This window comes from Bos grunniens, chromosome 20 (genome assembly GCF_055505025.1).
Source record: "Bos grunniens cultivar Pamir isolate PY7600 chromosome 20, Bosgru_T2T1.0, whole genome shotgun sequence".
NCBI lineage: Eukaryota > Metazoa > Chordata > Mammalia > Artiodactyla > Bovidae > Bos > Bos grunniens.
The window spans coordinates 40,611,776-40,755,954 of NC_141184.1; the positions used below are offsets into that span (position 1 = coordinate 40,611,776).

General features: G+C 39.9%; 1 protein-coding gene across 7 annotated transcripts; it reads left to right on the forward strand.

Moving 5' to 3' along the window:
* Positions 1 to 3,724: 3,724 nt before the first annotated feature.
* NNT (nicotinamide nucleotide transhydrogenase) lies at positions 3,725 to 96,255 on the forward strand. Of its 7 annotated transcripts, none has more exons than XM_086361637.1 (22): positions 3,725 to 4,102; positions 8,871 to 9,074; positions 15,074 to 15,303; positions 18,465 to 18,682; positions 22,947 to 23,034; positions 27,497 to 27,585; positions 30,717 to 30,904; positions 48,939 to 49,072; positions 49,344 to 49,535; positions 50,534 to 50,687; positions 53,659 to 53,820; positions 54,895 to 55,005; positions 56,047 to 56,192; positions 57,421 to 57,616; positions 61,065 to 61,298; positions 62,402 to 62,562; positions 64,128 to 64,307; positions 71,227 to 71,386; positions 73,795 to 73,876; positions 91,330 to 91,448; positions 92,916 to 93,031; positions 95,025 to 96,255. In XM_086361637.1, the coding sequence occupies exons 2-22, from the start codon at positions 8,924 to 8,926 to the stop codon at positions 95,172 to 95,174; spliced, it is 3,261 nt and encodes a 1,086-aa protein (XP_086217763.1). In that variant the 5' UTR covers positions 3,725 to 4,102; positions 8,871 to 8,923; the 3' UTR covers positions 95,175 to 96,255. The 7 variants fall into 7 exon arrangements, with proteins under 7 accessions (XP_086217763.1, XP_086217761.1, XP_086217765.1 ...); XM_086361635.1 differs by lacking the exon at positions 3,725 to 4,102 and adding an exon at positions 4,280 to 4,672; XM_086361639.1 differs by lacking the exon at positions 3,725 to 4,102 and adding an exon at positions 4,280 to 4,481.
* The last annotated feature ends 47,924 nt before the right edge of the window (positions 96,256 to 144,179 follow it).

The following is a 144,179-nucleotide window of genomic DNA, read 5'->3' on the forward strand; positions in this document are numbered from 1 at the left end:
ACAAAACAACTTTTACCTGGATTTCCCCCAAACAGTTTGTACTTTCACCTTAAACTCAAGAAATGGTGAATCTACCCATGTTAAAAACAATAAGACTTTACTTTGTAGTAGCCTTAAACATACAGACTGCTCCTGTAGTGGGTTGAACAGTGTCTCCCCAAAATTTGTGATCACGCTTATTTGAAAATACCGTCTTTGCAGATTTAATTTTAGTTAAGGATCTTGAGATGAATTCATCCTGGATTTAGGGAGGACCTTAAATCCACTGGCTGATGTCTTCATAAGGGAAAGGAGAGGGAGATTTGGGCACAGAGAGACACACAGAAAGGGTAGAAATGTGAAGAGGAAGCAGAGATTGGAGTGTCTCTGCAAGCCAAAGAACACCAGCGACTGCTGACAACCAGAAGTGACTGCCGATAACGAGAAGCTTTCTCTACATGCTAAGAGAGAGGTATGGGACTTTTTCTCCCTCAGAGCTCCCAGAGGAATCAACCCTGCTGACACTCTGATTTCAGACTTTTGGCCTCCAGAACTGTGTGCAAGTACATTTCTGTCATTTTAAGCTACCCAGGTTGCAGTAATTTGTTACAGCAGCCTTAGGATACTAATGCAGCTCCTCAGTTCAGTTTAGTTGCTCAGTCGTGTCCGACTCTGCGACCCCATGGACTGCAGCATGCCAGGCTTCCCTGTCCATCACCAACTCCTGGAGCTTGCTAAAACTCATGTCCATCGAGTCAGTGATGGCATCCAACCATCTCACCCTCTGTCATCCCCTTCTCTTCCTGCCTTCAATTTTTCCCAGCATCAATGAGTAAGTTTTCCAATGAGTCAGTTCTTTGCATCAGATGGCCACAGTATTGGAGTTTCAGCTTCAGCATAAGTCCTTCCAATGGATATTCAGGACTGATTTCCTTTAGGGTTGACTGGTTTGATCTCCTTGTAGTACAAGGGACTCTCAAGTCTTCTCCAACACCACAGTTCAAAAGCAACAATTCTTTGGCGCTCAACTTTTTTTATGGTCCAGCTCTCACATCCATACATGGCTGCTGGAAAAACCATAGCTTTGACTAGACAGACCTTTGTTGGTAAAGTAATGTCTCTGCTTTTTAGTATACTATCTGGGTTGGTCATAGCTTTTCTTCCAAGGAGCAAGCGTCTTTTAATTTCCTGGCTGCAGTCACCATCTGCAGTGATTTTGGAGCCCAGGAAAATAAAGTCTATCACTGTTTCTATTGTTTCCCCGTCTATCTGCCATGAAGTAATGGGACCAGATGCCATGATTTTCATTTTTCGAATGTTGAGTTTTAAGCCAGCTTTTTCTCTCTCCTCTTTCACTCTTATCAGCTCCTATCCCTCACCATTTTCCCAGGCCCCCAAAGATACCACTACTGATTTTTTGTTATTCATTAAAAAAGCACAGATTTTTATCATTGGCACTTACTGCATGGAGACAACAAAAGTATGCTCAGAGCTGGTGTTTTATTTTATTTATTTTTGACTGCTGGGTCTTTGTTGATACGCACGGGCTCTCTCTAGCTGCGGTGAGCATGAGCTACTCTTTGTTGTGGTGCGTGGGCTTCTTATTTCGGTGGCTTCTCTGGCAGTGCACAGGTTCTGGGCACATGGGCTTCAGTAGTTGCAGCACGCGGGCTCAGTAGTTGTGGCACATGTGCTTGGTAGTTGCAACCCCTGGGGTCTAGAGCATGGACTTGGTAATAGTGGCTCATGGGTTTAGTTGCTCTGGGGCACGTGGGATCCTCCTGGACCAGTGATAGAACACATGTCCCCTGTGTTGGCAGACAGATTTTTATCCACTGCGAAGTGAAGTGAAAGCTGCTCAGTTGTGTCCGACTCTTTGAGACTCCATGGACTGCAGAGTCCATGGAATTCTCCAGGCCAAAATACTGGAGTGGGTAGCCTTTCCCTTCTCCAGGGGATCTTCCCAACCCAGGGATCAAACCCAGTAATACAATGGAAGTCCTAGTTGGTGTTTTCAATGCTTATAAAACTAATGGCCAATTTTTTAACTTTGAGCTCTCTGTTTAAAGTCAGTTTGCCTGTATCCTCTTCCAATTAATGTTGATTAGAATAAATTCATTTAGTTGGTTATTATTTGCTTCCTACAATCAAACACACTCTTTTTTTTTTTTTGGGGGGGGCTGCCGATGTTAGTGATATGTTAGTTAGTGATGGATGTTAGTTCCCAGAACAGGGATAAACCTGCTCCCTGCATTGGAAGCACAGAGTCTTAACCACTGGACTGCCAGGAAAGTCTGCAAACACACTTTTGCTTGGTCTACCCGAGAGAAGAGGGCTGAGACTGAGGTTAGTGATGGTCACTTTGAAATCTGGTGTCTGCATTATTAAAAATCCCCATAAATGAAGTATATTAACTCATTTACTTATTTACTTTGCTAATAATTATTTACAATAAGGAAGTTTGAAACAACAAACTACTGATAACTATTTGAGATAATAACCACAACAAAAACATTAACTTGACCTGTTCTCTGTCCAAGTTTTAACTAGAGGCAGTGTTTTGGTGGCTTCCCAGTTAGCTCAGGGGTAAAGAATCTGCCTGCCAATTCAGGTAGATGCAGGAGATGTGGGTTCCATCCCTGGGTCAGGAAGATCCCCTGGAGTAGGAAATGGCAACCAACTCCAGTATTCTTGCCTGGGAAATCCCATGGACAGAGAAGTCTCATGGGCTGCAGCCCATGGGGTCGCAAAGAGATAGAACTGAGCAACTAACACTTTTCACTTTCCGTCTTAGGACGATTGACGTTTGGGGCCAGGCAATTCTTTGCTGTAAGGGGCTACCTAGTGTAACACAGGATGTTTAGTAGCATCCCTGGTCTCTATCCATTAGATGCCTCCCTTTTCCAGTTGTGATGACCAAAGATCTCCAGACACTATGGGAAAAATTTTCCCCAGCTGGGAACCAACCATTGTTCTAAGTCTTGAAAGAGAAAGAAGCAAACCTCTGCTCCACTCCCCCACCTACACATGTGTTTTAAGCCAACCTTAGGTTTTTCCCCAGTTTTATTGATATGATTGACATATGTGTGCTCAGTTGTACCATATTGATATATAGTACTGCATATGTTTAAGGAGTGGAGAAGGCAATGGCACCCCACTCCAGTACTTTTGCCTGGACAATCCCATGGACAGAGGAGCCTGGTAGGCTGCCGTCTATGGGGTCGCACAGAGTCGGACACGACTGAAGTGACTTAGCAGCAGCAGCAGCATGTTTAAGGAGTATAGCAAAATAATGTAGCTTACATTTATTGGGAAAGGAGCTTAGTTTTTAATCCTTATCAAATACTCCTACCTCACTGTACTTGCAGTATCTTGAACCTGTTTCTAGGTTGCACTTATCATGGTTCATTATTATTTTAAAGCATGGGGCTGTGTCCTTTCCTGTCTGTGAACTCCTCCAGGACAAGAACAGTGTTTTTACTTTGTCTGGATGCAGAAGTCCTCAAGTTGAATGACCTTCTGTATTGCTTAAACACAAGAAATGTTCGCAAAGTTAAGGGCTTCCCTGTAGTTTCTTTCTTTTTAAGGATATGGAATATCTGTCTTGCCTCATGCCTTTGAGTTTCATAATTTTTAAACTCATCTTAAATATTTCAATTAAAGTAAAAAAAAAGCAGTGACCATCTTGACACTTCATGATGATTCAGCTTTGGATAAGTGAACCAATGTGTATCTTATTCCTCCCACTTTCAGTCAGAAGACACCTGCAGACTAAGTAACAGGAGTCATCGCTTTGCAAAGCCGTTTAGCAGTTTTGCCGAAACCAGCCTAGGCCTGGTCAGGACACAACGTCCACCAAGGGCGCTCTCCAGCCCCTGGCTATTAATACTCAAAGAAGTACACGGCTTTCCGTGGGCGGGCCGTTGGAAGACCCGTCCGCATATGTGTGTTAATTTTCGGGCCTTGACATCGTTTCGGAAGCATTTAACTCCACCTCTCCATCCGGAATTAAAAACAACGCTCCCATTCCCGCCCGTCACCACCTCCTGGCCGCCTCTCACTTTCTTTTTGGTCTTCTGTTTCAGAAGTTCTGATTTTTCCTAGAGAGCTAGAGGAAAGCCAGGTAACAAAAGTGGAGTTTTATTACTTTATTTGCTCTGGTGGGACACTACAGGTAGTCCCACTTTGTTCCTGGCTCTCCAGGAGAAGACAAATGTGGCCGTTGGCAAATTCAGCGCCCGCGCTGGGCTCCAGGTTTGATTGACAAGGACGGGCGGAGGGATCGCACGGAGGCGGGGCCGAGGAGCAGCAGGTCGAGCCCGAGACAAAGAGGGTTTTGGCAGCCCCGGGAGAAGAGGCAAGGGTTCCTTGGGGTAACTGGTCTTTGCGCTTTAAGGGGCATTTCGTGCAGTCGCTTTCTCATTTGAAGAGAGGGTGGGCGGGCGGACGGGCGGGCTGGTGGAGGGGGCCGGTCGGAAGAAGGGCCTGGCAAGGAGGGGAAGGTGGGGGCGGACGGGGAACCGGGGTCGGGGCGGACGGGGAACCGGGGTGGGGGCTGCGCCGCGGTCACGTGGTCTCCGCAGCAACGGGGTTGGGGCTGTTCTTCCGGGTTGCTGGCGCCGCGGGGCTGCCGCCCGGGTCTGCCAGCGCGGCGTCCCCTCGCGGCCCGCGGACTCCTGGCCTCCCCGCCAAGGTGAACGTCAATGCGCGGGCAGCCCGGGCACGCTCCTGGGGCGCAGCTGGGGAAGGGGCGTGGGGCTGGTACGGAAGGTCGAGGTCCCCGAGGTGGGAAGGAGACCTGTCAAGGAGCCGCTGGGGGCGGGGTCGGCAGTGACCGGGGCGCCGGGTGTACTCTGGAGCCTGGGGCCGGGCCTCGAGGGCCCTCTTTTTGGTCTCAAGCTGGGGTGACTGGGAAGCGAGTCGGGGGTGGTGGATTCGAGAACTGGGTTTTCGCCGCAGAGGGCAGGGAACGAGGTGTCAGCTGTTCAGATGCAGATTTTGGAGCTTTGGGGGGATGGGGCTGGAGTTCTACGAGGTCCTTTCTGCTTAAAGGATGGGAGGAGGGTGGGAGGTCATAGAGGACTTTCGATAAGTGGTGCATCCAGAGAGGTGGCACCTGGACACCCCGAAACTGTTCTTGAACCCGGAGAGAATTTGGGGTGGGTGACCGGCTGGAGACACAGGTGGTGGTGTTGAAAGTTTTAAGTGTATGGGGGGGGGGGTGGGGCAGGCTGGTGTTGGTCTGGGCGAGCCTGTACTGGGCTTAGAGTGGGGTCTGGGCTGGCGATGGGGGTAAGATTGTGTAGTGGGGCTGAGCTGATTCGAACTCCGGAGGCGGAAAGACTATTATGCCGCCGATCTCCACCAATCGGCTTCAGAGGAAGGTTATAAATAGCGGTCCCTGGCAGATATTGGCCGGGTGGCAGTTTAGTTCCCGAGGGAGGAGCTTGAACCTGTGGGTTTGAGCAAGGTCACACTGCCTGCTAGTCTAAGCTTTGGTAGGGTATTGTGTCCTTGGTTGGCATGTCTCGCTTTTAAAAGCGTGACTTGTTTATTACAGTTGCAGGTGCCCTTTATTCGCCCTCTGGTGCAGCGAAGTCCTTTAAGGAATCTGTAAGGAGTCTTGTAGGACAGGATGTATTCGGAACAGTGAGGGTTGTGTGCTTTTATTTAAAATGTTTCCCTCTTCTTCTGCAAACTGTGGCTGTTTAAAAATTAAAAAAAAAAAATTGAATTGGCAGTTTAGGATTGCTTTCTTATCAGCAAGTGTGCTCAGGCTGCTTACCTCTGCTGATGGAATCACTTTTCCGCAAAGCTACATAGCCTTTAATTTTTAAAGGAAATTTCCTGAAACTCCTTGGGAAATATATTCATAGAACCCCAGGCTTCAGGTTATCTAACTCTAGTTACACATTCACTGAATCAAACAATACTTGTTGATTTCCTCTATTTTGTGCAAGGCCCTGGGCCAGAGGTAATACTAAAGTGAATACTGATAGCAGTAAAGATACTGTGTCCTTTTAATCCTCACAGTGACCCTACAAGGTACTGTTATTATTTTCCCCATTTTAAAGGTGATGAAATCAGATACAGAGAAGTTCAGTGACTTGCCAAGGTGACATAGCTAATGCGTTGCAGGTGGGGTTTCCAACTAAGAGTTCACACTCTTAGCCTCTCTGTTATCCTCTCTCAGCTTCTTGCCTCCAAAGATTTTTTAATCTATTAGGGGAGATACCAAAATGACTTACATTAACTGGTGGTGTGAATGCCCCAATTTTCAGTTGTAAAGTTGCTGTCCATTTCTTAATAGCCATAGAAGCACATGGATAATAAAACAGCAGAGAGCTTTCAAGTGAAGTTAGGGGAAGATGTAACAATTAAGAGAACGGCTCTTGAATAATAGCTCTCTGTGTCTGCAGTTCCTCCCCATCTGAGGATTTAGCTAACTGCACACTGTGTATATTGTACTATTGATATTTACTATTGAAAAATAGCCACCTAGGAGCAGACCCATGAAGTTCAAACCCTGTTGTTCAAGGGTCACCTCTACTGTCTTTGCTGTAAACAAGTACTCGGCTGTGATAACATGGTCCAGATATTCTCTGAATATCTTTCAGGGTCATTTTTATTTGAGTTAGGTCATTTTATTGAGTTAGTGACATTTTCTTGACACTAAACTACTTCCTTATGAACTGTCTTATATGCTCATAACTTGAATCAAGTAGAATTTGGGGGAGCACATGGTCTCTGAAGGCCTTGGCTATGTTGATGTCTGATGTCAGGGCTCTGTTCAACATCAAATTACAATTTTTTAAGTAGACAGGGCAAATTTTGCAGACTCCAGGCCATGAAACAGGACTTCAGCTTTAGAGCATTGCAAAATCTCCATCTAATGATAAAACTTCTAGAGCCTGATTGTGCCCTTCAAGGGAGCTTTCCTGCACTCCTTTTATAGAAGAGCAGACTGAGGTGCTTAGAAATTCAAGCCAAACAGCGAGTGAGTAGCAGGTTTAGACAATACCCGGGCTGCATTATAACTGGCTTTGTTATTTTGCTGATGAGGTCTGGGTAAGCCTGACCAGTGAGAATGGTGGTTATTGGGGAGCTGGGATGATCCAGGAAGAGAAACCAGGGTAAATGAGGAGATTGGGCTAGGACTAGGTCCTTGGTAGTGGTAGGAAAAAATTTCTCTTTCGACAGGAATTATCTTTTGTATATCTTTGGATCTCCCTCAGTTCTTGGCATAGATTCAGTGAATGTTTTCAGTGGGTGGCTGAATTTTGAACTTGTTTGTTCTCCATTCTCAGCCATGAATAACTCTAGAAGTGACCTCTTAATGAACGAGGAGGGTATTTATTGATTCAGGGGTGCTTTAGAAAGACTGAGATGAAATGACATATATGGAAATACTCTGAAAATAGAAAATCTTCTATCAGCATGTAAAGAATTATTCACATTTTTGGTTGCATGCCTGGACACATCTTATATGCTCTCTTTTCCTTAGCTTTGTTAATAGTATTCTCTCCTTCTCAAGTGCCTTTTCCTTCCTTTTCTTAGCCCTGTAGGAGGATATGATCTTCTTTGATGCCTCAAAGAACTTTGGACTTGTGTTACTCTGCTTTCTCTGTTATTGCTTGTTGACTTTTCTTATCTCCAGGTCTGTAACCGATTCCAGTTTAATTCTACAGATGCTCCTAATGGCTATGCCTCTGAGACTCAGCCCTCCGTGTGTTTACTGAATTAAAGAGCATCAAGAATAAGCACTACCTGGATTGAGCATTTCTATTCCCAGTGTTGCTTTCTGGTATTTGCAGGAAGTGGCTTCAAGGACTTGTGGCAGTAGTTATGACATGAAAAATGAGTTAGACCCTTCTTCCTCTAGAGGCCGAAAGTGTGTTTTTGGAGGCTGCTGGGTTTGGGTGCTGGGTCCCAGAAGGGCCCGCATCATGGGGCAGAGCCTAAAGACATAGTAAGTGGAGTTAGCTGTGGTTGACTGAGAAGAGTTCCTTCACATTTTTGAAGGAAAGAGCATTGGGAGTCAGGGGGATGGTGGGAGAACCTTCTGTGTACTCCCCAGGATCTGCCAGGGAGGTTGGAGAAAATAGCCACTGAAATCTCCAAAACAGCAAAGGTCAATGCCATTTCACCTAGCTCATTTAGAGCTGACAAAAATGGGTCTGAAGTGGTAAGAACCACTCACAGAATTCCTAGTTACGCCCACATATGCAAGCACAAACCTATGTGATAAAGTTAACTATGGAACTTTTTTTTCTTTTTTTAAAAATTGGAGTTGTATTTTGTGCATGTTAAATTTTCTTGAGATGTACGCCTGGCAAACATGAATCTCACTCAGTCACGCTGGGTTTGGGGTGGGGGTGTGTATGTCTCTCAGGATGTATAGCCTGCTGCGCTGAAAAGGATGGTGGGGTTTTCTGTATTGTATAGTGGCCAAACAAGTACTGCTGTACTATTTAGACAGTCTAAGGAAAGCTAAGGGGAATTTTGATTTTGTGCAGTTTTTGCTGGACAAACTGAGATGATAACTTTCATGTATGATGTGACTGGACTTTATACCAACTTTTCTTAACTTTCCAGCTACATTAAAGATCACTTAGACTTATGTGACCTAGCTTGGAATTGAATAATGAGTTTATAACTACAATTTTAAGTGGGAAAACAGATTCCAAGTTTTAAATACCTAAATTGGAAACAACCTTTTGAAGCATCTTCTTTAAGTAAAGGACTTGGCAAGTAAATTCTTTGTAGATGCCCACGTTTAACTGTTATTTTCCAACCTCTCTCAATTTGGTTTTTTTAAAAAAAGGTTTTTGATGTCCAAAAGGCAAAGTATATTGTTCTCAGCACATACATTTTTGCTTTCTTTCCTTTAGTGATTTACCTTTAAGGACACTGGGGATCCAGAAAATCGGGAACTTCTGTGAACATGGCGAACCTACTGAAAACAGTGGTGACTGGTTGTTCATGCCCTTTCCTCAGCAATTTGGGGTCCTGTAAGGTTCTACCAGGGAAGAAGAATTTTTTACGAACATTTCATACTCATCGGATACTGTGGTGTAGTGCCCCTGTAAAACCAGGTAAAGTCTCACTTTGAGTCATAGAAACAATAGATCTGATGATGGATAAACCACGCAGTTTTATAGCCCAGTGCTTGTGAGTGGTCATTTTGAGTAAAAAACCGAATGAGTGCTTTCTTATATTTTCCATGTATGGAAGTTCTTGGCTGTCAGTGCTAACAGAGAAGAATATACAATAGAAAAAGAAAAATGTTAAATAAATTGAGTTTATACCCAGGAAACCATTGGTCATAGTAACCATTTCTCCTAGTAGCTCTTCCTCTTTCCTAGTTGGTATTGGGGAGTCATACCATACATGGCTTAATGATGCTTAAGAATTAGGAACTAAACAGATTGATTGATCTGCATTAATGTTTCTGGATTTAGTAAGTGGCAGCTTCATCTCAGTTGCTCAGGGCAGAAACCTTAGAGTCATTCCCAGTGCTTATGATCGGTATAGATCAGCTCTACATTGTATCTTGAATCTGTTATTTTCTCACCATCACCACTTTTACAATCCTGGTCCAAGCCTCCATCACCTGTCACCTGGACTATTGCATTAGTCTTCTAAGTGGTCTCTGTGCTCTTTACCTCTGTCCCTGCCAACAGTCTGTTCTGTACAAGACAGTGAGGATTATCTTTTAAAAATGAAAGATCATGTTACTCTTTTCTTCAGAATTTGCCACCAGCTTCCTAGCTCACACAGAGTAATAGCTGAAGTCTTCCAGTGGCCTACAGGCTTTCTCTGCTAGGACTCCCACATGCTTCTGTTTTGTGGTACAAGCCAAAAGGAGGAGAGGCTAAAAGGGGAACCTTTTAAGCTGTGTCAGATCCCTTTAAGTATCTTGCCCAAAGACCTTTCTAGCACTCTGTCTATATACCTCATTGGCCAGAACTCAGGTGGCAATATGTTGCTTTAAGGGAGACTTGGACATTTAGCCTTTTATTCTAGATGGCAACATACTTAAATAAAAATAACATTCTGTTATTTTTAGGGGAGGAACAGCATGGATATTTGGGAGGTATCAGAAGTCTTTGCCATATAGAATGATTCTCTTTTTGTTTGTAGGACTGTTTGTGCATTAAGCATGCCTAAATTGCCAAGTGTTTTCAGTTCTTATGTCTGCCTTTGGTAGATTTCATAGCCTCTTTTCTTATTCTCACGTGACAAGTCATTATTGGCAGGGTACCTGCCCTTAAGAGCCCTCAGCCTTATCTTCAGATTAAGTGTTCTGGAAGGCCAGATTATCCAGTGTGATAAGAAAGTGTATAAAGCAAAAGTCAGTAACTACACTGAGTACACGGGAATTGTCCTTGTAAGTGAAAGTATGTACTTCAAGATCTCTATTATCAATTATGAGTAAGGCTTTTTTTGTTTGCTTAATTTCTGTTCTTGACTATTTCCTAGATAGTTATTTTTTTAATCTCTAAAAGATGAGGATTCTGTTTATTCCTTAATATAGCCACAATTTCATTAACACATTGAAAAGCTTGAAAAGTAATTTCAGTCAGTTTTAATATTTTCTCAAATTTTTTTTTTTAAACAGATGCCTAGTTCAAATTATGATCCAGAGTCCATGTGCTGTATTTACTTGCTTGTCTCTTAGGTCTCTTTCAGTCTGTATGTTCCTCTTCTCTCTTTTGTTTTTATTTGTTGAAGAATTTAGTTGTCCTGTAGAATTTCCCACATTATTCCCTTAGTATTATTTAACTAGGTTTCTTGTATTTTCTGTAATATTTAGCTAGATCTCAAGGCTTAATCTGACTCAGGTTTGCCTTTTTCAGCTAGTGTACTTCATAGGTGATGTTATGTACTATCTGTTGTATTACATCAGGAGGATTGATCAGTGAGTTTAGATGTTGTCAGTGTGATCTATCTTTTGTGAAGTTCCCATTGATTTTTCACTCAGAGGCGCTAGCAGCGGTTTAATTGATTGTTAACTAAATATGTGATTTTATCAGTAGCTTTAATATCCTATCATTTTATCTTCATTTATTAGTTAGAATTTTTCTATTAAAAAAACTTTCCTTCTGTTACAGTCATCCCTTGGTATCCATGGGGGATTGGTTCCAGACCTCCCGTGAATACCAGAATCTTTGGATGCTCAAGTTCCTCATATACAATGGTGTAGTATTTGCATATAATCTACATAGATCCTCCTGTATACTTTAAATCATCTTTACGTTTCTTATCTTGAGGTTAAATCATCTTTAGGTTGAGTTCCCTGGTGGCTCATATGGTAAAGTGTCTGTCTACAATGCAGGAGACCCAGGTTCCATCCCTGGGTTGGGAAGATCATCTGGAGAAAGAAATGGCAACCCACTCCAGTACTCTTGCCTGGAAAATCCCATGGATGGAGGAGCGTGGTAGGCTACAGTCCATGGGATCGCAAAGAGTTGGACACGATTGAGTGACTTCACTTTCTTCCTTAGGTTACTCATGATGCCTGTGTGTTAAGTCACTTCAGTCGTGTCTGACTCTGTGTGACCCTATGGACCGTAGCCCACCAGGCTCCTCTGTTCATGGGATTCTCCAGGCAAGAATACTGGAGTGGGTTGCCATGCCTTCCTTCAGGTGATCTTCCTGACCCAGGGATCGAACCCACAGCTCTTATGTCTCTTGCATTGGCAGGCGGGTTCTTTACCACTAGTGCCACAATACAATGTAAAAAATCTAAGTTTGCTTTTCAGAACTTACGGAATTTATTTTTAATACTTTTGATCTGCATTTGGTTGAATCTGTGGATACAGAGTGCATGCATGCTAAGTCACTTCAGTCGTGTCTGACCCTCCTGCATTGGTAGGTAGGTTCTTTACCACTAGTACCACCTGGGAAGTCCGTGGATAAGGAGGGCCAACTGAATTTAGTTACTCTGAGGCTGTATGGAAAAGGTGGGTAGATGTTTGATCAGTGTTCAGTATTTACTAGTTTTGCTCATCAGTTGGTTCTCTTATGTATTCATTTTCTACTTCTGCTGTATTAGGTGATTACAAACCAGCTTCATATGACACATTTATTTTATTATCTTATACTTCTGGAGGCCAAAGCCTGAGATGGTTCTCACTGGTTGTCAGCAGGATGCATTCCTTCCAGAGGCTCTAGGGGAGAATCTGTCTCCTTGCCTTTTCCAGTTTCTGGAGACTGTCTACGTTTCTTGGCTCATGGCCTGTTTCTCTGTCTTCAAAGCCAGCAGGATAGCATCTCCAAATTTTTCTTTGACTCTGACTCTTTTGCTCCCTTCTTTCACATTTAAGGATCCATGTGATATATTGAGCCCACCCACATAATTTAGAATATTCTCCCCGTTTCAAGGTCAGTTGATTAACAACCTTAATTCCATCTGTTACCATAATTCTCCTTTGCCATGTACTGGAACGTATTCACTGATTCTGAGGATTAAGACATGGATATATTTGGGAGACTATTATTCATCTTACCACATATTACTTTCTCCAAAGTTGAGAAGCTTTTAGCAAATATTTATTTTTTGAATATTTTTGAATTTTGAAATATTTATTATAATGAATGCATGGATTTTAGCATCTTTATACGTATTTTATGACATTTGAAATAAATTATTTTCCTTTTTGATGCTCAAATTGTCTCATATCTGGCCAGTGGAAGCCCTTCCAGGTTGGTTCCTAAATCCTTTTGATGTGACTTTGTCTGTCTTCGGTAACTTCCTTGGCATATGATATGTAGGACCTAGAGAATTTGAGGTTGTCCAATGAGTGAACTCTAGCTAAGTTTATATAATTAATTTTTCACCTTAATCCAAAAATTTGCTATCTTTCAGTTATTTTCCTCTCTCTTAAGTGGAGAGGAAGATTCAGCATGTGTTTGCCTTTGGCTTACTATCAATTATTACTGCTTAAATAGTATGAGATCTAAGACTGTATGTCCAAATGCAGCTATTTTTAGGTTGATTTAGTCTCTATAAAGTTTCACTTAATAAGTTACTCTGTAGAGATATTTTGATTTACCTTTTTATTATATATATTTAAAGTTTAGATTGCTAGAGTAAGTTTTCTAGACTTTAATAAGACATACAGAAGCAGATGCTCTTCATTAAAAATACTGTTTATGCCCATATATTGAGTAAAACAACAGAAAAAAAAACTAGTGTATTTTAGCTAAGGCTGGTCTGAACTGTATATAAATAATTTGTTGCTGTTCAGTTGCTAAGTTGTGTCCGACTCTTTGCAACTACATGGACTGCAGCATGCCAGTTTTCTCTGAAGGTGAGGTTTTCCAGGCAAGAATACTGGAGTGAGTTGCCATTTCCTTCTTCAGGGATAAATAATTTAACTGTGTTATACGGGTTCTTCTGTGTTGCAGGGAACAGAATCACAGCAGGTTATGTTTTGTGATGAGGTTTTATTTTTGTTGTATGGACTTTTGGGAAGTATGGAGCACAGGGAACCGTTCTTCTCCTTCTTGGAGAAGAGGGGTGTTATTCTGGATTTCATTGCTGTCACTCCTCTTTTCCATCTGCATGCCCACAACCAATGTTTCTCCTGTTGTGGCTGCTGACCCTCTCCCTTTGATTACCTTGTGGCTCTGTTTACAAATAGTTGCTGCGTCATTCTACTCTCCTGGTCCTTTTGGTGGGTCTCATGTCCCGTTTCTCTCTGAGAGATCCTGATTGGGTTGAATAGTCATTGGCCGACATGGAGTATCCACAGGGCAGAGTTCCTCTATAAGTTGTCTCATGCGCTACTGGTTTCCCTTCTGTCTGGCCTGTAGACTGTTATTTTTAACCCATCTGCTGACCCCCTGGTCTAATCAGGTATGACCAAGAATAGATGATGCACAAACTGGAATCAGGATTGTGGGGAGAAATATTAATAACCTCAGATGGGCAGATGACACCACCCTTATGGCAGAAAGTGAAGAGGAATTAAAGAGCTTCTTAATGAAAGTGAGAGAGGAAAGTGAAAAGCTGGCTTAAAACTCAACATTCAGAAAATGAAGATCATGGCATCTGGTCCCATCACTTCATGGCAAATAGATGGGGAAACAATGGAAACAGTGACAGACTTTATTTTCTTGGGCTCTAAAATCATTGTGGATGGTGACTGCAACCATGAAATTAAATGACACTTGCTCCTTGGGAGAAAAGCAATGACAAACCTAGATAGTGTATTAAAAAGCAAAGGCATTACTTTGCTTACAAAGATCCATGTAGTCAAAGCTATGGTTTTTCCAGTAGTCATATATGGATGTGAGAGCTGGGCAATAAAAAAGGCTGAGCGCTGAAGAATTGTTGCCTTCGCACTGTGGTGCTGGAGAAGACTCTTGAGAGTCTCTTGGATAACAAGGAGATCAAACCAGTCAATCTCGGATGAAATCAACCCTGAATACCCATTGGAAGGACTGATGCTGAAGCTGAAACTCCAGTACTTTGGCCACTTGATGCAAAGAGCCGACTCATTGGAAAAGACCCTGATTCTGAGAAAGATTGAAGGCAGGAGGAGAAGGGGATGACAGAGGATGAGATGGTTGGATGGCATCACTGACTCAATAGATATGAGTTTGAGCAAGCTCTGGGAGATGTTGAAGGATAGGGATGTATGGTATGCTGCAGTCCATGGTGTCGCAGAGTCAAGACACGACTGAGTGACTGAGCAACAGTTACTTCCGTCTTCCTTAAAGATAAGGACCAGGGGACCATAAACCACAGAGGTTTAGTTTGATGAGTGGAGTTAGTTTGTTGAGTGGCCTTTCAACCCATTTTTTCCCCTACGAATAAGCTAAGCTAGCTAGTTATATGCCTCGAAGAAAGCCATTTGGTTAAATATTTAGGATTTTCAGGAGAGTAGGTGTAAGAATTTCCTATCATCTATCAAAAAAAGTTAAAAAATTATGATTATGAATCAGGAACATCACTTTGAACAGCAGCCTGTACATGTAGTGTATTTTGAACAAATTTCCCATTTCCATTTTCTGAACTGCATTATTAAAACTTTGAATTTTGGTGTTGTTTCTTACCAAATTTTTTTTTTTGTCTTTGTTGTAGGAATTCCATACAAGCAACTAACTGTTGGGGTCCCCAAAGAGATTTTCCAAAATGAGAAGCGAGTGGCATTGTCTCCTGCTGGCGTTCAGGCCTTGGTCAAGCAGGGGTTTAATGTTGTTGTGGAATCTGGCGCAGGTGAAGCTTCCAAGTTCTCAGATGATCACTACAGAGCAGCAGGTGCCCAGATCCAAGGGGTGAAGGAAGTGCTGGCTTCTGATTTGGTGGTCAAAGTAATTATTCCTTTCCCCCTTCCATTTATGGCTTGCTGACTTTTCTAAATCTTCTTGTAGAAAGATTACTTCTTGTACCAAGATTAAAGTACTTTCTCTTTTGTTACAGTTTTCATACTTTCAAATGATGCTTTTTTCCTCAAAGAAATGATTGCATGTTGTGACTATTCTTCATGTTTCAGTAGAACTTTTATGAAAGTGAAAGTGTTGGTCACTCAGTCATGTCCGACTCTTTGTGACCCCCTGGGCTGTAGCCTACCAGGCTCCTCTGTCCCTGGAATTCTCTAGGCAAGAATACTGGAGTAGGTTGTCATGCCCTCCTCCAGGGGATCTTCCCAACCCAGGGATCAAACCTGGGTCTCCCACATTGCAGGCAGATTCTTTACTGTCTGAGCCACCAGGAACTCAGAACTTTTATGAGGCATGTGAACTATATTACTATATTTAAGCACGAGAAAAGAAGAAATGATCTTCTTTCTTACATTTGCTCTGTGGAATTTCCTTCTTATTGGCTAGGTAACATTCGTACCATATGGTTCCTATATGTCCACATTACCCCTGGGTGAGTATTTGCTGCTGCTGCTGCTGCTAAGTCGTGTCAGTTGTGTCCGACTCTGTTCGACCCCATAGATGGCAGCCCACTAGGCTTCTCCATCCCTGGGATTCTTCAGGCAAGAACACTGGAGTGAGTTGCCATTTCCTTCTCCAGTGCATGAAAGTGAAAAGTGAAAGTGAAGTCGCTCAGTCGTGTCCGACTCTAGCGACCCCATGGACTGCAGCCCACCAGGCTCCTCTGTCCGGGGATATTCCAGGCAAGAGTACTGGAGTGGGGTGCCATTGCCTTCTCTGGGGTGAGTATTTAACTCCTACTAGAATAGTAAGAGGCAAAGAACTCCTTGGACTGAATGCACAGTGGTATTCTGATATCTTGAAGGATCATAGGTCAGTGATTTAACTGATGTAAGTATTATTTCCAGAGGGCAGGACTATTCTGGAAAAAGTAACGTTGGGCTTAGAATAGACTTACCTACTTTAATAAAAGGTCTTAAGGTAATGTGTAATAGAGAGCTATATGCTAAAGAACTTTACAAATAAAATCTGAAGTAAAAAATCATGTAGAGAAAGGGAAACGGTATCAAGAGTATAACATAGATGAGCTGAACAGTAACTTAAATCTTAAGTCTTCGGTAACCAAGCCACGTGGGGCAGGGTGGCTCAGGGGTAAAGAATCCGCGTGCAACGCAGGAGTCGCAGAAGGTGCAGGTTCAGTCCCTACATCAGGAGGATCCCCTGGAGGAGGGCATGGCAACCCATTCCAGTATTCTTGCCTGGAGAATCCCTGTGGACAGAGGAGCCCGCTGGGCTATAGTCCATATGGTCGCAAAGAGTCAGACACGACTGAAATGTCTTAACACGCAACCAAGGCAAGTAGTGAGGTATGGATTAAATAAGCATGTTTATCAGGTTAAAATAGTCTCACTTTTCTAGGATAGACCAGCTTTTTTCCTACATTAATTTCTAAAGGGGAATCAATACCTAGGCTTTTTTACATATAGTCAACTGAATAACTTGATAGGATCTTACATAGTGTTTTTTGCAGGAGACACAAAACTTTTCTATAGAAAATTAATAACAAATTTATGATATGGAAATAAATAGTAATTTAAGTGTTTAAGCATTTAGGTATACTGATACTTGAGATAACAGTATAATAAAAGCTTAGGGGAAAATCGAAAAATAAGTGTAATCCATTCTAATGTATGTTTTAGGGATCAAAAACCTTTTGAGGTACCCCACAAAAAGAGGTTACTAGGTGCACGTAAGCTTTAGAAATGCTATGTGTTTCCTGTAGATTCACAATGTGTATGAGCCATGTTAAAGACACTGAGGAATCCTGTAATATGAAAACTTAAATAATTTTATATTTGTAGTAATAAACTACTTGACCTAGGGTCTCTCTTCTGAGACCTCTCTTCAAGCCTGTTAATATTCTGAGGAATTTGTTACCCCAAAAAGCATCTCCAGGGAGACATTGTGTTGGCTTCACTCACTCAGATGTCAGCAGTTTCAGCTAAGCATTTGATAGGGGCCAGGAGAATTCAAAGTTGTCCTCTAATGTTTATTAAATCTATATTATAGATTCTCACTGAGGAAAAAAATAGACCTTGTCAGAGAGTCTTAATTAAAGTCCAGAGCCTAAAATCACACGCATCACCACAGCAACAACTGAAATGGGAATGACAGATAAAGGTGTTTCATAGGTAAATTGAGATGAAATGCTGTTAAATGAAAGTATTGACCTAGTGTTTGTGTTTCGTTTCCTTTTAAAACAGAAGTCCCAGAGCTGTGTGTGTTCTGTGCTTTCTAGCCTAAGAGCACTGCTGTTGCAGATTGGGAGCTAATGAAATGATACACTTTAATTGAAGGTTGACTTTGAACAGGGATGTAAAACACATTTTAAAACACCTTTTTAATTGGAAGTTTTAAAAATTTGGCTTGAAAAAGTAGACAGTTGAAACTTTCAGGCATGTATAGTGTGTGTCATTGACTTGATTCAACGTAACAGAGTACGTTGCAGCTTTTTGCTTAAACCCAACTCAGCAAGGCTACTGGTTTGAGTTGTGTCCATCTGTAGATTTTTCTGGAACTTTAAGGTGGCATAAATCTATACACATGACATGGAGATTTTAGTTTATGATGTTCTTAACTTCTAACCACTCCAAATGTTTATGCTTGCAAATTAACAAGAATTGAATCTTTGAACATTCAACAAAAGCTTACTGTCTGTTTATTCTAATGTTTCTTAATTTTACCAGAGTAGTGGATTTTGGGACAACAGATTTGTTGTAGAACCTGTTTCCCCCCAAAAACAGATTGTTGTTTTTTTTAATTCCTCTACCTGTCATTGTCAAACCTGTCCTGACACTATTTCCAGGTATGTGTGCTTGTTACTCAAGACTAGGTCATAAGTTCAGTCAGATAATCAGTGGCATAAATTTCTATGTGCTTTATTTTATTTAGGAATTGAGGAAGAAATTTTTTCATGAGAGATTATTTCTGGAGTGTTATTTCAATAATGGTATATTATTTTAGTTGTCTTGTTTACTTAAAAATAAGATAAAGGTATTTACGTTTTTAATCAGTGACTTTTTTTCCCCCAGGTGCGAGCCCCTATGCTTAACCCAACATTAGGTATTCATGAAGCTGATCTTTTAAAGACATCGGGTACACTGATCAGTTTTATTTACCCAGCCCAAAATCCAGACTTGCTAAATAAACTGTCCAAAAGGAAGACGACAGTTCTGGCAATGGACCAGGTTCCAAGAGTCACAATTGCTCAGGGATATGATGCGCTAAGCTCCATGGCCAACATTGCCGGGTAGGTTGATTGTTTTCCAGTTGAACAAGAGCGCAGTGGTGCTACAGAAACGTGCTCACTACAGCTCTTCTCTCTTACAATGATTTTACTTGTAGTGGCTAGGAGATTGCAGCCTTCCAAGAGTGTGCTTCAGTTACTTTTAAGATTCGTGTTGTTCCACGGTCATCAGTAGGAAATGGCTATTCACTTTGCCTGCTATTGTACATTACTTTTTAATCTTCATGGGCAAAAGGGAAGTAGTATTTCTTTCTACCAAAGGAAATGACTTTTTTTTCAAATGTGTGCTTATTTTTCTTAATATCTGTTTTCATGAAAAACTGCATGGTAAGTAAACCATAGTCTTAGCAATTTATAATTATCCAAAAGCTTTAATGTAGTAAACTCATATTTTACTAAAGTCAATAGCAAGGGTAGTGATAACAATTTAGGACAAATGGTTTAAAATTCACATAAGTCTAGTACTGTTTTTAAGACTGTTATTTATATAGAATGAGAAAGGGTGCAATGTAGAAAGTCTTATTTTAGTTTACTAATTATGAGGCTTCTGAATCTATGCTTAAAAAGTACTTCTGATTTCTGAATACATAATGTTCCAATTTTTTTTCTTTGGAACTTATTTGTACTTTAATGGTGATATACTGTATTTCATGTGTGTATGTGTGTGTGTGTCTATGTATATATTAGTTGAAATTACAGTTTTATTGTGGTATAATTGTCATAGAACATTGTTTCCACCTTAAAATTTATACAATGATTTGATATATGTATATGTTGTGAAATTATTACCAGACTAAGTTTAGTTGACATAAATTACTGTTGTCATAGGGTCAAAAATGGTAGAACATTAGCAGTTTCATATGGTCCCATCTAATATATACATATTGATAGATTTAGCACTTTAATTACATTTTGCCTAGGGAAATTTATAAATTATTTAATAAATAGGGAAAATGTCTGCACTCGAGGAAGTTTCATCTTAGGTCAAAACCCATGATAACTGAAGGCTAACCGTGACCAAGATGGCAATAAACTTCATTTGCCTGCCGGCCTGAATGCATTCCCCGTCTATTGCCAGGACTCTGTGTTGAGAATTCTAGGACCCATTCAGCTCAGAGGAATGTGTCTCTGACTGAGTAACAGTCATGTGTGCCTATGCCTGCCACAGAGCAGGGACAGGCATAACTATGTAAGTGCAGTATATTGCTGACTCTGCCTGGAGAATGGGGAAAATCTGGAAATCAGATGATGTTTATGAAATCAGCTTATCTAAGAAACGAATTAGATTTTAGGCAGAAAACGATTAATAGTGGCAACTTGCTAATAGGAGTGAGGCACCAACAAATGAAAAAAATTTAAAAATAAAACGATACAGGAAGAAAGATAACCTGAATAAAGACTTTTACAGCTGACCTAGGAGCCAAAAGTTTTCTTAGGTTTCATATCTTAGATGTAGCATATCAAATGTGCCACAGATTCTTCTCTGGATTCCAGCTGTTCATTTTTGATGTGAAAGAGATGCAGTAAACAAAAATGACAAATAGAATACATTTTGTTTCCTTATGTAATATGACAAATGATTGGTTTGAAGATTTTTTTGTGATGTGAATTAATGCAGAGGGACAATGTAAACTTTTGTCACATTTATTTAGTTTCTGAAAGAGCTTATGCAGCGTGGGACTTAAAATTTTATATAGGAAAGAAAGTGTCATTCAGTTGTGTCTGAATGGCCTATAGTCTGCCAGGTTCCTCTGTCCGTGGAATTTTCCGGGCAAGAATAATGGAGTGAGTAGATATTCCTTTCTCTAGCAGATCTTCCTGACCCAGGGATTGAACCCCAGTTTCCTGCATTGCAGTCAGATTCTTTACCATCTCAGCCATCAGGGAAACCTTTATGTAGGAAATGAACAATGTGAAGTTTTAAGGATGGTGTTGCTTTGCACATGTGCGAAAGGTTATCCCAGTCAGTAGCTCTAGATCGGTGGTTTTCAGCTGCAGAATCTTTTGAGCAAATGAAACATGAGGGAATATAGACAAATCCAATAATTCAAGTGGCCTTAGTTGAATTAATGCTTTCTTGGTGGTTCAGACAGTAAAAGAATCTGCCTGCAATGCAGGAGACCTGGGGTTGATCCCTGGTTCAGGAAGATTCCCCTGGAGAGGGAAATGGCAACCCACTGCAGTATTCTTGACTGGTGAATCCCATGGACAGAGGAGCCTGGAGGGCTATAGTCTATGGGGTCGCAAAGAGTTGGACACGACTGAGCGACTAACACTTCACTTCAGTTGAATTAAGGGACAGAAGGGTATCCAGAAACACTGTGTCTCTGTTTTCCTTCCCATCCATGATGCTCTAATAGTTGGTTGAAGTGTGAGCTCTTGGAGATCCAGGGACACAGTTTTAAAGAATCACTGTCTTAGGTCCTGAGCTGATATATGCAAAAGGCGTAGTTAGAGATGAATCGTCTAGTATACTTACCCGTATTGCTGCTGCTGCTGCTGCTAAGTCGTTTCAGTCGTGTCCGACTCTGTGCGACCCCAGAGACAGCAGCCCACCAGGCTCCTCCGTCCCTGGGATTCTTCAGGCAAGAACACTGGAGTGGGTCGCCAATTCCTTCTCCAATGCATGAAAGTGAAAAGTGAAAGTGAAGTCGCTCAGTTGTGTCTGACTCTTCTCGACCCCATGGACTGCAGCCTACCAAGCTCCTCCGTCCATGGGATTTTCCAGGCAAGAGTACTGGAGTGGGGTGCCATTGCCTTCTCCGACTTACCCATACAATATGTGATAAATCATTATCTAACTCACACACATAGGCGTGTTACTGTGATGACATGCTCCTCCTAGTTCACTGTGTTCATGTGAGCCTTTTTGCTCTCCTCCAAAACAGGCCCACTTTTATCACTTTTCCCCACTACCAACGTTTTCTTGTACATTTCCTGTGTAATCTGTCTCGTTTTTTTTTTTTTCCCCCCAATACAGCAACTAAATCTTTTAATCAAAATTAATTTCTTCCCGTGGCCTTTGAGTCTTTATCATCTTTGCTCTCTGAAACTTTTTATCACTTGGATTCAGAACTAACAAGTAATATAATCATTAAAATATTTTTTCTTGCTATAAGTAATAGTAGTAACTATTACATGCTTTTGCATTGATTATTATAAATTTGTTTTACAAAAATATGACCAGGTAAAGGTTTTTTTGTCAGCTAGTAGGTGGATCTTATCATCATAATGCTTGCATTATGATTATAATCTTTGCATTATAATGATAAGGTAGAGTGTTTGTTACTGAGTGTGCAAAAGTACCTTTTAAGTATAAAATAATATGAAAATGAAATTAATGTAATAGGTAATTTAATGTAGTAAAAATACCCAGTAAAGAAAACTTGGTATAAATTGCTAGTTTTTGATGTATAGAGTGTTTCTTTAGCTAAAAACATACTTGCCAGGCACTTATTGTGATTCTTTATGGTAAGGGCTTTACTGAATTATCTTATTCAGTCCTTAAAACAACTCTAAGAGACCCTTATTGTCCCCAGTTTAGAGATGAGGAAACCAAGAATTAGAGAATTAAAGAAATTTGCCCAAGGTCACAAAACTAGTTAGTGACAGAACTCAGATTTGAATTGAGATCGTGCTGTCTCAAAATATGACAGTTCCAACCATTAGAGATCAGGGGAAGTGTTTTTGGTTATGAGGTTGGAATTTTGTTATGTATGAACAGATAGCCAACCTCATTTTTTAATTTTAAAGATTTTTTCCCCATATTATATAAATGCTACACAGTCATCAAAGAAAATTTGGATGATAAAGTAAAGTTTAAAGTACCTGTAGTCCTAGCTGCCAAAGCAAACTGTTGTTAGCATTTTCTTATCTTCCCTTCGCTTCTCTTATTTTATCCGAGCTAATTTTCTGTAGTGGTCATCATGAAGTCAGAGAGCATCATGGGTAAGAGTGTGTCTGCAGGCAGGATGCTAGGGTCAGATGTCTGGCTCTGCCATTTAATAGCTGAGGGACCTCGGTCAAGTCTCTTTGTCTCTCCATGCCTCAATTTCCTCACCTATAAAATGAAGATTATAGTTATATTTATCCACAGGGTTGTTGTGAAGATCAAAGGAGTAAGTATATATGCAGTACCTAGAGCTGTTTTTGACAGATAGTACTTACTGTATAAATTTTAGTTGTTCTCTAATAATTTTGATAATATAAGCTTAAGTTCTTTAATTTTATAGACTTATTTATCCACTTATTTGTCTATTTTCCTAAGTTACAAGGCTGTTGTACTAGCAGCAAATCATTTTGGACGGTTTTTTACTGGTCAGATCACAGCTGCTGGAAAAGTTCCTCCAGCTAAGGTAGGTTAAACTTTTAATGTTTCTTTATAGTGTGAATTAATTAAAGGCAAGGATATATACAGTTATTTAAAAATTTTTGTTCTCTGTTAATGTCACAGTGATAACTTTTGTGTCACGTGTAATATATGGTGGCACCTCAAAGTTGCTTAAGATTACTTGGGAAAAAAAGAATTTTTGACATTTCTGGAAGTTCTAAGGTTTTTTTTTTCCCTTTCTGTTTTTTACTTTCTAACTTGAATTCTTAAAGGGATTTGGGTGACTTATTACTAGTTTTTTTAAAACTTCGTGACACCATTTAGCAAGCTCTCAACTTCCCAGTGATTGTGACATTTTGGCTTGGGAAGGACTTGGTTTTCTCACTTTTTGCCAAATTTTGGGTCAAGAGGACAGTAAATAGTAGGTGGTGTAGTCAGAGTATTTGGCAGGGGGAAAGGCCGCAGTTTCTTTAGTCTATATTTAGAGCAGAGAGGAGCAGGAGATAGGTCAGGGTGGCTAAGTGAAAGAATAGATTATGCTGTGACCTTCACGGCCACATGTCGTAAATGGCAGTATAAGCACTTTGGTAAAGTATAGGAAACAGGACCTTAAATATTGTCACCTATCTGCAGAGTACACTTTGGGGGGTATAGGTGTACTTGGTGCTTCCTGCTTTTACGTACTTTGTAATATCAATCCAGAGCTCTCACACAAAAGAAATCCGGAAAAAATGAAAAAAAAAAACAATAGCAGCTTTGAGAACTCTAGTATATATGCTAGTGTGTATATAGTGTCTCTGTATATCTATCTAGTATATTATATAAATTATATGCTGGATTATATACTATATAATATATATATATACACTGAATAGTTATATGCTAGATTTCTAGTATATATACTAGTAGATATATATATCTAGTATATAGCATAGTATACCTAGTATATAGCTTCCCAGGTGGCGCAAGTGGTAAAGAACCCACCCGCCAATATAGGTGGACTTAAGAGATGCCAGTTCAGTCCCTGGGCTGGGAAGATCCTCTGGAGGAGGACATGGCAACCCACTCTAGTATTCTTGCCTGAAGAATCCCATGGACAGAGGAGCCTGGCAGGCTGCAGTCTATGGGGTCACACAGAGTCAGACCTGACTGAAGTGACTTAGCACACACATATGTTTAGTATATAGTATATATATCTAGTAGATATATGTATATATCTACTAGGATATATACTAGAAATCTAGTATATAACTATATAGTATATGTATTATATAGTATATAACCCAGTATATAGTATATTACTTTAAAAACAGAGCAGGTGGGACTTCCCTGGCGGTCCAGTGGTTAAAGTGTCACGCTTCTACTGCAGAGTTTGATCATTGGTCAGGGAACTAAGATCCCTCATGCCTTGTGGTGCGGCCAAAAAAATCAACCCCCCTCACCAAAAACTCCCCCAAAAGAGTCCAGGTGAAGCAGGTGAAGATGATGGCAAGTGGTCCAAGTGGAGCCAGAACACTTAACAAGAACATACAAAGAGACAACGCAGAGGTCTGATACGTAAGGTGATTACATCCGGACTTCTTTCTTAGGATCATAAGTAAAGGTCTAGCCCTCATGGTGGTCAGAAGTTGGCTGCTGTTCTTAAACTGGCTGAATGCTTTGATGCACAATCCACTACTCAGTTTTGGTTAGAACCTTTCTGGAATTATATGAAAGTTGAGAGGAAAGCTGTGATTATAAAAGATTAAAAAGTGAAACAGAAGACAAGGAGTAAAGGAAAGAGAATCAGTCAGCTTTTAAAAGGTGGAAAAGTGACTGTCTTTACTGAGAATTTAAACTGCAGCATAAGAGATTTTAGTTACATGTCACAAACACTTTCCTGATATCAAAGAATTAGATAATAGATGGCCTTTTCAGGGTAGAATGAATATTTTGAGTTTCCTTTAAACATGGAGTGTTCTTACTTGTCCAGAATGAGCTAAAATCAATTTATTGATGGCTGTGATATGCCAGGCACTGTTGTAGGAGCTGGGAATATGGCATGAACAAGACAAACAAAATCCCTCCCATATGTAACTTACATTCTAGTAGGGCCCACAGAGAGGAAATAAACCATAGGAGATTTTTTAATATATGGAGGAAATGAACAGGATGGTATGGTGGGTGGGTAATGGGAGCAGGTTACTGTAGTTAGGGTGATGGGGAAAGTGCCTGTAGCATTTAAGTTGGGACCTCAAGGATGGGAAGAAAGAAAGGGGGGTTCAGGATTCTGGGCCAGGGGAGAAGCACCTTTAAAGACACTGTGATGGGATGGAATTCAGTGTGCTCGAGGAGAATGAAGGAGGCCTCTGGTCTTGGGGTGTGGTGAGTGAGGTGAAGTGTGATCTGAGATGATGTTGGAAAGGTAGGTCAAGGCTGGATGACGTGGGTCCTGTCTTCTTGGTCTTGTTTCAGAATTCAGATTGTCTTGCAGATGCGGGAAAGTCTGATTTAGGACTGTTTTGGAAAAACTCCACTCTTGCTTGTGTTTCTGATACTTCCTGTTACCAAATTTGTGGGGATTTTCCCCACCCCAGGCACTCCTCCGGCACCAACTGGGCACCCTACGGTTTCACTGAATTCTCCCACTGTCTACTTGGAGGTAGCGTCACATCTCACAGGTTAAGGGCTCAGGCCCATAGGACTGCCCTCACCTCTCAGATGCCAGTCACAAGTCTAGATTGCTACCTATGCTTCTGACAGGTGGGCTGTAAACCAGAGGTTCCCAACCCCCCTCCTTCGGTTTGATTAATTTGCTAGAGCTGCTCACAGAACTCAGGAAAACAGTTTACTTCCTGTTGATCAGTTTATTATGAAAGGATATGATAAAGGATAAGATGAAAGTCCTGTTGGGAGAGGTGAGCAGGGCAGGTGGGAAAGGGTGTGGGGCTTCAGTGCCCTCTTTGGGCCCTACTCCTGGAAGCTCCCAGAACCCTGTATTTTGGGGATTTTTATGGAGGCTTCATAAGTAGGTATTTACTCCATTTCCAGCCTCTGTTCCCTCTCTGGAGAACGGATTCTGTCTTTTAAATTATGGGATCTTTTGTTATTTCTTGATTCAGGATAACTTGGCCCAGTCTTCTTTTCTTTCTTTCTCTCTCTCTCTCTCCCTTCCTTCTTCCTTCTTTGTTTCTCTTTTCCTTCCTTTCCAGGGATTGGGCTTTGGTATGTGGAGTGGGATGGTGCCTTGGGGCCCAGTAGCATCTTATTCCCTCTGGTCCCTCTTTGTCTCCCTTCCTGTAAATCCCGTCTGCTCCTTAAACAAAGCATTCCCATTAAGGTTGATAAATGAGATCTCTAAAACACTGCCCAGAGGTCACTGGAGCACAGTTCCACTAGCCTAGTCTTCTTGAAGAGGTGCAAGAAGTGGGCATGATGGGTGGGTGGGAATTTATAAACTTCACTGTGTCTGTGGGTGTCTGTCTGTCTGTCTCTCTTTTTTTTTAGCAGGAACAAGGAGTTGCCTTCAATTGACTGCGAAGTATAATAGGGACTTTTCTCTGGAAGGCCCATTCTAGGCTAGAGACAACATTGTTCTTAGCTTGTTTAGAATGAGGAGACTCTTGTTTCTGAGGAATTCTTTGATTTCCTTGGCTCCAGTCCTGCCTTGGTTAGAGGGATTAGTTACATTGGTTTGGATTTCAGATACAGTTCATTCACAATGGATCAAAGTTAGGCACTTGGTTCCCTCTCTTTCTTGTAGAAGCATTTGAGCTCAAAATAGGATTAGATGCTTCACAAAGTTGTACCCATCTCTGAAACTTATTTTGATGTTTTATGAGCATAAAGAAATATTACCCTGGGGATTCTATTAGAAGTAGCTTTGATATGGTGGGGAAGAACCGTCAGTCTTTAATATTCCCAACACTGCTGATGCTGTATATAGCTTTTACAGTGAGATGCTGGGTATCACACTGTTTTAGTGAAGTTGTTCTAAACTTTACTTTTTTTTTAAGATTTACTTAATTGTGACTGTTTTGAGTCTTCGTTACTCTGCATGGGCTTTCTTTAGTTGTGAGCTGGAGCTGTTTCTCTTTGCGGTGTGCGGGCTTCTCATTGCGGTGGCTTCTCTTGTTGCGGAGTGCGGGCTCTGGGGCTCCTGGGCTTCAGTAGTTGTGGCTCAAGGGTTTGGTTGTTCCTTGGCATGTGGAATCTCCCTGGACTAGGGATCAAACCCGTGTCTCCTGCATTGGCAGGTGGATTCTTAACCACTAGACCACCAGGGAAGCCCTATTTTAAACTTTTGAAAAACAGTGGTGGTCCAGTTAAAGGGTAGTCTATCCACTCAGTACATTTTCTAAGGACTGAATATCGTCACCAGCACCACTGGGTGTAATGGTGGATGCTAAGTGTGATACCTGGCCCTGAGAGGTACTGGCTGATGATTTTACATAATCACTTGATCATGAACTGTATTTTAAACACGCGGGTTCTGTTTTCTCTCCTAGATTCTGATAGTTGGTGGTGGCGTTGCTGGGCTGGCTTCTGCAGGTGCAGCCAAGTCCATGGGTGCCATTGTTAGGGGATTTGATACAAGGTGAGTGCTATACTCGTGATTGCTTTAAGGTAAAAACATTTTGCTTCAGGTGAATATTATGTTTTCCTTAGAATTTATAAACTGAAGTAGTGCATTGAAACTGTTGTATGACTTCTTTCCATTTAAAAATATTTCCACTTTTTCACAGTTTACTCAAAGTGAAAATGTATTACTTAGTGGGGAAAAAATTTTAAGGACCCAGACACAGTACATCAGAGACTATTTAAAAAAAGAAAAAGAAAACAACTCACACTCAGACTTGTATTTTCACGTAGATTAGCAATGGGACCAGATCGGCAGGGTTTGCTAATCTCTCTCCTGACTTTCTTGTGTTTCTCTACTGTGTTTTATTTCTGCTTGAAATGTGTTTAGGCACTAGGTAGGGCTTGAAACGGAGAAGGCAATGGCACCCCACTCCAGTACTCTTGCCTGGAGAATCCCATGGACGGAGGAGCCTGGTAGGCTACAGTCCATAGGGTCGCTAGGAGTCGGACACGACTGAGCGACTTCACTTTAACTTTTCACTTTCATGCATTGGAGAAGGAAATGGCAACCCACTCCAGTATTCTTGCCTGGAGAATCCCAGGGACAGAGGAGTCTGTTGGACTGCTGTCTATGGGGTCGCACAGAGTTGGACACGACTGATGCGACTTAGCAGCAGCAGCAGCAGGGCTTGAAAAAAGGTGTTGTGAGTTTGAAGAAGGGGAGTAGTATGAGCAACATCTTGGAGAGCAATAGGGGGGGTGAAGGGTAGGGGGTTGAGAGGCATGCTCTGCGTTGAAGGATGGAAGCAGGTGAAGTATATTGGGCAGCAGTAGAGCCTCCAGATGAAAGTACTTGATTATGTCCATTGCATATTTGTTTAAAGCAGACACATCATCATTTTCCTAGGATTTCTTTAAAAGAGAAGTTTGATTAGAATTGTTCTTCATTTCAGGCCGCTGTATAGCACAGGGAGCTTGGTTTGGAGCTCTGTGATGACCTAGAGGGGTGGGGTGTGGGGGAGTGGGGAGGGAGGTCCAACAGGGAGGGGATACATGTATACACATAGCTGATTCGCTTCACTGTACAGCAGAAACTGACACACACATTGTAAAGCAATTATACTCCAATAAAAAAAATACATGAAAAAAATGTTCATTTCAGAACACACTTTTTTGTTGTTGTTTAATCACTAAGTCATGTTAGACTCTATTGCAGTCCTGTGGCCAGGCTCCTTCTGTCCATGGAATTTTCCAGGTAAGAATACTGGAGTGGCTTGCCCTTGCCTCCTCCAGGGGATCTTCTTGAACCAGGGATTGAACCCTCGTTTCCTGCTTGGCAGGTGGATTCTTTACCACTGAGCCACCTGGGAAGCCCTGTCACTTTCTTAAAGTGTAAGACAGTGGATTATTGGGACTTCTCTGTGGTCCAGTGGTTAAGACTCCACACTTCCACTGCAGGAGGCTTGGGTTTGATCCATATTGTGGAATTAAGATCCTGCGTGCTGCTCGGCCAAAAATAATTCAAAAGATAATGTATTATATCTGAAGTGAAAATCCGGGGGAAGGACTCCCTTTTCACACTAGAGGCAGCAGCTCATCACTCATCAGGGCTATCCAGGACCAGGATCTTTCTGTCTCTCTCTGCTGTCCTCAGTTCTGGCTGAGGTATGAACGTCCTTGTTCAAGCTGGCAGAAATGGAGAGAAGCTCATGTTCATCCATGCCTTACTTTTCCTGCCCTGCCTTCTACATCCTACCTGACCGTGGCGGTTATCATGGGGCTGAAGGGCTTAGACCACTACTGTTTCCCAAATTTCCCTGATGATAAGGATGACCTGCAGCTCTTGCTAAAAATAGAGATTCTGGTCCCTCTGCTGGAGATTGTAATTTCAGTGGTTCTGGAGAGGAGCTTGGCAATTTGAATTTTTTTTTTACTTTAATTTAATTTTTTAACTTTACAATATTGTATTGGTTTTGCCATATATCAAAATGAATCCGCCATAGGTATACATATGTTCCCCATCCTGAACCCTCCTCCCTCCTCCCTCCCCTGAATTTTTAACAAGTACTTGGAGTGATTGTTGTCATTAGGGAGATTGGGATTCACTGTAGTGGACTGGATGTGGTGAGTTAAACACACTAGAGCTGAGAGCTTTATTGGCTTTGGTTTTCCAGCTAGTACATAGAACTTGGCTAGTGTTTATTTATTTTTAACCTGAATGCATTTTTACATAAGTTAATTGTGTTGGTTCTTCACATTTATGCCATTTTTACATAAGTTAATTGTGTTGGTTCTTCTTACTATTTATGCCATTTATAGATTGCTTTTCTCAAACACAATTTAGTGCGGACTAGGGGCAAAAATCGCTTTGTAACAATATTTCTAAGTAAAAGAGTCTTTTATGTGGTTAAGTCCCCATAGTTGGAATGTTTACAAAGGATTTGACTGATGTCAAATCTGAATGTTGGTCAGATCTCACTTCATCATTGACAATGGGACCTCTGTCAGGAAACAAAACTGATGACTGGAGTTGGCAGTAGTGAAATTTCTTTTGTGACTTAGCTAAGTGATTTAGTTAATTAAGTTAGTAGAATTTCCTATAGTTTTTTTTTTTTTTTTTCCGGGAGAAAATATCATAAAAGTGTTACCTGTCTTTAGAAAAAAATGGAAACAGTCTGGTCAGAGATCTCAAAAAAAGGAGTGTCCACTTTTGAATTTATAGTTTTCTTAACAATGTGTATACAAATGATCTTTTTTTCTTAACATTTTGTTTTGTATTGGAGTATAGTCTGTTAACAATGTGTTAGTATCAGGTGGACAGCAAAGGGACTCAGCCATAGGTATACATGTATCCATTCTCCTGAAACTCCCCTCCCATCCAGGCTGCCACATAACATTGAGCAGAGTTCCCTGTGTTATACAGTAGGACCTTGTTGGTTATCCATTGTAAATATAGCAGTGTGTACATGTCCATCCCAAACTCCCCAACTACCCCTTCCCCCCGTCCTTCCCCTCTGGCAACCATAAATTTGTTCTCCTGAGTCTGTGAGTCTCTTTCTGTTTTGTAAATAAGTTCTGTAAATGATGATCTTAATTTCTGTATTAAGGACCTGAAATAACTGCTGCTTCCCCTTCAATAATCACCAGGGCCGCAGCTTTGGAGCAGTTTAAGTCTTTGGGTGCTGAGCCCTTGGAGGTGGATTTGAAGGAATCTGGTGAGGGACAAGGAGGATACGCAAAGGAGATGTCCAAAGAGTTCATTGAGGCCGAAATGAAGCTCTTTGCTCAACAGTGTAAGGAGGTGGACATCCTTATCAGCACAGCTCTTATTCCAGGTGTGTCATTACATTAGGGGTTATTGCTAAAGCGCCTTTATGAACGGTATTTTAAAATGAGAGTGAGTTTAACGTCAGGATTCAAGTAAAGATAGATTTACTTCTAGAAAAAAAGAAAGCACATGAAAGGCAGAAAAGACAAAATCACTGTGGCCTCTGGAGAAAAATGGTCATTCATGATGTGATATATTTTCTTCAGTTTCTTTTCCTGTATATTTTTATCTGTGTTTACAGATTATGTACAATATTAGATTTATAAGTAGTTTCCTCTGTTTATACCCTTGAAAAATTGGTTTTTAATTTACTTCTGTTCTCTTTGTTAAGATACTACATTCTTATTATAGGAAATCCAAACAGTACTAAAAAATGTGAAGGAAAAAAGTGTACATTGAAAGTTCCACTAGAGATGACCATTATTAATATCTTGATGATTGTTTTTCTATACATGAGAGATAAAGAGAGGGGGCTTTGTGTGTATGTATTTATGGAATTTCCAGTATATATTTTTTTACTAAAGGATATGATACTTTGTCATGTTCTAGTTACTTCCTTTGAAGTGTTTGGTCTTTGCACCCAAATCATGAGCTCCTTGATAGAAGGAATCACTTAAGTCCTTTACAGTATCTTCTTCTAAAGAATATTTTTCAGTCAATAGATGATGGATATCCAAGCAGCCAGCATTTATCAATAGTAAATAGTACACAGTAGCTTGATCTAGCAAGATTTGGGCGTGAAGAGGCTCCCTCTTTTTTATTGCTACTTCCTCTCCTGTCCTTTCCTTCTGTTATTGAATAATGAATACCAAGTTGACTCTTATTTTTTTCCCTTTCCAAAAGAAAGTGGGCCAGATAATGAGAGCTTACAGGTTCAGATTACTTGCGTTTGAACCTATAAAGGAGCTTCGCTTTCTCTAGGGGACTGTGGAGGATCAGGGGAAGCTGCTTTGTCATGAGGTTATGGGAAGTGGGAAGTTCTCTTCTGGCACTCCTCCCCCTGCCCCTGCCAAATCTGGCTAATATACACCTAACAGCAGGAGATTGATTGGCATCATATCTATGAGCTTGTGGGGGAAATTGTGCCTCCCAGGCTCTCCGTTGTGTCCTCTTTGCCCACATGGTACCTGACAGGTGAGCTGCTCTCTCCAGGTACTTCCATCCCCCTGGAGCTGGCCAGATGAAGCAGATAGCGGGAAGGTGATCTGGGCTCAGCCCCTAGAGGAATCTGTGTGTGGAAATGAGACTGGGGTTGGTTACTGGAGACAGGTGCAGACCAGACAGGACAGGAGCTGCTATTTGTGAAATCTGCTGGCAGCAGAGGACTCATGGACAAGCCACGGCAGGAGAGCACCTCAGGGTCATCCTTTCCTGTTGTGGCAGTGGCTGCTGGCTCACCTCTTACACAGTTGGTTTTGAAGGAGGTGAGGTAGCCTTTGCTGTAGCCACCATGTGACCGTTGAAAGGTTAGCAGGCTACTGGCCAGAGGAGTTAGGACCTGAGTAGATATAACAAGTGGCCAGTAGAGGGTGCTAAAGCATTTACTCATGCAGTAAAATGGGGAGGCTTTGAAGCTGGTAGTTTTAGTGAAGCCATATTCTTTATAAAGAACTGAGGATAATTTGGGCATAGTGTATAGAATTATCATTATTATTTTTAAAAATTTTTGTTGGAGTATGGTTGCTTTACAATGTTATGTTAGTTTCTACTGCACAGCATAGAATTATTATTGATTGTAAAGCTTTAAGTAATAGAACTCAAGACTTCTTGTATAAAAAACATTTGGACTTTCTGGGCCTACCCCACAAAGGGTTTTTTTTTTTAACCTAAAAAAGGGGCATATGATGAGTTGACTTGACTTTAACCTCTCATTTTTTAAAAAAAATAAATATCAATAGTTAATAGTAAGTATACTTTAGCAACAGGTCAAATTATATGATAGTGGAATATAATATATACTATACTATGCAAAAAGAAGTTGAGGAAGTTTTATGAATCTGTTTTGCTGAGCCTTTCCTGTTTTCAGTCTTTTCTGAAGCAACCGGCTCAGAGCACTTTAAACCTGTACAATGTCCTTGACCAGTGCCATTGACATGAGCTTGCACTCATAAGGCTGATCTTAAAGGACTTTTCTGTTACTTTTTTTAGTAAACCCTCCAAAAGAGAAAAGCTAATTCAAATATTATAAGGAAGATGGTCTTTTAAAGATCTTTCACATCCCTAGGGGACTGAAACTTGAAAGTACGAGCATTTAAAAAAAAAAAAAAGATTGAATTATATAAAGGTCCACGTGCTCTTTGAAAAATAATGCCCTTGGCATTATACCCTTATTGACGTTTGTCCCAAGCCTTTGCATGTGTGTGTCTTGCTCTTGAAAGACTGCTGGAGCATAAGTTGTTCTAAAGTTTTCCTTGAGTGGATCCAAAGGGGATTAAGTCAAATGTCAGAAGTTCCCCAAGTAGCAATTCCTTAGACAGAGATCCTTGCGGCTGTGCTGAAGACCTGGCCAGGATAAGACCATTAAGAGAGGAGCATGGGCAGTTAGCTTGCTTCAGGCAGCAATCATGCTGAGTGGGTAAATTTTCATTCCTCCTAGGCACACATTAGTCAGTGGGCTTGGACACACAATTACATTGTACTTAGGAGGATCGTAGGTAGAATGAGATGTTTCTATAGCTAGCTGCTTATTATGCTGCCTGCTATCTTTTATTTTTTTAGTTTATTTTTAATTGAAGGATAATTGCTTTACAATATAGGTTTCATTTCTGGCACACATCAACATGAATTAGCCACAGGTACACATACGTCCCCTCCCTCTTGAATCTCCCTCCCACCCCCAACTCTTTCCCACCCCTCTAGGTTGTTAGAGAGCCTTGGTTTGAGTTCCCTGATTCACACTGCAAATTTTCATTGGCTATCTGTTTTACATACGGTAGTGTATGTGCTTCCACGCTACTTTCTCCATTCGTCTCACCCTCTCCTTCCTCCCCTCCACCTATGTCCATAGTCTGTTCTCTGTGTCTGCATCTCCACTACTGCCCTATGAATAGATTATCAGTACCATCTTTCTAGATTCCATGCTGTGTTGTGCTTAGTTGCACAGTCATGTCCGACTCTTTGTGATCCCATAGACTGACTCTATCCTGCCAGGCTCCTCTGTCCATGAGGATTCTCCAGGCAAGAATACTGGAGTGGGTTGTGATGCCCTCCTCTAGGGGATCTTCGCAACCCAGGGATGGAACCCAGGTCTCCTGCATTGCAGGTGGATTCTTTGCCATCTGAGCCACCAGGGAAGCCCAAGAACACTGGAGTGGGTAGCCTATCTCTTCTCTAGGAGAACTTCCTGACTCAGGAATCAACCTCGGTCTCCTGCATTGCAGGCAGATTCTTTACCAGCTGAGCTTCCAGGGAAGCCCCTAGGTTCCATACATATGTGTTAATATACGATATTTATTTTTCTGTTTCTGACTTCACTTTGAAGTTCATCCACCTCATTAGAACTGACTCAAATGCATTCCTTTTTATGGCTAAGTAGTATTCCATTGTATTTATGTACCACAGCTGCTTTATCTATTCATCTGTCAATGGGCATCTGGTTTATGCTGTCTGGATCCTCTAGATCCTCTCAGTTGAGTTGTGCGATGGATGTGGGCTAGCATTTAACTTAATGGCAGGTAACTTCAAGAGAGGGCCTAGTGGAGAGTGTCAGTTTGTGGTTCTGTACCCACCAGGGAGTGCTCCCAACCTTCTTGTGACCTTTAGGGTCATCATTAAAAAGTACCTAGAGAGACTCTTCATAGACTTGGAATATTTAATCAGGGAGAGACTGAATCAGATTGAAAATCTGATTGGTAAGTTAGGACTTACAGGGGCCAGGTGAGGAGGAATTGCAGTGGTTTAGCACTGACTGTTTAAGCAGATTTTGCCTAAATTCCTGAGACACTTAGGAGTGCCATGGGGCACACAGTAAATCCACCCTGATGGAAATAGCCTTTTCCATTTAGGACCTTTCCTGATGGCCACCTGCTTACAAAGCATGAGCGTTGTGGGGTCACTTGACATTCCTGTTCTCCCCTTCCCCACCTCAGGTCCTGCCCTCATGTTGTAATGGCACTGGAAAGCCTGGAATTTTGTTTAATACGGAGAGTATCTTGGACTGCTCGTGTTCCCAGCATTGTTAGATAAAGGCATCTAAAGTCCTCAGGATTGGAGCACATCCCCTCCCTCCCCACCCCCATCCTTACCTGTGCTCTGAATTTTGTACCCCTTGGTAAAGTGTTTGTTGCCTTTCCGTTTCTAGTCCCGGTTTAGCTTTGGGGCCTCATGTTAAACTAATTTCATGCTCCCTGGGCCTGATTTCAGTCCTGCTGGCTGCTGTGATCTATACCAAGGCTGAGGATGTTCAGGCTTTAAACATATTGTTCCTTCTCTTGAGAATGCTGTCCCTGCCCTTCTCTGCCTTTTGAAGTCCTACTGAGCTCAGTAGTTACTCCCAGGGATGGAGGAGTCTGGTGGGCTGCCGTCTATGGGGTTGCACAGAGTCGGACACGACTGATGCGACTTAGCAGCAGCAGCAGCAGCAGCAGTTACTCTGTAGTTTCTGCTGTCCCCTACTTTGGAGTAAACACTCTTTTTTTCCCCCCTGCATTTGTAGCATTTGCCTGTGGCTCGAATACCAGCAGTGCTCAGCTCACTGCCCTGTCATTGTCCCATCTCCCTGTGCCTCCAGAGTGCCTGGCTTATCTCTGCCATGGATGGTGCTTACCACGGAGCCTTGTATGCAACAGTAGCTCAGCAGATGTTCCTGAGCTAATGTGGGTTCCTTCTTTTTTCTCAGTTGGTACAATCCCTTTCATTTTACCAATGCTATCCAAGGAAAGATAGAATACTCTTGGGTAGGAATACTGCAGAGGCTAGTCTTAAACTAAGAAAGGAAGCTAGTTTTCTTAAATTTTCGAAACTAGGACTCTTGCCATATTTGCAATTTGAGGCGATTAGCTAGGCCTCTCAGAAGAAAGACTTAGGAAGTAGTTGGATGGTCTGTTCAGGAGTTAGAAGTATCCTGTCAGCCAGCAGGGAGGCTATTCATTGGTTGATCATAAATTATAATGGGTTAAGCCATATATGCTTGGACCTTTTTAAGGCACAATGAAGATTAGGGTAACAGTACTTTTTATTTTTGGGCTTCCCCAGGGGCTCAGTGGTAAAGAATCCGCCTGCAAAGGACCTTTGTGGTAGTTTTGCATGACTCTGGGGAATTGGGAGGGGATGTTCTCCCTTGATATGCAAGGGCCTTGCACATACAAGACCAAACCTGAGGGCTCTCACAGTCTCCTGAAAAATCAACACTGGTTCTCCATCAGATCTCCATCTGTCTCTTGGATTCCATCTTTCATATTGAGTAGAAATATAGTACAAAAGAGTAACTTTCCACAGTAATTTTCAAATCTGTTCTTTTAGGCAGGAGAATAATTGATTCAGCAATATACGTATCTTCATTTATGAAATTCCACAAAGATATTATTGTTTTGATAACTACTCAAGGTTATTCTCTAAAGTAAAGCTTTATTTTTCAGATTTATTCTTTTCATTCTGTAAGCATTGTGGTCCAATATGACAGAACTGTACAGATCAGTGATTTCCAACTTTTTTTGAAGAATGGTTTAACTTTCTTTTATTGACTAATCTGACTCATATACCAGCCTCCCCTCCAATAAATGCATTGTGTTATTATATGGAATTTTGTAATATTACTTGTATGAAGTTTCATTTGTTTTGAGAATTTTGAAGGACAGAGAGAAATATTTAAATGTTGCAACATCAAGGGGTTGGTTACCACAGGCTGTCTACACATCTCTTTGTAACTTTCAGCAGAGCAGGACAACTTGTCATCAAGAAGAAGATGCCAAAGTTGTGAGGTTTTGCATCATGTCTCAGTCTTGACTGTTTAGAGTATGTTTGAGCGCATTTAGTGAGAGACTGGGCCAAATTAACAGATATCCGTTAGGAAGATTTATGGCATGGAATCTTCTGGTTTGGTCTGTTGTTTCTCCCAAAGTGTGTTGCAAGATTGGGGAGCATTGTGTTCCCCTCCCTGGCAGTCCTTGAGATGAAAAGAATTGGGAGACTGATGCTGCTCTGGTGAGGACGACCCAATAGAGTTACAGCTACAACCAGCACCTTCCACCATGTATGTTTCTGTTCTCCCTTCTTTCCTGTGTCTCAGTAAGAGTTAGGGTGGTCTAGCTGCCTAACAAATTCACCCCAGAGCTCAGACATTATAGACATTTATTTCCTGCTCAGTTAACAGGAATAAGGTGGTTGACACATTGGAGGGCAGCTCTCCTTGCAGTCTTCTGGGATTCAAGTATGACAGTATCACCATAATGGTGATGAGGCTCTGAAAGTCACTCAGGATACTGTCTCTGTTCCACTGACCAGTAGCAAAAGGCCATGGAGGAGTGTGCATGGGATGCCAGAAAGTGGCACATACCACCTCTGCTTACATTTCTCTTGCTAAAGACCTAGTCACGTGGTCAGACCTAACTGTGACGGAAGCTGGAAATTGTAGTCTAACAGTGCCCGCAGGAATAAGAGAACATTGTGGTAGTTTGCTAAGGCTGCCATAACAAAATCTCACAGACTTGGGGGGTGGGGGGTGGTGGTGGTGTTGCTTAAATGATAGAAATTTATTTTCTTACTGTCTGGAGCCTAGAAGTCCAAGATCAAGGTGTCGGCAGGTTTGGTTTCTTCTGAGGCTTCTTTCCTGGGCTTGCAGAGAGCCTCTTCTGCTGTGTCTTGGTGTCTTTTTTTTCGTGTGTGTGTCCTCATAGTCTCTTGTTTTAAGGATACCAGTCATACTGGACTGGAGCCCACCCTGATGGCCTCATTTAATGTAATCATCTATTTAGAGGTTCTACCTCCAAATGTAGTCATATTCCGAGTTACTGTGGCTTAGGGCTTCAACATATGAATTTTTCTGGGGACACAATTCAGCCCATAGCAAATGTGGATTTTGGTGAGGAGCTAAAAGCTGCTTTCCTCTTCCCCTATACTGTGTGTGTGCTCAGTCACTTCAGTTGTGTCTGACTCTTTGCGACCCTATAGACCATAGCCCACCAGACTCCTCTGCCCATGGAATTTTCTAGGCAAGAGTACTGAAGTGGGGTGGCATTTCCTTCTCCAGGGGATCTTCCTGACCCAGGGATTGAACCTGCGTCTCTTGCATTGCAGGCGAATTCTTTACCACTGAGCCACTGGGGACATCACTTATAACTGCTTATGTTTAATCCATTCATTGGCGATCAGATCATGGATTTAGAACCAGACAGAGTAGATTCAAATTCTAGTTCCACTACTTAACAGCTGATGTGTCTCTCTTAACTTCAGATTCCTCATCTCTGAAAAGGAGGTAAACATTTTCATCTTACAGAGCTGTTTTGAGGATTTGTTAAGGGAAAAAGCCCAGCGTAGGGCCTGGCATGTAGAGTATTAGCATAATCTCCTTTCTTCCGTTGGTGATGCCTGTCTTGCAGATGGTACCCAGACTGAACAGCTCGTTAAATTTTGCAGTAGAAAGTCTGGACATTCTTGAGCATTTCGTGGTATGTCAGAAATAGTCTCTGAAATCTTCAAGCTTATGGACATAACTCATGAAGTTACAAAACCATTGCCATTAGATGGCAATCTAGCATGGATTTCACTGTGGAAAACCGTGACTTGCTTTTCATCTGACTTTTCTGAAGGTATCTGTTTCATTAAGGCTTTTTTGTCAATCTCATTCTAAGTTTTCTGACATGGAAAAGAAAATAAACAGTATTATTTCTATTAAAAAATAACTTCCTAATTGTTTTATAAATTAGTGTATAATAAATATTCATTAATCTTTTTAGGGGTTTTGGTAGCTGAGGTACACCTAGATGGGCTTCCCAGGTGGTGCTGGTGGTAAAGAATCTGCCTGCCAGTGCGGAAGACACCCATCCCTGGGTGGGCAGGATCCCCTGGAGAAGGGAATGGCAACCCACTCCAGTACTCTTGCCTGGAGAATTCCATGGACAGAGGAGCCGGGCAGGCTACAGTTCATGGGATTGTAAAGTTAGACACAACTGTGTGACTGACTATTGCTTAATGTAATGCATATTTACATATGTATTATATAATATACGTTTCCTTTTTATGTTACCATTTAAGTTTGGTAGGTTGTTTTCCTTTTTTTTAGAATTCCCATAGATTGTGATTGCATGGTAAAGCCTTGACTAATTTTTATCTATACAGAATTTTATAGCTATAACAGGTAAATTATTAAGGTAATCCTGGAAAAATTTTTATAAATGTATTCTCTAGTTATTGGGTAAAGGCTTGTTTTTAGGTTTCTTCTTTAAATCTTTAGGGATTTCTCTAATCTGCTAAAACATGCTGTTACCCTTTTTGCTAAGTATTACATTTAGAAATATCTTGAGGCATCCAATTTGTAAAAGTCAAATTTTTGCCAGCCTGACTTTCTTTCTGGTTCCTTATACAAATAATTAATTAGGCAGAGAAAATTTTTGTCTGGTTCCAAGAATAGCATTCACATGTAACGTACTCTACTTGACTATTTAAGCTTAGGTCAGGATCATTCCGTACTCCCCGGTGGCTCAGATGGTAAAGACTCTGCCTGCAATGTGGGAGACCCTGATGGGTCAGGAAGATCCCCTGGAGGAGGGCATGGCAACCCACTCCGGTGTTCTTGCCTGGAGAATCCCATGGTAGAGGAGCCTGGAGGGCTACAGTCCATGGGGTTGCAAAGAGTTGGACATGACTGAGCGACCAGCACTTTCACTCTCAGAATCTCTTTCTGTTCACAAACACAGCTATCTGTAGCCTCTCCAGTGATAACAGAGCTGGAGGGGGTTGGATCTGTGTGTTGCTCTGTCTACCACACTTGGCAGAATCAGAGACTCATTAGATCAGTGGATCAAAATGTTCAGCAGTTTTTTGCCACATCCGATCTGTTACGTAACCAATGATCTCTTTTTTCCTTATGTATACATATATTTGTATAAAAAGCCTTTTGTCCTGATCTGTAACATTTTTACATTTTAAGACTCAATATTTGAACCCCATCTGTGATTTTGAAATTCCAAAAGAGCCTTTGGTGTATATAAGTTAGAATGCCTTTGGCTGCCAGAAGCAGACATTCCAGCACAATCTGCCTTAAACCAGAAAGGAGATTTGTTGGATCTTGTAACTGAAAAAACTGGGCTTCCTTTGTGGCTCAGCTGGTAAAGAATCTGCTTGCAATGTGGGAGATCTCAGTTCGATTCCTGGGTTGGGAAGATCCCCTGGAGAAGGGAAAGGCTACACACTCCAGTATTCTGGCCTGGAGAATTCCACTGACGATAGCCCACGGGGTCACAAAGAGTCAGACACGACTGACTTTCAGTTGTCACTTGTAATGGAAGAAAGTCCAGTTATGACTGGAGAGGTATGCTCTGGGAAACCCTGCTGGGCCCCTTTGTCCTCTCAGCTCGGCCCTCTCTGGTTGGTCTCATCCTCAGGGATGAAAGGCAAGGGTAGAGGGGTAGAGGCAGAAGCAGCTTCAGGCCTCGGCGTGCACAGCACATTACACCACCAGAGGACAAGGCAAGCCGAGTCTGATGACTCCCTCTTGAAGAGCAAGGAAACTTCTTTTTCAGAAGCCCTTAGCACACTTTCCCTCATTCTTACTTACTTTGATTGGGTAATGTCTTCACTTTAAAAAAATTTATTTTTACTTATTTATCTGGGTCTTAGTTGGAGCATGTTGGATCTAGTTTCCTGACCAGGGATTGAACCTGTGCCCCCTGCATTGGTAGCTCAGAGTCTTAGCCACCAAAGAAGTCCCAACATCACTACTTTTGAACCAATCAGTGTAGGCTGGGCCCCTCAACTTACGCCTGGATTTCTGAACAGGTCATCAATAAGTTATCCTTGGGCCAGCCAGGCCTGCCTTTGGAGTAGTTTCAGGTCATTTCTCCTTAAAGCTCATGGACTATGTCGAGAAAATGAAAGTCAGAGTAGTGACAAGAGGATGCTGTATAAACACCAGTGCTCAATGTAAAATTGTATTCTTGAATAATATTCCTTAATGCATAAATACTACAGTTCAGAGCATCTTTACATGCTCTGTTTTGCATGTAGTCAATATAGGAGTGTATATATTAAAATTATCCTTGTGTTTATAGTACTTGTTCACAAGAAATCTATTTTGGTTTGGATAAATATATTTAATAAGTTATATTATTAATTTCTTTGTTACTATGTTAAATATACTATGTTCTTGTTAAAGCAGAAAGTTTTTCTTGAGCCTGCTTAATTTGATGCCTTAGAGGCCAGGAAGTTAGGAATTTCCCCATCTGATTAAATGCCATTGAATAATTCCAGTAAGTAATGCTAAATGTTCTTTGGAATTATTATAAAACTTTGTGGTAAACCTTTTTCATCTTGGTGTCTTGTTGTTCTTAATATTTTTAGTGGTTTCCTCTGAATTTTCCTCTTTTTTTTTTTGGTGTCATTAAAGTTGTCTGTGAGGGCTTGATTCTTTTTCTGCTAAGGCAGAATCTGAAAATTCATTATTTCAGATGACCATGTTAGACCTGATTTACTCAGAGAGGTGTAAATAACATTTTGTAGAACTTTCCAGTAAAGGTTTAGCTGTTGGTGTTTAGTTTAAGTCTCTCTATTTGAATTTAGTGTTGTAGAGGCCAATGGTATATTCTTTTGCCACATAGCAGGAAGTTGTTAAAGCTATTTTTAGAAACCCAGGTGCTGCCAGTGCAGGACACTTAAGAGACATGGGTTTGATCCCTGGGTTAGGAAGATTCCCTAGAGGAGGGCACAGCTACCCACTCCAATATTCTTGTCTGGAGAATCTATGGACAGAGGAGCCTGGAGGGCTACAGCCCATAAGGTTGCAAAGAGTCGGACACATGCGACTTAGCATGCAGTCTTTTCTAGAAGTTTTTGAATTTGCCACTTTAACAACTACATCTTCAGTTCAGTTCAGTTGCTCAGTCGTGTCCGACTCTTTGCGACCCCATGAATTGCAGCACGCCAGGCCTCCCCGTCCATCACCAACTCCCGGAGTTCACCCACACTCAGGTCCATCGAGTCAGTGATGCCATCCAGCCATCTCATCCTCTGTTGTCCCCTTCTCCTTCTGCCCCCAATCCCTCCCAGCGTCAGAGCCTTTTCCAATGAGTCAACTCTTCGCATGAGGTGGCCAAAGTACTGGAGTTTCAGCTTTAGCATCATTCCTTCCAAGAAATCCCAGGGCTGATCTCCTTCAGAATGGACTGGTTGGATCTCCTTGCAGTCCAAGGGACTCTCAAAAGTCTTCTCCAACACCACAGTTCAAAAGCATTAATTCTTCGGCACTTAGCTTTCTTTATAGTTCAACTCTCACATCCATACATGACTACTGGAAAAACCATAGCCTTGACTAGATGAACCTTTGTTGGCAAAGTAATGTCTCTGCTTTTGAATATGCTGTGTAGGTTGGACATAACTTTCCTTCCAAGGAGTAAGCTTCTTTTAACTACATCTTAGTATTCATTTAATAAGAAAACACAAGAGTATGAAAGCTACTATTAATTCAGTCACATTTCAGAATAAATATGTGTGACGCACTGCCATATAGGCACACATCAAGAAACAGTGCCCATGTGTGAGGCACTTTTTCAGCCTGCAATCAGTTCTGCGTGTACACAGAGATTCAAGAATACCTTATATTAATCTGTGGCACCTCTTGTCTGCTGTTACTGTTTAGTCACTAAGTCGTTCTGACTCTTTTGTGACCCCATGGACTGTAGCCCACCAGGCTTCTCTGTCCATGGAATTTCCCAGGCAAGAATACTGGAGTGGGTTGTCATTTCCTTCTCCAGGGGATCTTCCTGAACCCCTGTCTCCTGCATTGGCAGGCAGGTTCTTTACCAGTGAGCTACCAGGGAAGCCCATGGCACCTCTACTTACCCCAAATAATGGTCATCCAGTTGGGAAACTCTGTAATTAGTGTTATAAAATATCTCAGTTATTCTCCTAATAAAAATGCTCCCTAATCTTCGAATGCAACCTCCTTCAGTTCTAAACTGTTAGACCTCAGAGCTATAAGTACAGCTTTCCTTCCCCATTTAGCCTGCACATGGTAGGCACTGAATGGGTATCACTTGAGTCAGTGCATAGATGAATACTTGAATGATGACTATGAGTGCATGATGTTCTAGATTGTCTTGGCAAAAGTACGGAAGTAAACTCCCAACTGGGAGGGAACTGAGTAATCTTACCAGGAACTTAATGTTCATGAACCAAAAGAAACCAAGAAATAGTTCATGAAGTTGGACATCTTCCCACACCTTTAACCCACAGTTTGTTTTGTGTCAGGAAATATATTAATATTTTTTTCTCCTTGTTGAGTTTTTTCAATCTCCTTTTTTTGAGGAGGGTGGTTTGAAGAGATGTAAGTTTTGGTCTTTTTGTGTTTCTCATCTTCTGCAAATAAATGATAAAATCAACAGAAATGAGCAGTCAAAAGGGGAAAGCCCAAGCATGCCTCTAGAAAAACCCTTGTATCTGCCTCCGTTTATTAATCTTTCTGCCTCCTTATACAGTCCTGTCCTGAAACACCTGATATGCTTATTTGATCTTTTATCCATATGTCTAGGACCTGTACTGGGCTGTCACTGGGGTATTGTGGGACATCTCTAAACGTTGGATTTATTCTTTTCTGTGTTATATGTTATATAAAAAAAACTCTGTGTGCATCTTCCTGTTTGCTATCCATCCTTAGTTATGATTCTGTCTCCCTGTGTAAGTATTTGGGTTCAGTCTTTGAAAGGCTTTCCTAACTGTATAGCTTCCTTTGCTGTAGCAGGGAGGGCAGAGGATTTTGAGTGAAGTGTTTTCTGTTGGTAAGTAAACAGACTGGGTAAGGGTTATTTCTTAATTATTTTAATTGTTATTTCTTAATTATTTTAATTCTTCTAGTACAACTAACTCTTTAATCTCTGTCCTCTACTTAAAGGGGAAACTGGTTGTGATTATGCTTTGTTTGTTTATTTTTATAAAAATAGTGTGTGACTTTTGTTGGAAATACAGTAGAGTACGAAGTAGAAAATAAAGATCATTTGTGATCCTTCTACTCAGTGAAAAATACTATTAACATTTTACCATTTCCTTTCAGCCTTTTTCCCATGCATTTTTATCACATTAGATGAAGATAAAATAGCTTTCTTACTTACCCCACTAAATACTCTTTTAAGTTTCCCCCTTAATATAATAAGTCATTAAGAACTCTATAAATATTTTAATGGTTTTGTTAGAATTTTCTTGTTTGAATGTACTGTATTTTATTTAACTGTTCTCCCAAAGTTAAGCTTTTTATGTATTTCCAGTTTTTGTCAATTAAAAATGATATACTAACATTTTTTTCTGCTTTATTCCTATATCTGTATTTTCAGTTATTTCCCCAGGATTAATCAAATCTGGGAAGTAGAATTAGTAGATGAATATTAGTATTTTTGGCAATTTGGTAAACACTTGATAAACTATGCTTTCCTGGAAGATTATGTAGTTCCTAATCTCATCAGTAGATCGTCCATTTCAGCAGTATTCAAGATTTTGTTGACTCTTTCACTTTGAGGGCAAAAATATATCCCATTCTTTGTACTTGCATTTCTTTTTCTTTCTTTTTTTAATATATTATTGTTTTAGATTGGATTATAATTGCTTTACAATGTTGTGTTAGTTTCTGCTATGCAACAACATAAATCAGTTATATGTGTGCATTTGTGCCTTCCCTCTTGAGCCTCCCTTCCGCCCCACCCCCCATCTTACCCCTTTAGGTCATCACAGAACACCCAGCTGAGCTGTCTGTGCTGTATAGGAGCTTCCAACCAGCTATCTGTTTTACATATGGTAGTATATATATGTGTGTGTTCTCACATTTCTTTGGTTCTTACTGAGGGTGAACTGTTTTCATTGGGTTGTTACCTTTCTATTGAATTATCCATTTGCATTTGCTGCTCATTTATCTATTAGGATCTTAGTGTAGTGTTTTGTTTCTATTTGAATTTCCATGAACTTTTTATTGTATTAATTTTTTGTCATGTTTATGTTCTTCTGAGGATAGTAATATATACCTTTTCATATTTAAATTTCTTGACATTTTCCTTTGTAATTTTTCCCATTGCTGAAATTTAAGAAGTACTTTTCAGTCTAAAGACAAGAGAGAGATTTACCAAGGATATCTTTTCTTCTTCTCTTTGTGGGGTGATTCTTTTATAATTAATTCTAACCTATAGAGTTCAGAGTTTAATTTGAAATAAATGTTAGGTTTGGGTGGATTTCCTCCTGAAAAGCTAACTAATCATCTTATTAATTTTTGTTCTTTCCATTTTGTAATGCCACACTTAGCATTTATTACATTTTTGTCACAGTAGGCCATCAGGGTAAGATAGTATTTTGAAATTTCCTTCTCAGTCTTTCCCTCTCTTGACCTAATCTTTTGAGGATTTGCTCATTTGGAATTTTTATGTACTATTCTGCTCCTCTTTTGGCTCTGTTTTTTCTCTTCTGTTTTTAATTTGCATTTCTGCACTTTTCAGAATTTTCAGTAAATTAGTCCACATGTGAGTTCTTAAAGACAGCTGCACTGTTACATTCATCATTGTATTCCCTGTAGCCCTTATTGAATTTTTAAAGCAATAACATTAAAGCAAGCTCTTCTAGAAAACTTGGGAGATAAGAAAAAGCATAAAGAAGAAAATAAATTAGTCTTACCACTCAAAGATATCCTGATGTTGTTAAACATACTCTATAAAATTTGCTAGGAGCTATATACATGTGTACTTAGTCACTCAGTCGCGTCTGACTGTTTGTGACCCCATGGACTACAGCCTGCCAGGCTATCCTGTCCATGGAATTCTCCAGGCAATACTAGAGTGGGTTGCCATGCCCTCCTCCAGGGGATCTTCTTGACCCAGGAATCAAACTGGGGTCTCCTGCATTGCAGGTGAATTCTTTACCAGCTGAATTACCAGGGAAGCCCAGGAACTATATAGTATTTGTAGTATTTTGTGTGTGTATGTGTGTGTGTGTGTGTGTGTGTGTATGCTTGAAACATTCATATATATGTGTATAATTCTATTTTTTACTAAATGGGAGCATCCTATACATACTGTTTTGTTGTGTACTTTTTACTTGTAATAATTCCATGTTTTTTTTAAACATTCCTCTGTGACTTTAAATATATTTTTTTGACTTACATTCCCATTATTTGGCTATATACTAAATAAAATATTTTATGTGAAAGAAAATGCTATTCTTTCAAAGAGATTGAATTTCAGAGTGATAATACGGTCAGACCACCTGTTATCTCTGTTGCAGCAAAAATATGTGTGTGTGTGTGAGCCACTGTAGAATGGCTTTGTGTAGGTTGAATAAGTAAACTCAAAGAAGAGAAATAGGTGGTACATTAGATGTTTTCTAGGGAGCCTAAATGGTTTTGGCCACTTGACATCTTATAAAGTGGGCAGCATTACAGATCCAGGGTCTGAGCTATGGCTATAGTTATCTCAGAAGGAAGAAGGAATTCAGAATTTTGGGGGCAGGAGATGTTAGTTAGATGCCAAATCAAATTTGTGAGGTCAATGGTTGTAAAGTCGGTGCAGTTAGAAGTCAAAGGGGGTAGACCTGTATCTAAATTGGTTATAGCCAAAAGAGTAGTTTAAGGCATGTCAGCCTAAGACCAGAGGGCACAAGACAGGTGGGAGGAAAAACTGTGACAAACATGAGTCTGGTTAATAGAGATGAGGCTCTGTTAGATGGGGCTTAGTAGAGATGAGGCACTAGAAGTGAGTAGTGACGACAGTCAAATTTACCCCTTTAAATCTGCTCCCTTATGTGGGAGCAACTCTATCACCCATAGCTTTAAATAACTGCAGAACTGAGCAGCATGACCTTTATTTTGGAGAGTCCTCAGATGTGTGTGGTTTGTATCCCCAGATTCCCGTTGGACTGTAGCATGGGAGCCTAGAGGAAAGGAATTCAAAATTCCAGAGAATTTTGAGAAGTAGTGAAGCCACCAGGACTTCTGGGAGTTGCCTTTGGGAAAGTGAAGTGAAATTCGTTCCGTCGTGCCTGACTCTTTGCGACCCCCATGGACTTCTCCAGGCCAGAATACTGGAATGGGTAGCCTTTCTCTTCTCCAGGGGATCTTCCCAACCCAGGGGTTGAACCCAGGTCTCCTGCATTGCAGGCAGATTCTTTACCATCTGAGCCACCAGGGAAGCCCAAGAATACTGGAGTGGGTAGCCTATCCCTTCTCTAGGGGATCATCCCAACCCAGGAACCGAACAGGAGGTGTCCTGCATTGCAGGCGGATTCTTTACCAACTGAGCTATCAGGGAAGCAAAGACCTCCGCATTCTTGCTCCTTTCCACGGGGACTCAGAAGAGAGCCCCAGATCTTCCCTAACAAACCAGTATGGTTGGAGCAGACAGTCCACTGGAGCAGTAATGAGAAGGAATGCTAGGCAGAGTGCTTCAGCTGGGGGAGAAAGGCCTTCAGTCACAGGAGACTTAGGAGTTGGGCTTGATCTTGGAAGTGTTAAGTTTGCATTGAGAAAGGAGGTACGACCACTTGTATCTTTATAGCTGTTTTTTTCACATGTGCTGCAAAGAAAGGTTATTTTTCTTTTTCAAATCACATGTATTCCAGTCAAATAGTCTGAAAAACAGATTATTATAATGAAAATTTTACTTTTAGTTGATTTCCATTTATAAAATTGACAGTGTTTTTACTAAAATTCACTCAGAGTTGAAAACTTTCAGAAGAAGAAATAATTAGCCTATTAGCTCTCTGCTTTCCGATAGTCAATCTCACAAGTTCATGCCCTTTTTCTTTTGGCTTAGATATTTACATTGTTTTGTGAAACTTGAACAAGATATTATACCCACCATGGGAGCCCCTGTTGAACATACTGATGGATGTATGTTAGCTTGAAAAATCCTTGTGTTCGGTGCTTTATCCTCTATGTAAGAATTAGTATATAATTTAAAGTGTGAAATACCTCGTGAAGAGTATGCTCCGTGAGAACACGGATCTTTTCTGTTTATCTACCAGTAAATTCCCAGCACCAGTCATGGAACTCGACTCAACAGAGGTACAGAATAAATACTTTCATTGAGTGGGAATAAAAATGTATGGGTGATTTCTAAGATTTTTTGGAGTTCTGGTATTCTGTTATTTCCATATCATGGTACTCCTCTGTCTCTTCTCGAAGTTATCCTGTATTAAATTAAGGTTCCCAAGTGGTGCTAGTAGTAAAGAACCTGTCTGCCAACGCAGGAGACATAAGAGATGTGGGGTTCGATCCTTGGGTTGGGAAGATCACCTGGAGGAGGGCAACCCACTCCAATATACTTGCCTGGAGAAACCCCTTGGACAGAGGAGCCTGGCGGGCTACAGTCCATGGCGTCACAAAGAGTTGGACATGACTGAGGCGACTTGGCACGCACAGCACAATATAGTATGTGGGAAAATCTGGTGACATTGGTTCAGATGACTGGAAATACTATGTTGGAATTCATAGATTACTACTGAATATTCCCTTGACATTTGTGATGTTTATGAACTGTCCAATTTGCATGCACACAGTTTCCTTACTAGCTTGTTTATTATGCATTTACAAAAAACAGGCAAAATGTTGATTTTTTTTTTCCTCACAAGTGGAGCTGGGTGTAAACCAGCTGGAAAGAGCAGTGCTAGTTGAGGTTTCTGTGGTTAGCAGATGGCAAGTATTGTTTGCTAGTTCAGTGGGTCCTTCCTGCCCACTGGCTTTGCGGCTCATGCTCATCCCATTTCTTCCTTAGGTGACCAGCCTTACCTTTGTTATGAGCTTTAAGGGGTTTCTTGAAAGGGTTCAATTTGTGAGTATTCAGAGACTACCATAATAATTAGAATATAGAGTTTTAAAAACTCATCATATGCTTTATACTGTTTTCTGTTTTCTTTGGTTTTACTAGGTAAAAAAGCTCCCATTTTGTTTAATAAAGAAATGATTGAGTCCATGAAGGAAGGTTCAGTTGTTGTGGATTTAGCTGCTGAGGCTGGCGGAAATTTTGAAACTACCAAGCCAGGAGAACTTTATGTTCATAAGGTATAGCTCAGAGCTTCCTCTTGCTATGATCCTGATCCTTCATCTTTTAGTGATTTGTGAGAGGGTGTTTGTTGCTTTAAATATTGAGAGAAACTGAGGCTGGAAATTTTCTAAAATTAAAAGTAGTCACATTTAAAGCTCTTTTTGAAATATGTGTTCATGTGTATATAAAGATGTATAATTTCAAAACTTAGCCTTGGCTGAGAATTGTCCTGTAAAGAATGTGAGCGTTTAGTAATAGACCTTTCTGACTGTATTTTTATTCATTTAGGGAATTACTCACATAGGCTACACAGACCTTCCCAGCCGAATGGCCACTCAGGCCAGCACCCTGTATTCCAACAACATCACCAAGCTTCTGAAGGCCATCAGCCCAGACAAAGATAATTTTTACTTTGAAGTGAAAGATGACTTTGACTTTGGTACAATGGGTCACGTCATTAGAGGAACCGTAGTGATGAAGGTGAGTAAAGAGATCTATTCCTTCCTGTGTTTTCATTTTGCATTTGTTCTAGGATTTTTGTTTATGGAAGAATCCTATAGCAATGTGTTGGGTTTATGCCAATAAAAATTATTTAAAAATCCAGAACAACTTAAAGAAAAATATTGCAGATATACATGTGACTCACCTAAAAAAATAGGAGAAGGCAATGGCACCCCACTCCAGTACTCTTGCTTGGAAAATCCCATGGGCGGAGGAGCCTGGTGGGCTGCAGTCCATGGGGTCGCTAAGAGTCGGACACGACTGAACGACTTTGCTTTCACTTTTCACTTTCATGCATTATAGAAGGAAATGGCAACCCACTCCAGTGTTATTGCCTGGAGAATCCCAGGAACAGGGGAGCCTGGTGGGCTGCCATCTATAGGGTCTCACAGAGTCGGACACGACTGAAGCGACTTAGCAGCAGCAGCACCTAAAATATGTATTGCTTTTGAAAAACAGAAAACAAACAAAACCCCCAAAACTGAAGAAAGTAAAAATTAAACATTCCCCCACCTATCTTCTTTTAAGTTCTGTTTTCTTCCTTATATGTTCTATGCACATACTAATTGTACATCTATGTGTGTTTTCGTGACACAGCCATTGTATATTTACGTACATGTATGTAGTGCTAATGGTAAAGAACCTACCTGCCGATACAGGAGACATAAGAGAAGTGGGTTCAATCCCTGGGTCAGGAAGATCCTCTGGAGGAGGGCATGGCAACCCACTTTGCCTGGAGAATCCCATGGACGGCGGAGCCTGGTGGGCTGTAGTCCGTAGGGTCACAGAGAGTCGGACATGACTGATGGAAGTGACTTAACATGCATGCACATGTTATATATTTATATAAAGTGATGTTATAAATTATATGAACTTCTATATTTATTTAAAATTGTTTTTCAAAGAGTTTTTCTGCAACACTGAATTGACTGAATGCTGGATGGATTAAAAAGTACTGTTCTTCTAATTCCTGTTAGGATGGCCAAGTGATTTTCCCTGCTCCCACACCGAAAAATATTCCTCAAGGTGCCCCAGTAAAACAGAAGACAGTGGCAGAGCTGGAGGCTGAAAAAGCAGCTACTATCACGCCCTTCAGGAAGACGATGACATCGGCTTCTATCTATACAGCAGGTAAGGGTTCCTTTTATGAAGATTTAGACTTCTTTGAATTATGACTGTATTATGTGAGTAATGTATTAACTGTCAAAGTTAGTAAATGAAATGCAGTTGTCATTCATTGGATTCTCAGGACTTGACCTTGTTAGAAGCAGTTTTCACATGTGACATGTCACCGGTCCCACCTCTGTGGACTTGGAGACTGCATTGTCCACTCTCAGAGAGCAGGCACGGGGGTAAATGCTGGAATGAACAAGTGAGAAATAATACATAGGTGGTTAATACTTTTCTTTTATAAAAAACATTTAAAATATAATTTTTAATGTTTTTATATATATATACCAAATATAAAGAGTAATGATGTATGTCAGATTGTGGTGTTATAAAGTTCATCTAAATGTGGTTATTGATTTATTTTTTGTGGTTTATAAAACATCACTTGTGATTATCTGCATCTCTGGGTAAGATGGGGGGACCAAATATTTGCTTTTAAGAATAAACAGTAAGTTATTCATCTAGTAAAAAAAATTCAGTTTTTATCTCTTTCTTTATAGTTTAACATAGATTCTTCATTTTCCAGTTAATCTTCATGAAGACACTAAAGAATTGTCATTAAATAGTGATAAATATTCATTCTGGCTATGAATTGTTAGAACTTGAAATATGGAAATTTGATTTTAAGTTGGTTTCTGTCTCATAGAATGAGTTAAAAATGTTTAGATCTGTGAGAGCCAAAATACAAACAAAAGCAAACTATAAAGAATTAAAGACTGGTACCAAGCACACAGAATTCTTGTAGCCTCAGCATTCTCCAAATTCCCATGTGAGGCCAGATGTTTTAAGCTAAATATGTAACTCTCCTTGAATAAAGAGCAAGTTTCAGCAAAATGACTGAGAAAGCCTTTAGCTGTGAATATTATGAATAGATGGAGCAGTGTCCCTACTTGCACTTACTTATTAAAAAGAAGGAACCATATAATTGTGTCGTACAAGGAGAGTATGGTCAGTAGGTTGTAAATTTCCATTTCTCTTTGGGATTCATAAGGAAATGTAGGGAGATATAACAATGATTTATTTTTCTAGGTTTCTCTTATGTTTATTGAGTCAAAGTTTATTGCGTTTTAATAGATGTGACAGTGGCATATCCTAGTGAATAAAGGGATGGCCTTCTATTTATTTTTTTGTACCCTAAAAGTTCCTCCTTTATAATAAAGCCAAGTGTTTTTCTTGAACACTTCTACCATATGTTAGAATCTATTTTACTAGCTTTCTTCAAAAAATGTGATTTGCTTTTTTTCCTTTTTTTTTTTTTCTGTTTTTCTTTTTCCTTTATCATAGAGACTGAATGTAGCATATTTGACATTAATGAATGTCAAATGAAAAGACTTTAGTTTATTAAATAGTTAATAAGAAACCTTCAGCTGAGGAGTTTCTATCTTAGATGGCCAACACAGTTGATTGCAGGTGATGAGAACTTACTGCTTCATAACTAACGTGGGCATTTAGTGAGTGCTAGGGCATCATGCTAAACACTTCACATGCCTTAGCTCATTTATTCCTTATAAGAACTCAGTGAGTTAGGGATATTATTATTTTCTTTTTCTAGATGAAGACAGAAAGGATTAATAATGTTACAGAGAATACTGGAGCACAGAGAGGTTAAATAAGTTACCTAAGATCACACAGCTAGCAAGCAGTAGAGCCAGAATTTGAACCAGGCAGCCTGGCTTAAGAAAACATATCCTTAAATATAACCCTGCACAGATTCTCTGATGTTTAACTGAAGCTCAAAACAATATTCTATCTTACTCTCCCTCCAGATGGTTAACAGGCCATTCATGGGAGCCCTGGAAGTCTTATATGTGGGTAGGGAAATAAAACTGCATAAACTTCCCTAGGGGTCCAATGGTTAAGACTCCACACTTGTACTGAAGGGAACACTGGTTCAGTCCCTGGTTGGGGAGCTAAGATCATGGGGAACTATGTCATGTGGGGTGTCCAATAAACAAAAAAAATTTAAAACTACAGTCTTACTGAATAATTTAAAGTAATTTGTCAGTTGCTAATGTTTCAGCTTTGCCACTTGTAAAGAAATAGTCCATATCAAGGGGAAAAAGTACCTTATTCAAGGAAGTTAAATTCCAGCATCCTGGTCATCCATTATGATTTGGTTTTCACTGACCGCTAGGTAACCCTTTCTTCTGTTGCAGAACAGCCATCCACATGTTTGCTGTTAGGAAAGGTGATAATTAAAGATGTATGTTGAGAGCTGAGTGTTTGTATTCTGCACATTCTTAATTTAATTTGTATTTTTTTCCCTTTTTCTTTGTAAAATCCTGTTTGCTGACTTGGTATTGAGGCTGGAGCTGACTGCCCTGGCCAGCAGTCCAGTCCAGATTCAGGAGCAATTGCAAAACTTCTGTCCCGGGTGGGTGGAAGCCATATGTTTTGGGGAGGTGCTGGAGTGAATGAAACCCTTCCTAATCTTTTAAAATCCCTCTTCCCAGCCAAATCTGAGAGTGACATGAAGTGGGCCTCCCCAAAGTCTGTCTTATAAAGGTTGTGTCTTGCCCAAGTAGCAAATGCTTTGGTAGATCCTTTATAGGCCTATAATTCTGGAATAAAAACACTTGTATAAACACATGTGGCATCGTCAATGAAAGTTAAAGCAGAGAAGAGGACAAGTTATGCAGAGGAAAATGTGCAAATTATTATTAAGGTGACTCATAAATTTTACTAGATGTTTACAATTTATTTTAGGGGATGGTGGTGGTGGTCAGGAAGTTGAGTTTTGCTCACAATACCTTTAACTCACTTTCACCTCCCTTCCCAATAAGGAAATGTCTTTAAAAAAAAAAAACTCATTTGCAAGGGTGTGGAATTTTAAAGCCTTGACTATGCCACATGTTTGTGTGTGGGTGTGCGTGTGCTTTTAATCCTCCTGAGAGAACTGGATGTGAGCTCACACTCTTTTCTGTTTCTCCAGGTCTCACTGGGATACTAGGTTTGGGCATCGCGGCTCCCAATTTAGCCTTTTCCCAGATGGTGACCACCTTCGGCTTGGCTGGCATTGTGGGCTACCATACTGTCTGGGGAGTGACTCCTGCTCTCCACTCACCGCTAATGTCTGTGACTAATGCAATCTCAGGTTTGTTCCCCTCTTGTTTTCCCTCATCTTAGGTTTTCAAGGGCTTGTTCAACTCACACAGTGCTTTCCATGAGGTTGATAAAGTCTGTGTTTCCAAATTGTAGGGCTTGGCTTCGTGGTGGTGGTTGTGGTGACTTGGGCTCCCAGAGGTGGAGGGGTGGGGTTTGGAAGTAAGAAGCCAGGGAAGTGTGTCAAGCCTTTGGGCTGCCCCCATTTCAAGCAGGGCAGAGCCACTGTTTCTTCTTTCAGTTATGATTTCCTTTAAAGAGAAGCAGTGTTTCACAGGAGCATGATGGTTCATGCAGTAGTGCACACGGCTCTTCCCAAGACTGTTCTCTGTGGTCCCTAGCAATGGCTCAGATCTGAGGAATGAGACCCACATTGGACAGATATGGGAGCCGCTGGCTAGGAAACCTCATGGCCCTGGTGAGCATCTCTTGCCACAGGCATACATAGCTTTCAGGATCTCCACCAGTGAGGTGAAAGTCACTCAGTCGTGTCCAACTCTTTGCAACCCCATGGACTGTAGCCCGCCAGGATCCTCTGTCCATGGAATTCTCCAGGCAAGAATACTGGAGTGGGTTGTCATTCCCTTCTCCAGGGGATCTTCCCAACCTAGGGATCGAACCCAGGTCTCCCACACTGCAGGCGGATTCTTTACCGTCTGAGCCACCAGGAAATCTCCACTGGGAACAAATCCAATTCCAAGAAGTACTCTACTCAGGAAAGCCCAAAGCTGTGGCTCTCACCGTCATATTTAGTTCATGTATAGCATTTTCCAGTTCGGATGCTTCGTATCCAGCAGAGGTCCCTTTTCACCACAAGTAATGTCATCTAATAACATCATTGCTTTATATCTTTATCAGGGGAACAGAGCTAGAAAGTTTAAGGTTAAAATTCTTATGCAAAAAGAGAGAATGTTTTGTCAACTTTTTGCCCACGAAAGTACTTCAGTGAGAATGTGTGTGGGAGCTTTCTCCTTCATGGTGCGTGTGCTTGTGAGGTTTGTCCCCGATGACATTTGCTTTGGCAGCGTGATTGTTTCTGTTTACCACGTGCGTGCTTTCTTCCCAGGGTTGACTGCAGTCGGTGGGTTGGTGCTGATGGGAGGACACTTGTATCCTTCCACAACTTCTCAGGGCCTTGCTGCTCTTGCCACGTTCATATCCTCAGTCAACATTGCAGGTACAAGGACGGGGAAAGAACCCAGAGTGCTGTTTTTGGTGGAGACACGAGAAACAAATATAAAATGATATATATTTGTTACAATATATATATTAAATATATAAAATAAACATTCTGATTTTAAGAATTTAATCATGCCTTTTAAAAAATGTTTCACTCAGATTATATCTTTATCTTATATATGATATATCTTATATAAGATATAAGATATATATATATATCTTATATCTTATATATATATCTTATATATATATCTTATATCTTATATATATGGTGAAGGGGAATTGGTTATTTTTGCCCATTGGTAATTTTTAGAAACTATTTGATAAAAGAGCACCCCTACCCCTGAGTGCTCCAAAACAAATAAAATGAGGTCTTGCTTCAGGTTAACTGGAAGGTTATTGCATGCATAGTTTTGAATTAAGCTGAGTAAGATCTATCACCATAGTCGGCCATGACTGAAGTGACTTAGCAGCAGTAGCAGCAGCAGATCTGTCACCATAGCATCTTTAAATAAGTATAATTTTAGATAAAACTTTAGCCTTTTGCCTTATCCTGTCCCATGTTCCTGAAAACTGAAAGCCTAGCACATGACTTGTGTATGAAACCCATTTGATGCTGTTTTGTAGCTAAAAATTCTTTAATGTGTCCAGCAGACCTAGTACTTGCTGATACGGTATTTTTAAAAACCACTTATTCTAGGGTTTAACAAATAGAATAACCTATAAGAAAAAAAATACTGGCCTTTTGATCTTTTACTTTCCTGAGCTATTTGAATACCTTGTTTATTTTTAGTCATGTGGAAATAGTTGGTTCTGTGCTCTGATAGCAGATTTTCTTCCTGAATGTCTCTAGGGTTCCCCCTTCAATGTAACTGGCTGGAATGATAGAATAACTTCTAATTTTGAGGTTTTAAAATATTAACTTAAAATGGTAGTTATTCCTAGATGATAAAGGTATGCTTAACATAGAAAAATTGTAGCACTTTAAAAATTATGTTGCTTAAGATACCTCTTTTTGTTTTATGTTTACTTTGATAAGGTGGCTTTCTGGTGACTCAGAGAATGCTGGACATGTTCAAGCGTCCCACTGACCCTCCGGAGTATAATTACCTGTATCTGCTCCCTGCTGGTACCTTTGTTGGGGGATATTTAGCCTCCCTCTACAGTGGTTATAACATTGAACAGGTGAGAATCTCTTTTGAAAGCTTTTTTTTGGTACTATGTCTTCGTCCTGGTGAGATTACCATTACCAAAATTCTAATTCCACTAATCAAATACGACAGTAACTCTTGAAGCATCTTGATCAAATAGAACATTCTCATCCTCTTAAGAATCAGGACCCTGGATTCTAGAGGCAGTTTTGCCCGCTAACTCTGCAAATATGGTTTTATCTGTTTGTCCCTACATTTTTCCACATGTAAAAAGAGTCAAGAAGGTTATAAGTGTCCTTTTTATGTACCTAGCTGGATTGTTGTGGGGATACAGTGAAATAATCAGTTAAGAACTTGAAAATTTTTTGTTAAAATACTGTCAGTCCTTTTCCTATTTATTTATTTCCTCTATGGATCTGGCAGATGTTATGCCAGTGCATTTAAAAAAGAAAATTTTTAAATGAATGCTGAGTAGGAAAACAGAAATAATCAAGTTGAACTTTGGAAAGTTCTGTATCTAAATATAATTTATAATAGAGATTCAGCTTTGTTCTGAACTCAGTCATACCTTTCTTTTCAATGACTATTTTAGAGTGCAGCCTCTCTGACAGCTGAAAAATCATGTCTCCCTTAGTTTCTGCTGTTTGTAACACGTATTTGTTGAATGAACACAGTCTTTGAGAAGAGTTAGAGCAGTGAGTCAGGGAGATTTATGTCAGCATCCCAGATTTGCTATTTAATGATCATTTGCCCTTAGAAAAATTATGTAGCCTCTTTATGCATTGATTTTCTTTTATAAAATGAGGATGATGATTCTCTCCTCCTGTGACTCTCATGAGACTGGGTTATAACTTATGCAGCATATATAGCATGGTCTCTGGCACTTACAGCCTCACGGGGTTGGCTCCCTTATAACAGTGGGTCACGTCTAGATCCCATAATAACTCCATTTAAATTTAAATGCATACTTTTATATGCATTTGTATGCTATCAAGTCCAGAAGAAATCAGTGTACGTAAATGGTTTAATTGCAAGTACAATTTCAAGTATTTAGTATGTTAATATCCCCAATGGATAGGAATATATATTGAAATATTAAAAGAGTAGATCATATTGGCTCTTTTAACTTTAAAATTGTCTGACTTTAAAATTGTCCTTAGAATGTCTTTAGAGAATCATGTTTCCTTGAAGTTGTTTTTAAGCTGATGGACTGAAAGTTTTTGATAACTTCTCTCTCTGTTTCCTCCTTTTCCTTTGAAAAGATTATGTACCTGGGCTCCGGTCTTTGCTGTGTTGGTGCCCTGGCCGGGCTTTCCACCCAGGGGACTGCACGTCTTGGCAATGCCCTGGGCATGATTGGGGTGGCTGGAGGCTTGGCAGCCACCCTCGGAGGCCTAAAACCATGTCCAGAATTGTTAGCTCAGATGTCTGGAGCAATGGCTTTGGGCGGTACCATTGGTAAGCACTTGTGGGTTCTGCCTTTATATAAACGCATGCCCTTTGAATACCTGAAGGCAGTTAGGCTCAGAGATTTAGGAATATGTTGTTAGGAGTAAGAACTTTTACTTGCACTTCAGTTTCTGAATATATATGTATCTGTTTGAAGCCTATATTGATAAAGGAATTAAGTTGCCTATTATGGAAGTTGCTTCAGTAAATATTTTGGCAAAAGTCATCACAGTTGGTATTATAATTGTCATTCAGAAATAAACATTTTAAAACATCGAGTAATATGAACTGTGTCACAAAAGTGGGCTAAGAAGTGCCTTTACTCAGTTCTTGTTTTCCTTTACTGACTGTTCCTTTAGCTGATAATACAACAGGAGATTAGAATACTTGTATGTGTGTACTGTCTGTAGGCTCATGTTTTATTCTGCTGGGTTTAAATAACAGCAGACGATCCGCCTTCAGACGTGTTAAAAACACGGAAAACATGTGCCAGCAGAAAAACCACTGTTTTAATTTTATTCAGTGGTGTGTTGTGGTTGATTGTTAAATTTTCAGGAATCTTTTGAACTGGTTGTTAGCACAGCCATTATAAAAAATTAAATTATATAAACTTAAAACTAAATGAATTAGAAACAAAGGTAATAATCCTGAATACTCATGACTTTCTAATGAATTAACTAGCTTTTATTATCTCCCGGAGAAGGCGATGGCACCCCACTCCAGTACTTTTGCCTGGAAAATCCCATGGATGGAGGAGCCTGGTAGGCTGCAGTCCATGGGGTTGCAAAGAGTCGGACACGACTGAGCGACTTCACTTTCACTTTTCACTTTCATGCATTGGAGAAAGAAATGGCAACCCACTCCAGTGTTCTTGCCTGGAGAATCCCAGGGACGGGGGAGCCTGGTGGGCTGCTGTCTCTGGGGTCGCACAGAGTCAGACACGACTGAAGTGACTTAGCAGCAGTAGCAGTATTATCTCCACTTTTGAGATTATCCATGTGTCTTATGTCTGTGTGGTAGAAATACTATTAATTATGGGCTTCTGTGCATCTTTTCCTGAATCCATATTTAATGCCTTCACATTGTAGCTTCAGATCAGCCATGGCACTTGTATTTACACCATATAGGTCAACAAATGCTACAAATCTGGGATTCATTTACTGTTTTGTTGATTGTCCACACCTAAGAAAGTGATGGAGAAAATGTTAATGCAGTTTAAACTTAAATGTGTGTTTTGTCTGTAGCCATTATATTGTGAATTGCACAAAAAAATTGAATATTTTTCTAGTATTTGAAAACTATTTTCAGATTCAGCGGAATTCCCACTCACATGGTTGACAGTGAGTGAAGCTCTTATATGCACCTTGTTGTTTCACTGTCATTTTATTTGTTAAACAAAAATCTCAACCAGCATTCATGTGGGAACTATACTCATTCATCAGTTGTAAACACTAGGTTGGCTGCAGGTACCAGAGTTTGGCAAAAATCAACAAAAGCATTTGGTGAAAGTCAATTGGCTAGATGAAGCTTACAATAAAGAATATTGTATATATTTTTATTTTTTGAAACTTGTGTACCACATACCTATTTATAAGTAAAAACTCCTGTATTTACACACACACACTTTTTTTAAAAAACCTAAAGTTGGTTTATTTAAGTATAAAATCGACAATATTCTAAGATTGGGAAGAGTAATACAAATATATATGTATAATTATACATATATAATTGTATATATCATTTCAGTGGATAAGAAAGTAATGACTTAGACCTACAGCTATTAAAAAGGTAATAAAAAGATAATAAACTATATTAAAGGTAATAAAATAGTGTTATGCATAATTTTATAACTATATATTCCCAAGAATGATATAGGCTGAGATTTTAAAATTTATAGTAAAGATTTACATCTATTGAAATTGAAACAAAAAAGCATTCTTTCAGAAAAGTTCATAGTTTTACTAGTGAATTTTCCTAAATAGTTAAGGGAAAAATGAAACACCATTTTTACATGAATCTTTTTTGAGAATAGGAAAAAGGAGCATTCTCTAATCTATTAATTTTTTAACTTATTTTGTATTGTGTATAGTTAATTAACAATGTTGTGGTAGTGTTAGGTGAACAGTGAAGGGACTCGGCCATACATACACGTTTCCATTTTCCCCCCAACTCGCCTCCCATCCAGGCACACACACCTGTTTTTATCCTGGGAGGCTGGTGGTTAAAGACTTAGCAGCACAGCTTTAGCTTTACGTCTCCTGTTTTATTTCTCTGGGAAAGCGGTGCATACTTTCTTACAGTCCCTGGAAAGGCACTTGAAGGAAAATGCTTGTGCTGTAGGTTCATGGCAGGAAAACCTTTAGATGTGGTCTTTGCAAATATTATGAGCCCAAGTCCTCTGTATCATCTACCTGTAGCCAGGTAACTCCTTCAGTCTCCTGGTTTGGTTGTTTTCTATTCAGATATTTGCATTTCATTACCTTTGGACTTGGCTTCCTTCTGCCCACCTGAAAACCTAGGCCGCCTTCATTCTAGGGGTTTCTTGTGTGCTAAGGGGCAAGTGATGCCTAATAGGGAAGGGAGCCTAGGCTGTTCATGCAGTGGGGAGAAATTAAGGGGTTTAGTTGGAACTTTAAGTAATCTGAAGAAGCATTAGTCCAGGGGAATGTTCAGACTTTGTAAGGAGAAGTTGATGTTATGTGTTTGGGTTCTTTGGAGTTGGCATTGATGAGGTGGTTGAAAGAACCTGCTATATGAAAGGCTATTTAAGCCAATGTTCTTGCCTGGATAGTCCTGTAAGAAAGTATTTTCCTAGGAAGTAGATACTCATTAATGAAAGTGATAGATAACCTTAGTGTTGCCTTTTTTTAAATTGAGGAATAATTGACATATAATATTATACTAGTTTCAGATATACAACATAATGATTTGATATATACATATATATATATTGCAAAATGATCGCTGCAAAAAGTCTATATAACATTTGTCACCATACATAAATTTTGTTTTTCTTTTATGAGGACTTTTAAGATCTACTCTCTTGGCACCTTTCAGATCTGCAATATAGCTTTGTTATTAACTGTAGTCAGCATGCTGTGCATTCCATCCCCAGGACTTACTCATTTTATACTGGGAAGTTTGTACCTTTTGATGCCATTCACCCGTTCTTCCCACCCCTTACCTCCTGCCTCTGGCAGTCACCAATTTGTTCTCTGTGTCTATGAGCTTCTTTGTTTGTTTAGATTCCACATATAAGTGAGATCATATGGTATTTGTCTGTCTCTGTCTGGCTTATTTCACTTAGCATAATGCCCTAAAGGTCCATTCATGTTGTTCCAGTGACAAGATTTCCTTCTTTCGTGTAGCCAAGTAATATTTAATTGTGGGCTTTATTGGATTATTTCTCAAAGGTCTGTCATGCTTTAATTTTTCTTTGACTTTTATTTCCTGACAGGATTGACAATTGCGAAACGCATCCAGATTTCGGATTTACCTCAGTTAGTTGCTGCTTTCCACAGTTTAGTGGGATTGGCAGCTGTGCTTACATGCATAGCTGAGTACATCATAGAATATCCACATTTCGCTACGGATGCAGCAGCCAACCTTACCAAGATCGTGGCCTACCTCGGTACTTACATTGGTGGGGTGACCTTCAGTGGGTCTCTGGTTGCCTATGGAAAATTGCAGGGTAAGTGATCGAGTGTAATATGGAGGTGAATATCTGTTGTTTAGGGTGTTCAGGGGTCCATTTCAATTTCAGAAAATGGCTTAGTAGTAGAACCTACTAGGCGAAGAGTATTTGTATGACTCTGGGAAACACTGTGGAAGTGTTTTCTCAAGAAAGATGCTTCTCTTTATTGGTCTTTACAAATCTCACAGAGCTTTGAAGCCAAGGCTTCTGGAGACAGCTCATGGAGGAAACTAGTGCACAGAAATTTGCCTACAGGGACTAGTTGATATTTGATGATACATATGAACAAAATGCCATCTTCATAATTTTTGGTTAGACATGCCTGTATAGCATTCACAGAAATGAACTTTGTCGATTTCCCAGAATAGGGAGAGGCTTATTGAATAAATTTGTATGATTAGTATACAGTACTTACTTTGAAAACAAATACACATTTTAGAGGTTTAGTGTGGCAGCTTTGGCAACCATTAAAGCCAATCATGAAAATAGAAGTGGAAGGAAAAAAAAAACAAAACTCTGATAGCTGCTTTCAGTGTTTTCATGAAAACACGAGTCTCTGGAAAAACAGGTTTGTAGTTTAAAAACCTGGTCTTGCCTCTCAGTAATCAAGTCATTAGAATTAAATGGGGAACACCGTGAAACTTAAAAATCACAGGCTTAATGCCTATGATATGTTCTGTCTTTAAAAGCAGCAAACAAGGACCCTTCTCCCTTGGGCTCAGTTGATAGAATCAGAAAAACGAATGGTCTAAGACTCAGTTTTGAAGTTTCAAATAAATAAGGCCACACTTAACTTCTGTCTTGGTCATATGGGGAAGAAAAATCACTTTTCATGATTCCATGACAAAGAGTAATGAACTTGTGTGATCAAAGGAGAGTTAAGCTGAGCCGTACTTTTCCCACCTCCATTAATGCGTATGTGTAAGAACTCTAATATATGTTTTCATGTTTTAGTAGCTGGTGATATGAAGTGCTGTTTTAAGTAGTATGTTTTTATCCTAATATTACATCTTGTAGCTTATGATTAAACGACTTAAGACTGTTTGAGGGGATTTCTTGGGACACGTCTTAGGTTCTGATGGCCCCATCTTCTGCCCTAGGAATCCTGAAGTCCGCCCCTCTCCTGCTCCCTGGGAGGCACCTCCTCAATGCAGGCCTGCTGGCTGGTAGCGTGGGTGGGATCATCCCCTTCATGATGGACCCCAGCTTCACCACTGGCATCACCTGTCTGGGCTCTGTGTCAGCCCTCTCTGCTGTCATGGTAAGAGGTCAGAGACGGAAAGCACGTTCTTAATGAGGAACTAAGTATTTTATTAGGTTACAGTCTAACCTTATTTCTGTCTCTTCAAGACCCCTGATGGAATAAAAATGTTTTAATATGCTGTTATGTGTTCATCTTCGTAGAGTTTGAACAATATAGAAAAGTGTAAGAATAAAATCCCCCTTCTCTTCACTTATTCACTCCTGTCCAGACTGTCACATGTGACACCTTTATCGCTCTGGGGTCTTTTTACTCGATCAGTGTGTTGGTCAATAGGAGTTTAAAGAGCCAAGGGTTTCAGTTCTGTTCGTCAGGTGCCTGCTGTGTGGCAAGCCCTCAAACAAGTGTCAGAGAGACCCTGCCCATTGGTTGCTCTCACATTTGCTGGAAGCTCTGATATTAAGCCAAATAGTCATATAAAGTGAAATGCATTTATCAAACCCTGTGTGTTCAGTAGGGGAGTTCAGAGAAACCTCCTAGGGTAGGTTGGTCTTCTTCTTCCTCTCTGATTATTGCATTTAGTATGTGGGTACATAGAGTATTCTGTGAGTCTGTATGTCACAATTTAGCATTCTGTTATAGCAGTGTATGGCGCTGCTGTATTAGCTCTGTGTTGTTCATGGATTACTTCATGTTTGTCTAGTATACTCTTAGTGTATTCTTCAATGACGAAGTTTATGTTAAAAATTTAAAAAGTCATCTATGGTGCTTAGCCCAAAGTTAGACATATAGTAATGGCTTCAGTTTAGTTCAGTCGCTCAGTCGTGTCCGACTCTTTGCGACCCCATGGACTGCAGCACGCCAGGCTTCCCTGTCCATCACCAACTCCCAGAGCTTGCTCAAACTCATGTCCATCAAGTTGGTGATGCCATCCAACCATCTCATCTTCTGTCGTCCCTTCATTTTATATGATTGTTTGGCTTGATAGCAGAGCTTCCATCAAGTGTGAGAGCAACTAATGGGCAAGGTCTCTTTGACACTTGTTTTATTTTAGAGGGCTTGTCACACAGCAGGCACTGGTGAACAGAACTGAAACCCTTGTCTCTTTAAATTCCTATTGACTGAAACATTGATCCAGTGAGAAGACCCCAGAGCAATAAACGTGTCACGTGACAGTTGGGACAGGAGTGAGTAATTGCTTAGTCACCCAAAACTGTACCCTCAGATTTTCAAACCAAATAAGACTGGGCTTGTATTTGAGTTTTAGCTGCTTCTCTTGGCACCAATAGGACCCTCCCTGCTTATCAGCTAAAGTCATAAAAAATGTAACATCAACTCAGTGCTATTACTTTTTTCCAAGTGTAGACCCCTCTCCAATTTCTGCCTGCTCATGGTTAGTGCCTCTTAGGATTTGGGGATTTTTTTTTGCAGGTGGGAAACATGGTTCAGTGTTTTCACTTTTATATCTGTAGGAGAGTTGGTCTGATAGGGGTCATTCCCAGGCATGGAATTTACATGTAAATATATTAATTGGAAAACTGGAATGATTATGAACCACAGTGCTCAGTGTCAGAGGTTCCTTTGCAATGCGTGAATTTTGAATTCCACTCTGGTTTTTGTCCTAGGGTGTGACTCTGACGGCTGCCATTGGGGGTGCCGACATGCCGGTGGTCATCACTGTGCTGAACAGCTACTCAGGCTGGGCCCTGTGTGCAGAGGGTTTCCTGCTCAACAACAATCTGCTGACCATTGTGGGTGCGCTTATTGGCTCCTCGGGCGCAATCCTGTCCTACATCATGTGTGTGGTAAGGAAGCAGCCAGTGAAGGAGAAGGAAATACTGTTCTGAAAATCAGGACCTGTCTGTTATTTCTTTTATTTGCAGTAGAAATGACCGTGTCAGTTCTTTTTCTCTCTAGCAGAAATATTGGAGTGTTTCGTTTCAATGAATTTTCCAGACTGCTTGTAAAGTACCTGAGTGTAGATAATTTATAAAATTAAATATCAAGACAAAAATCTTCTAACTTCATCTGGTGATTAAAACACTTAAGATTTAATTTTTTAATTTTTTCTTTGTGTATTACAGATCTCTGTATTTACTTGTCTGATCATATTGTATATTGTGTGTTAGTTGCTCAGTTGTGTCTGACTCTTTGCGACCCCGTGGGCTGTAGCCCCCCAGGCTCCTCTGTCCATAGGATTTATATTTAATTTTTTTAATCTTCCAAGTGATAGTCTTGCTGCTTATATTAAAAATGCTGTTTAAATACTGTTTTTAGGGTTTCGTACTAATCTATCGTATGGATATTCAAGATTTAATTCCCCCCCCCCATGCTTTACCTTTAGTGTTGTTTGATATTTCTTTCTTGTACATAAGTACATTTTTGGCATTTCTGATTTTTGTCTTAGGATGATTCCTAGAAGTGAAAGGGTGTGCTCATTTTTTGGGCTTTGTCTTCTTTTTGTCATGTGGTTTCCAGAAAGCTTACTGCAATTTACACTCTTATCTTGAAGTTTTGTGGTCAGCATGGTTTGAAAAAAAAAAAATTAACAAGACAGATACTTCCTAGCTTCTTTTTTGTTTCGAATTCTCTTCTTAATGGCGAGAAGATAACCTGCAAATATGAAGTTTTGACTAAAGCACTTTTTCAAATGATAGCTATCATTCTCTAAATAATGGTTTTGAATAGCTGTGAAAGGACAAGCATGAAACTGGGTAAAGTCAGGATTGCCTTTATACCGATTGATCCTTCAGGCAGAAAAATGACTCCACCTTCATTCTTTTATTAGAAGTTTAAAAGCCCTTATTTTACAACTCAGAATTTCTCTTATGTTTTAATTTAAAATTGAATGCTAAAATTATCTTTTCATAATAAAAAAATTGGTTTTCTTTGGACATACTTTGAGTACAAAAATTTGAAAGCCTCAGTTCAAAACCAGCTGAGAGGTTTCAAAATATAATCCTTCAAGTTGTTCAAGGAGTTTGGAAAGGTATTTCTTATTGGAAGAGTGTCAGGCTTTGGAGTATTTCTTTTAAAGCAAATGTTTATAAAGCAGCACAATTTATTCAGTTGTATTAGAAATAGTTTTCTTGCTTCATTTGGTAAATCTGAATGACCAGCAGGGGGCAGCAGATTGTCACTAATACTTAAAACTTACTGTGTGTGTGCTCAGTTGAGTCCTCTTTGCGGCCCCACAGACTCTGGCATGCCAGGCTTCTCTGTCTATGGACTTTTCCAGGCAAGAATACTGAAGTGGTTGCCACTTCTTACTACAGGGGATCTTCCTGACTCAGGGATTGAACCTGCATTTCTTGCGTCTCCTGCATTGGCAGGCAGATTCTTTACCCCTAGCACCACCTGGGAAGTCCCACTTAAACTTATGGTTGATGTCAAATACTAATTTTAAAATTAAGTGGGAGGATTTGAATTTTTACAAGGCCAGTGGGGAGAGGAAGGGGGACTTGTATATAGTTCTTGAAAAGTCAGCATGGGTACCTTCTAATCTTTATTCTTTTTCTCTTAAATGGTTTTCCTTGTTGTTCACTCACCCAGTCGTGTCCAACTCTTTGTGACTCCATGGACAGCAGCACACCAGGCCTCTCTTTCCCTCACCATGTCTTGAAGTTTGCCCAAGTTCATGTCCATTGCATCGGTGATGCCATCCAGCCATCTCATCCTTTGACGCCCCTTTCTCCTTATATCCTCAATCTTTCCTAGCATCAGGGACTTTTCCAATGAGTCAGCTGTTCGCATCAGATGACCAGAATACTGGGGCTTCAGCGTCAGTCCTTCCAATGACTATTCAGGGTTAATTTCCCTTAAGATTGACTGGTTTAATCTCCTTGCTGTCCAAGGGACTTTCAGGAATCTTCTCCAGCACCACAGTTGGGTTCTTAAATTTATCAGCAGTATTCCCCAAATTTCTGTGTCTTTTATTTCCTCTTTTTCCCTGTACACTTAGTTTCTTCTGTTGTTATAGTAACTATAATAACTTTTGAAATAGCATTTCTATAGCTTTAACTAGAATAAGGTACAAAAGGCACTTGTTGAAAGTACTCTTTTCTACATGTGTTTTCGCAGTTATATCTATCTCTTTGTTGTTTTTCAGTCACGTCAGGTGGCCAAAGTATTGGAGCTTCAGATTGAGCGTCAGTCCTTCCAATGTACTTCTGCAATTATGTCATCTTTCTCTAAATTTTTATCTGTTCTTTCATATTTATTGACCCGTTTCTGCTGTTCTTTTCTATTTTCACTGCCTCAGGCATGGCATTTACTGTCAGCATACCTCAGATATTTTTTAATACTTGTATTATATATAAGGCTAACAAGGTCTCATAGCTGTCTGTGACCGTAGAAATCACACTAGGTTAGATTGCTACTCTATAATAGCAAATTATAGTAGTTTGGAATCAAGAACAGTTGAAGCTTTAATTTTTTAAAAATATTATTTGATTACAAAAATAAAGGATATTTCATGAAACATCTTTCATTAAAAAAAAAGAAAATAGAAAAGGATAAATAAATATATAAAATAATCTACAATCCCATTACCACTTAACTGTTAACATTAGTCTTAATTCTTACCTTTTTTCATATGTACATGTTTAAATACCTTCTATGTTAACATTTAGTTTTCTTACCAATACATTTTAGTGTCTACGTATTATTATATCACAAAGATATATCATAATTTATTTATCCAAGTCCGTGAGAGTAGTTGTTTTTAACTTTTTTTTTTTTTGCTGCAGTGTTCCTCCTTAGGCATCATGGATTATTTTCTTAGCTCAAATTTCTGTGAGTACAATTACTTGACCAAAGGGAGTAAGATTTTTTTGTTTGCTGTAGATATTGATAAGTTGATCTTCAAAGGACATTCCAGTCAAAGCTCCCACCAGTGATGTGTGGGGTGCTTGTTTTACTGCTCACTGTCCATTCCTATGACTTCTTGCAAAACAAACAAGATAACAAAAACACGCCTGCCACGTTTTGTATTTCAAAAGTACAAATTTCCTTTCCTTCTCAATTTTCCTACTCTCTGACTTTTCACATTAATTTTCATTGATTCTTAGCTTTATTATAAGAAATTGCTTATTTCTTATAATAAGCAATTAGTTTTTTATAAGAAATGGTTTCTCCATGGCTTGTGCTTAGCAGCTTAGAGTGGTTCATAATAATAATAAAAGTGAAATAGCTGCTTGTAATTGGATGTAGTATACTATGCTGGGTGCTTTACGAATATTGACTCCTAATTCTCAAACTAGTTCTGGAGGTAGGAAATATTCTCATTTTACAGGGAAGCTATTTTAAGATACCGTTTATGATTTGCCTTTGTGTTTGTGGAGCCTGCCCTCGCACCTGGCACATTCAAGTGAATATAGCAGTTTTAAAATGAATGTTTTATTAGCTTATTTCCCAGTTAGAAATCCTCTTCGAGAAGTTATGGTAGCAGAAATACTACCTCTTATCAATATCTGTTAATATTACTAGTATGTTTACCTTCATAATTTTATCATTTATTGAAGGAAAAATCCAAACCAGAGCAGAGTGGTGGAGTGGTTTTATTATGGGAGAGGGGATGGAATGGACCCTAAGTGTAACCATCATCCTGAAAATTGAATATTTGTTCTGACAAAGAAGTTTTTTGGGTATCCTCTGAGTGTAATTCTTGGTTACATGACACCCAATATTATAAAAACTAGAAAATGTCAAAAGTGTCCAAATAGCCAGTTCAAATAAATGATTTGCTTTATATCCAAAGGTCATAGAGACATTAACCTCTTTATGATTTTATAGTTCATTTACTTGAGATAGTGTCTAAATTAGGGTTTGGGATATAGAGGGCTTACAAAAATGCAACAGCATTCTCAGACTAAATTCTCTGATTTGTGTACTTTGCTGCTTGTTTCCAAATGAAAATAAAGCAGAATGAAGTAAATGAAAGCCAAACCAAAAATAATTTTTTTTTGCCTTGTGATCAACTAATTAGCACCTACAAAGCATTGAAACGAGGGGATGCTAGTCAATGGTATACATGTTATTTTTGCTTTGGTTTTGTTTATTTTATGATCTTCCTTTGTTTTCATATTTATTTCTTAGTTTGCTTAGAATTATGTGAATTAAGGATCTCTTTAATGTAGCATACAATGTTCATTACGGGGCTTAATAACTTAAAAGGGGCAGTCCTGGACAGTGTTGCAAATGCTTTGTCTTGGAACTTGGGAACTCTTCAGGCTGTGAATCAGTGGTCACAGGGTAGTCTCATCAGTCTTAAGCAAGCAAAAAAAATAAATAAATAAAAAAGGAAACAAAACAAAGCCCTAAACCCTAAACGTTTATTGGAAATATGATGTTGCAATGGTAAATTCAGAGATGAAGTTTGATTTAGTTTTTAAGAGACCATGTGGAATTAGTGTAATGGTGATATAATTGAGGATATGTGTTTAACAAGTTGACTTTGTTAAATTACTGTGTGGTTCCCTATTTTTTCTTGTAAGATACCATCGGAAGTGGGTACACACTAATTAAATATTCTCAGAAATTCTTTCCTTCTCCTCTATTCAGCTTTATAGGAAGAAAAGAAGGGCTCCTTTTAAGCCAAGTGAGAGTAAATTGGTCATATTCTTCTACATCCTATTCCTCTGTCATCTGTCTGTTTATAGGGCTATGTGATGGAGGTGATAGAGCCTTTTTGTACATTTCACTAAAAGAAAATTATAGCAGAGATATTTTAGTGTTTGAAATTGTTCTTTGAAACCATTTTTAAGGGCAAAAATTGATAGAACACATTTCTAGTAATTTAGTTTCAAAATCCTGTGATTCAAAACTGGAAAGGATTTGTAAGAATCAGCAGATGTTGAATGTTTGGGAAGTTTCAGATATGGCTGTTTGGATTTTCATTCAACCTTGGATTTAAGTAGAGGAGGTTGTGTTAAGAATTTGAAACTTCATGTTGGATTAGGATGAAGAACTTAAAAGCATCACTTTAATTTTTCTCTGATCCTCTTATCTGTTAGTAATATGCATAAGCATATTCTAAGCTTTATTTTATATGTAATAGTCTTAGACAAATTTACCAGACTCTGGGCTCTGTAAATGTGAATGTCTGATAAATGAGGTTAGGTCAAAGGAACAACTTAAAAATTCTGACTTTTTGATCCACATCTTTGAAACATAAGTGAGGCTCTCCTCTCCTCTTCTCTTTTCCTGCCTTCACTCTGTCCCACTTCAGCAGTTTATGTAAATCTCTCTCCTAAGGTGGTAGCAGGCTGGCCTATCTTTAGATGAGTTTTTTTTTTTTTTCCCCTCTGACGTATTACTTATCACTGAAAGTCTCCAGGTGCTTTTTGCTCTTTAATAATAAAGGATTGTCTTTTTTTAAAAAGTATAGTTTGACACTTGTATAGCTTTAAAATAGTATAAATGATGGATCAATGATATGTTTATTCAAACCCTTAAAATAAGGTTTAATTGTTTGGAATTTTTTTATGAAATGATATCAGTTTTGATCATTTAGGATGACTACTTTGATCATGTATAGTGTTCTGAAAAAGCTTTTGATTACTAAAAACATCCAGCTTCTGGTCTTTTATTTCTGTCATTATTTTTTTTACCACCACACCTCTCGAGATCTGCAGACAGTTTTCAAATCCGTTATTGTCACATGGTCCAGGTGTGTTTGTATGGTACATTGTTCAGTTCAGTCGCTCAGTTGTGTCCGACTCTTTGCAATCCCATGAACCGCAGCACTCCAGGTTGGATGATTGTAAATGAGCATCCAATAAATGCCTCCTGCTTACTTTTTCCTTAGATGGTTTTACTAGTTAAAAGGTGGGTATAAATTTTAGTGAAGCAGGGTATAAACTTACTCATTTACCTTTTGGAAGTGAACTGTTTAAAAAGGCTAATGATGAATCCAGTCACTTCTGTTCTTGCTTCTTGGAGCTGTAGGTGCTTTGAAAAGTGTCAACTCCTTCACTTTTTTTTTTCTTGACGGCAGAGGGCAGCAGACTTCTAAATGATAGGGGTCTCTATCCTTTGATTCTTCCCTGTTGCCTCTTGACAGCTTGAACTTGTAGCAGAGTTCACGTGAGATATTGGTAGGTAGAGTCACCTTGTAAAATTTCTATAGCCTTCATTCTCTTTTACTCAGGTGAAATACATGCCAATATGGAGATAGAACTTGCTTAGTCAGTAGACAGATAAGAATGACTAGATCAGAGTTTTTAGGCCTTCTCTGGTGGCTCAGATGGTAAAGAATCTGCCTACAATGACGGAGACCCAGGTTTGATACCTGGGTCAGGAAGATGCCATGGAGAAGGGAATGGCTACCCACTCCAGTATTCTTGCCTGGAGAATTCCATGGGCAGAGGAGCCTGATGGGCTACAGTTCATGTCGTTGCTAAGAGTTGGACATGACTGAGCAACTAGCACTTTTTAAATATATATGTTAAAGTCACTGGTAATTTTCCATTAAATGCCTTTCTAAAATTTATTTTTGTGGAAAATATATCAGTGTGAAGTTGATTTTGTAGAAAACAATGATGTGATTTCCCAGATGTCTTTTTATCATTTAAGTTTTTGAAATAATTTTCAGACACTCGATCAAATTTATTTGGTTAAAATGTTTTAGGTGATCAAGTAAACGTCTTTAATTGACTCTGACTATCGTATTCACAGAAAATTTATGTGGATTAAATTTTCACAGCTGATAATTTTGCTCTCCAGGCAATGAATCGCTCCCTGGCTAATGTGATTCTTGGAGGCTATGGTACCACTTCAACAGCTGGTGGAAAACCCATGGAAATTTCTGGCACGCATACAGAAATCAACCTTGACAATGCAATTGACATGATTCGAGAAGCTAATAGCATTATTATTACTCCAGGTAAAAAACCAAAACCTGAAAGCAAACAACCTGTAATCACTTAAAGTAATTTCTTGTAATAGGAAAAATCAAATTGGAACTTACTCATTTTTGAAAATATAATGGAAATTTAGAAGCAACCCTGTGATTACTAAGTGAATAGTTCTGGAATTCTTGGCTTAGGTTAATAGTTTGGGAATCATATAGAGATTTTATAAATTGAGGTAGTAGATTCTACCTGTGTTTTTCTGTGATTCAGTACAAAATGTTTAAATCATCGTCGAGTCTTGGTTATTTTTTTTCTCATTGATAAATTTTGGGCCTATGTCAGGATTAGATAGTATATGAAAGTGTTCAACTCACTCAGTAAAGGTTGGTAAATGTTAATATCTTTCTTTCTAAAAGTAAATATTTAAAAAAATCATTGAAAATCATGTGATTTCCAACAAGATGAGGTAACAAGTCCAGTAGAAAGGACTTGGTCTAGAAGTCAAAACACCTTACTTCTGTTTTTCATTTTGCCTCTAATAATTGACATGTGGCCCAAGTCAGTTCGTCTCCCCAAGCTTCAATTTCCTGAGGCTTAGCCCAGTACTTCTTTACTTATCAAAGAATGCCATTGCATTTATTACAGGCAATAAGTACATTGATTTCAGATTAGAATTTTAACTCTATCATGCTATCATAGAAGTTTTCTATAAAGAAATCAATTGATTTTGTCATGTGGGTAGTTTTTTGGTTGACTATGTGAAAGTGAAAGAAAGTGAAGTCGCTCAGTCGTGTCCTACTCTTTGCGATCCCGTGGACTGTAGCCTACCAGGCTTCTCCATCTGTGGGATTCTCCAGGCAAGAATACTGGAGTGGGTTACCATTTCCTTCTCCAGGAAGGATATCTTCCCGACCCAGGGATCGAACCCGGGTCTCCGGCACTGGAGGCAGATGCTGTAAACAACAAACATTAGCAGAATTGAAACTTCAGGTGACAGTCTTCTCAAGTGGGGGCAGCATTATTTTTCTCTCAGTATTTGAAACACATGGATTTGGGGATTTGGCTTCTCAAAGATGGAGCTGCTACTGTCAGCTAGCGTGTGTGCGAGCAGGTAAACCAAATATGCTATAAGCCTCGGACCTTCCTGCAGCATGGGTTGTCCCAGCCAGAGTGCATTGGTGTTACCTGTTGAGAAGCATTGTCCTGGGGTGTGCAAGTGGAGAGTAAAGGACATACTCTCTTCCTTTTAGGCATTTTCCATCTAGTGGAGAAGTCAGATCAGTAAATAATGCAAGATGGGTTATGATAAGAGCTGCACTGGACAGTGTAGGCACGTTTCTATCATGGGGAACCTAAGGATTGTTGGGAAGTCAGGATTTGTGTTGGACTCCAGAGGGTGGATGGTATTGGGGTGGGGGAGGTAGGGGGAATACCTCGAGCAGAGATCGGTCTTTGAAAAAATGAGGGTAGGAAAGTGGGGATAGATAATGAGATTCACTGGAAAGGGTGGAGGGACAGAACACAGGGGTTGAAGGAAAAGGGAAATGATTGATGTTTTTGGTCATACTTGAAAGAACATCAGAACTATGGAGCACTTTTTTTTTTTTTGGAAGAGGGGGAAAAATCTTAAGTTCTTATTTGGAAACATTAAGTTTGCAGTGTAGCTGGGACAGTAGACAGGCTGAACTGGAGCTCAGTGTTGGCTGGAGCGTGGAGGCAGATTGGGAGCTGTCAGGCAGTTGTTCGGGCTTCCCTGGTATCTCAGACAGTAAAGAATCTGCCTGCAATGCAGGAGACCTGGGTTCGATCCCTGGGTCGAGAAGATCCCCTAAAGGGCATGGCTACCTGCTCCAGTATTCTTGGCTGGAGAATTCCATGGTCAGGGGAACCTGGCGGGCTACAGTCCATGGAGTTGCAAACAGTTGGACGTGACTGACTGACTACTTTGTAACTTTCAGGAGATTATTGAAGCTGTGGGATGGGCTGAGGTTTTCCAGGGAGAGAGTGAGGCGCAAAGTTAAAGCCCTGGGGAGACTCGGGATTTAAGAGCGGGAGTACAGAAGGAAAAGATCTGTTCAAGGAAATCGAGGAAGAAAGTAGGGACGGCAGTGATCTCAAAGCCCAGTAGGGTGACAGTTTGAAAACATTTACGTGAGAGCGGGCGAGAGTGTATGCACTGTGCATGTGTGTGTGATGTGGGAGGGAGTGCCCAGCACTGTTAGACACCGTAGGGGACTGAGGAGGGACCATGAGATTTTGAATTTGAAATTTAGGCCAGTATTTTTTAAAGTCCATATTTGTCAGTTTTTTGTTTTCACTTCTAGTCCTGTTACCTGATTGCCCTTTTTGGCATAAAAATATGTTTCAATCAAGAGAGAAGTTGTAGTTCATACAATTTGAAATAAAACCACATTCTTCTGTATTCTCAATGCTCCTGTAGGCTACGGGCTCTGTGCAGCCAAAGCTCAGTACCCCATTGCTGATTTGGTGAAGATGCTCTCTGAACAAGGCAAAAAAGTCAGGTAAGTGCTTGCCGTGCATGTGTGAAAGGAAAGGAAGAGCGATGGCTTCTTTCAGGTGCCTGTTTCTTCAAGTGGGGTTTTACCTGTGGTACTAGGTAGAGAAGTTGTGAAAGACCCTGTTCTAGCCTTAGTCTTACTTCCTAGTTTTCACTGTCTCTAATAGCATCCAACTTCAATATAGTCTCATTTTAGAAACGGAAATTCTTATGGTACTGCATTCCAGGATACTTATCAATAGGGAAAAATGGATCCTGGTTTCTCTGTGGTTTGACTTGGGGAAGGAGGTCATCAAGGCATCTGAGTCCCATCAAGCTGTGTCTTTTGGGTTTCTGTTGTTCACACAGAAGGAGAACATCTCAAACAGGGGGTCTCCGAAGGGTGTGAGCCCAAGTGGTGAACCCGTGACTGGCTGATGGATTTAGCTCTCACACTCAGGCTAGAAAAGACTGCAGAAAACTTTCTTTTTCTGTGTATAAGATAGATAATAAAGCCATACACTTTTTGGACTGTGAATTAGAACAGCTCCTGTTACTGCTATGTGCTACTTGGGCCCTGGATTCTGCTCTTGGGTGGATGGTTATTAAGCAGAATGTGAAGTCAAGGACTCTGCATTTCTAGATTATTCCCCCGACCTTGGATAAAGGGTTTGTGGTATGTGAAAATGGGGTCAGGGTGGTGAGCCCTTGCAGTGCTTCATGTCTGTCCTGTGTACCTTTGGGTCCGCCTTCTGGAACTCTGCTGTCTGGAGGCAGTTAAGGGGCCGGCTGGAGTTGTCCCTGGGAGCATAGCTGCTGCGTGTTGTGTGGGGAGACTGGTTCACTAGCAGTTTCACTGACAAAGAAGTCAGAGCAACAGGATAACTCCATTGTTAAATAAGATTGGTTCATTTACCAAGATGTCATTGCATATTGACAAAATTATTTATGTCTGTTAATAAAATTCCTTTGAGATATCAATCTTACACTTTTGCCTGGAGGAAGATGATAAGAAAGTGAGCCAAACAGAGGGCCTAGAATTAATCAGACTATCTGTGCAGACTCGATGCAGAGTCCGAATCTTTAGCTCGAATGTTGCCTCTATGAACAGCAGTAGAACAGTCTTAGGTGATTAAATCAAAGGGTTATCTAAAAAGTTTTAACGTCAGCTGCATTTTCTTTCTTTCTTCCCACCCTTTTTTCCTTCTCTCAATCTTTTTCTCACTCTCCACCTTCCTGGGATCTATAGTGAGCCTGTGCTTTTTGAATACACAGAATTAAAATACTATTTTACGATAGGTCCAGCATTTCTGTCATGTAGATGGCTTCCATGTTTAGTAAAGTCTAAGATGAATCGATAGAAGATGAGAAAAGGCATCGTCTTTGTTTTTTAATTTTCACATGAGAGGTCTCATTTTGGTAGCTTATTTTTCTTTTCATAGAGTGTATTAAATGGGGCTTCCCTTTTAGTAGTCTTTGCCACTTAAAGCATTTGCAGACCTACAAGTGGAAAGGATGTGTTACAGAATCTTTTATGATTTTCCTAAAAAGAAATTTTTTCTCTTTATTTGATCCACATGTAAAAATGTAAAATGTATTAGCGATGCCTTCTGTCACCACATGTTTAGGAGATGAGTGGCAATCATAATAAAACAGAAAGATGGCTTTAATGTCTTAGTTATTCTTAGGGAAAGGAATGATTAATTCGACATAACCTCTCTTGTTACCCACTGGTCAGCCCAGGTTGTGGGTGCAAGGATGGGAAGCTTGACAGAAGGCAGGATGTGAAAGGGAAGGAATTAAGAGAGATGAGAAAAAAAATCAGGGATAAAGAAAAGGGATAAGACAAAGGAAATTTTAGCTTCTGACCTCATTTAAAATTTGAATTTTATCCATGAAGACATAATATAAAGTGCTATTTTAGGAGGATTTCTGTCACACTGCATTGAAAAAGTAACTATTTGACTTAAGATTTCTGGCAGGTATTTAGTTAAACATGTATGAATAGTTTCTCAGTCATAATTTTTTTTTTAATTGAAATAATTTTGGGACTTGCCTGGCAGTCCAGTGGTTAGGAATCTATACTTCCACTGCAGGGGACCCGAATTTGATCCTTGGTTGGGGAGCTAATCCTGCAAGCCACATGGCACAGCCTCCCATGGCACAGCGCCCCCCAAGAAGAAGTAGTTTTGTGACCAGGACATCAGGCTTTTCATGAGCGTTTTTAATCGTTGTGTATAATCATCAATTTTTATAATAATTTGTTAATAGTAAATGCTAATAATTTATTATGTGAATGATATTATTTGTCAGCCTAATTTCTACTTGTGAGTTAGGAAGAGTTAGCCACTTATATTGATTACTCTGTTTCATATTAAAGATGGAATTATATATTAATATGTTCAAATTTTTTCTTTTTTTACTATAATGAATTTTCAACATGGGCTTTGTAGTAAGTTATGTAAGTCTCATATTTGTATTAAATGAAAGAGAGCTATTCTTGCTAACATGACAGTAGATTATCATATTTTTCCTTTCTGGCTTCCACGGGAGTTTTTTTATATTTTTTTTAATTTTAAAGGGAATCATAGCAACTTTGTTGATTGTGCTTTGTGTGCATCATCATCTTTCTGTAGCAGAAATGCAGATTTTCTTTACGAAGTTAGGTGTTGGCTTTTTCTTAAGAGGCACATGTCTGTTTGAACAAGAGATGGCTGCAGCGGTTACCTCGTATTTTAATGAAATAAATCTGTATTTACAGTTGGCGGTAATTTGGTCCTTTCATCACTCTGGAGCTCCCACGGTGTTCATTGAGCACAGCTGCTGGGCCTCTGCTGTTAGTAGATCTTTGTGCCTCAGGACCCCGGCATGCCTCACATCCAGATGTGGTGACATATTCTCACACATTCCTCATGGAAATGTGCCAGTGTGGACATACGATTGTCATCAATTAGTTATGCCCAAGTGGTGCCAAGAAAAATTGCATCTGTCATACAGTCTGTCTGGCTTCACGGCCCATGATTGATTTAGAGACATTCCTGTTTTCCTTTACTTTGGCCATAGTCATAACATGCTCACAGAGACCTGAGGTTATATAATGAAGCACATGACATTTCATGAAAAGAGCTCGTTTCAGAATGTCCTGGAAGTTCACTGACGTAGCCATCTTTACTGGCCAGGATATTGTTGCTTCCTGGGCACCCAGATACCTAATTTATGCTTGATCTCTGAAAGCATTTTATTATAAAAATCTTATGATACAAGAGCACAGACATTTTTTTCTCTTCGTTTTCCAGTCTTTGGGTCAATACAAGCTTTTCATTATAAAGTTGAGGTAGTGTTTCCAACAAATAATCCTTAGAAAGACATATTTTTTTTTCTTTTTGCAATTAATTAATCACTGCTTGATTTTCTTTGTATAAAACATTATTGCTTTAAAATTTGTCAACTTTGATTGGCTAACTGATGTTATATATGGCTTTCCTATTAATGTTCAACTCTGTCTTTCTATAAATAATTTGCTGATAGAAATTTACTTCTAGGTGCTGAGAATACAAGAATGCAGAAGCTCATTTCCCACTCTCAAAAGTTTATAGATAGAGAACAAATTGATCAGCAAATGAACGAGTGAATGAATTCCATTTAATGTACCAGTATGCTAAGAAGAGTGGAGCAGGAGGAGGGCAGGAAGGCAAAGGACAAGAGCAGATAGCTGTCAAGGGAATATTTTAAACCTTTTGTCCTACTCATAACATGAAACTTTTTTGCAGGTTTTAAAAAATAAATATTTAATTATTTTTTTCATCTTCTGTCTAAACATATCTAGCTGCCAATGGTATTTACAGTTTAATAGTGTTTTACAGTCTTGTGTGACGTGACTGTAAGTTTAAATGTATGTTATTTTTGCTAGGAAATCTATTCTCTGAAGATACTTGAAGATGAAATATTTTGTTGATCTAACTGGATTTTCCCGTTTTTCATGGATTAAATGCAGTCTAAATAAACAGAGTTCAGCTATCTTGGATTTGTTATATTTTGGGGTGCAGGAAAATCTAAGACATGCAGATTTGTTAAGTAATAAAGATATGTGCTTCTGAAGAGAACAGAGGTTAGGCCAGATAAAAAGATCCAGTGTAGCAGTTGAGGAAGGAAATAGATATTTTTTATGAGTTTCTTGCCAGCTTTGCATTACTTTCTTATTAGCCGTGACTATTCATGTCAGTGACCATTTCACTGTGTGAATAATTACACAGTACTTGGTGCCAGGCACTGTTGTAGGTTCTGAGAATACACCAGCGGATACAAAGATCAAAATTCCTGACCCATGTGGAGTTGACATTTAAGGAGAACTTAGTTAAAAGGTGTTGAGATATTCTGAATTGACACTTACAACCCTATTATGTTTTCAGTTCAGCCACTGGTTGAAATGATGAAGAACAGCAGGAGCCTTGATTATTATTTCACAGTTTCCACTGGCGCTCTTTGGTGATGAATTAGCCAGTGCTTCTGGTGTTCTGAAAGAATATGCTGTGTTTTTGTGCACTGAGCCTGCCTTCTTATAAAACATGGTGACAGGAGGATGGGTGATGGGAATTATTTGTGTAATTAGTCAAATGAGTGAAACTTTTGGTAGAAGAGAGGAAAACCAGTGTGTGTGCATTCTCTTATATCTCTGGTCAACCTGTTGTATAAAATTTCTAGGAATCTCTCAGATCAAAGGTGTCCTAGAAAAGGGCCATCATCCTTCCAGACTCTTGACTGTTGATTAGATTGCCTCTGACTGCGTGCTGTCCACAGCGTATTGATATAGTGGAAAGAACAGAAGACTCTGTTAAAGGCTGTGATGTAGGTGTTTATAAAGCCCCTCCCAGCCATGCTGTTCTAGGACTCATTCCTTGGAAATGATGATCACAGGCATTCCAGTGGTCAAGGGGAGAAACTCTCGCTATTGATGGAAACCAGTGCCTCTGACCATCAGAGTGATGTTTGGCTTCTAGGTCTATTATTAATTATTATAGAGATTTGAGCTGATTTTTGTCAATGAGGTTCATGTAAACATGGCAGAGGAGAAGTAAATAGAAACCCTCTTGTCATTTCATGTTCAAATTCTTCAGTATCTTGTTAATACTTTCCATTTCATGCTATTTACTAGCCATTGCATTTCAAGAGTCACTCAACATCATTAAAATTATTCAGTCAGAAATAAGAAATTATGAATAATTTTCACTATTTCTCTCCAGTGTGCAAGCATATATATTCTAGAACTTTATCTGCAAATAGAATTTCAGTTTTCCCCCCAATATCATTCTTCATAGTCTTAGTAGCTATTTTGAAATAGAAACCATGTCAGTAGTCATACAGCTGCTGTTCTTGACTGCACTGGATTTGGTTCAGTGAAGGAAAAGGCAGATTTGGGCACAATTTATAATAATCTCATTGGAGTGGAAAAGGAAGTGTTGGGACAGTTTCTGCACTGACATTCGCACCAGTCATCTGACCTGGTCCTGTTTAGATGGCTTCTTGTTTTTTTTGGGGTGGCCCCGGTGTCACGGGCCACCTAAACACATGGTACATGTGGCCATAGCATCCTGTCAAACGTTTCTTCACTCATACTCGTAGAACAGGTTCTGTTGTTCTGTAATAGGAAAACTGCCCCTGGGACACTCTTGTAAGCCCTTTAACATTCATTATTTTTTCCTGAAGAAGGGGAGGCCGTGGATGAATACCAGATTCAGATCAGAGTTCAGCCTTTATTGACCTTCAAAAAAAAAAAAAGAGAAAAGTACTTAGTGTTCTCCAATTCTGGCAGTTGGAAAGTTCGAGGAAATTAGAATTTTCTTTTTCATTGAGAATTGTGAGTGGGTTTATCTGAACCATTACTTCTGAAAAGGACTCACAGTTTCAAAAAGTTGGGTTTCTATCCTTTTGCTAAGAAGACTTGCCTAAACATCGACTCCACAACCTTTCTCATTAATCAGTTTTTGTGGATGACAGCTGCATTGCCGGGCAGATTTTTTTTTTCCTCTTTGTTTCCACGCTTCTCTTTTGATGGATGTACTAACCCCACACAGCTGGTCCCAGCCTTTTCACCAGGAAGGATACTGTGTGTGACATTTAGTCTGCTTCGTATTTTATAAGATTTTACTTCAAAATGCATTTACTAAAATTATTTCTTTTAAAAAAATAAGTTTTCCTTGTGCTTTTAATAGGTGACCTGTAGCTGTCAATCAGAAGTTCTGGTCAGAATGTGATAAACCAAAGAACCCTGTCTTTCCAGATCCTGTCATATTTTTCAAAGGTTAAAATTAATTAAAATATTTAATTAAATAAAATAAACAAACATTTAATTAAAAATATTGAAAATAATAGCAAATCTTTTTATTACCTCCATGAACCTTCCTCAGAATGGAGCATTGCTACATGCAAACATAAAATACAAAGGTTCTTTGGGCGTACCTCCTAGCAGGGATTCTGTTACATCTGTAGTGAAATTCCCAGTCTGTTTTGTGACAGAACACAGTGTACATGTAATTGTTGTTACTCTAAAAGCGTCCTGCCTTAGGAAGCATTGTATTAGAGAGACTTGAAAGTCAATTTTAACTCTTAAACTTTTATTGATTTATAGATATTTATGGTTAAAAACAGGAAGAATAAGTAGGCTTTTTATTTTCCCTTTGTTATATATCTTTTCCTGAGTTAATTTGTCAGCCACCTAGGAGCTGAGAATGATACATTTAGGAAAATTGTGCAATGATGTTATTGGGAAGGCAGAATTTCAAAATGCTATCAGCATACATTGTTCTGTGTAAAGTTCAATTTTAAAATATGAAACAGTAAAAGAAAGGATATTAACCCTTTGAACATCTTGGGTATGAGAATAAATTTTGCGTCAGTCAGTTCAGTTCAGTCGCTTAGTCATGTCCGACTCTTTGCGACCCCGTGATTCACAGCACGCCAGGCCTCCCTGTCCATCACCAACTCCGGGAGTTTACGCAAACTCATGTCCATCGAGTCGGTGATGCCATCCAGCCATCTCATCCTCTGTCGTCCCCTTCTCTTCCTGCCCCCAATCTCTCCCAGCATCAGGATCTTTTCCAATGAGTCAGCTCTTCGCAGGAGGTGGCCAAAGTATTGGAGTTTCAGCTTCAACATCAGTCCTTCCAATGAACACCCAGGACTGATCTCCTTTAGGATGGACTGGTTGGATCTGCTTGCAGTCCAAGGGACTCTCAAGAGTCTTCTCCACCACCACAGTTCAAAAGCATCAATTCTTCGGTGCTCAGCTTTCTTCACAGTCCAATTCTAATATCCGTACATGACCACTGGAAAAACCATAGCCTGGACTAGACAGACCTTTGTTGGCAAGGTAATATCTCTGCTTTTCAATATGCTATCTAGGTTGGTCATAACTTTCCTTCCAAGGAGTAAGCATCTTTTAATTTCATAGTGTCTCACAAAACATATAACCAAATAGTTGAAGGTTGTAAAAAGATTTTTTAAAATCTGGAGATCCTTTTCAGTATTTGCAATAAGAGGCTGCAAAGTGGAGAAAACACACTAAATACTTCAGAACGGGGCCCAGTTGTCTCTGTAGTTCCTTTGTCTTGGTACTGAGTTGGGATACTTGGCTCTTCATCATGTTTTATTGCTAAACTAAATCCGGATGTTTCCGTAATGCAAGCAGGGAAATGTAGTTTATTTAAACGTTGTGGTAGGATCCATGTAGTGAATGGTTTACACTCTGTAAAAGTCAATAACTGTTGTGATACTCTGTGATCAGGACGTATTGTCCCCATGGCCCTTGATCATGGGAACTCATGTTGTTCCCTTTAGCACATGTGATGTCTGACATCTAATTTGAAGTTGCAGAAAAACTCTAAGAATGGGACTTATATCATCGTGTGTTACTTTGGCCACCTGATGCAGAGAGCTCACTCTTTGGAAAAGACTCTGATGCTGGGAAAGATTGAAGGTGAAAGGAGAAGGGGCCTGCAAAGGATGAAGTGGTTAGATAGCATCACCGACTCAATGGACAAGAATTTGAGCAAACTCTGGGAAATAGTGAAGGACAGGAAAGCCTGGTGACTGAACAATAGCAACAATTGTAAAAGAGGCTTAAAATTCATAGTTTTTAAAAATTGCTCTTTTACTAAATTTAACTATTTTACATGGAATTTATGAATAGCTTCTATGTGCACTTTTATTTGTTTTTATTCTTTCTTGGTTGATTAAAAGGCTCTGAAGATCAGCTGTTTCATTTAAGTGTATTGTTCCACCTTTTTGGAACTGTGCCTGGGTCTGTTTTTAACTAGTGATGGAGGCCTTAGTTTTTATTATATAAAGTTACACAAAAGACTTTATTGTTTTTATGCTTGAGAGAGGAAAATAGCAAAAAGTGTTTAACTTTTTCTTAAATTATCTTCAAGATAATTGAGAAGATTACCTTGACTTGTCAGTGACATTTGTTGTATCTTCCAGTTAAGGAAACAGTACTTTTTTGCCTTAATAGTATGTATAGAAGAGTTAAATGTGGCCTTTTGAAATTTGACACTATTATAATAATTTGAATAATAGCCACGACCAAGTGATCAACGAGTCCAGTGGTCACAATTATTGACCTCAGTCTATATTGATGATATAATTTCTCTAGCTTTTGCGTGTAATTGCAAGTACAAAGAATTTCTGGCTTTTATTGTACCATATTGATATTTATTGGGATTTCAAGGTAAAAATTAGAAAACCAGTTTAGAAGATGCTGACAAATCAACATTTGTTTTAATGTGAAAATATCCCTTTCTTTTTATATAAATGATCATTAAAAATGTGCATTTATTTGAACAATACAGATGAGCATTTATATCACAAAAATATGTCTCAGTGGGGTATTATAATTGCAGGTTACATTCATTAAGGACTTAGGTGTGCCAGGCATTGGTCTAAAGTACTTTGTATAAAATGCTCTTTACATGAATTATCTCCCTTAAATGTCACAGTAATCCTCTGAAAAGGCTTTATTATCACTCCTATAGTACACAGGAGCAAAGGGACGCACACAGAGGCAAATTGTCTGAATGTTTTGAACCCAGGCAGTGGCACCCTAGAGCTTTTAGCTGCTACTCTTTACTACTTCTCTGAAATCTTTTTTTCAAAAGAGATATAACAAGTTTGCACTTTATTGAATCAGTGCACTTTATTGGGCACGCTATGTTCCTTAAAACCCTTTCCTCCCCTCCCTACGTCCCTTCTGTCCTTACTTCCCTCTCTTTATTTGAGTTGCTCTACTAGAGTGCCAGGTACTTTGGGAACTGGTAAATAGGACACAGTCCCTGTTCTCAAGTTGCTGCCGGTTTGGAAAGCACAGTCATCAGCCAGTTCCTATAATGCAGTGCTTTGTAAGGAGAAGGAGCGTGAAGAGTGAGTTCTGGGGGCCTGGACGATTTTCCTGTGATCTCATTTTAGTAGTTATTCCTCTTCTGTAAAGTTAGGTTGTGGACAGGGACAGCTGATCCTGTTTTGTTAATAAGTAAGTGTACAATCAAGATAATTTTTGCGGTTTAAAGGGGAGAACCAAAAGGCTGGTAGGCTTTGCATTTCTGAATTCTGGATATTCTTCATGTGATGATGGAACATTGATGAACTTTAGCCATCAGTTCCTGGAAATTGCTGGTCATGGGCAACCAATGTCTGATATAATTAGCTTTAATCCATACTTTGAAGATTAGCCAGTTGCATAGGCCAGAATTATTATAAATTCACATTGACTCATCAACGTGCTCATATATATTCCTACAAATTTAGTGCGTTCTGTCATTTCTCTCAAAACATTGGCATTCTCTTGTAATAGCCTTCGGGTGTTTCTCTCCAACTTTAGAGTCTTAAAATTTAGTATAATAAATTGTTATACAAACAGATATAAAGTGAGCTGTCCTTTGGGATATTCAGCATAACATGCTGGTTAGCTATTTACCCCTCACAACTAGCTCAGCAGAAACGTTGTCTTTATGCAGTCTGCAGATAATCAAATACTACAATAATAACAAATACATTTGGAGGTCTTTAACTTCTAATTTGGTCCAGGACACCTCAGTTAAAACATGAAGATGATAGCCAGATGGATTAAAGATAAGCAAAGGCAGTAAAATTTTACAAAATCACTGGAATCAGGGAGGGATGCAGAAGCAAATCACAAAATACAAAAGTAAATCACAAAGTGTATACTGACTTATTCAGCTAGAATGGAATCCCTGGTTCATGGAATTTTAGGACTGGAAAGGGAGTTTGGGTAAGCTGATTAATGACCCCCAAAGAAACCCACCTCTGAATACCCCACACTTGTGAATATATTACCTTATATGGCAAAAGGAGCTTTGTAGATTCAGTGATGATTTTGAGATGGAGAGATGATTCTGAATTATTTGTTTGTGTCCATGTAATCACTAGGGTCCTTACGAAAGAGAGGAAGAGGGTCAGTGTCAGAAGAGGGGATGTGACAGTGGAAGTAGAAGACAGTGATGCAGCCTCAAGCCAGGGAAAGGGGGCAGCCTCCAGAAGCCGGGAAAAAGGCAAGGGATGGGTGGATTTTCTCCTCAAGGTTCTAAGAGAAATACAGTCCTGCTGACACCTTGGTTTTAGCACATGGGTGCTGATTTTGGATGTCAGGCCTCTGTAATCGATGCATATTGTTTTAAGCTACTAAATTTGTGGTAATTTGTTATATCACTAATAGGACACTAATACAGACCTTATATGTCCTATAGCACAGTGACTGAGTCTTTCTTGAGCCTCACCTGGGCTTCCCTGCTAGCTCAGCTGGTAAAGAATCTGCCTGCAATGCAGGAGACCTCAGTTTGATTCCTGAGTTGGGAAGTTCCCCTGGAGAAGGAATAGGCTACCCATTCCAGTATTCTTGGGCTTCCCTGGTGGCTCAGATGGTAAAGAATCCACCTGCAATGCAGGAGACCTGAGTTGGGAAGATTCCCTGGAGGAGGGCAGGGCTACCCACTCCAGTATTCTTACCTGGAGAATCTCCATGGACAGAGGAGCCTGGCGAGCTGCAGTCCATGGGGTCACAAAGAGTTGGACATGACTAAGTACAAGCCTCACCAATCAGGTTTTGGGGAGAGGAACAGACCGGGGTGCAACAGGAAGCACTTGTTGATGCTCAGAAGGATTGTGAGATTAGGAGAAATTTTTGGTGTCCAAAATTTGCCATGAGGATCTCAAAAGAGCACAAATTCATTACAGTTAGTGGCATAGGACGGAGAAGGCAATGGCACCCCACTCCAGTACTCTTGCCTAGAAAATCCCATGGATGGAGGAGCCTGGTAGGCTGCAGTCCATGGGGTTGCTGAGGGTCGGACATGACTGAGCAACTTCACTTTCACTTTTCACTTTCATGCATTGGAGAAGGAAATGGCAACCCACTCCAGTGTTCTTGCCTGGAGAATCCCAGGAACGGGGGAGCCTTGTGGGCTGCCGTCTATGGGGTTGCACAGAGTCGGACACGACTGAAGTGACTTAGCAGTGGCATAGGATGTAGGTAGAGCAGTGTCTTGCAGTTGTTCTGGGAATCCTAAGTTTTACCAAAGCTGCTGTTCTCTCTTCCTAGTGGTTTTGACACCGCCCCCCGCTCCCCCACCAAACCCCCACCATTAAATAAAGAGCTGTCTCAGCTGCCATAACTGCCTTGACTGTGTCCACTGTGGGCCAACCATCCTTAGCATTTATTTGTGAAATCCTTTTGAATCCATTTTGTACTAAATTGGTGGTTTAAACATCAGCTCAGATGAATGAAACTGTCTCTTCCTGATCCACAGAAAAGAGGCCTGAAACTTCTCCTAACTAGGGAGTTTGTTCTCTTGTGGCTTAGCTGGTAAAGAATCCACCTGCAATGCGGGAGACCTGGGTTTGATCCCTGGGTTGGGAAGATCCCTTGGAGAAGGGAAAGGCTACCCACTCCAGTATTCTGGCCTAGAGAATTCCATGGACAGTCCATGGAGTCACAAAGAGTCGATACAACTGAGCGACTTTCACTTCCTAAGTGACAGAAAGTATTTTTTTAAAAATTTAATTCCAGTTCTTTCTTTTGCATTTGAAGACCACTTTCTTTCTTTCTGTTAAATGAAAATGGGGAATATTTGGCCAACTTCTGTTTTATTTGGTCTGTTTGAAAATCAGTTTTGCTTTTCTTTCTAGCCAGTTGATCTTTTTTTCACTTAGTGTGGGTTATTTTCTAAGTTGTTAGGTATTTTATGTTTCTCTTGAACCTTATCCAAGTGCCCTGTGATCCTTTTAAGCTGCAACTCCCTAACTAAATCTAGTTATTTAGTTATATTATGGGATCTAGTCAGTGGTGGAAGATAGAGTACCTTCTACTGATATTTGAAAACAATCCTGCATTAATTTTGAATGTTGACTTGAAATCACCACAGTTGAAATACAAATTGGCATTGCCTTTGAATAAAAGTCAGCTGATTAACAATATAATTTGATATATCAGCTGTATTACTAAGAAACTCTATGAAGTGAAATGACCTTTCCAAACTAAAATTTTTGAGTTTAGGATGTGTTCTTTTGGAAATTATTTTGTTCTATCATTATTCAAAAATAATGACATGTTAGGGTCCCCAAATTTAATTACAGAATATCTGCCTTGGTGGGCACATTCTTTGTGCTTTTAGTTCTTCCACATGCTGTTTGGGCTTCCCTGGTAGCTCAGCTGGTAAAGAATCCGCCTGCAATGCAGGAGACCCCTGTTCAATTCCTGGGTCAGGAAGATCCCCTAGGGAAGGGATAAGCTACCCACTCCAGTATTCTTGGGCTTCCCTGGTGGCTCAGTTGGTAAAGAATCCATCTGCTATGCAGGAGACCTGGGTTCGATCCCTGGGTTGGGAAGATTTCCTGGAGATGGAAATGGCTACCCACTCCAGTATTCCAGCCTGGAGAATTCCATGGATTATATAGTCTGTGGGGTCATAAAGAGTCGGACACGACTGAGCGACTTTCACTTTTATATGATATTTAGAAGAACATCAAGTTGCAATATTCTGTAAGTATCTGTGCATATCAAACTGCATTAAAATCATGATAAGCTATAATTTCAATTTAAGTTCTTCTTGGCTGAGATTTGGTTTTATAATCTTGGTAATATATATATTTTTTAGCTATTATAAGGAACTGTTAGCTGGGGAGAAAAAGAAATATGGACTGTGCACACTTAACCAGATGCCCATTCAGCAGAGTATCCAGGTGTTCTGTGTCTAAGAACCAGCTATTACTGATCAATTTCAATGAAGTAGCTCTCAGAGAACATGCTGAAAGTCTTTATTGATTTTTTTTTTCTGTTGAGCTCTCTTTAAGACCTAGCAAAATCCTGTTTCTCATTCAAGCTTTACTCCTTAGATTGAGTGTGTGCTGATGATTTTTTATCTGAACCAGTCTTGATGCAAAATGGTGGTTTTATAACCCACTATATTTATCAGTTGGTATTCTACCATTATCAGTTCAGTTCAGTCGCTCATTCATGTCCAACTCTTTGCATCTCCATGAATCACAGCACACCAGGCCTCCCTGTCCATCACCAACTCCCGGAGTTCACTCAAACTCATGTCCATCGAGTCGGTGATGCCATCCAGCCATCTCATCCTCTGTCGTCCCCTTCTCCTCCTGCCCCCAATCCCTCCCAGCATCAGGGTCTTTTCCAATGAGTCAACTCTTCGCAGGAGGTGGCCAAAGTATTGGAGTTTCAGCTTCAACATCAGTCCTTCCAATGAACACCCAGGACTCATCTCCTTCAGAATGGACTGGTTGGATCTCCTTGCAGTCCAAGGGACTCACAAGAGTCTTCTCTACCACTACAGTTCAAAAGCATCAATTCTTCGGCGCTCAGCTTTCTTCACAGTCCAACTCTCACATCCATACATGACCACTGGAAAAACCATAGCCTGGACTAGACGGACCTTTGTTGGCAATGTAATGTCTCTGCTTTTGAATATGCTGTCTAGGTTGGTTGTAACTTTCCTTCCAAGGAGTAAGCGTCTTTTAATTTCATGGCTGCAGTCACCATCTGCAGTGATTTTGGAGCCCCCAAAAATAAAGTCTAACACTGTTTCCCCATCTGTTTGCCACGAAGTAATGGGACCAGATGCCATGATCTTAGTTTTCTGAATGTTGAGCTTTAAGCCATTATAGGGGAGAGTATTCCCTCCTTCCGTTTCTTTCTTTCATTATTGACCTAATCTGTTATCAGTCTTTTTTAAAAAATAAGTTTCTAATAGCTTTATTTTATTAATTTTTAGCCATGCCGAGAGGCATGTGGGATCTTGGTTCCCAACCAGCGATCGAACGCGTGCCCTCTGCAGTGGAAGTGCAGAGTCTTGACCACTGGACCACCAGGGAGATCCCTGTTATCAGTCTTGACTCCTGAATTGCCTTTTCCCCCAGAGGGTTATAGTCCATTACCAACGTTATTTATTTTGATGTTCAAATTACTTCTTATTTTTATGCACCTTAATGTCATGCGTGACACATCTGTGTCCCTCTCGTATGTGTGTTTATTTTGCTTTGTGTTCTGCCTTCTTTCTCAGTTTTTGTGAGGATTAAACAAATTGAATCTTTCCTCTTTTATGAAATTAAATTCTTTATTCCATATAAGTGAGCTTTACCTTTTCTGAGTCTGTTATTATCTTTTTTTCTTTCTGCTTCTGTTATTACTTGTGAACCTAAGGGATTATGCATCCCTTCCCATCATTGAAGAAAGGTTTAGAAGTCCTGAATTGAAGACTGTGATGCTTGTTTACAAAATCAGTCACCTCTGAAACTTCATTCATATGTCTTTTCTTTTCCTACATTCATGTAATTAGAAGGCTTAGGAGTATATTTTGGTTATTTCAATATGCTACATTTTCTCCCATTTTTTATATTAATGCTTAGAATATTATTGTTAGAGTAAAGCGACATTTATCTTCAGATTTGAGGGTTTGTAATATAACTCCCATTTAATGAACATATACTATGGTGCCTGGAGAAATTCTTTTCAAATGTCTTGTCGTACTGCCATTGTGAAAACGTTAAAATTTTAGAGTAGACATCTCAATCCCAGAGTCTGTGTGATATTTTGGAAGTGCCGAATGTAATTTGTATTACTACATGAAGAATGTGAACATGAACTGTCAGTATTTTGCCTCATTTCTTTTGTTTTCGGGGTGATTAAAAACTCTCATTTGAAACAGACGGTGATACTAGGATGGCAGTGTCTAGCCATAAAATAAGAACAGTCTTAACAATCTTGTTTTTAGAGAACATTTAAAAATTTCACTCAAGTATTGAGCATTTACATTTCCAAAAATGATAGACTTTGTGGTTAAAGAATTCAAGCTTTATGAGATGGTGAGGTTGGTGGCCGCAGTCTGGAGTAAACTGACTGCCTTCATTTTATTCTCACTAAAACGTAAACAACTCACCGAGGAAAGAGACGATAAATGCCTTTTAACAGAGTCTTCTATGTGCACACTACTGTATATAAAATATTATCATATGAAATAGATAACTAATAAGGACTTACTTTATACTATAGGGAATTCTACTGAATACTCTGTGATGGTCAATATGGGAAAAGAATCTGAAAAAGACGAATATGTGTATAACTGATTCACTTTGCTAACACAGATTGTAAGTCAACTATACTCCAGTAAACATTAAAAAAAACACAAGTCTTGGATTATTTTTTCTATATATTTAGATTTAATTCATAAGCACTTATCTTTAAGTCAATTAAATATAGTTCAGCCAGTCAAAGTAAGTACCATCACACATACATACAAATAATAAAACATTGTCCCACAAACAGAAGGTCAAAGTATAGCTCGAAGATTCCACTTCTACTCCCAGAGAGAGGCTACCATGTAGATTGAGAGCAGATGCAGAGCTGGCACTCAGGGAACCCAGAGTGGCTCAGTTCCCCCAAGGGAGTAAGTCCGGAGTGGAGTGGAGAGAATTTCCAGTCTTTTCATTCCTGTGACAAAAACAATTATAGCTGAAGAGTTGTGCATGCCACCATACAAAGTTCCAAAGTCCCAAAACGGCCTCAACACAGCTTGGTCATTCCTGAAGTTACTGGCTGCTGACCTTCTTTCTCGAGTCTTAGATTATTAATAGTCCATTCTATACAGTTCATTCTACCTCCCACCCCTAGTAGGTTTTCAGGACCTACTTCCCAGCATGTAGAGGTGCTGGTAAATGTTTTGCACTATTGCAGGTACTTTCTGTACAGAAACATTTTTTTTGCTTCCTGTGTCCATGCAAACATTTAAAAAATTAAAAAAAAATTATTATTTGAAACTTCCTGTGTTCTCAATTTTTCTCAGAGAATACTGCAATTTGGATTCTTAGAATTCCTTATTTCACCCATTTAAGCAGAGATAAATAGGTATTCTGCAGGGTTTTATATAACCTTCGGCATGAGGTGGGCTTATAACAGCTGGTTAGAAATTTGAGAGAGCTGATTAGTAACTTACTAAACATCATATAGCTGGTTATCTTGAGCTGATAACAAAAATAACTCTTAAATTGCCTGACCATACTGACTGTGTTGTATAGTAATGAAAAGTACAGACTTTTGAAGGAGACCTGAGTTTGAATCTCCAGTTACCCGTTTACTAAAAAAGTTGTCAGGTTGCATGGCACATCTTGAAGAGTCAGCATTAGCCGTTATGCCAAAATATATGCAAGCAACCCCTGTTATTTACATTCTTGCTCTTTCGCTCTTGTTTTAGATATAGGATTGTAGCTCTGTAGCTCAGTTTATTTAACTAAGTCCTAAATTTGAATCAGGTGCTCTGAATTCTAATTTTTGATGGAGATTATTAAAGACGATCTAGGGATAGAATGAAATAATATATAAGAAATTTATAAATTGTATCACAATATAAAAACATGAATGTTAATTTCTCTTAAATGAAGTTAATTTTTTTCCACTGTAAAGCTGTTCATTCTCATAGAAAATTTGGATAACATAGTTGGATAATTTTCTCTTTGAAAGTAGGCCTTTAACTTACGTGCATGACAGTGTTTTTCATGGCAAATGTTTAATTCCAGGCTGACTTCAGAAAGATTAAAAAAATATCAGAAAGTATCATGAGAGAGCATAATACTTATTAAATGTAAGGTGGTATTATTTATTAATATTGTTGGGAGTTCATTGGACTTAAAACATATGTGGATGAGTCAGGTTCTAAAGCCACACTTACTTTCTTGAGAGCAGTTATAGTTTGTATATACTGAGATCTTGAATCTCCAACCTTACTATTTGTAGATTAATGGTATATCTGGACTGATTCTATTCCTTCTTGCAGAGATCAGATAGTACCAGGAGAAGCAGAGGTGCCAAGAACAGAGTGTGCAGGTCTGGAGGTGATCCTGGGGTCCCTGTACATTTTGGCCCACTAAGTAAGGCCAGCTGTTCATTTGTTTCCTGTCTAGGTTTGGAATTCACCCAGTTGCAGGCCGGATGCCTGGTCAGCTTAATGTGCTGCTGGCTGAGGCTGGGGTGCCATATGATATTGTGTTGGAAATGGACGAGATCAATCATGATTTCCCAGGTAAGTGATGGGGTACTGGTGAAATTCAAGTGTTCTTAATATGAATAGAGCAATGCCAGTCTGAGGACATAAATTGTGGGATTACTACAGACCTGCTCCCAGAGGAAGAGTAACCTGCTCCTAGTAAGTAAGCAGTTGAAATTAAATCAACGAAAGATGATACTGAAAAATAGTGAGACAGGATCTGGGAGCACCGTGAGTAGTCATCTTGTTGCGAGGAGATCTGAAGGAGGGTGAAAGTCTTGGGGGACAGTGCGGTGGAGTGGAGTGCCTTGCAGAGGCTTTAGGAACAGAGCTGGTTTTGGAATCCAGGTCCTGACTCTGGTTTGCTCGTGCCCTTGAACTTGGTGCTCAACTTCAGGCTTCTCATTTATAAAATCATTTCCATTGATGACTTAGTATCTGATTCTTGCCAGTGTCTTGAGATTTTACTGGTTTTCTGTTGCACCGATTCATGGTCAGTCAGTACTTTTCCTATTTTCTTTGAAGTACTGGGACTTCACAAATAAGGGGCTGGACTTGGTGGCTTTCACTGGCTAGATGTTGAATGCTAATGACATTTGACCCCAAATCATGTTTGTTAAAATTAAACCAGTTCCCTCTGGCAAGTATCCACTGTAAACTTAAAAAAATACTGTTTATTACAGAAAAATAATGAAATTGTGTGTATGTCTAGATTCACATGGCATTTTTGGCAAAGTTCTAAGGTAATTTAAATTGCGGTCCTTAAAGAGGGAATTTAGGCCATTTTAATTTTATGTCCCCGTTTTAGATTTCACTGTTGCTAAATTATGTGTGAAACTTGGCAGTTCCAGGAATTATGGACACAGCTTTAATATAGTACAGACTCTCAGACCATGTTCTTTTAGATGTCAGATTGCATATTAAGTGGTCATTTTGAAAGTTGAAAATGGAATGCATATCTTTAATGTTACTGGCAAGATCATTTTGAGATAATAGCTGTAAAGTCAGATTGGACTTTCCTGGTGGCTCAGTGGTAAAGAGTCCAACTGCAATGCAGGAGATGCAGGTTCGATTCCTGTGTTAGGAAGATGCCCTGGAGAATGAAGTGGCATCTCGCTCCAGTATTCTTGCCTGGAAAACCCATGGACAGAGGAGTCTGGCGGGCTACAGTCTGTGGGGTCGCAGAGTCAGGCACAACTTAGCAACTGAACAAAAGCAACAGCAAAAGTCAGATTGGGTAGATCCATGGAGGGGAGGGAAAGCATAATAATACAAGCTGCGGTCAGGGTGCTCAGGTTCAGATTCAGGACCTATTGCTTTTAAGCTGTGTGACGCTGGCTAAGTTACTGAACCTCTCTGATAAAGCTCTTTGTACAGTGCCTGGCACAAGTGTTCGTCCTCTAACTATTAGCTTATTATAACAACTATTATATTGTTTTTAAAAAGTAAGATCACATCATTTGCCTGAAGTGACCAATGTGATATTTTTATTTTCTTTTGTAGACACTGATTTGGTCCTTGTAATTGGAGCTAATGACACTGTTAATTCAGCGGCTCAAGAAGACCCCAACTCCATCATTGCAGGCATGCCAGTCCTTGAAGTCTGGAAATCAAAGCAGGTAAAGTTTCAGACTTGCATTTCATTCTAAGAATTAAAAGTCTCTTAAGATATGTACACAGAACTTTTCGTTGGTCACTTGATGAGAAATGATGATGCCTTTTAGGAGGCTCAGGAGTTAAGAGGAGATTTAGGGTCCAGCTCTCTAGATACAGCTTCTGTCTTTTCTGTGGTCACCAGAGAAACGGAGTGAATGCCCTTAAGGCATCCTCATTTAGAACTGCTGCTGCTGCTGCTGCTGCTAAGTTGCTTCAGTCATGTCCGACTCTGTGCGACCCCAACCCACTGAAGTGGGTTGCCATTTCCTTCTCCAATGCATGAAAGCAAAAAGTAAAAGTGAAGTCACTCAGTTGTGTCTGACTCTGTGTGCCCCATAGATGGCAGCCCACCAGGCTCCTCCATCCATGGGATTTTCCAGGCAAGAGTACTGGAGTGGGGTACCATTGCCTTCTCCGCAATTAGAACTAGAGGAGATTATCTGGGTGGATTAATGCAATCTGTAACCACAACTGAAAAAGGACCTGTGAGCTTTGGGGATGAGGCTGGCTGAATTCCAGGCCGAGTCCAGTGAAGCAGATGGCTTCCCTCTGGGACAGTGAGTTAATATCATCACCTTCACATATGAAGATGAGCACATTTTTTCATTTAATTTTTTTGAAAGGGTTGGGCTTCCCTTGTCAGTCAGCTGGTAAAGAATCTGCCTGTAATGTGAGAGACCTGGGTTTGATCCCTGGGTTGGAAATACCCCCAGGAGAAGGGAAAGGCTACCCACTCCAGAATTCTGGCCTGGAGAATTCCATGGGCTGTATAGTCCATGGGGTTACAAAGAGTCGGACACGACTGAGTGACTTTCACTTCACTTGTACGTTATGGAGTGTCCAGAAGAAAGGTGATTTAGAAATCCAAACAGTAACATGGCATACAGAAGCAAGCCCTGCTCACAGCACATTACTTCTGAAAAGGCTAACTGCTAGATTGTAGGGAAATCTAGCCCTTATGATTTTGCTCTGTCCCAACTGTGGGCAACTCTTTTCACCACTCTCAACTCATATCTGGATTTTAAGAATCATTATAACATATATATTTCCCTTTAATTTGTCTCTCTTTATTGTAAAAATGTGGAGTTTTAAACATAGTGTCTGTGGTGGGTGAGTAGATGGGACATGCACTTGTTCATATGTATTTAAACAGTTACTGCATCAATCATCAGTATTTGAGAGTTTGCACAGTACCTTACTGTATTAATTGTATAGGGGACATGAATACATTTGCTCTGCTTCCATTTTTGAATAGACTCTGTGTCCTAGAAGAACGTAGAAAGGCTTTTTATTTCTTGAAGAATTAACTTGATATTCAACAGGATAGCGACATCTACAATCTGTGTAATTGTAAATGTCTAGAACACATCAGTGTTAGAGAAAGACTTACCTCTTCATTTTTATTTGTGGAAGCATTCTATTAGTCATTAGCTCTGTTCTGGGGCACACTGGATTACTCTTTGGGCTCTTGTCTTACATCTTTCTTGTCCAGTATTCTTTACTTTAAATCAATGGGCTAAGAATCATACCATTTTCCCACTCAACTACTTTTATCTTAGGATTGGTAGTAGAAATTTATGCACTAAATTTGTTGTCTTTAGCCCAGAGAAAGATGGTTATTATTATTATTATTATTTTTATTGTAAAATGTTATACATTGTCTTTATAGACAAAAACACTTGGGGGGGAAAATCACTTATCACTCAAGAGATACACTGTTTTTAACAGGACCTTTTCTCTAGTGGATGTAAGGGTATGGGCATATTTGAAGAATTCAAGTTAATACAAAGTAAACATGCATTTAAAACTACTCCTTGTGTATTTTAAAAGTCTTTGTAGTGAAGAATCAGTAGTGGTACATGCTTTGTTCAAAGTTAGGGCAGGACACAGTTTGTGTCTGACATGTCCTGGCCAGGTCTGTTAAATGGACTCTCTCGCCTAATCTTTGGTTCTTAGGTCATTGTTATGAAGAGGTCCCTAGGTGTTGGCTATGCTGCAGTGGACAATCCAATCTTCTACAAACCGAACACAGCCATGCTTCTAGGCGATGCCAAGAAGACGTGTGATGCTCTGCAGGCGAAAGTTAGAGAATCCTACCAGAAGTAAAATATAAAGATCAAACCACTTCTTCACTTGCGGGAACAGGCAAATAAATTATTAACGTATACAGCTGATACACATCTGTAGCAAAACTCTTGGAAGAAAAGGAAGACTCTGAAGAAACAAAGCCAATAAAGGGAAAATTTTCAAGAGCTGCGATCCATCGATTTTAAAAAAAGATTGATAATTCTAAATGTCTTTCTGTGCATATTTTTTTGTTATGAATTCTAAAAGTATTTTACAAAAGGAGAAAAAACAGTCTCATTTTAGGTATATTCCATTTGGATTTTCCTCAATAGTCAGCAGTGTTTTAAGAAATTAAGTCTATGATTTTTGGGACTTACATTATACATGGATTTGAAAAAATCTGACACAGTGTAAACATTACAGCCACCTGAATTTATGTTTTTTTCACCAAATGTGACTAATTTGAAACTTTTATCAACTCTTGAGCTGTCTTCTTAACCATTTAACCATAATCTGAAATAAGCGTATCAAATTGGTTTCAGTTTTTCAAACTGTACTTTAAAGTCTGTATTTCAAGGGTATATTTTCTCATTTCTATTTCAATACATTAAAGGACTAGATAATCTTTCAGAGATGCTGGAAGCAAATCATTTGCTTTGTATGTTTCATTAGAACACCAATGAAACATGTAACTTGAAATCAGTATTAGCTGTATTTTTTAAACCCCATTTCCAATTGGAGATCTCTTTTAATTTCAGTTTATATGTGTAGTACTGTATTAAGTGCACTTGAATGAAATTCTACTATTTGCCTAATAAAATGAGTTCATCATGTTTGCATAATGATGTAGCAGTTGTCTCTGGTGACAAAAGGCTAAAATCAAATAATTCTGCCTGTTAACAGCTGAGGAAGGAATTGCTATCATGAAATAGATGAGATTAAATTGTCTTACCTGTTTGGAAGAATGACTTTTTCCCTAAATCATTGTGTATTTTAAGGTGTTATGTAAATGATAACGTTTGAGAGAAATGGTGGCATTTTTCTAGCTACCTCTTTGTTTAAGCAGCAGTACAGATTCTGCCTTTTTAGCACCAGTAAAGATTGTCCTTTTGCAGTAAAAGTGTAATTTTCTTTGTGTCTTTGCTAGTGTGCCAAAAGTTCTATATAGGTTGAATGTGTGGTGAATATTCGGAATGCCTGTTTCTCTATATAGTTAATTTGGCATTGAGTTTCTTTCTTTTCCCTTCTTTTTGGCTGTGCTGGGTCTTCGTTGCTGCATGGGCTTTCCTCTCATTGTGGAGGGTGGTGGCTGCTCTCTAGTTGCCGTGTGCGGCCTTCCCACTGTGGTGGCTTCTCTTGCTGCGTTGACCATGGGCTGTAGGACACCCAGGCTTCAGCAGGCTTCTATGTCGTGTGGGCTCGGTAGTTGCGGCTCCTGGGCTCTAGAGCCCAGGCTCAACAGTTGTACCACATGGGCTTAGTTACTCCACAGCATGTGGGATCTTCCCGAACCAGGGGTCAAACTCGTGTCTTCTGCATTTTTACCACTGAGCCACTAGGGAAGTCTGAGCATTGTTTCTTGAGACAGTTATTAACATGTAAACACTATCTGTAAATCATAAAAAGAAATAACTGGTGTGAAATTTTTTTACTATAATGCTCATGTTTATTGAATTTATAACTCAGTATTGGTTTGATCATCAGTTTCTATTTTGCTGTGCCTGAGATTAAGATCTGCATGTGTGTGCATGTGTTTAAATCAGGAAAGACTCCTTTTTAATTTTTAAGTGGTAAATGCAATTTGTTAATGGATCTCAGATCATTTGTAACTTCATGAGTGATTTATACAAAGAAAGTTATTTGAAGAAAGTAAACAGTATCTTGATTCATTCCCTTTCCTTTTCTCAAAGTAGTTGTAGGTATATCTGGGTTTTTTTGGCAGGGGGAGATAATTCCTTCATTCTATTTAAACTAAAATAATTATACTTGGATTTATTATTTCCATCATTTATAGCAAATATTTTTCTATATTTTTAAGATTTAAGATGATCTCATTTCTTTGATACTTACTAATCATTCACTTGTGTTAATTGAAAATTCATATTCTGGTTGATTTTATTTTACTTTATTTAAGGGATTTTTGAATATATATATATATATATATATATAAAATTCCTTAAAGTAATACTCTGAAAGATTATTGATCTTGGATCATTATTACAGTGAGGTCTAAGATCAACAAAATAATTTTCATTCCTCTTTTACTATTCCTCCCTTTCTGATAAGTCATACAACTGGTAAATATGACTTATTTCTTTCTGTATTGATCTATTGTTCAGTATGTCTTTTTGATATTCAACTAGAAATAATAAAAAAAAATCCATTATATCCTACAATCTGTTACCGAAAAAAAAAAGAAGCAGTGAAGTGGTAATGTTGACTTATGTTTTTAGTCTTATTAACCATCTTTTAATTTTCTTACGTTTGTCTCAATTTGGGAGTTTGTGTTTAAATTACTAATCTAGCTAAAACATATTATATAAGTAAATGTATACCTTTTTATATATTCTATCTGTATATCTATTTATCTAACTTTGAACAGTTTTCTAGTACATAAGTCTTTTTATCATTTTATATACTCTTCTTTCTATGGTTGGAATAGAGAGATTAAGAGAGGGGACTGATCTCTTCAGTAGACTTTCAGTTTTTCTGAGCCAGTGGATATCAGTTAAGTATTTGGTAATGGATCTGGAAGGTGGGCCTTGGTCTTTCGGAGTCCATTTAAGTCATGACCCTGATTTTTAGATTTTACTCTTTTCTTATCCAACACAAATATGGGATATATTATGTTATTATCTATCAGTCAGCTTTAGGGTTTAGTTCAATTTATCTGGTCCCAAAGCCTTACTTTGTATAAAAACTTATAACCCATATGTTTATATGACTTAGAGGCAAATTTTCTAGTCCCCAAAGGCATAAGTCTTGTGAATTAAAGTGTTTTAGCACTGGAAAGTTGGACAGCTCTTTTGTGTAGATAGGGGAGAATAGTTCAGATAGCTAATTTATAGCTCTTGCCAGTTTTTGAAAGTCTTTGCCAACAGATAGTACTGGGGCAGAATGATTAAAAAGAAAAGAACCCAAACTCCAAACTTCACTCCAGTGGTGGTAACTTGCATAACCCGATTGCTCTTTAGCTTCTCAAGGGAAAGAAGAATTAGGTTAATTAACAGAAAAAAAGAAAAAAAAAAAACTTTTCTAAGTGAAACTTTTAAAGTGTTGATTTACTAAGGCAGCAGAAATAGTAACATTTGAATTTCAAAACACTCAAGATTGCTGTTCTTAAACTCTTATCTCTTAGACATTTTATGTAGTGGGCTGACGAATTGAACTATTTTCTTACTATAATACTTAAGTAATTACAGATATTTAACATGGTATATACTGTAATTGTGGATGGAAGTCTTTTGGATGCTGGTAAAATAGTGATATAGATGATACAGTAATTAGAATGACCAATATTTGGAGCTGTTACATATAATGATTAAGACAGTGGTAGAAAAAAACAGTTAGATCATAGTAGATAATTCATTTGGGGAAAAAGTGGAAAACCATATTGGATAGATAGAGAAAGGTCAGTTTACAGAGAACTTTAAAAGTGAGGTGTATTACATCTCAGTCATGTTGATGGTCAAAGCATAAGACTGCCTTATTCATTATGAATTATTTGTACTTCATATTTTTGCCAAAGATTATAACCTTGAACTCTGCTTTTCAGTTCTTTCCAAAAGCCTATTTGTGAAAATTAATACCAATGGGAAGATTGCTTAAAGGATATGGAGTCCAGTTTGCCCCTTGATATTTCAAATTTTAAAGACCAAACCAGATCTTCTGAGAACTGGGTGCTTGGGCTGCATTGTCTGGGTTATTGTGAGTAACAAAATCATGAAGATGCTGTAATGGAGAGGGTGCCCGTGAGATGGGGTGATGTGTGTGGGAGAGTCCATGTGGCAGCAAGGGAATAGCAGGCACTAGAAGTGGTTGTCATGGATTTTGAGAAGGATTGAGAAGGGGATGTGCATTTGGGGTATGCAGGTAACACCTGGAGTGATGATGAATAGTTCCTTCCCACCACAATGGAGAGAAGGGAAAAGGGAAGTGAGAACTCAGCCGAAGGATCAAGTTTGGTTCAGTTCAGTTGCTCAGTCATGTTCGACTCTTTGCGACCCCACGGACTGCAGCACGCCAGTCTGACTCTGCGACCCCATGGACTGCAGCACGCCAGGCCTCCCTGTCCATCACCAACTCCTGGAGTTTACTCAAACTCATATCTATCGAGTTGGTGATGCCATCCAACCATCTCATCCTCTGTCATCCCCTTCTCCTCCTGCCTTCAATCTTTCCCAGCACCAGGGTCTTCTCAAATGAGTCAATTCTTTGCATCAGGTGGCCAAAGTATTGGAGTTTCAGCTTCAACATCAGTCCTTCCAATGAATATTCAGGACTGACCTCCTTTAGGATGGACTGGTTTGATCTCCTTGCAGTCCAAGGGACTCTCAAGAATCTTCTCCAACACCGCAGTTCAAAAGCATCGATTCTTCGGTGCTCAGCTTTCTTTATACTCCAACTCTCACATGCATACATGACCATTTGAAAAACCGTAGCCTTGACTAGACGGACCTTTGTTGGCAAAGTAATGTCTCTGCTTTTGAATATGCTGTCTAGGCTTGTCATAACTTTCCTTCCAAGGAGTAAGCGTCTTTTACTTTCATGGCTGCAGTCACCATCTGCAGTGATTTTGGAGCCCCCAAAATTAAGTCTTCCACTATTTCCACTGTTTCCTCATCTATTTGCATGAAGTGATGGGGCCAGATGCCATAATCCATGGCATCTGAATGTTGAGTTTTAAGCCAACTTTTCACTCTCTTCTTTCACTTTCATCAAGAGGCTCTTTAGTTTTTCTTCACTTTCTGCCATAAGGGTGGTGTCATCTGCATATCTAAGGTTATTGATATTTCTCCCGGCAGTTTTGATTCAAGCTTGTGCTTCATCCAGCCCAGCAATTCTCATGATGTACTCTGCATAGAAGTTAAATAAGCAGGGTGACAATATGACATACTCCTTTTCCTATTTGGAACCAGTTTGTTGTTCCATGTTCAGTTCTAACTGTTGCTTCCTGACCTGCATACAGGTTTCTCAAGAGGCAGGTCAGGTGGTCTGGTATTCCCATCTCTTTCAGAATTTTCCACAGTTGATTGTGATCCACACAGTCAAAGGCTTTGGCATAGTCAATAAAGCAGAAATAGATATTTTTCTGGAACTCTCTCACTTTTTTGATGATCCAGAGGATGTTGGCAATTTGATCTCTGGTTCCTCTGCCTTTTCTAAAACCAGCTTGACCATCTGGAAGTTCACGGTTCATGTATTGCTTAAGCCTGACTTGGAGAATTTTGAGCATTCCTTTACTAGCATGTGAGATGAGTGCAATTGTGCGGTAGTTTGAGCATTCTTTGGCACTGCCTTTCTTTGGGATTGGAATGAAAACTGACCTTTTCCAGTCCTGTGGCCACTGCTGAGTTTTCCAAATTTGCTGGCATATTGAGTGCAGCACTTTCACAGCATCATCTTTTAGGATTTGAAATAGCTCAACTGGAATTCCATCACCTCCAATAGCTTCGTTTATAGTGATGCTTCCTAAGGCCCACTTGATTTCCCAATACAGGATGTCTGGCTCTAGGTGAGTGATCACACCATCATGATTATCTGGGTCATGAAGATCTTTTTTGTACATTTCTTCTGTGTATTCTTGCCACCTCTTATTAATGTCTTCTGCTTCTGATAGGTCCATACCATTTCTGTCCTTTATTGAGCCCATCTTTGCATGAAATGTTCCCTTGGTATCTCTAATTTTCTTGAAGAGCTCTCTAGTCTTTACCATTTTATTGTTTTCCTCTTATTTCTTTGCAGTGATCACTAAGGAAGGCTTTCTTATCTCTCCTTGCTATTCTTTGGAACTCTGCATTCAAGTGGGTTTATCTTTCCTTTCTCATTTGCCTTTTGCTTCTCTTCTTTTCACAGCTATTTGTAAGGCCTCCCCAGACAGCCATTTTGCTTTTTTGCATTTCTTTTTCTTGGGGATGGTCTTGATCCCTGTCTCCTATACAAGGTCATGAATCTCTGTCCATAGTTCATCAGGCACTCTGTCTATCAAATCTAGTCCCTTAAATCTATTTCTCACTTCCACTGTATAATCATAAGGAATTTGATTTAGGTCATACCTGAATGGTCTAGTGGTTTTCCCTACTTTTCCTCAATTTAAGTCTGAACTTGGCAATAAGGAGTTCGTGATCTGATGAGCCACAGTCAGCTCCTGGTCTTGTTTTTGCTGACTGTATAGAGCTTCTTCATTTTTGGCTGAAAAGAATATAATCAATCTGATTTTGGTGTGGACAAAGGGATCAAGATTCCTCCTATTTCCTCTGTTGTAAAGATGGAATAGGAGGATCTTATAACTTTTTCTCATTCTCCTTCCTGTGGCATTTGGGAAAATGAAAAACAGCAGCCATGTGATCTGATGTAGGGGATAGTAAAAACCCATGGAATGAATCATTTCTGAATTGAAATAAGGCCAATTTTCCCCACCCTACTACTTTGTTTTTGGTTTACAATAGAAAAAGCAGCACTGGGAAACTTCCACAACAAGGTGTAGGACTAGATTTAGCCTGTGGATTTTGATTTAAACCAGTCCTTTCCTGGAACTGATTTTCCAAATGCCCGTGGGTTGCTATCAGTCAGCCTTGGTTTTTTTCTTCCTTATTTCCCCCAGTTAGGGAGTGCACTTTCCTAAGAAGTACAATACAGTGGCTAAACCAGGGTCTTGTGCTGGTTAATTCTATTCAGACCATGCGATTCCAGTCCTCGCCGCACACACATGGTTAGAACTGAAAGATTACATCTGAATCTCTCCAGAGAAATGCGAGAAAGTGTGACTAAATAAATAACTCCTTTGTATTATGTCTGCAGGGGAGATGGTTTTTTTCCCCAGAGGGATGAGGTAGTGTCATGACTTTAGAATGTTTTGTCACCACTCTCCCAAGTTTACTGGAACTTTATGCTTCAGAAGTCACGCCTTCTAGAAGGCCTTTTAAAACTTTCAGGGCTTTACTGATTCATGGAAAATTTTATTCTTGAAGATTATAGTTAGCTCTGTGGTTTTGTCCCACTGGGATATATATGGGCATGACGACTTAGGCATACTTCAGGTCCACACCCTTGTGTCTGATTGGGGGTAACTGCTTCATTAGTGTTGGGTGTAATTCTAGTAACTTGGAAACATGGTCTCATAAAGATTGGAATCATTATTGTAAATGAGACCATAGCAAAAAATCTTACGAGCTTACTGTATGCATAAAAATTTGAGTACCTATACTGGCTCTGCTCTTTGCTATCGTGCCTCTTGGGCTTCCCAGGTCGTGCTAGTGGTAAAGAAACCTCCTGCCACTGCAGGAGATGCAAGAGACATGGGTTCGATCCCTGGGTTGGGAAGATTCCCTGGAGCTGGAAATGGCAACCCACTCCAGTATTCTCGCCTAGAAAATTCTATTGACATAGGAACCTGGAGTGCTATAGTCCATGGGGTCTCAAAGAGGTGGGCACGACCAAGCACATGCACACACGCACTCATGCACACAAACACAAAGAGTGCATCTCACCCCAAATACTATTTGTGTAAGTAGCACCAAAGGTGGATTTTAACGATGAACCCGGTTAAACAGTTTTTAGTGGTCACTATAAAAGATGTTACTGTTTTCTACATAATGAATCACTTTTGGTCATGCTTCATTTTTGGAGTGTATCGCTTTTCAGTAAATTAAGCACAAAGCCATTTAAATAAATATTTTACTGGGTGGGACAGAAGGAGGGCAGTTTATATTATACACTATTTAATTATTAAAAATACAGTTCAAATCTCAGCCAGAAGAAGCCAACTTCTTACAGGCAGAAATGTGTAACAACTGCCTGCTGTCTTTATACGGCATTATAAAAGTTGCTGGTTATCCAGTCAGGGTTTGTCCTTCCGCTCATTCTCTCTTTTTGCCTCTACACAAGCACCTAAGTCCTGAGGATGCTTCCTACTCAGGAGCAGGATAAAGGAACTTTTGGAGCAGGTGCTTTAGTTTTCTGGGCTTTGCTTTCCAGGATCACACCTGCTGAAAGTCCTTGCCTGCTTTGGCCTCTGACACCTTTCCACCTGACAACCAGTCAGGCCAAAGCTTTTTGCTGTGAATTTTTGTCTCCTTGGTCAAAAACTCAAGATGTGCCAAAATATGACTATTTTTTCCATGAATGAACTGAATTCCTCAGACCTCCCATTTTTGCTGGAATTGGAAACTTAACCTTTAATTCAGGGCATTTCCCCCTCCTACCCCTGGGGGCACTCCTTCCTTCTGAGGCAAGGTGGGTTGGAGGCAAGGTGAATTACATAACCTCAGAGTTTGAGAGGGATGAGTCAGATCCTTGGTCTTCATCTGTCCAGTCTGGAATGCTCTGAAATACACATTGTTCCACCTAGTCCTGGTTTCTAACATCTTTGCCGATTGACATCATCTACTAAATGAAATAAAAGAAGTTACAAGATCATTTAAAGCAATATGAAATGGGGAGGAAGAAATGCACAAGTGAAAGATAAGATAATCTCAATATATCTCGGCAAATTTCTCCTATTCTTACAATTTATATTTGGGGTGAAGCTCTGAAAACAAAATACAATTTATATTTGGGGATAAACTTTTTTTGCCTTTGTGTGAAAATGGAATATTAGTGTTATTTCTACAAAGAATGTAGTAGGTGCCCTATTGTTTAAATAATTTGAAATGGAATTGATCCAAATGCTTCCAGCAAGAGTTTTAAGGAGTCATTTAATTCTTCTGTGAATACCTGAATTGCACTAGCTCTAATTTCTGTTAGTTTATTAACAGTGCTTTGGTGTTAAATCTATAGTCAAAAGTTTAATAGATTCATTCATAGTTGGAGCACCTCTGAAACAAAGCAAGGTCAAATCACACCTCCTTTGATAATTACTATCTTTTTTAAGGACACAAATTAGTATTTCTAGCCCAACTAATGTTTTTTGTACCAATGAAATATTTTTTTAATAGTAATTTCTGTGTATGTTGTTAATTGTAATTTTCAGCTGGAGAAATTAGAGAATAGGGCGTCACAATCTTCCCATAATTACCCTGTGGCAGATGGAACAGCAAGAATCTTATCTTCTGCCATTTAGCTGTATTTTTTCTTAAATCATGAGTGCCTGGTTGTTTGAATAAATGCCATGGTTCCTATTTTATGCATAAGCTTTTTGGTCCTCTGGAATAATATTCCCCGCCCCCCCATGGAATTGTAGGAAATTGAGCAAAACAAAGAAGACATTAAATCATAAGATATTAAAATCTTGGCTATTTAAAACTGCCTTGATTTAGTATTTTCATGCTACCACTTGCAATAGACTACAAGATAGAACCTGGGGCAATAGCGAAGTGCTTAGCATAAAAGATGTTCCTGAAGTACCTGGGATGAGAGGAGCTTGCCAAAGTGGAACAGAGGCTGAGACGAGTGCAGTGGCCACTGCTGAGCATAGGAGACCACTCACTCGCACCATAGAGGGAGGAAACCCCCCTGCAAAGAGAGAGACCCAAGGAGCATCTCATGAGATGAGAGAAAGTCAACTCACAGTGCTTCTTGTTGATTCTAAATATGGAGGCAGGGGATGTCGAAGGAGAGAAGAATCAGAGAGCTCACTGGCATGAGGTTTTTGAAAGGGATGGTGGAGTAAGAAGTTGCAATTCAAAGTAAATGAAACCAAATGAAAATGGGCTAGTGATAGGAGTAATGACATTTTCTAGATTATAAGATGATGTGAGAAATTGCTTATATTTGAAATGTCCTGAATTCTGTTTCCTCTACCACTGACTTAGTTTGGTTTCTTTTGTCTGTAAAATAGGTAATCATGTGGCAGTGAAAAGCCTAACCATTTATTATTTATTGTGCACGTTGTGCTGTGCCAGGTAACAGATACACATGACATGGTCCCTTGCAGTGAAGTATGAGATGCATAGAGGAGCATGCTGCTGCTGCTGCTAAGTCACTTCAGTCGTGTCCGACTCTGTGTGACCCCATAGACGGCAGCCCACCAGGCTCCCCCGTCCCTGGGATTCTCCAGGCAAGAACACTGGAGTGGGTTGCCATTTCCTTCTCCATAGAGGAGCATAGTTTGGTGTAAATGTAAAATTGAAAGGATTTGCAAGTCGTGGATGGAGCTTAGAGAAGAGAATGACTATTGTTGCATGAGGAAGAGTGGGAAATTCTGGGGAACATTTGCAGAGAAGTGTTCTGGAAGATAAATCAGAGATGACTAGGCACAAAGGACGGAGAGACGGCAATGGCACCCCACTCCAGTACTCTTGCCTGGAAAATCCCATGGACGGAAGAGCCTAGAAGGCTGCAGTCCATAGGATCACTGAGGGTCGGACACGACTGAGCGACTTCACTTTCACTTTTCACTTTCATGCATTGGAGAAGGAAATGGCAACCCACTCCAGTGTTCTTGCCTGGAGAATCCCAGGGACGGGGGAGCCTGGTGGGCTGCCGTCTATGGGGTTGCACAGAGTTGGACACGACTAAAGCGACTTAGCAGCAACAGTAGCAGGCACACAGGAAGAAGCAGGTATTTAAAATGGAGGAGAAAGCATATGAAAATTAACTGGATCAAGAAAATTCAAAGGAAGTAATTCTCTTCAAATGTGGAACACAATATAGCTTTTTAATTAATAGCTATCAATGTTGTATATAAAACTTGTGCTAGAGGACTGCTATCTTCCAGGTTACTGTGAGGAAGAGACTTCAGGTCATGATTTGAAACAGTCACTATTTTTTTTTTTAACTCCTTTTCAGTAGTTATTTGTCAATTTTGATACGGACTTGTCTCCCTTTCCTTATGCTGCTGTCAAGCAAAAATAAAATAGAAATAATATTCCTGAGATTTTTCACAATATGTTCTTTACATAAATCATTGAAGGTATGATGATCAAAACATCTCATTTAATGACTGCAACCATTTCTCCTAACATATTAAAATTAGATGACACATTTCACCACGTTTTACAAACAGATTGAGCAATAGATTCAATGATTCTTCTAATAAATGATTCCTTTTTCTAGAGGACATGATACACCACCAAGGGAGATTTAAAACACTTGTAACATCTATCTTCTTTGTGTCAGAGTGCAGATGTGTGGGGATGATGTTTGAACATTTGAAGAAAGGTATTTTTAGTGATACTTTGGTGATAGTATATGCTCATATCCAGAGAAAGACTGACTCCACTTTCAGAAATTCAAAGTGCACTCATTTTTGCATGTGGGGATCAATCCTTCTTTGGCTCTTTGACTCCACTTTGGGCAGTGGGCATTAACAAGTAACATGCAGACATCTTGATAAATGCCTGTGCACTAGGGCTTCATCTTTTGGAAAGTTCCTACTTGGGAGCCTGTTGCCATGTTATAAAGAAGCTGGGCTGAGTCATGAGGGGCAGCTTGAGAGACGGACCTTGCAGGCATGCCTAACAAACAGATTTCTGTGAAATAACAGATTGTTGGTTGGGGTGGTTGTTATACAGCAATGGACGGCTGAAACAAGCTATGGCAAAACATTAATAGCAAACTTGACCCCTTTTTTGCCCCTTAAACTATGCATTAACTTAGTTCTATTATTTTTTTATCCCTTCCTTCTTTTTTTTCTTTCATGTCTTTTTTATATGAATATGCTTTGTTGCATGAAACACCAATACCTTCTAAGGCAGCCATGAACTTCTACATAAGTTTGCTTGGGCTGCCATAACAAAGTACCACAGAGTAGACGACTTAAATCATAGAAATCTATTTACTCAAAGTTCTGAAGACTAGAAGTCCAAGCAAGGTGTCAGAAATGTTTCCTTCGCAGGCCTCTCTCCTTGGCATGTATATGATTGTCTTTCCCTGTTTCTTCATGTAGTTTTCCCTCTGTCCATTTTTAGATTCCTTCTTATTTCTTCCTGCTGTCTCCACTTTCCCTTTTCCTGTGGAAGCATGGATGGTCATTTTTCTAGGCAGCAAGAGCTAGGACACACTTGGAACCCCTGCTTACCCCAGAATATCTTCCTTATCAGTCTGTCCTGGTACATGAATCTTTAACATTATTTAAATAATGATTTTTTTTCCTTTAAGCCAAGAATTTCCATCTCCAATGATGAATATGCAGCTAATCCTGGATACAAAGCATTTATTCTCTGGAGAAGGCAATGGCACCCCACTCCAGTACTCTTGCCTGGAGAATCCCATGGACGGAGGAGCCTGGTATGCTCCAGTCCATGGGGTCGCTAAGAGTCGGACAGGACTGAGCGACTTCACTTTCACTTTTCACTTTCATGCATTGGAGAAGGAAATGGCAACCCACTCCAGTGTTCTGGCCTGGAGAATCCCAGGGACAGAGGAGCCTAGTGGGCTGCTGTCTATGGGGTCGCACAGAGTCGGACATGACTGAAGTGACTTAGCAGCAGCAGCAGCATTCACCATTGAGTCAGGATTAGTTTGTTAGTTTGCTCTCCAAGGAAATGGCTAAGAGGGTCTGCTTACTGGCTCTGGCTTGCCAGAGGACCTTGCCCACATGCTTACTTTTGCTTACTCCTGTTTTGCTCCTCCCCTGTTTTGCTATCTAGTTAACTATGACTCTTCCTCCCACTCTTGAATCCATTAATTCTTTTTTTTTTTTGAAAGCTCTTTTATTTTTTTAATATAAATGTATTTATTTTCATTGGAGGCTAAATACTGTACAATACTGTATTGGTTTTGCCATACATCGACATGAATCTGCCACGGGTGTACATGTGTTCCCCATCCTGAACCCCCCTCCCACCTCACTCCCCATACTTAGGGAAGTGTCCCAGAACCCCTAATTGTAGGAACAGCCAAGAGAAGCTACCCCACATCCAAGGTAAGGAGCAGTGGCTGAGCTTTGCTGGAGCAGCCGTTAAGAGATATCCCACGTCCAGGTGAAAGAAACCCAAGTAAGACAGTAGGCGCTGAGAGAGGGCATCAGAGGGCAGACAGACGGAAACAACAATCACAGACAACTAGCCAATCTGATCACATGGACCACAGCCTTGTCTAACTCAATGAAATTAAGCCATGCCATGTGGGGCCATCCAAGATGGATGGGTCATGGTGGAGAGGTCTGACAGAATGTGGTCCACTGGAGAAGGGAATGGAAAACCACTTCAGTATTCTTGCCTTGAGAACCCCATGACAGTATGAAAAGGCAAAAAGATAGGGCACTGAAAGATGAACTCCCCAGGTTGGTAGGTGCCCAATATGCTACTGGAGATCAGTGGAGAAATAACTCCAGAGAGAATGAAGGGATGGAGCCAAAGAAAAAACAATACCCAGTTCTGGATGTGACTGGTGATAGAAGCAGGGTCTGATGCTGTAAAGAGCAATATTGCATAGGAACCTGGAATGTCAGGTCCATGAATCAAGGCAAATTGGAAGTGGTCAAACAGGAGATGGCAAAAGTGAACATTGACATTTTAGGAATCAGTGAACTAAAATGGATGGAATGGGTGAATTTAACTCAGATGACCATTATATCTACTACTGCGGGCAAGAATCCCTTAGAAGAAATGGGGTAATCATCACGGTCAACAAAAGAGTCCAAAATGCAGTACTTGGATGCAATCTCAAAACAACAGAATGATCTCTGTTCATTTCCAAGGCAAACCATTCAATATCACAGTAATCCCTGACCAGTAATGCTGAAGAACCTGAAGTTGAACAGTTCTATGAAGACCTACAAGACCTTCTAGAACTAATATCCCCAAAATATGTCCTTTTCATTATAGGGGACTGGAATGCAAAAGTAGGAAGTCAAGAAACACGTGGAGTAACAGGCAAATTTGGTCTTGGAGTACAGAATGAAGCAGGGCAAAGGCTAATAGAGTTTTGCCAAGAGAATGCACTGGTCATAGCAAACACACTCTTCCAACAACACAAGAGAAGACTCTACACATGGGCATCACCAGATGGTCAACACTGAAATTAGATTGATTATATTCTTTGCAGTCAAAGATGGAGAAGTATACAGTCAACAAAAACAAGACTAGGAGCTGACTGTGGCTCAGAAAATGAACTCCTTATTGCCAAGTTCAGACTGAAATTGAATAAAGTAGGGAAATCCACTAGACCATTCAGGTATGACCTAAATCAAATCCCTTATGACTATACAGTGGAAGTGAGAAATAGATTTAAGGGACTAGATTTGATAGACTGAGTGCCTGATGAACTATGGACGGAGGTTTGTGACATTGTACAGGAGACAGGGATCAAGACCATCCCCAAGAAAAAGAGATGCAAAAAAGCAAAATGGTTGTCCGAGGAGGCCTTACAAATAACTGTGAAAAGAAGAGAAATGAAAAGCAAAGGAGAAAAAGAAAGATATACCCATTTGAATGCAGAGTTCCAAAGAATAGCAAGGAGAGATAAGAAAGCTTTCCTCAGCGATCAATGCAAAGAAATAGAGGAAAACAACAGAATGGGAAAGACTAGAGAGCTTTTTAAGAAAATTAGAGATACCAAGGGAACACTTCATGCAAAGATGGGCTCAATAAAGGTCAGAAATGATATGGACCTAACAGAAGCAGAAGATATTAAGAAGAGGTGGCAAGAATACACAGAAGAACTGTATAAAAATGATCTTCATGGCCTGGATAATCATGATGATGTGATCACTCACCTAGATAGAGCCAGACATCCTGGAATGTGAAGTCAAGTGGGTCTTAGGAAGCATCACTACGAACAAAGCTATTGGAGGTGATGGAATTCCAGTTGAGCTATTTCAAATCCGAAAAGATGATGCTGTGAAAGTGTTGCACTCAATATGTCAGCAAATTTGGAAAACTCAGCAGGACCCACAGGACTGGAAAAGGTCAGTTTTCATTCCAATCCCAAAGAAAGGCAATACCAAAGAATGCTCAAACTACCATTCAATTGCACTCATCTCACATGCTAGTAAAGGAATGCTCAAAATTCTCCGAGTCAGGCTTAAGCAATACGTGAACTGTGAACTTCCAGATGGTCAAGCTGGTTTTAGAAAAGGCAGAGGAACCAGAGATCAAATTGCCGACATCCGCTGGATCATTGAAAAAGTGAGAGAGTTCCAGAAAAACATCTATTTCTGCTTTATTGACTATGCCAAAGCCTTTGACTGTGTGGATCACAATCAACTGTGGAAAATTCTGAAAGAGATGGGAATACCAGACCACCTGACCTGCCTCTTGAGAAACCTGTATGCAGGTCAGGAAGCAACAGTTAGAACTGGACATGGAACAACAGACTGGTTCCAAATAGGAAAAGGAGTACATCAAGGCTGAATATTGTCACCCTGCTTATTTAACTTCTATGCAGAGTACATCATGAGAATTGCTGGGCTGGATGAAGCACAAGCTTGAATCAAAATTGCTGGGAGAAATATCAATAACCTCAGATATGTAGATGACACCACCCTTATGGGAGAAAGTGAAGAAAAACTAAAGAGCTTCTTGATAAAAGTGAAAGAGGAGAGTGAAAAAGTTGGCTTCAAGCTCAACATTCAGAAAAGGAAGATCATGGCATCCAGTCCCATCACTTCATGGGAAATAGATGGGGAAACGGTGGAAACAGTGTCAGACTTTATTTTTCTGGGCTCCAAAATCACTGCAGATGGTGACTGCAGCCATGAAATTAAAAGACGCTTATTCCTTGGAAGGAAAGTTATGACCAACCTAGACAGCATATTAAAAAGCAGAGACATTACTTTGCCAACAAAGGTCTGTCTAGTCAAGGCTATGGTTTTTCCAGTGGTCATGTATGGATGTTGAGAGTTGGACTACGAAGAAAGCTGAGCACCACAGTATTGATGCTTTTGTACTGTGGTGTTGGAGAAGACTCTTGAGAGTCCCTTGGACTGCAAGGATATCCAACCAGTCCATCCTAAAGTAGATCAGTCCTGGGTGTTCATTGGAAGGACTGATGTTGAAGCTGAAATGCCAATACTTTGGCCACCTGATGATGAGATGGTTGGATGGCATCACTGACTCAGTGGACATGAGTTGGGTAAACTCCAGGAGTTGGTAATGGGCAGGGAGGCCTGGCATGCTTTGGTTCTTGGGGTCGCAAAGAGTTGGACACTACAGCGACTGAACTGAACTGAACTGAACTGAATAGAACCAAACATCTCATCTCCAGAGAAATTTCAATTCAACTTTCTTATATGTAATTATGCTTATATTGCCTAGAACTGTAAGCTCCAAAAGGAGAAATTTTGTCTCTTTCGCCCGCAATATTTAGCATATATTCTGACTTCTGGAACATACTCAAAACATATTTGTTAAATGAATGAATGAATGAACTGAGAGATTCTGAACAATGCAATTTTCTCTTACTTTTGTACTTTAGAAACTTTTGTGCCTGGACTGGGTGTTTTCTTACTGTTGTGGTTAAGGGGACACACAGGCACATGGCATTCTAAAAGTTCTATGAGATGTTTCAAGAGGGGAAATAAAAGCTAAGAGTGCAATGTGGAAACTAAGACCCGGAGCAATGTGGGCTCCCTTACTTAAATTCTAATTCATGGATAAAAACATTCTCAGAAGCAAGAAACTAAGAGCTAGCATGAGTACTAGCATGCATTGTAAAAACATCACTGCTGCTGCTGCTGCGTCGCTTCAGTTGTGTCCGACTCTGTGTGACCCCATAGATGGCAGCCCACCAGGCTCCCCCGTCCCTGGGATTCTCCAGGCAAGAACACTGGAGTGGGTTGCCATTGCCTTCTCCATTGCGTGAAAGTGAAAAGTGAAAGTGAAGTCGCTCAGTTGCGTCCAACTCGTAGCAACCCCATGGACTGCAGCCCACCAGGCTCCTCCATCCATGGGATTTTCTAGGCAAGAGTACTGGAGTGGCTTGCCATTGCCTTCTCCGAAACATCACTAGGCTGCCATAAAAATTAGTCCTATTTTTCCATGCAATAATAGTTAAAAGCTTCCTTTGCTTTTATAATTAAATGATTTTGGATTTATGAAGGAAGAACTCTAAAGCTTTTTAAAAATTGAGGTATAATTTCCATATAACATTGTATTATTTTCAGGTGTACCACATAATGGTTCTATATTTGTATGCACTGAGAAATGATCATGACAGTGCCAGAACTATAATGCTTTAATACACTTTGCAGTTCTCAGATTTATCTTCCTTAAGATCTGTAAGAATTAAGCAGAAAGAATGCTTAATGCTTAATGTGGGTTTACTAATATGAGCAGAAAAAGGAAGTGTTGGAGCGTGACATTTTATTTTAACATGGCTATTGTGACTTTGAATTGGTTGAGCAAGAATCACAGTCATGATTTAGCCAATATTCCACTTATGAATAGCATTTTTATAATTTTCTGAGAGTTTTGAATCAAAAGCCTCCAATTTTATTTCCTTAGGAGTAACTGTTCTTTGTTCTTCAGTTTAGGTTATTTGGGAGGTAATTGACCTGGAGAAACATTTCCCAAAATGTGATGGTAATGACAGGTAAAAGAAAAACAGATTCTGTGGTTACAAAAGTTTAGGAAATGCTGGATTAAACAAAATTCAATAATATTTTTCTCTTTTTAGTTACAGGGCTGCTATTAGTAACATGCACTGTAAATCTCCAAGAAGAAAGTATATAATATACAGCATTTCCCATTATCATCTGATCACTGAATTTTTAAGCACTTTATTTTTTGTGTTGCATGTTCTTTGGAATTTAAATGTGTTCTACTAAATACTTTGGACTTCCCTGGTTGCTCAGATGGTAAAGAATCTGCCTGCAATGCAGGAGACCTGAATTTGATCCCTGGGTTGGGAAGATTCCCTGGAGGAGGGCATGACAACCCACTCTAGTATTCTTGTCTGGAGAATCTCATGGACAGAGGAGCCTGGTGGGCTACAGTCCATGGGGTTGCAAAAAGTCAGACATGACTGAGCGACCAAGCACACCAACATTTTGGGAGATGTAGCCCAGAGAGAAGTATCCTCTTATGCATAGGTATAGGAGAGGTATTGGCATTTACCAAATCCCTGGTGATGTATTTCTCTCCTGTCCTTTCCCTTAACCACAGCCCTATGAGCCTTCTGTTCTAGGAACTAAACAACTCTGTTCCTGTTCCTAAAACTGTGCTAATTATAATAATAGCTTGCTGCTGCTGCTGCCACTTAGTCTCTTCAGTTGTGTCCAACCCTGTGCGACCCCATAGACGGCAGCCCACCAGTCTCCTCTGTCCCTGGGATTCTCCAGGCAAGAATACTTACATTCATTGAATACTGATTACGTGCCAGACATAATTCTAAAGCTTTTCAATGTAATAATTCATTAATCACAACAGAGCGATCCTTTCAGTAGGCATCCCATTGTACAGATATGGGAGCTCAGAGTCCAATTAATTAAATGGAGTCAGGATTTGAACAGGAGCCATCTGGCTTCACTCTGAACCACAGTACTATGCTGTCATAGAACTGACTTGCCAACTAACTTTTAGAAAACAACTTCTTGGTAAGTTGGGAACTACTTGTAATTTGTGAACTCCTTGGGATGCTAAACAAAGAAGCAAGAAGTACAGTTTAATGTACCAGTTTGACATTTGCTTAACTTCATGCATGTGTTTGGCAGAGTCAATTTTTCCAAGAGATTTCTTCACCTTTTAGAAATACAGAATCTGTCATCTTGATGTGGTGCCATGAGAAGGATCATGTGCTTCACTCCTACAGTATGAACTTGCTTGTTTTTAAGTGCAGGCTGCTCTTGGGTTTTCCCTTTCTTTCTTTTTGTATAGTGTAGCTGTATTTGTATAGTGTAGTGTAGATCTTATTGTATACTTAAGCATACATATCCATACAACAGGTCACAAATAATTTGATTACCAAAGCACATCATGATTCCAGTGTTAACTACCATACCTTCTTTAGTGAAAGTTATGAAGCCTGTAATCCAGTTTGGTTGGGGACAGATTCTCTGTCCTTTCTTTCTGGTCCTCCTTTTTGTTATCTGAGTTCTCCATCATCTTTTGACCTTGTTTATCCCATGCTGGGGCTTTCCTGGTGGCTCAGTTGCTAAAGAATCTGCCTGCAGTGCAGGAGACCTGGGTTTAATCCCTGTGTCAGAAAGATCTCCTGGAGAAGAGAATGGCAACCCACTCCATTATTCTTGCCTGGAGAATAGTCCAGATTCCCTGCAGAGGTGATTCTTTACAGTAGAGCTGATCAAATTTTTAAAAACTGTCTTTCCATCCATAGTTTAAACTTCTTTCTTTATACTAGCCTATAAATCTGCTAAACTATATTCTAGTTCTTTTATATTACTTCAGAGCTAGTCTTTCTGATTGCTTGGTTATATAATAGATTTAAAATATAAAGCTGTCAGAGCATAACTGAAGTTGTATAATAATCTAAGGACACTAATCATATTTCTTCTTAGTTTTAATTATAGTTTTGGCTTTTGCTTGAAATTACATAAAATTAAAAAAGTTCTCTAAAGCAAGAGAAATTAACCCAATACTAGTTTATCTCCTGATTATTTTCTTTTCTTTACTGATCAGGCTCTCCAATAGATAGTTTACTTTAGCTCATACTCTCTTCAGGCCTCAAAAAGTTTTGCTGTTTGTTCCTATCCTAACTGACAGAAGAGCCTGGTGGGCTCCTGTCTATGGGGCTGCAAAAGAGTCACACATGACTTAGTGACTAGACAACAATGACAGTCATCTCGAAAGTCAACAATGAGTCCTTATCATCAAACATAAATTGAGAATTCATTTTCTTGGACATCTCTAACATTTGACACCATTGATCAACCACTTCTTTTTAGAGTGCCTGCATGCTAAGTCACTTCAGTCATGTGGTGGCTCAGTGGTAAAGAATCTGCCTGCAATGTAGGAGATGCAAGAGACGTGAGTTCAATCCCTGGGTGGGGAAGGTCCCCTGGAGAAGAAAATGGTAACCCACTCCAGCGTTCTTGCCTGGAAAATCCCATGGATAGAGGAGCCTGGTGGGCTATGGTCAATGGGGTGGCAAGAGTCAGACATGACTTAGTGCCTAAACCACAACCACCATGAGCATATTACCTCTTTGACACTTATTTTTATTGTATTTAACTTAACTAAAATTCTTAGCTCTTTTCTCGCAAGGGCAGTTGATGATTAATTTCTCTTCCACTTATACTCTATAGTTTCTTTTTTTAAAACTTGACTTTTTTGGGCCTACTTTCTCTCCTCGGGGATCAGGAATTTCAGTCTGCCATTCAAAGCGTTGACTGTTCCTTCTAAGTTTGTGTCACCTGAAAGTATGGCATCAATTTTCATACCGAGGTCATTGAGAAAAAAACATTTTCCTCGTTTTGTAGGGCTTAGGATGACACTGGACAACACATGCTACACACTCTTCTCCAATGCTGACTTTGATCTGTTAATCAGGACAGTTTAGATACAAACAGCAATAAATCTATTGAACTCACATTTCCTCACTTGTGTCCAGAAGTGTATCTTTAGTAGCTTTGTCAAATGTTTTCCCCAAATACACAGAAATAGGAAACTGAATAAACTAACAAACATATAAAAACAGTAATGGGTTAGTTCTGGTAGGGTTTGTTTCCTATGAATTAATCATGATTCACATGCAGCCCTGTTCCTGTTTTAGATGCTCATAGTCTGAGATTTTAATAGTTTGTTCTAGAACGTTGTTGAGGATGATTAGTGTATTCCCAGTCCATTTTCAGTATTGACTTCTTGCCGTTTTTGGAAGGTCAGGAATATATTTGCCCATTATCTGTCCTGTAGTATGGTTCCCGCTTGTCTTGGTTCCTCAAAGATGGCTGAAAACAGAGTCAGCAATCTCAAGGCATGTTCTACATTTATAATTTGAAATAGTATGAACAAGTCTCATCTGGGCACATTTTAGGGAAGTTAGGGGGTTCTTTATAAAGTCCTCTCTTTTACCTTCTCTGGCTAAATCTCAATATACTTTACACAGAAGAAAGGAGAATAGTATTTGAGGAGACCGGTTTTGTCTCTGCTCCTTGTTGGCATCAGCTACCATGATTCAAAGACTTTCGCCTCTCATGCTTCATTTCCCTCTAAATATAACTTAAAGAACCTAGCTTATTGGTTTATTCGCCCACAGTCTTGAGCTCATATTTTGCCTTCTTTGACACCATTCTTATACCTCTGTGCCACTTTTGAAATACTGTTTTTGATTATGAATCCTTACCTCCTTTTAGAGTTTGAGATTCTAGGAATGCTGTGAGTTGTCTTTCTTGTTTAAAACAGCCATCAGTTAAGGTTACCAGTATTTTTTAAAAAATTAGGGCAAGAATCTACAAACATCTTCAAATCAATTCGAATGCAGAATTCTTCTAGATTGTTAGGTTTCTCTTCAATCTTATATACTGGTTTCACTCTTACCTAATTTGATACCAATTTTTGAACTTACACTTGATTGATGTAGTAATTATTTAAGTTGTGTAATTAATATTGTGTAACTACAACTAAAACTGGCATAAACATATTTGGGAACAAAATCCAGCTGCCTCTTGTTAGGCATCCAACTCAGCTGGTAGGAACAGATGTTCATGAGTGTTTAGATAGCCTTCTAGCCCCAAGCATTCACTGTGCAGTGGGCGTGAGTCAATATATTTTATAGATGTAACGGAGAGCTTTGGTTAATGTGATGAGTTGGTTAAACGGAGGTTGATTAAAAGAACTTCTGCTGTAGAATAACATGTGCTTCTTGCCCTCTGAGGAAATTGCACAATGGTAGCCGTTTTTTCTGACCCTTCTGATTAGAATTGATTAATTATAGTGTTGTGATTCTACATTACATTATATTCCATTATAACGCCTGTAATACTTTGTCTCCCTGAAGTCTGCACCTACTGGTCTGTGAACTTGTGAGGACAGAGATGTCTTTGATAAAATTTTGGGTAAATGTATTAAAAAACTCCAGTGTGAGGTATGAAATGAAGGAGGAAAAAGCAGAACATAGGCTGATATGGGAAAAGTACATTCCAAAAACCAACCTGGGTTATTGATACAGTAAAATGTGCCACTTAAAATGCAATCTGAGGACTTATAGTCAATAATAGTAGAAAGGCCAATGGAGCTGGAAATACAAAGCAAGCTAATTCTTATTATGAAAAATTTAAAACAGTAGCAAAGCTTAAAATACATATTTTAAACCTTAGCCATAATGTTTGCATTTAACCAATCTCCTTCTATTTGAGAACAATGATAAAAAATTGTGCTGGTTTAAGCTTTATTAGTACAGATTAAATCTTTTTTTCCCCCAAACTTTTTATTTTGTATTGGGGTATGGCAGATTAACAATGTTATGGTAGTTTCGGGTGAACAGCAAAGGGCCTCAGCCATACATACACATGTATGCATTCTCCCTTAAACTCCCCTCCCATCCAGGCTGCCATATAACATTGCACAGAGTTCCCTGTGCTATACAGTAGGTCCTTGTTGGTTATCCATAATACAGATTAAATCTTGATCACCAACAAGAATCATTCTGTAATTATTCTGTTTCTTCACTAGATGGTGCTTATGAGCTAACGAGAGAAAAGATTGAGTTCCTCCTTTATTCATTTAAGGGAAAACAGGGACATTTGTGGATTAAATAGAATAAGGAAATTAAAAAATTAGAAAAAAATTTAAGACCGCCCTTTATATTTGTTAGACTGCTTGGAGAAAATCTCATCTTCATTTCTGGTAAAAATGTTAAGTTCTTGGGAGGAAAAAAATACCCATTAAGATCATTACAATCACCAAATTCTGAACATTTTGTGGACTAACTGTCCAAGTCTAGGAAGCTAAAAAAATTCTCCTACTGTCTTTAAAATACAACATTAATCTTTGGCAGGAAGCAAAGCCACATAAATTGTTATATTATGAGAGCATCATTTGATTTCATAATGTTATTTTGTGAAATGGATTGTTGACTAGATTTTAAATGGTGTCTGATAGGTAATATTCCTTTACTTTCGTTTAGAGGTATTAGAAGTTAAAAGGGAAGGGTCTGGGTTCATTCTGCTTGAGTTTAAACCCCAGATCTGCCACTTACTAGCTGTGTAATCTTGGCATTTTACCTCTCTAACTTTCCTTTCCTTCATCCTGCAAAACTAGGCTGCATGGTTTCCATTTCATAAGATTTCGATGCCTTGATATATGTAAAAATCTTAGAACAGCACCTGGGACATAGTAAGCCCTCAAAAAAATGTTAACTTTCATGACATTTCTTATCATTTTTTCACCTACTGATGAAGACTGATAAGTTCCCAGTCACAAAACAATCCAAGGAAATACCAATTTAATTAACACTCTTTCCTTCCTTTCATTCCAGTGTTGTAACCTATTCCTACTCTGCCTGTATCCTTGAAACTGGCATATATATATGTATATATATATATACATATATATATATATATTTTTTAACTTTTTATTTTGTATTGGAGTATAGCCAATTAGTAATGTTGTGATGGTTTCAGGTGAAGAGCAAAGAGACTCAGCCATACCTATACATGTATCCATTCTCCCCTAAACTCCCCTCCCATCCAGGATGCCACATAACATTGAGTGGAGTTCCCTGTGCTATATAGTAGGTCCTTGTTGGTTATCTATTTTAAACATAGCAGTGTGTGCACGACCATCCCAAACTCCCTATTTCTTTCCCAGCTCCTCCCCACCAGGCAACCATAAGTTCATTCTCTAAGCCTCTGTTTCTGAAACTGACTTATATTTTATCAGATTACATATTTCGGGAGCAAACTGTTGCTTAAAGTTGAATAGAGGCATTTATATTCTAATGTGTGGTGTGTGGGATAGCTTAACTTCTGAATTTTAGGAAAAGATGGTTTTACTTCCTTATTATACTTTCCAAGACTGGATGCTTGCTGTGACTAATAGCAAACTTTCCCAGTGGAGGCTCTGATGCTGACACGTATCTGAAGTTTGCCACAATGGTTGGCCAGTATCAGAGAAAGACAGAAAAATACACAAGGGAAAATTATTCAAAAGAAATACATATATGTGTGTGTGTATATATATATATATACACATATTCAAAGTAATGGCAATACAGATTTGAGAAAAACCATGGAAAGATGAGGATTCAAATAGATAACCGAAGAAAAGCTGTGTCTACTTTTGGGAGGAATCATGAACAAATTCAAAGGTCAGAGTTTTTGTTTACAGTTCTATTTTCAGTCTATGTGGGCCCCTATGCCCCAATTCACAGTTATTAACATGATATAATTGATAGGATCTGTGTCCTTTGCTCTCAAATGTAGGAGATGATATATGAACTTAAGATAATAGCCACAGGCATCCAGTATTTACCAAAGAGTTATTCTGTACTGGGTGCGGTGGCAAGAATTCTACTTAAAGTATCGATATTACATTGAATTCTCACTGCAATTTCACAAAGTAGTTGTTATTATCATCTCTATTCTGGAGCTGACGAAACTCCAGAATAGAGATGTTGAATGTTTGGTATTTGGAGATGCTGAGTAGCTCTTCCTAGATCACACAGTCAGTGAACAGTGGCATTAGTATTCAAACCCAATTCCATCTGACTCCAGAGCCTCAGGATTTAGCTGAGATGTCAGTTCAGACAAAGGCATTGTTTGAGTTGATTCTGGAAGTATAGGAAGCGCCCTAAATGACACATTTCCTAATTGGTCGTCCCTGATGAGACATTAACTTGTCAACACTGGGCATTATCCTTCATTAGTTCCCCGCATGCCTGGGCAGTTAAAGAATCAAATTGTCCTTCATCATTTGAAGATGATACCACCACATGAGAGGCTGTGGCTGAGAAAAACCGACATCTGACAAGCAGCTCTTCCCACATCATGTATACATGCAGATTGCTTTTTAGTTTGTGGCTCAGGCTCTGTTGGCAGAGTCTCACTTCTGTATTTTGTTCTGCCAAAGTGTGGTTAGCTGAAGCTTAGTTTGAAAAACACGACACTATCACTGATGCTGTATATTCATCAGGCATCCTCTCTTTTTTGTCCTCAGCCATTTTTACCTTTGCCACAGCATACTTTGGATCACAGGTGGCTCAGTGATAAAGAATCTGCCTGAAGTGCAGGAGGTGCAGGAGAAGTGGGTTCTTTCCCTGGGTTGGGAAGATTCCCTGGAGGAGGAAATGGCAACCCACTCCAGTATTCTTGCTGGGAAAATCCCTTGGACGGAGGAAAATGTCAGGCTGCAGTCCATGGGGTTGCAGAGAGTTGGACACGATTGAGAAAATGAGCGTGCATACACAGAAGTCTTTAGGCCCACCAGGTTTTATATTCAAGACTTGTTTAAATAGTGCCCTATGGTCCCTTTTCAAAACATGTCTGCTACACTAGATCTGAGTTGTAATGATTTACTATTTCAAGGCTAGTGGGCCAAATGAACTGCCAACCTTAGTTATTGGGTCTTGCCATTCATTGTTCTCAGGCTGGAGACACTCGTTCTCAAGACAGGAGATGGTAGCCATGTGTTAGAGTTTAAAGAGAGGTTTGATTACTCTCTCTGTTTTTATAAAACTTCATTGTGGTCTGGTGCTTAACTGCTCTTTCAGGGCCCACCAGGTCTGTATTTCTTATCTTATCACCTGTGACCAGTTGTCCATGTAGATAGGCAGCTGGTGGCTGGGTTTAGGGAGTACACTTGATGACAGCAGGTCTTGATGGCTTGGTCACTGTCACAGAAGCAGCTGCAGTAAACTCATCTCCTTTGTACAGCATCATCCCTCTTCTTGATCTTCCTTCTCCTCTTTTGGAAAACATTAATTGAATGCATACTGTAAGCCAGACATTAGGATAAGTCAGAGTTTGTCAACTTCCACATCTTTCGTATTTTGGTCCAAATAAGCCTTTGCAGTGGTGGTGGGTCCTGTGCATTATATGATATTAATATTAAGCAGCATCTCTGATCTTTACCTACTAGATGCCAATAGCAGCCACCCCTAGTCAAGACAATAAAAAATATCTTCAGACATTATTAAATGTCCCTGAAGTGAAAGTCGCTTGGTCATGTCTGACTCTTTGTGATGCTGTGGACTATAGCCCGCCAGGCTCCTGTGTCCATGGGATTTTCCAGGCAAGAATAGTGAAATGGGTAGTCATTCTTTTCTCCAGGGGATCTTCCCGACCCAGGAATTGAACCCAGATCTCCAGGACTGTGGGCAGATTCTTTATTATCTGAACCTCCAGGGAAACCTTAGAGGGGCAAAATTATGAGTTGGGAACCTCTGATCTAAGGATATGATCTAATTTAATCATCATAACAACTGTGAAATAGGTAGAATTACTTATTATTTCCCATGCCTTTCCTCTGGCTTAGATTAACTTTGCTTCCACTCTTCATCTAGAGAAAGTATCTTCATTTCAATAGCATAAACTCTAATGTCCTTTCTTCTATGACATTAGGACTGGCCACTGCTCATATATCTACCACTCCCCCTGGAGAAGGAAATGGCAACCCTCTCCAGTATTTCTTGTCTGGAAAATTCCATGGACAGGGGAGCCTGGTGGGGTATAGTTTCTGGGGTCGCAGAGAGTCGGGCATGACTGTGTACACTCGTGTATGTACACCCCCTCCAACAAGGTGCCAAAGTATTTTGTAATTATAGGTGAATATAACACCTAAATATATATAACATGAATATAACAGCATGTGACCTTTTAAAAATGTGAAAAGGAAAGAAATAAGATTATATTGAAAGAGTTAAAACATGTAATAAACACATACTCTAATAGAGATTTACAAAGTTATTGTTCTGATGTTTAAAAGATTTGACTATTTCCTGTAAAAAGATTACTGTACTTAAAGAAAAAACTTTGTCCATTAGAATAGGTCTTGGAATCATAGAAATAAAGTCAGAACAACTGCTGATGGGTAAAATGGGTCCTGTCAGGCCAATGTAGCATCCAGTTAGTCTGCTGATTATATCTACCATGAAGATTGGGATGTCAGAATAGTAGAGCCTGATTCTGTTAACTACTTTTTTTTTTTTTGGCTTGTCGCGTGGCATGTGGAAACTTGGTTCCTGACCAGATATCAAACCCTCACCCCCTACGTTTGAGGCACAGAGTCTAAACCGCTAGACTACTTGGAAGTCCTGATTTTATTAAGCTTCTGACCATCCTTTAAGCTACTGTCTCCTGAGGATGGAGCACATACTATCAGGCACAATCAAAATGGTGTAGGTAATGCATTCACATTCATAAACAACATAGACTTCTGTAGTGAGAATGTTATTCACTTAAAATTCCTACCAGATGTTCTACTACAGCAAGCAGAAAGTTTAATTTGGGGGCTAGCATGTCTTTAATGCCTGATACTCACTAATCTTCCTTCTAAGTCTAGACAGAGCAGGCCTCAGGCTCAGATCCCTTCACAAAGTAGTAATAGTTTCTAGTTAAATTTAATATTACTGCCTAGTTTCCATTTACTTTTATTTCTATAATATATTTTCTTGAATTAATCAAAGGCAAATGATGTTAGTTTTCTATTTGGGACAGTGATTGAAAGTTTAAAAGTAATAAGAAAACAAAATGAACCTGTTTCAAGAGAACATTAAATAAATCATCATATAGGTCAGCAGAAATGATGAAGTCAGGTAGGGTTAGGGTCTCTCACCCTGACCAGAAAACAGAAAGTTCTGAATCCCACCTCAGTTCTGCTTAAATTGAGGTAATAGGCCACCCGAAGTAGAATATGAAAACGCTTGGTGTTTCTGAAACACTGTTCCATCTGAAATAATCATTCCAATGACAGGAAGTGCAATTCAGCCCAGATAATTCTGATGAAGACACTTACAGAGGTGTGGGCAGTTTGAGAGAACAGACCTTGGATACTGAGGTGGCCCACAGAGACTAGAACAACTGGAAATTATTATCTTCCTGGTGGAGGAGGTGGTGTTTTCAGGTCAGAGCCTGGTGAGAGTAGAGCTGGACCACAGATGATGAGATTCCCAGTGGCAGCTGTGGTCTCGAGGGATGAGGCTCCTGCCAAAGAAATGGAATCAGGCAAGAAGGGAACAAGGAAAAAACATCCCAACCATCTCTTTTCCCTCTCTTGAATTTCTTGCTGGTGCTTTAATCAGTTCAGTTCACTCAGTTGTGTCTGACTCTTTGCAACCCCATGGACTGCAGTATGCCAGGGTTCCCTATCTATCACCAACTCCCAGAGCTTGCTCAAACTCATGTCCATTTAGTCAGTGATGCCATCCAACCATCTGATCTTCTGTCATCCCCTTCTCCTCCTGTCTTCAGTCTTTCCCAGTATCAGGGGCTTTTCCAGAGAGTCAGTTCTTTGCATCAGGTGGCCAAAGTATTGAAGTTTCAGCTTCAGCATCAGTCCTTCCAATGGGTATTCAGGTTGGATTTCCTTTAGGATGGACTGGTTTGATCTTGCAGTCCAAGGGACTCTCAAGAGTCTTCTCCAACACCACAGTTCAAAAGCATCAGTTCTTCAGTGCTCAGCTTTCTTTATCATCCAACTCTCACATCCATACATGACTACTGGAAAAACTGTAGCTTTGACTAGATGGACCTTTGTCAGCAAAGTAATATCTCTGATTTTTAATATGCTGCCTAGGTTGCTCATAGCTTTTCTTCCAAGGAGCAAGTGTCTTTTAATTTCATGGCTGCAGTCACCATCTGCAGTGATTTTGGAGTCCAAGAAAATAAAGTCTATCACTGTTTCCATTGTTTCCCCATCTATTTGCCATGAAGTGGTGGGACTGGATGCCATGATCTTAGTTTTTTGAATGTTGAGTTTTAAGGTGCTTTAATAGCAGAATCCAAATAGAAGCCTCTGGCTAGGAGAGTAGGGGTATGTGTGCCAGGCGATAGAGGCTAGCCTCTCTGGATATAGTGCCAAGGACAGAAGGGCAGAAAACGGATCTGGAGTGAGGAAAGGGAGCAGAGAAAAACCATATAAATATCATGTTCATGAGGTCATCTTCTGGTACAGCTTCTGGTACAGGAAGAGAATAGGCCAGTCAGCCTGACCCATAAGTTTTTTTTCTTTCCCTTCATTAAATATTAATGAATCAGCATGTTGGTTTTATAAACCAAGATTTAGTACACTTTGTCAGAATAAATTTCACTGAGTCTGATAAACTCTGGAATACTGTTGGGAGAGTGTTCTGGACAAACAAAAAGATACTGGACTTAGTGAATTGTCACCAAGTGAATTAACACAGTGCCAGCTTCTGTTAGCCAGATAGTGTGAGATATCAATGGGCTTCACTTGAACAGAAAAAAATAAACTCTAGCCACCTCAGAGCTGAATGGGCTGTATTCTTTTCATTACAAATTTCAATTATTTTCTCAATTTGAGTACTCTTTGTTACCCAGCAGTCACCCTGACTGTACTTCTCACCCATCAACTGCTTGCTTAAGAACTAGACTGTACCTCTTATTACCAACCCATCACAGTGGTTAAATCCAGAGTCCTTAGCATGTCATGTAAAGTTCTTTGAAATTTGGCTTTTGATTTCCTCTTTAGTTTTTGCATGGTGTATTTTTTTTCACCATTTTACTTTCAACTTTTCTATGCCTTTCAGTTTTCAATATGTTACTTGTAAACAGTTAGCTCAGTTCAGTTCAGTCGCTCAGTCATGTCTAACTCTTTGTGACCCCATGGACTACAGCACAACAGGCCTCCCTGTCCATCACCAACTCCTGGACCTTACTCAAACTCACATCCATTGAGTCAGTGATGCCATCCAACCATCTCATCCTCTGCCGTCCCCTTCTCCTCCTGCCTTCAGTCTTTCCCAGCATTGGGGTCTTTTCCAAGGAGTCAGTTCTTTGCATCAGATGGCCACAGTATTGGAGTTTCAGCTTCAGCATCAGCCCTTCCAATGAATAGTCAGGACTGATTTCCTTTAGGATGGACTGGTTGGATCTCCTTGCAGTCCAAGAGACCCTCAAGATTCTTCTCCAACACCACAGTTCAAAACCATCAATTCTTTGGTGGTCAGCTTTCTTTATAGTCCAACTCTCACATCCATACATGACTACTGAAAAAACTATAGCTTTGACTAGATGGACCTTTGTTGGCAAGATAATGCCTCTGCTTTTTAATATGCTGCCTAGGTTGGTCATAACTTTTCTTCCAAGGAGCAAGTGTCTTTTAATTTCATGGTTGCAGTCACCATTTGCAGTGATTTTGGAGCCCCCCAAAATAAAGTCTGTCACTGTTTGTACTGTCTCCCCATCTATTTGCTATGAAGTGATGGGACCAGAGATGGGAGCGACGCTCAGCTGCTGCGTGGTGCTGCAGCGGCAGGCAGCGGAGAGGAAATACCCCATGTCCAAGGTCAGGAGCGGAGGCTGTGCTTTGCTGGACTGACCATAAGGAGATACCCCAAGTCCAAGGTCAGAGAAACCTCAGCACATAAGACAGTATACGCTGGAGCGGCTGTGAGGAGATACCCCACATCCAAGGGCAAAGGAGAAGCCCAAACAAGATGGTTTAGTTGAGTTCAGTTCTGTCACTCAGTGGTGTCTGACTCTTTGCGACCCCATGAATAGCAGCACACCAGGCCTCCCTGTCCATCACCAACTCCTGGAGTTCACCCAAACTCATGTGTGTCAAGCCATCTCATCCTCTGTCGTCCCCTTCTCCTGCCCCCAATCCCTCCCAGCATCAGGGTCTTTTCTAATGAGTCAACTCTTCGCATGAGGTGGCCAAAGTATTGGAGTTTCAGCCTCAGCATCAGTCTTTCCAATGAACACCTAGGACTGGTCTCCAAGATGGTAGGAGGGGCGAATTCGCGTTTAGAATCGAATTTCCCTAAGAGGGCTCAAGCAAACCTTGTGCGCACCAGGACCCAGGGACCCCACAGAGACTGAGACAGAACTGTGCTTGTGTTTGAGTGTCTCCTGTGGAGGTACGGGTTAGCAGAGAACTGCTACAGGGGCAGGGGCTCTGGGTGCAGCAGCCTTGGGTATGGCATAAGCCCTCTTGGAGGCAGTCACCATTAACCACACATAGAGCTGCCAGAACTTACACAGGACTGGAAAATAGACTCTTAGAGGGCACAAACAGAGACTTGTGCACAAGGACCCAGGAGAAAGGAGCAGTGACCTCCCCAAGAGACTGACCCAGACTTGCCAGTGAGTGTCCAGGAGTTTCCGGTGGAGGCGTGGGTTGGTGGTGGCCTGCTGCAGGGTTGGGGGCACTGAGTGTAGCAGTACATGCATGGGATCTTTGGAGGGAGGTTGCTATTATCTTCATTAGCTCCACCCCAGGTAAATAGCAGGGAGGGAACACAGTTCCACCCATCAACAGAAATTTGGATTAAAGATTTACTGGGCACACCCTGCTCATCAGAACAAGACCCAGTTTCCCCCTCAGTCATTCTCCCATCAGGAAACTTCCATAAGCCTTTTATCTTTCTCCTTCAGAGGAAAGATAGACTGAAAACCACAATCACAGAAAACTAATCAATCTAATCACATGGACCATAGCCTTGTCTAACTCAATGAAACTATAGGCTATGCCGTGTAAGGCCACCCAAGACAGACGGGTCATGGTGGAGAGTTCTGACAAAATGTGGTCTACTGGAGAAGGGAATGGCAAACCACTTCAGTATTCTTGCCTTGAGAACCCCATGAACAGTATGAAAAGGCAAAAAGGTAAGCCACTGAAAGATGAACTTCCCAGTCTGTAGCTGCCCAATGTGCTACTGGAGATCCAGAAAGAATGGAGAAATAAAGCCAGAAAGAATGAAGAGATGGAGCCAAAGCAAAAACAACACTCAGGTGTGGAAGTGACTGGTGCTGGAAGCAGGTCTGATGCTGTGAAGAGCAATAATGCATAGGAACCTGGAATGTTAGGTCCATGAATCAAGGCAAATTGGAAGTGGTTAAACTGGAGATGGCAAGAGTGAACACTGACATTTTAGGAATCAGCAAACTAAATGGACTGGAATGGGTGAATTTAACTCAGATGACCATTATATCTACTACTGTGGACAAGAATCTCTTAGAAGACGTGGAGTAGCCATCATAGTCAACAAGAGTCCAAAATGCAGTACTTGGAGGCAATAAAAAATGACAGAATGATCTCTGTTCATTTCCAAGGCAAACCATTCAATATCATGGTAATCCAAGTCTATGCCCTGACCAGTAATGCTGAAGAAGCTGAAGTTGAAAGATTCTATGAAGACCTACCTACGAGACCTTTTAGAACTAACACCCAAAAAAGATGTCCTTTTCATTATAGGGGACTGGGATGCAAAAGTAGGAAGTCAAGAAACACTTGGAGTAACAGGCAAATTTTGCCTTGGAATATGGAATGAAGCAGGTCAAAGACTAATAGACTTTTGCCAAGAAAATGCACTGGTCATAGCAAACACCCTCTTCAACAACAAAAGAGAAGACTTTACACATGGACCTCACCAGACAGTCAACACTGAAGTTAGACTGATTATATTCTTTGCAGTCAAAGATGGAGAAGCTCTATACAGTCAGCAAAAACAAGACCGGGAGCTGACTGTGGCCCAGATCATGAACTCCTTATTGCCAAATTCAGACGTAAATAAGAAAGTAGGGAAAACCACTAGACCATTCAATGACCTAAATCAAATCCCTTACGATTATACAGTGGAAGTGAGAAATAGATTTAAGGGACTAGATCTGATAGACAGCATGCTTGATGAACTAACTATGGACGGAGGTTCGTGACATTGTACAGGAGACAGGGATCAAGACTATCCCCAAAAAAAGAAATGCAAAAAGGCAAAATGGTTGTCTGAGGAGGCCTTACAAATAGCTGTGAATAGAATAGAAGTGAAAAGGAAAGGAGAAAAGGAAAGATATATGCCTTTGAATGAAGAGTTCCAAAGAATAGCAAGGAGAGATAAGAAAACCTTCCCCTGTGATCAATGCAAAGAAACAGAGGAAAACAATAGAATGGGAAAGACTAGAGATCTCTTCAAGAAAAGTAGAGATACCAAGGGAACATTTCAGGCAAAGATGGTCTCAATAAAGAACAGAAATGATATGGACTTACAGAAGCAGAAGATATTAAGAAGAGGTGGCAAAAATACACATAAGAACTGTACAAAAAAGATCTTCATGACCCAGATAAGCACGATGATGTGGTCACTCACCTAGAGCCAGACATCCTGGAATGTGAGTCAAGTGGGCCTTAGGAAGCATCACTACAAACAAAACTAATTGAGGTGATGGAATTCCAGTTGAGCTATTTCAAATCCTGAAAGATGATGCTGTGAAAGTGCTGCACTCAATGTGCCAGGAAATTTGGAAAACTCAGCAGTGGCCACAGGACTGGAAAAGGTCAGTTTTCATTCCAATCCCAAAGAAAGGCAATACCAAAGAATGCTCAAACTACCGCAGAATTGCACTCATCTCACACGCTAGCCAAATAATGCTCAAAATTCTCCAAGTCAGGCTTCAACAGTACATGAATTGTGAACTTCCAGATGTTCAGGCTGGTTTTAGAAAAGGCAGAGTAGCCAGAGATCAAGTTGCCAACAACCGCTGGATCATCAAAAAGCAAGAGAGTTCCAGAGAAACATCTATTTCTTCTTTGTTGACTATGCCAAAGCCTTTGACTGTGTGGATCACAATAAACTGTGGAAAATTCTAAAAGAGATGGGAATACCAGACCACCTGACCTGCCTCTTGAGAAACCTGTATGCAGGTCAAGAACTGGACATGGAACAACAGACTGGTTCCAAATAGGGAAAGGAGTATGCCAAGGCTGTATATCGTCACCCTGCTTATTTAACTTATATGCAGAATGCATCACTAGAAACACTGGGCTGGATGAAGCACAAGCTTGAATCAAGACTGCTGGGAGAAATATCAATAACCTCAGATATGCAGATGACACCACGCTTATGGCAGAAAGTGAAGAAGAACTAAAGAGCCTCTTGATGGAAGTGAAAGAAGAGAGTGAAAAAGTTGGCTTCAAGCTCAACATTCAGAAAACTAAGATCATGGCATCCGGCCCCATCATTTTATGGCAAATAGATGGGGAAACCATGGCTGACTTTATTTTTTTTTTGGCTTCAAAATCACTGCAGATGGTGACTGCAGCCATGAAATTAAAAGACACTTACTCCTTAGAAGGAAAGTTATGACCAACTTTGATGGCATATTAAAAAGCAGAGACATTCTTTTGCCAATAATAGTCCATCTAATCAAGGCTATGTTTTTTCCAGTAGTCATGTATAGATGTGAGAGTTGGACTATAAAGAAAGCTGAGCACCGAAGAATTGAGGCTTTTGAACTGTGGTGTTGGAGAAGACTCTTGAGAGTCCCTTGGACAGCAAGGAGATCCAACCAGTCCATCCTAAAGGAGATCAGTCCTGGGTGTTCATTGGAAGGACTGATGTTGAAGCTGAAACTCCAATACTTTGGCCACCTGATGCAAAGAACTGAATCATTTGAAATGACCCTGATGTTGGGAAAGATTGAAGGCAAGAAGAGAAGGGGAAGACACAGGATGAGATGGTTGGATGGCATCATCACCTCAATGGACATTAGTTTGAGTAAGGTCCGGGAGTTGGTGATGGACAGGGAGGCCTGGCATGCTGCAGTCCATGGGGTCACAAAGAGTTTGACACAATTGAGTGACTGAACTGAACTGAACTCAACTGAACTGATGGGACCAGATGCCATGATCTTAGTTTTTTTAGTTTGTAGCTTGATTTAATTTTTAAAAATCCAGCCATTAAAAAAAAATCCAGCCATTTACATATACACAATCATATACATATTGATATTTATTTCCCTTTCTCTATATATTGAAAACTATGAGGTCACACCAGTATTCCATCCACATTCTAGTGGAATTCTGTTTTTTCTCTCTTTCCATATTTGTAACTCAACAGTGAGAAATTTGCTTGCTTTACCCTAAATGTATTTACTGATCTGACCAATCCCCCAGTAGGTATCCAGATCCTTAATGTTGCTGGTGCACCTTCCGGGGGAGGCTGTTGTTACCATATTCGTGCTCTAAGAGGTCATGTGTGCCTGCTCCTCTTATGTGGATGCTCTCCTTGCCCTGTTTGGGCTTTAACAGCCACAACTAGCTGTCTGCCTGCATGAACCCTCTTATGTTCAATTCTTGTTTCCCTCTGCTGTGCTGCCCCTGGGTGTGGACCTCCTCCCCACCTTGCTTAGGTCTTGACCTCTGCCCTTGGTCACTCACCTGCATGGGCACACCCTGGCGTCTAGGTGGTAGTAGAAGTAGAATGGATATCCCTCTTGCCTCAGGGGCTCTGATCTCCCTGGCCACGTTGTCTTGTGAAGGTCTTCCTCTTCCTGCTTGGGCTCTCGAACCTAATGTCTTATCCCTGGCCATTCCCTCCACACCCATGTGGACTCCTTCCTTCTCTTGCATAGGACCACCTCTCTGTTGGACACTCCACATCAGACCACCCTCTTGCATGGATGTCCTTCTTACCCTGTTTGAGGTCACACTGCTCTCCCACACTGACCTTCTCTTTACTCCGCTTGGCCTGTGATTCCTTGTCCTGGTCAACCCCTGTCTAAGGAGGCCCTCCTGACTTCAGTCCTCCCTGCAGCAAAGCTCTGACTTCCCACTGCAGGAAGCCCTCCTATGTGGACACTACTTAATCCACTCAGGTTATGACATTATTCTGAGCCCCCACAGCTCCCCCAACTGGAGGGCGCTTACCTTGCTTTGCTTTTCCTAATGACCTTAAGACTCAATTTCTAGGGATGGCAAGATAAAGAAGGAAAGAAAAGGGAAATAGGAAGAGCTGACTTGTATTTTTAAGACGATCACTCTGATCTTCTTCAGCAGACTGAAGAGGGGCAGGAACAGAAGCAGGGGTACCAGCTGGGAGACTAATTGTCTCTCTGGTGATTTCAGTTAGTATGTTAACAGGGGCACTGAGCAGTGTTCAGATTCTATACTTATTCTTAAGATAGCGCCAACAAGATTTGCTGATAGAGTGGAAAGAGTTAATGATTACTGTAAAGCTTTTGGCCTGAACAAGAAGGATGGTGTTGCCATTTATTGGAATGGGAAAAATTTGGAGAGGAGTAAGTTTTGGGGTTGGAAATCAAAAGTTCAGTTCTGGATGCCTTTAATCATCTGAGTGGAAATGCTGTATATGAGACAGGAGTTTTGGGAGAAATTGAGATTGTGGGTCATAATGTGTAGATGGAATTTATAGACCTCAGATCATCTACAAGTGTGTATAGAGAACAGAAGAGGTCTTGATACTCTAACATTTAAAGTTTTTGAAGATGAGGAAAAATCAGCAAAAGGGACTGAGTAAGAGAAGTTGTCCAAGTAGAAAAAGATCCAAGAGGGAGTGATGTCTCAAGCCAAGACAAAGAAGTGTTTCAAAAGAATAAAATAATACTGCTGATCGAGCAGAGAGGAAAACTGGTGATGCAGAGGCAAGGAGGAGCAACTGCAGAAGCCATGACCTTGATTAAGTGACAGCAGATGAGAACCATGGAAACGTGGGTGAGCTGTTCCTTGCTAAGAAGTTGGGCTTCCCTGGTGGCTCAGCTGGTAAAGAATCCACCTGCAATGCAGGAGACCTGGGTTCGGTCCCTGGTTGGGAAGATCCGCTGGAAAAGGGAACAGCTACCCACTCCAGCATTCTGGCCTGGAGAAGTCCATGGACTGTATAGTCTATGGGGTCGCAAAGAATCAGACATGACTGAGCAACTTTCACTTCCACTTCTTCCACAGGTGAGAGCCATGGAAATATGGGCGAGGTGGTGCTCGCTAGGAGCATGGACAATTCACCATATCTAATTGCCAGTGAGGCAGGGTATACAGTGTGTTAGGTGTGGTGGTGGAACATGTGGAAGTTATTCTGATGGTTTCGCCTGGGGTAGGAAGCAGAGGAGGCATGTGAAATAGATTTCTGGGCAAACAGGACAGTGAATGCTGTGAAAGTGCTGCACTCAATATGCCAGCAAATTTGGAAAACTCAGCAGTGGCCACAGGACTGGAAAAGGTCAGTTTTCATTCCAATCCCAAAGAAAGGCAATGCCAAAGAATGCTCAAACTACCGCACAATTGCACTCATCTCACACGCTAGTAAAGTAATGCTCAAAATTCTCCAAGCCAGGCTTCAGCAATACGTGAACCGTGAACTTCCAGATGTTCAAGCTGGTTTTCAAAAAGGCAGAAGAACAGAGATCAAATTGCCAACATCCGCTGGATCATGGAAAGAGCAAGAGAGTTCCAGAAAAACATCTATTTCTGCTTTATTGACTATGCCAAAGCCTTTGACTGTGTGGATCATAATAAACTGTGGAAAATTCTGAAAGAAATGGGAATACCAGACCACCTGATCTGCCTCTTGAGAAATCTGTATGCAGATCAGAGAGCAACAGTTAGAACTGGACATGGAACAGACTGGTTCCAAATAGGAAAAGGAGTACGTCAAGGCTGTATATTGTCACCCTGCTTATTTAACTTCTATGCAGAGTACATCATGAGAAACGCTGGACTGGAAGAAACACAAGCTGGAATCAAGATTGCTGGGAGAAATATCAATAACCTCAGATATGCAGATGACACCACCCTTATGGCAGAAAGTGAAGAGGAACTAAAAAGCCTCTTGATGAAAGTGAAAGTGGAGGGTCAAAAAGTTGGCTTAAAGCTCAACATTCAGAAAACGAAGATCATGGCATCCAGTCCCATCACTTCATGGGAAATAGATGGGGAAACAGTGGAAACAGTGTCAGACTGTATTTTTTTGGGCTCCAAAATCACTGCAGATGGTGACTGCAGCCATGAAATTAAAAGACACTTACTCCTTGGAAGGAAAGTTATGTCCAACCTACACAGCATATTCAAAAGCAGAGATATTACTTTGCCAACAAAAGTCCATCTAGTCAAGGCTATGGTTTTTCCTGTGGTCATGTATGGATGTGAGAGTTGGACTGTGAAGAAGGCTGAGCGCCGAAGAATTGATGCTTTTGAACTGAGGTGTTGGAGAAGACTCTTGAGAGTCCCTTAGACTGCAAGCAGGTCCAAGCAGTCCATTCTAAAGGAGATCAGCCCTGGGATTTCTTTGGAAGGAATGATGCTAAAGCTGAAACTCCAGTACTTTGGCCACCTCATGCGAAGAGTTGACTCATTGGAAAAGTCTCTGATGCTGGGAGGGATTGGGGGCAAGAGGAGAAGGGGACGACAGAGGATGAGATGGCTGGATGGCATCACTGACTCGATGGACATGAGTCTGGGTGAACTCCGGGAGTTGGTGATGGACAGGGAGGCCTGGCGTGCTGCGATTCATGGGGTCACAGAGAGTCGGACATGACTGAGTGACTGAACTGAACTGAACTGAACTGAAGACAGTGAATGGATCAGGGAAGTGAGAATTGCCAGAATGTATCAAGAGCCCTTTTGACATAACTGTTATGTATGTGTACTCAGTCATGTCTGACTCTGCAACACCATGGACTGTAGCCCGCCAGGCTCCTCTGTCCATAGAATTTTCCAGGCAAGCATACTGGAGTGGGTCGCCATTTCCTCCTCCAGGGGTTTTTCCTGACCCAGGGATCAAACCCACGTCTTCTGCATCTTCTAATAGTTGGAAATAAGTGTAGAGTGACATCCATTGTGTGGTGGTTTGCTTTTCTCTAGTCACGCTGCAGGAGATCTGGGCTCGATCCCTGGGTCAGGAAGATCCCCTGGAGAAGAGGATGGCAACCCACTCCGGTATTCTTGCTGGAGAATTCCATGGACAGAGAAGCCTGGCGGACTACAGTCCATGGGGTAGCAAAAAGTCAGACATGACTGAGTGACTAACAGCCACACTGAGTTTCTCAGGCTATGTGCAGAGTTGGCAGAGAATTGGATTTTAGTATAACTAGGAATTTATGATCAGGGCAAGGAAGTTTACTTTGAAGTACCTAAAAATACTAGACTACTTTAGTATTTTTTTTTTTTTGCTCATGTAAAATTCTCAGGGGTATTGTGTTAAATTAATAAATGAAAGTGTTTTTAAAAATTACTATGTTAGTCTGTTGGTTAATGGGCTACATTAAATTCTTGAGCTGGTTAAACAAAAAAAGCAAAATCTAACAACTTTTCTGAAGATTTTACAGTTTTGTTTGATATCAGTGGGGTTATTCATTCATCAAAGGTTGATTATATATGTGTCAGGGTCTAGTTTAAAGCACTGGGACACACAGATGAATGGCACAATCTTTATTGACTTGGAGCTTATATTTTTATTATTTGATAAATAATATTAAGACATTATACTGTAATTACAAGATAGAATCTTAAATAATCAAAGATGATAGGAACAAAAGGAAGGGTTCTAGAATCTGATATACTGAGCTCTTATTCTGATTCTTCCGTGGACTTGCTGTATAAATTTCAGAACCTAACTTTTCTAAGCTCAAGTTTCTTTGTTTTACAATGGAGATAATAATAGTACCTTCTTCGTTGGATTGTTACTAGGATTATGCTTTAATACATTTCAGACACATGATGAGTGGTCAATAGATATTAGCTATTATTATTATTAACACAAACAAATACGAAGTGTTTTGCAAATGCCAAAGAATGAGCAGCTGACTGAGGCATGTTTGTTTGCACTAATACTTTGTTCTATAAATGGTGTTTGCAAAGCAATAGGTAAGAGTTCAGTTCCGTTCAGTCACTCAGTCGTGTCCGACTCTTTGCAACCCCATGAATCGCAGCACGCCAGGCCTCCCTGTCCATCACCAACTCCCGGAGTTCACTCAGACTCAGGTCCATCGAGTCAGTGATGCCATCCAGCCATCTCATCCTCTGTCGTCCCCTTCTCCTCTGGCCCCCAATCCTTCCCAGCATCAGAGTCTTTTCCAATGAGTCAACTCTTTGCATGAGGTGGCCAAAGAAATCCCAGGGCTGATCTCCTTCAGAATGGACTGGTTGGATCTCCTTGCAGTCCAGGGGACTCTCAAGAGTCTTCTCCAACACCACAGTTCAAAAGCATCAATTCTTCGGTGCTCAGCCTTCTTCATAGTCCAACTTTCACATCCATACATGACCACAGGAAAAACCATAGCCTTGACTATTTATGAAGTTAGGCTATAAGAAATGGATAATCAAGTACAGCCAATTCTCCATGTCTCCAAAAATATTTTGGAAAATATTTTTTCTAAAAATATTTGGAAAAAAACTCCAGAAAGTTCCAAAAAGCAAAACTTGAATTTGCCTCATGCTGGAAACTATTTACATAGTATTTACATTATATTAGGTACTATAAGTAATCTATGTATGCTTTAAAGTATATGGGAGGATGTACAAAGGTTATATGTCAATATACCATTTTATATAAGGCACTTGAGCATCCTTGGATTTTTGGCATCCACGAGGGTCTTGACCCAATACCCCTTTGACCCTGAAGAAAGACTGTATTGACAGGACAATGAAAAAGGTAAAAGCATTAGAGGCAAGATAATGGATAAGCCCACAAAGTGGGCATAGCCATGGGAACTGCACATCAGACTGGGCGGGAATCAATAAGAAGCAATTAAAGTGATGTGGTAAATGGACTGATGGAAATTTCATGCATGGTAGTAAGAAACAGTGTACTGAAATTTCCTGACCAGCAATTTTCTTCACCCAAGGTATTTTCAGTAATGTAATTTTGGCTTCTGTATGTAGAGTTAGATATCTGTTCCTACCACATCAGAGGAGACTTGTATTCAACACTGATAAGTTATCCATAAAGTGTTCATGTTTTGTTATGCATTGGAAATAGTCTTTAAAATGGTTTGTTGAATTCCTTTTTTCTGGTTTTGCAGCAAAATCGCTTTAGAATCTCCCATCGTAAATGGCTAGAAAATTTCATCAATTTAGCTTATGTAACTGTTATAACTACTATTATTTAGTTCTCATTATGGGTCTCCCTGGTGGTTTAGCTGGTAAAGAACCCACCTACCAGTGTAAGAGTTGCAAGAGACACAAGTTCAGTCCCTGGGTTGGGAAGATCCCCTGGAGAAGGAAATGGCAACCCACTCTAGTGTTCTTGCCTGGAAAATTCCATGGACAAAGGAGACTGGTGAGCTACAGTCTATGGGGTCGCAAAGAGTCGGACATAAATGAGGACATGTGTGTGCATACACACATGTGTTCTAAGCACTTGTGTGTGTGTGTGTGTGTGTGTAAGATCTGTAAGCCTTATGCCTTGTTAAACAGGTATTTTCATATCCACTTGACAAACGAAATGAGGCTTAGAGATGTTGAACAGCCTATGCATGAAATAACACTTGGGTAAGTAATAGGAAAGTAGGATTTGAACATAGCCTTGATTGACTTTAAAACCTTTGTACTTCCTGTGACTCAGAAGTAATTTTTTTAGAAGTTTAACTTTATCATTTAAAATGGCATAACTGGGGTCCTTTCTGGGGGTCCAGTAATTAAGACCCCGTGCTTCCACTGCAGGGGGCACAGGTTCCATCCCTGGTCAGGGAATCAAGATCCTACAGGCTGAGAGGTGTGGTAATAAACAAACAAACATATAAATAAATGAACAAAAGTCTACTGGCTTTAAGTAATACAGTGGCATAACTGTTCTTCCAGCTGATCCCTGTGTCACAATTTCCTTTTTTTCAATAGCAACAAATATTTCCTAAAGGAATAAGATGCTGTTTGGGATGATTTTATAGTGTTGTTGTTTGCATGTCTAGTCCACTAGCCCTGAAGCTTCAGAGGGTTGTAAAGTTGTCACATACCCTGTGTATTTCATTTCTAATGAGCTCCTTCTGTGTTGTGGTCCATAGAGAAACAAGTGGTGCCAGAAAGGGGCACATTTATGAATTTTGGGAATGTGTGATTTTTCACTGAGCTTTGATATCTAAATATTGTCCCTGTTGTACAGAGTCCACATCAGGGGTCCTGATAAAGACACTTCTCATCCAGCATAAGTAAGTCCAGTAGCACCCTAAATCAAGCTGACCCTCCATCAAATGTTTTTATGATGTGGAACCAGCTGACACACATTGTCTATTATTTTTTTGGGCTATGTTCAATCCCGTATTTCCTTGTCCTGGGGTCATGTAGAATTGGGATATGCAGTGAGTAAGGAGGGTGGAAGATAAACAAAATATGGTGTGCATATTGTCAAGTACATGAGGTCTATGCTCCCTAGCTGTATCAGAGAAGATCAGTTAGGTTCTGGGTAGAGCTGTCAATGGTTGACAGGGTCATACCTGCACTTTCCAAGAGCTTTAAAAATCTCTCTATTATGGAATTTTTCAAAATCCTTAAAAACAAAGATAATTAGTATATTGAACTCCGATAGATCTATCACCTAGGTTCATCAATTGTCAGCAATTTACCAGTTTCATCTTTGTCCCTATGCCATGACTTGCTTTCTTTCTTTCTTTTTTTTTTTAATCAACAGGAAGTAGATCCCAGATTTTATATTATTTTATATATAAATACTTCAGTGAAAGTGAAGTCGCTCAGTCGTGTCCGACTCTTAGCGACTCCATGGACTACAGCCCACCAGGCCCTCCGTCCATGGGATTTTCCAGGCAAGAGTACTGGAGTGGGGTGCCATTGCCTTCTCCGTTAACAGCGGCTAGGCATATTCTATTTACCTGGAGCTGGTATACTTGGTGACAGCCTTAGTGCCCTTGGACACGGCGTGCTTGGCCAGCTCCCCAGGTAGCAGCAAGCTCACGGTGGTCTGGATCTCCCTGGATGTGATAGTCGAGCACTTGTTGTAATGCGCCAGGCGCGATGCCTCACCAGCGATGCTCTCGAAAATGTCGTTGACGAAGGAGTTCATGATTCCCATGGCCTTGGACGAGATGCCTGTGTGCGGATGGACTTGCTTCAGCACCTTGTACACTTACACGGAGTAGTTCTCCTTGCGGCTGCGCTTGCGCTTCTTGCCGTCCTTCTTCTGGGCCTTGGTCACAGCTTTTTTAGAGCCCTTTTTAGGGGCAGGAGGAGACTTAGCCGGTTCAGGCATGTCTATAATGATAACACCCAACAACACAGAAAGATCTTGTAATACTTCAGTAGATATTGCTAAAAGATAAGGGCTTAAAGATATAATTACAATTCCGTTGTTATACCTAATAAAAAATAATGCAAATTTGGAAAACTCAGCAGTGGCCACAGGACTGGAAAAGGTCAGTTTTCATTCCAATCCCAAAGAAAGGCAATGCCAAAGAATGCTCAAACTACCACACAGTTGCACTCATCTCACATGCTAGTAAAGTAATACTCAAAATTCTCCAAGCCAGGCTTCAGCAATATGTGAACTGTGAACTTCCTGGTGTTCAAGCTGGTTTTAGAAAAGGCAGAGGAACCAGAGATCAAATTGCCAACATCCGCTGGATCATGGAAAAAGCAAGCGAGTTCCAGAAAAACATCTATTTCTGTTTTATTGACTATGCCAAAGCCTTTGACTGTGTGGATCATAATAAACTGTGGAAAATTCTGAAAGAGATGGGAATACCAGACCACCTGACGTGCCTCTTGAGAAATCTGTATGCAGGTCAGGAAGCAACAGTTAGAACTGGACATGGAACAACAGACTGGTTCCAAATAGGAAAAGGAGTACATCAAGGCTGAATATTGTCACCCTGTTTATTTCACTTATATGCAGAGTACATCATGAGAAATGCTGGACTGGAAGAAGCACAAGCTGGAATCAAGATTGCTGGGAGATATATCAATAACCTCAGATATGCAGATGACACCACCCTTATGGCAGAAAGTGAAGAGGAACTAAAAAGCCTCTTGATGAAAGTGAAAGTGGAGAGTGAAAAAGTTGGCTTAAAGCTCAACATTCAGAAAACGAAGATCATGGCATCCGGTCCCATCACTTCATGGGAAATAGATGGGGAAACAGTGGAAACAGTGTCAGACTTTATTTTTCTGGGCTGCAAAATCACTACAGATGGTGACTGCAGCCATGAAATTAAAAGACGCTTATTCCTTGGAAGGAAAGTTATGACCAACCTAGATAGCATATTCAAAAGCAGAGACATTACTTTGTCAACAAAGGTCCGTCTAGTCAAGGCTATGGTTTTTCCTGTGGTCATGTATGGATGTGAGAGTTGGACTGTGAAGAAGGCTGAGCGCCGAAGAATTGATGCTTTTGAACTGAGGTGTTGGAGAAGACTCTTGAGAGTCCCTTAGACTGCAAGGAGATCCAACAAGTCCATTCTGAAGAAGATCAGCCCTGGGATTTCTTTGGAAGGAATGATGCTAAAGCTGAAACTCCAGTACTTTGGCCACCTCATGCGAAGAGTTGACTCATTGGAAAAGACTCTGATGCTGGGAGGGATCGGGGGCAGGAGGAGAAGGGGACGACAGAGGATGAGATGGCTGGATGGCATCACTGACTTGATGGACATGAGTCTGGGTGAACTCCGGGAGTTGGTGATGGACAGGGAGGCCTGGCATGCTGCAGTTCATGGAGTCGCAAAGAGTTGGACACGACTGAGTGACTGATCTGATCTGATCTGAAGGCCATTTAAAAATTTCCCAATTTTTTTCAGAAGTGCCTTTTCCAGTTGGCTTATGAAGCAAGATTTAAATAAAGCCTACATTTATATTTAGTTGAAATAGTTCTTAAAACTTCTTCTGTCTGTAATAGGTTCTCTGTCCCTCCATCCTCTTTTTCCTTAAAGTCATTAATTTGTTAAAGAAACCATCATTGGTGCTGTGGAATGTCTCTCACTCTGGACTTGACTGATTGCATGTTTGTGGTATCAGTTTGTTCCTTTATCTCACATACTGCCTGTAAATTGGTTTTTACTTTTAGAGGCAATTATGTTCCATTAAATTTTTTTTTTGAGAGTACTTCAAAGGAGGTGCTGTGCCTTATATCAGGAGGCGTATAAAATAAGTTGTCTTATACTTAATGGTGTTAAACCTGGTTAGTAGGTCCAGGTATTTTAAGCCGGATTCCTATTTGAAAGGTTTCCAACAATCTCACAGTTCTAGCAGCAGTTAACAATGATTTCACAGCTCTGTTATTCCTTCCACATTAGGGTTGAAATTCTTTCCCTCATCAATAATTTGGTTGCCTTCAATAAGAGTTTGTGCAGAACAGACAGGGAAATAATTATTTCCCTTTATTATCAGTTTATTATTTCAGAATAACAAATTGATATCCTAGGTCAGTGGTGACCAAGGAGGTGGTTGTTGTAGGTTTATTTTTTCCAGTATTGATGAATTAATAGATTTTTATAAATTTGATGTTTTACTTTCTTTGATGCTAAAGTTTTCTTGGCTCTGTAACAGCCCTCTTTAGCCAGTGGGCTCATTCAAGTCAGTTTCTATATCCTCATGGCATGGCTTTGGTGGTCTCTGACAGCTTTGTTGATTTCTGGCATAACAAGTTCTCAGGCTCATTTTACATTGAGTTGGCCAAAAAATTTGTTTGGATTTTTCCATAAGATGGTATGAAAAACCCGAGTGAATTTTTGGGCCAACCCAATATATTACCTGCCCAGCTAGAAAGTGGTGTTTAGAGATATGGTTGTTAGGTGTGCTTGTTCCTACTGAGCTGTCATCATGCCCAGGCTCTTTCCATAGTCAGAGCTACCTATTAAATATGTATTTTTTTAGAAAGAGAAAAGTAAATCATGAGTTCATCATTTTGATTTATACCACTTTCCTTTTACATTTTGAATCTTGATTTCTAATGACATTATTTATTTTCTTTATCCAAATAGATACAATATTGGAGTTACACGCAATTTCAAAATAGCAGTGATATTATCACTACTAACAATAAGACATTTAAATGTAACTTAAGATTTTCTTGGGGGTCTTTGTGACTTAGAATATAATTCATTATTGACATACATATTCTATGCTTTAAAATATTTGAAATAACTCTTCTCTATGTGATTATGCCATCAACTTATGTTGTTACACTTATTTATTTTTTAAATTTGAGGATTGCTTAAATTTTTTTATAGGTTATGCAAAATAGGTACAAAGCAAAACTGTAAAACAAGGAATGTTTAGCTGTTTGGCTTTCATGCCTATTCTCTTGCCCCATTTCCTCCCTTCACCTATAGGTAAACAAATTTTTAGTCTAGTTTGTTCTTCATAGTTTCTTTTCAAAAATTTAATAAATACAAATGCACCCTTGTATCCCCTTCTTTTATAATGATTAAAAATGATTAATAATGGGTAAAAAGTGGCATACTCTAAACACTTTTCTGTACCTTGTATTTTCCATTTAAAGCATTTGGGATTCCCTCTGTATCTTTGCAAAGAGGTGATATTGATGAACTTTTAGATTTTATCCAATCTTAGTGGTAAATAGTGTATTGTAGTTTTGATTTATATTTGTCTTATGGGTGAGGTTGAGCAGATATTCATATGTTTAAGGGTCACTTGCATTCATTTCATTTTCTATAAAGCATTGTTTCTCAACTGGAGGTGACTTTGCCCCCCAGGGGACATTTGGACTATCTGGAGACATTTTTGGTTGTCACAAGTGGAGGGTTCTGCTGCTGGCATCTCATGGATAGATGCCAGAGGCGCTGCTAAACATCTCATGATCTATGAGGCAGCACTCTCACAGTGAAATGTTATCTGATTGAAGATGTTTAATAGTGCCGCATTTGAAAACCCAGTAGAAGCATATCTACTGATCATCTCTCATGCAGAGTTATATGTCTTATTTTTTTTCATTGCTAGAACTTCTTTGTAGGATTTGTTATCACTGTTCAGAAAGGTTGATACTTCCACCCACATAATCCAGCATCTCCATGAGACTTGCTTTGGCCAATAAAACAAGAACTGAAGTACTTTCTCTGCAGATGCTTAAAGAACCAGTCCATGGTCAGGCATGCCCCTTTTCCTCTGTTTCTGCTGCTGTGGAAGCGTGTTGGAGACGAAGCCTCCATTAGTTAGGGTCCCTGAAGCAATATGACTATAGAGCTCCCTGCTGATTAATAAGGGACACACAGTGTAAGCAGGAAATAATGTTGTTTTATGCCATTGAAGTGTTTCAGGTTGTTCATTACTACAGCAAAATCGAACCTGATTTGATGGCTATAATCTTTTTCTATAAAAGGTGTTAATCTCTTGTCAGAGATACAAATTTCAAATAATCTTCCCAGTTTGTCATTTGTGTTTTTACCTTGCTTATGAACTTTTTTACCTTATGAAATTGTTATTATTAAATTTGTAAAATGTAGTCAAATATATCAGCATTTGCCCTTACTGCTTCTGAGTGTTTTTGAGTCCTGGTTAGCAAAGATTTTCTTGCTCATAGGTCGTTCAGAAATCTGGTGATGCTTATGTCTAATAATTTTGTGTTTTTTTTTTACATTTAGATCACTAATTCACTTGGTATGAAAGCTGAATATGTTCTTTTTCTCCTCCCTTCCCACCTTAGCTACTGCGGCTAAGTCGCTTTAGTCGTGTCTGACTCTGTGCGACCCCAGAGACGGCAGCCCACCAGGCTCCCCCGTCCCTGGGATTCTCCAGGCAAGAACACTGGAGTGGGTTGCCATTTCCTTCTCCAATGCATGAAAGTGAAAAGTGAAAGTGAAGTCGCTCAGTCGTGTCCGACTCTTCGCGACCCCATGGGCTGCAGCCTACCAGGCTCCTCCATCCATGGGATTTTCCAGGCAAGAGTACTGGAGTGGGATGCCATTGCCTTCTCCATATGACTCTCTAGTTGTCTCCAAACCTGTTATTAAGAACTCATTTCCCCCAATTGTTTCTGTTGCTGTGTTTATCACATACTAAGTTTCTTTTTTTTTTTCCTTTTTTAAATTAATTATTTATTTTTTAAATTTTATTTTTAAACTTTACAATATTGTATTAGTTTTGCCAAATATCGAAATGAATCCGCCACAGGTATACCTGTGTTCCCCATCCTGATCCCTCCTCCCTCCTCCCTCCCCATACCCTCCCTCTGGGTCATACTTTGGTTTATTTCTAGATTTTCTGTTTCATTGGTTAGTCTATTAATGAGTTAATATCATACAATTTTAATTATAGGGGCTTTAAAATATATTAAATGTCTGTAAGACCACTCCTTCACATTTCTCTCTTTAAGACTTTTGCTTACTCTTATTGCTTATCTCTTTTTCTAGACTTTATAACCAACATGTCTAGTTTTTGAAAAAATTCCGAGAGCTATTTTTATTTAGATTTTGTTAATTTATAAATGGGACTTCCCTGGTGGCTCAGATGGTGAAGAATCTGCCTGCAATGCAGGAGACCCAGGTTCTATCCCTGAGTCGGGAAGATCCCCTGGAGAAGGGAATGGCTACCCACTCCAGTATTCTTGCCTGGAGAATTCCATGGACAGAGGAGCCTGGCAGGCTATAGTCCATGGGGTCACAACAGTCAGACACGACTGAGTGACTAACACACACTTTAAATGTAAGGAGAGATGATATTTATATGATATAGAGTTCTCTTCAAGAACATGATATATCTTTCCATTTGTTCTGCTTTTGTTTCAAAGAATTTTATAATTTTTCTCCAATAGATTTTGGATATTTCTTCTAATAAGTATGCTTTGGATTATTGCTATTTTGATAAGACAGGAACTACTTCCTATTGATTTTGTATATCAGTGGAAAATCTGAGTCCTTACTCCTTACTAAATTAGCTACAACACTTTAAACCATCCACCAATTAATCTGTAACCAAATTTTCTTTTTTGGAATAAATGGAGCAGGTCTTATTTCAGATCTCAGATTGTGGGATGAGAGGAACTATAAAATGCAAGCTAGTGGCAAGGTATTCTTTAACTCATCATTGTTAGTTTATCTATTTTATAATCAGTTTCTCCTTAACATTTTCCTCTCTCAAAGCACATAATCTCATTTTCAATTACTGCCTCATCTTATATTGCATGAGACAAATTCCTCACAGTATAGAACACTCTTAAAATTTGCTATAAAGTAATATTGGATAT

Excerpts from the sequence above, each read along its gene's own strand:
- NNT (XM_086361637.1), top strand. The coding sequence starts at position 8,924 with ATGGCGAACCTACTGAAAACAGTGGTGACTGGTTGTTCATGCCCTTTC. Across the intron at positions 55,006-56,046 it reads ATCCTCAGTCAACATTGCAG|GTGGCTTTCTGGTGACTCAG; the intron begins GTACAAGGACGG and ends TACTTTGATAAG. Across the intron at positions 57,617-61,064 it reads GGCTTTGGGCGGTACCATTG|GATTGACAATTGCGAAACGC; the intron begins GTAAGCACTTGT and ends ATTTCCTGACAG.